General features: G+C 39.7%; 4 protein-coding genes and 1 pseudogene across 5 annotated transcripts in view; 1 reads left to right on the top strand and 4 right to left on the bottom strand.

The window, feature by feature from the left end:
- LOC149309629 (protein-glutamine gamma-glutamyltransferase 4-like) overlaps positions 1 to 3830 on the bottom strand; it is a 20127-nt gene extending 16297 nt beyond the window's left edge. The window contains exons 1-3 of the mRNA XM_089532464.1: positions 3815 to 3830; positions 1533 to 1712; positions 347 to 453 (exon numbers count right to left, since the gene is read on the bottom strand). Of these exons, the coding sequence (XP_089388590.1) occupies positions 347 to 453; positions 1533 to 1712; positions 3815 to 3830 (303 nt within the window). The remainder of the gene's footprint in view (positions 1 to 346; positions 454 to 1532; positions 1713 to 3814) is intronic.
- Positions 3831 to 10604: 6774 nt separating this feature from the next.
- On the bottom strand, positions 10605 to 30439 carry LOC149309628 (protein-glutamine gamma-glutamyltransferase 4-like). Its single transcript, XM_089532463.1, has 13 exons — positions 30184 to 30439; positions 29331 to 29437; positions 27320 to 27449; positions 26417 to 26535; positions 24395 to 24502; positions 24029 to 24203; positions 23554 to 23686; positions 21872 to 21975; positions 19639 to 19890; positions 16878 to 17171; positions 16030 to 16199; positions 13257 to 13390; positions 10605 to 10746 (listed from the first exon to the last, which is right to left on the bottom strand). Exons 1-13 carry the CDS (start codon positions 30437 to 30439, stop codon positions 10605 to 10607), a joined length of 2124 nt encoding a protein of 707 aa, XP_089388589.1.
- An 11154-nt stretch (positions 30440 to 41593) lies between these two features.
- On the bottom strand, positions 41594 to 86239 carry KIF15 (kinesin family member 15). The gene is made up of 35 exons (XM_089532762.1): positions 86132 to 86239; positions 85869 to 85902; positions 84942 to 85125; positions 81437 to 81513; positions 81076 to 81113; positions 80326 to 80423; positions 78719 to 78898; positions 77230 to 77439; positions 77003 to 77128; positions 76286 to 76408; positions 75432 to 75555; positions 73622 to 73713; positions 73126 to 73335; positions 71753 to 71930; positions 70429 to 70573; positions 69972 to 70113; positions 69122 to 69313; positions 67678 to 67785; positions 67027 to 67132; positions 63533 to 63698; positions 61942 to 62092; positions 60424 to 60509; positions 59273 to 59348; positions 58422 to 58508; positions 58193 to 58297; positions 56745 to 56867; positions 55098 to 55244; positions 52801 to 52905; positions 52245 to 52409; positions 51541 to 51650; positions 50543 to 50615; positions 48239 to 48276; positions 45357 to 45522; positions 44998 to 45129; positions 41594 to 44186 (listed from the first exon to the last, which is right to left on the bottom strand). The coding sequence occupies exons 1-35, from the start codon at positions 86151 to 86153 to the stop codon at positions 44127 to 44129; spliced, it is 4179 nt and encodes a 1392-aa protein (XP_089388888.1). The 5' UTR covers positions 86154 to 86239; the 3' UTR covers positions 41594 to 44126.
- LOC149309627 (BET1 homolog pseudogene) lies at positions 60916 to 61630 on the bottom strand (annotated as a pseudogene).
- A 55-nt stretch (positions 86240 to 86294) lies between the features above and the next one.
- Positions 86295 to 101523, top strand: KIAA1143 (KIAA1143 ortholog). 2 transcript variants are annotated; one of them, XM_089532761.1, is made up of 4 exons: positions 86295 to 86435; positions 92589 to 92742; positions 98551 to 98640; positions 101029 to 101523. In XM_089532761.1, exons 1-4 carry the CDS (start codon positions 86328 to 86330, stop codon positions 101040 to 101042), a joined length of 366 nt encoding a protein of 121 aa, XP_089388887.1. In that variant the 5' UTR covers positions 86295 to 86327; the 3' UTR covers positions 101043 to 101523. The 2 variants fall into 2 exon arrangements, with proteins under 2 accessions (XP_089388887.1, XP_089388886.1); XM_089532760.1 differs by lacking the exon at positions 101029 to 101523 and having other exon boundaries at positions 98551 to 99460.
- Positions 101524 to 144179: the final 42656 nt, after the last annotated feature.

The raw sequence follows: 144179 nt of genomic DNA, 5'->3' as shown, positions 1-144179 counted from the left end.
TTGGGGGGGAGGAGCTTGGAGGGGTGGAGAGCCATTTTCCACCTCCTCCAGGCCCATTGTAGGCCATGCCACCCATCCCCAATGAAGCAAGAAGTATCTTCTCATTTTTCAATAATTGTTTTCAGAGCTAAAGCAAGGTATACATCTATCTTACTGTGAGAAGGAATAGCATGACCTGAAGACTTCTGGATGTGGAATTCTGACTTTCAAATATATTTTTCTGCAACAAGGAAATAACTGGCCTTGGTGCTGCATGCAACCAAGGGCCTTGTGATTTCCATTTCTTTAATGAAGAGTGCCTTGCATCTCTAAACATTTCAATTTCAGCTATTCCAAATTCACATACCTCTTCCCCATTTGTTTCACAGATCTTGGCCTGCCATGGTTCATCATTCCTCACAGACCTCGTGTTCAAGTATAAGCAAACATCGTTGGATTCGTCTTCATTTTCACCTGGAAGAATTCAAATTCATAAACAGCAACATCAACTGGGGAGGAGAGAGATGCAACTCTCATTTCATTTTTCAATTACCAGCACAGAACATTATTGATAACATCTTGAAATATGAAGTAACATTAAATTAGCCACTCAAACAACAAGATACTTCATAACCTCATTCAAACTGGCATCCATACGGTGTGCGGCGTCATGGCACTCCTCTGGCACTGTGTTTACATGATGCAGTGCTAAAGGAGTACCTTGAATGTTGAATGTGTATAATTTAATGTGTTGTGAGCTGCTTTGATTGTTTCTTCACAGAAAAGCGGGTAAAAAATAAAAGTTTAATTTATATTTATTATTTATTTGAAGCCATGACACCACAGCTTTTTGTGGCTCCTTTTTGCGCTCTGGAAAGGCCAGATCGGGGCCGCGGCATGCAGTTGCTACAGCCCCTCAGCCTGATCGGTGTTTCTATGGGTGGCCATGTGGAAGGCCTATGGATTAACTATAGGAACATCATTGTTAAATTGTTGTTGTTGTTGTGTGCCTTCAAGTCATTTCTGACTTATGGTTAGGCATCATGAGGTTTTCTTGGCAAGATTTGTTCAGAAGGGGCTTGGCATGGCCTTCCTCTAAGGCTGAAAGAATGTGACATGTCCAAGGTCGTCCAATGGGTTTCCATGACTGAGCATAGATTTGAACCCTAGTCTCTAGAGTCCTAGTCCAATGCTCAAACCACTATGCCACACTAACTGTTATCACTGTAAAGTATAAGTCTACAATCACTCTAATATAAAATGCTGCATTTCCCGTTCCTTTTCCTTATTGTCCATTCCCTTTCCTTCATATTTCCTCCATTACTATTCATCTCAATCCTGTCACAATTTTCCAGGAAATCTATGTTAAATTTAAATTAATAGTTGATCAGAAAAGTCAGACAATCTTTATTAATTTTGTGAATTTGCACAATGAATCACGAAAGACAACATTCTTTTTTCTAGATTATGGAATCTCTGAAGAACAGATGATGGTATTACAAATGTAGCATTAGACATATTTTGATGGACCAAACAGTGATATCCTTCCTTACCAATCTTGAGCACCAAGGTGACTTCATCATTGTCATTCAGCTCCCTGCTAAAAGTCACCCTCAGCTTAAACTCCTGCCCCCGTCTCACAATCAGGCAACCATTCTCATACTCATTGGTGTGATGAAGACGGTTGTTCTCTTCTATGAGGAAATTAACTCCAACAGCCTGTAGAGGATTCCCTGGAAATGATAACAAACACGTAGAATCATAGAAAGATGTCAGGCTTTTGTTTGGTTTTGTTTCATTGGCTTTGCTTTTTAAAAAAATCTCTCCATAGCTGCCAAGCTGAAATCGTGAAATGGTGAAACAGTGAAATGGGAGGAAAAGAACAGAGGGAGTAATCTACTACTTAGGGGGTTTTGAGGCTCGTGTTGTTTTAACTGTTTTATCTTTTATTGTTCACCGCTGTGATCCTTGGAATAGCGGTATATAAATAAATAAATAAATAATAATTATTATTATTATTATTATTGTTATTATTATTATTATTATTATTATTATTACACTGCTTAGCAATTTCAGCTCACCTTCATAGCACTATCACTATGGAGAGCTCAAAGATAAAATAAAACAGGAAACTTGGGAGTAGGAGAAGGAGAGCATGAAGATGCCCAACTAAAAATGCAGGTTGAGTCTCCCTTATTTGAAATGCTTGGGACCAGAGTTATTTTGGATTTTAGAAAACCTGTATTTACATATAATATACCTAATGAGAAACCTTAGACATGGGACCCAGGTCTAAACACAAAATTCATTTATGTTTCAACTACACCTTATACACATAGCCTAAAGGTAAATTTATACAATATTTTAAAATCATTTTTTGCATGAAACAAAGTTTGTGCACACTGAACTATCAGAAAGCAAAGGTGTCACTATTTCAGCCACCTAGGTGGACAATTTTGGATTTTGGAATATTTTGGATTTCAGAATTCTGCATAAGTCAGACACAATCTGTACTACTAGAAACAAAAAGTACAAACATTAAATACAAGGGGGTTATATACACCCACAGCAAACATCCCAGCTCATGTCACCAGCAGACACCCCTAATGTGTGAGAATGAGCTACCTTTATGAACCTGACTATGGAGTCCTATTAGAAAGTCAGATGGAAAAAGGAGCAATGTTTGAAAGTACAGTCATCCCTCCATATTTGCAGCTTTGATATTTGCGGATTTGATTATTCACGGATTTCATTAATATGTTCTCTCTAGGACTGTCTAGGTCCTCCAGTGCAACTCTGTGGTCAACTTTAACTAAAAGTTGCACTGAAAGACCATTTGTAGCTACTCCAGTGCCATTTTATGGTCAGTGTATGTTGAACATTGACCACAGAGTTGCACTGGAGGACCTAGAGATTCCTAGAGAGGTGTCCTCTCAGGTAAAAACAGTGTTTTTGTTATTTGCGGTTTTTCCATATTCACGGGGGTCTTGTTCCCCTAACCCTAGCGAATATGGAGGGACAAGTGTATTAGGAAAAAGGAGTAGATAAGGGAAGAAGGCTTTTTTTGGTAATTTGATCAACCTATTTACTATTTGCTTCTTCCTTTTTTCTTTTTTGAAATGTGACATGGTGTTGATCTGTTCATATTTGTTTTTTCTAATTTTGGCTGTTTGTGGATTTTTTTTGACTATATAGTTGGCTTACTACAGGTGGCCTCATTATTAGTATTATAACAAACTTTGTGTATATATATATATATATATATATACACACACACACACACACACACACACACACACACAAAAACAACCCACACACAACCCTAGCCACTTAGCAGCCATGGAAATATGCAACCATCTTTCTTAGAAGACACCAGAAGTGATAACAGAACAGTTCACTCAAGCAGAGAAAAGGAGGCATAGGCTACATAACCTACATAATAGAGGACTCTGCCGATGAGGTGTGGATGGTGCCATTACCAAATTTTCAAAGCAGTTGGAGAAACAGTTATTTTGTGGAATATTGCCAAGACTAAAAAAGATGATTTAAGACAGATGGTATCCTGGAATGCACATGATGTCATGTGATAAAATAAAATCCCAACCACACATGCGAAAAAAAACCTGCTGTGAATCTAAAGTTTCATTTGAAGGGACCCAAAAAGCAATATTAAACCACAGAGAATGATGTGTCATATATCCCACAGAACGATCTAATTTACAGAGCCCTTTGGTAGTTTGCAGTTCTGGATCTTTCCACCTAAAGGAATTCAATTAGAGTAAAAAAAAAAAAAAACCAACCAACACCAATTCAAAATATGTTCTCATATACTTACCAGCTGTATTGCTCATGATGCTTCTTTGTTGTTGCTATTACAAGATTTGTGTATACAGCAGTGGCTTGTATCACTTTTCTGAATGAGCTGGAGGAACCAAGCCCATTTTATAAGTCCAAATCTAGGCTGCTGGGAGGGGGCAGAATTTAAAAAGAGGAAGCTGAAATGCATTGTAATGACTTCAGTTTTACACTAATCATAAATAAGGAAATCATAAATTTCCTTAAGGAGAATTTCTTTTGAATGAAAGATGGACCTCTCAAGCTGATGCATTGATCATCTGGGTTTTCTGGAAAGCGCTCCAGTTTTCCTGATGTGAAAAATGCTGCACAGAAAAGGATTTGATGAATATCTCTGAGGCATCCTTCCTTATACCTTGCTTTGAGGAGTCCAAAGTACCACATTCAGTCTTATCCCTTATATTTCTCTGCTTCCATTTTCACATCTAATACTGTATGTGAAATAACTTGTATCAGTAATTTACATGGATTATGTATCCATTATCAGCTTCCTGATTTTTATAATATAAAATGCATGAAATCTCATCAATCCACATTGCTCTGATAAACAGACAAAAGGTGATGAAAAATGGAAGTAAAATTTTTCACTGATGCAACTTATAAAATGACACAGAAACCAAAGCTATAATATTTGCTTCATGCAGAATATTAAAAAGGATGCAGACTACATGAGGATTTTTTTAAAAAAAATCAAACTACAATTGTATTTGTTGTTGCTAACTGCCCTTGCATCAACCTCGACTCGTGGTGGCCCTGTGGATGAGACACCTCCAAGACCCCCCTGTCCTCTACTGCTCTGTTTAGTTCCTGCAACTTCAGACCCGTGATCCCATTGATTGACTCTATCATCTGGTTTGTGGTCTTCCTCTTTCTACTACTCTCCACGTTCCCTACCATTATTGTCTTTTGTAATGAGTTATGCCTTCTCATGAAAGTACAACAGCTCCAGTTTGATCCTTTTAGCTTCCAGGGAGCTTTCTGGCTTAATCTGCTCAAGGACACATTTATTTGTCTTTTTGGCTGTCCATGGCATTCTTCGAGCTCTTCTCCAGCACATCTCAAATGAGTTTATTTTCTTTTTGTCTTCAAGGCCCAATTGTCACCACTGTACATGGTGATGGGGGATACTATGGCTAAGGATGATTCTAATTTTAGTGTTCAGTTTCATATCTTTGCTCTTTAAAATGTTATCTAGTTATTTCTTAGCTGCCCTTCCTATTCCGTCTTCTTCTTATCCTGACTACAATCTCCATTCTGATCAATGCTTGATCCAAGGTGTCAGAACTGCACTCCCATGTCTGAGATCCATCCATAATTTATTATTATTATTATTATTATTATTAACCTTTATTTATGAAGCGCTGTAAATTTACACAGCGCTGTACATGCAATCTTTTTAGTTAGACAGTTCCCTGCCCTCGGGCTTACAATCTAAAAAGACATGACACAGAAGGAGAAGGGAGTGGTGGAGGGAGAGGGTAAGAGGTCCAGCAGTTCCTCTCTACCTCCGAGGCCTGGACCAAGGCAGATGGACTGGAGGGAGGGCTTGGCTTCATAATGGAAGAGTAATTATTATCCAGGGGAACTACATACTCTCAAGTAGGGTAATGCATATACAATACATAGCAATACGGGAAATGGTTTGATAAACAGGCACCAAAAGAACATCAGATAGTAAGCGACAATTTTTCACAATCTATGCAGTCAAATGCTTTGCTATAGTCTATAAAGCAAATGCAGATTTTTTTCTGGAATCCCTTTGTTCTCTCCATTAGCCATTGTATGTTTGCAATGTGATCCCTAGTGCCTCTTCCTTTTCTGACCTCTGCTTGAACTTCTGGATTTTCTCTTTCCATGTATAGTAGGAGTCTATGTCTATCCTATACCTAATTATTATTATTTATTTTATTTATATGCCACCTTTCTCCCAAAGTGGGCCCAAGGAGGCTCATAAAAGATGTTCTAAAAATAAAATTTTAAAATACAATAAAAATATTCACATAAAAAGTTAAAATATAAAATCATGAAAAACATACTGTTAAACATATAAAACCATTAAAATATACCTAAGGAAACACACCAATAAGAATCCTACCTGAGATGCAGTTACATTTTAAAAGCTTGCTTTAAAAAGCCAAATGCAAGCTATATACCTACTGATTTCAGTAAATCAACTTAGTTTAGCCAAATTATTTCCTATTTAAGAAGTTTTAGGATTACAGGCAAAATCACTTAAACAATATGCAGCTGCTACAGAAAGAACAAAAAGAAGTACTACATGTCCTACAGTATGTACTAATATACAATTGTAACACACATATTAATATTGTGTGTGATGTAAAGATTTGAATATATTATTACAGCATAAAGTGAGGTTGGATCTTGGATCTTGTAAAGGATGACAAATCAAGCTTCATTCTTCAAATGATATTTAGGTTTGAAATTCTGGAGAGACAAACTATAGAGAAATACAGTTGGAAAATATTTTCCGAAAAGGTCATGCATTGTACTTTGTCTGCTGCTTAATGCCAATGTAGGCACAGCACTTATGGTAATCTCTGACCGGAAAAAAGACATGTATTTGGTGTCTAGAAGGCACACTTGTTAGTCACTTCTGTATTCTTTCTCTATAGAATAATGCACACACAGCCAAGAGATCTCAGATAGTATGGAGAGAGATGGGTCTGCTTTCTTGAAAGCTGGACTTCATTCAGGGGGGGGGGGGACATTCTGGTCTTTTCCAAAAGCAGTATATTATCTAGGGCAGAATACTAACTATTCTAAAACACCCCAAGGCAGAGTTTAGATGCTTAAAAGATGAGGCTGTTGTTCTTGTTGTGTGCCTTCAGGTTGTTTCCAAATTATGATGATCCTATCACAGTTCTTATTAAGCAATATTTGTTCAGAGCAGGTTTGTGTTTGTCTTCCTCTGAAATTGTAACTTGACCCTGGCAACTCAGTGGGTTTCCATGGCCAAAGGAGTATTTGAACCCTGGTCTCCAGAGTCATAGTCCAATGTGCAATAGACTACACCATGGCATCTTTAGAAATAAGAAAAAGGAAATAAAAAGAGAGAGGTAGCCTCACATAATTTGAACATTCTTCATTAGGCTTTTTCTGACATAGTTTATAATGTAATTTAAACATTATCCCAGAACAATTTTTCCTTTGAACTGACATAGTGTTTCTCAACTAAGGTGAGGGTTCAAAGGGGCCTTTCTTCAAAACAAACTCTGATTGAATTCGATTATTCCAGAACAGAAATCATTGCACAAGCAGAATAAGGATTGCTCAATTGTGCATTTCACCACTGTGGTTTTAGGCCAACTGAATTTAAATTTATAGAGAGGTTGTCATATATGCACACGGTCACATGGCTTCTCTTTGGACAATTTATTAATAGTTTAAAAATAGTTTATATTGTAACTAGATAGTAACTAAAACTACAAATTCAAAGAAAGTGTTTGCCATCAGTTCATCAAGTCTAATCCAAATCACGAAGCTGCTGCACCCACAAGGAAAAAAAAGGCTTTTAAAAACATGACTGCTTTCATGTCATTTTATATTTCTGGTGGGATATCCCTGTGTGTGTGCATATGTGCAGACTTTTAAGAAGGTATTGTATTGGTATAAATTGTACTATTTTTAATTCCTTTTTATCCTTTTTAAGTGCATGTTTAACTTTTTAATACTGTTAATAGTTCAATTTTATTTTACTGTTATCATTTTAATTATATTGTAATCATATTTGTACACTGTCTGAGTCCCAAAAGGTAGGGAATAAATAATTACTTGAACTGCCATGGATCCCATCCTATGGGATTCTGGAATTTTCAGTTTGGCAAGATTTCTCCAAGAGTGTATTGGAGGGAGGGAATGGCATTGAGACCATTCCTCCCAGTTAAGAATTCTGCACCTCAATGATATTTTCCTTCAATTCCTAAATTTCTAGCATTGCAAAGAGTGAGACCCTGAAAAGTCTTCATACTTAGAACTCTGGTATTTGCTGTGTTTGGATTCCCTTGGTAATTTTGTCTCCCTCCTTTTTCTGGATGCCTATACTGTACTGTGGGCCCTTGGTAAAGCTGGGGTTTTGCTCCAGGACCCTCCATGGATACCAAAATCCAGGGATGCTCAAGTCCCATTTTATACCGTGGCATAGCAAAATGGTGTCCCTTATATAAAATAGCAAAATCAAGGTTTGCTTTTTGCAATTTATATAACTTTTTTTTTGAATATTTTCAAGCTATGGGTGCTTGAATCTGTGAATAAAAAAAATCCATGGATACAGAAGGCTGACTGTATTTCTAAATTCTCAGCTCAAGTTTCAAGTTACTGTAGTGGTAGAAATTTGAAGACTGAAGGGAAAAAAATTCATGAGGCAGTGAGAATCTGTATTTGGGGGGAGCACTGCCATCATCCCCCTCTATAGCTATTCTCCTGGATTTCTCCACAAGAGCACTCTAAAGCACTCCCCTGAACTACAGCAAAGAATCTCTAAGGTTTAGAAATAATCCTGTTTGAAACCACTTTAACTGCCCTGGATCAATGCTAGGAAATTCTGGGAACTGTAGTTTTGGGAGACATTTAGCCTTCTCTATCAAAGGACTCTGGTGCTGCAATTCCCAGGATTCCCTGGCACTGAGTCAGTGTGATTAACCTGCTTCAGTTGCACCTTGTGTGATAAAGTCCTTGGAAACCTCTTGCCCACATAGCTTCCATCTTTCATGTTTTTAAAAAAGAAACATGCCAAAAAAGGGTTGGAGCAACATAGGCTTTTGATATCAAGTTGCAGCAGTTAGTTTACAGTAAATAATACAACAAACAAACATTTGAGTTGGTCAAGAACAGGATTCCATTTACAACAAGTAAACAGCAGCTATCTCCAGAACCTCTTACTAAGCATGTGTGAACACCAAAACAGAGCAAAGAGAAGAGCAGATAAACCTGCCTGCCACTTACTCCTAGCATGTTTCATTTTTAAAAACAGTAACACATATCTATACATTTGATCATCAAATTTTACTTATTCAACACTTATCTGGCCTAATAGTTTCATTTCGCATGTGTATTTTGTTGCTTTTGAATAAAAGGTTTGCTGAAATGTGTTGCTCTTCTTTTTTGTGGTATAGGAACCTACCCTTATTCTTTCCACTTATTTCTGCTCCTAGTATCAAACTTTCTGCTAAAGAAGTCATGCCCAAGAAGACATGACCTGTAAGAATATTCTACACAAGAGTTCTTTTAAGATAACTAATATTAGCCTCAGCAAAGCATTACCATAGGTTTGTATTTGCATTATATTGCAATGCCTGGCCCACCACCTTGAACCCTGAGAAGGAAACGGAATCAACAGAAATTCTTCAAAACAAGTGTGGTGGTGGGTCCTAATACTAACTATTTCTTTGGAAGAGAGTACTTGCCCAAAGTTGAGTTGAAAAAAGAGGGAAATGTGTTTTCTATCGTTTCCTGATGAAGCTGAGAAAGGGTTGCTTAACTTCTTTAAACTCTTTCCAGTGATAATACAGGATGACATTTAAATTGGCTAAGCAAACCACAAGGCAAATTAGTTCAGTGTTTGGAACGTGTAACTCTATTACAGAATCACAGAATAATTAAGAAACTTTTGTATATGAGCCACATAGAGAGGGAATTGCAAAAGAGAGTGGCGAATACTTCCCCTGACTCACAAATGCAAAGATGTATTTAGTATATAGTATTTAGCATAAAGAATATGTTTGGGAAAGTATATGTTTGGGAAAGTATATGTAGATCTCATCATTTGGAGGCAAGCTGAATTTTTTCTTTAATCAGTTGACTCTGTTGGTGGAATAATTTGGAAGGCTTTCTACATGAATCCCATAATGATGGAGTATCATTCAGACTGAATTTGTCCAAGAGTTTTGGGAGTGAGATTGTAATTGCTTTAACAAACATTTTTAAGTAGCCAAATATTGCTTATACTAGCCACCACCCTAGCTTTAAAAGAGATTAGCTTTGTTTCAGCTCTTGAAAGGAAATCTTTAGGGGCAGCTAGCAGGGATTTCAAGAAAGCATTCTGCGTGGTTTCTAAATAGAAAATCTTATTGTATCCCCAAAGCTCTGCACTATACTGTAATAGTGGAACAGTTTTCTTCTGGAAAAAGTCAGTTGTAGGCACAATCAAGTTCTCCCCATGGACTCTACAAAATCTCAAAAAGGAATTAATGGAATGGGAGGATTTCAATTTAGCTGCATAAAAGTGACCTTTCCAAGACAATTTTGAATTAAATCCCAAACCCACATGTAGGATTGCTGTTCTATGGGTTTGGCATTCAGTCTCCAGCTGTGATGTTTAAGATATCTATCCAGTCCTTGGGTCAGTTAATACAGTTCAGATCATATTTTTGTATAAAATGTTCTTATTGGGAACAGAAGGCAAGCTAATGGCTGTAGTTGTTGATAATAATTTTTATTGTTATATAAAAGTGTCAGGAAAAAGTTTACTATTTGATTTTATCACAACCATTCACAAAAAAATTAGTATACGAGACTAAATGGGGTAGAAACATTTGCGATTATAAAAGAAGGCAAATCTACATTTACTGTGTATACTGCCTGTTTTAAAAAATTAAGAAAATAAGATTTAATCAGTTTTCAATCCACTAGAATTAAACAGAATTATCTTTAAGCCATTCAAACCCTCAAGCATTTATGACTGCCTATCTGTGCTGTGAGCACTTTTTAAAAATGCTCATTTTGCCATATCCTGATGGCATTTGGGAATACAACTATTCAGTAATCTCAATAAATTTAACTGCAGTGATTCCTTTCACTTGAGTGGAGTTCCATTTGGCCACTATCATTTGATCTCCAATCTTCTTTGCTGCACACTCTATTTTAGACGTTGCAGTTCCGCCAGGTAGTAGAACCCTAATAAACGAATAAATAAAAACATGCAAATTATTATTATTATTAACCTTTATTTATGATGCAAATCATTATAAACACTATATATATTATATATATTATAAACACTCCTTTCTATAGAAATTCTCTGTAGACAAACTCTCCAATCAATATGCATGTGTGATTTCACAAGACGATCCTGCATGGGTCTTTCTGCTTTTACTAGTTGTATGGGGCATCTGTATTCATATGATCTTTCTCTGAATGAAAATGAAGGGACCATTGCTTGTATGGGGTCTTGTGAATTGAATGGGGTTGATGTGCCTTGTGGGGGTGCTGGTGTTGCTGGACCTAGGGGCTATGGTATTCTCAAAAGTCTGGAGCATAGTACTAGGCTTCTCTAGGTATGTTCTCATGTAATGATGTGGCAAACATGAAATGGTATGGATATCTATAGATCCCTGAGATGCAAAAATCCTGGTGCAATCATATCTATCTACCATTAACTCTCCTATTTGTCCAGACTGTGTGGATATTGATATGTGGATTTGATGAAAGAACCTATGAAACAGTTATGGGTCAGCTAGAAGGGTCTGCACACAAAGCAGAAGCAAGTCTTTGCATGACACCTGCCTGTGTATCAGCTCCTGCCTATGCCAAAAACTCACACATCTTCCTTAAAACCCATCTGCAGGCATCAATGCAGAATAATTTGTATTAGACTTATTAGTATGGCTTTGTGAAGAATGCTATATCCAGCCAATTCTTTCCCCCTGTAATAGGAGATCTGTGTTATTAAAGCTGATAACATCTGGTGCTAACAGTAACCTCATGTGTAGAATCATGCACAAACCCACAGACAGAGGGTGTATGGAGAAAGGTCATTCCAGACATTTTAGAAACCCGTCCCTTTTAGAACATTTTTATTGGACACCGGAGACTTTCCCATTTCATTTATCTTCCCCTGAATATTTTGGTGCTGGACACTTACTGTTTTATCTGATGTTCTTTTGTTTTGTTTTGTTTTAGATTTTGTATATTTACTTTTTCTATATACAGTGGTTGTTTACTTTATTGTATAGACTGTAGACTGACATGTAAAGACTTTGGCCTGATAGGCAGCTCCTGCAACATTCTTTTGTTGCTGTCTCCTTCAGCAGAGTTGGTTAGGTGATTGGAATCTATGGAGATTATTGCACATCTTAATAATGCAATTTACCTCAAATTGAAGTCTAATTCGGACAGCATCCGGGTGCTATTACATGACTTTTGTCACCAAATCCACTATCGAAGTATAGCCCAGCTGCAGCCTGGGTCCCTTAACATGCTTCAGTGTACATTTTACAAAGCCGGAAAGCTCCAAACTTTGAAAAATGCTCACCAAAGCTCATTAAGGGACTCAGGCTGCAGCCAGGCTGGATGGCGGATTTGGTGACAAAAGCCATGCAATAGGACCCGGATGTAGCCCGAATTAGACTTTAGTTTGGGAGAATAAGTCCCGTTATTAAGATGTGTGATAATCTCATAAATAATCTCACACTCAAAGTGAGAACAGTAAGAGGGGAAATGCCCCTTCTTAGGATCAAAAGTGGAGTTAATATTAGTAGGCTGAAGACAGTATTTATTTCTTTTTATTTAAAATCATGCCAGGCAAGCTGGCATCATTCAAGCTGAGCAATCTGGCCCTGAATCAAAAATGATTTACTATTTATAGCCGTTTTTGCAAAGCTACCTGGCAACAGCATACAACAACATATACCACACACACACACCATTCATTAAACCATGGTCAAGTTACTAATAAGTAATGCTGAACCATTCCCTTCCAATTATTATTATTATTAGTAGTAGTAGTAGAAACTACCAACAGTTGATGGTATGGAGTAAAAATGCCTTTTAGATATTTGGGGGGAAGTTGGGGGAGGAATAAAGAAAGGCATGCCAGGGAGGGAGGGAGAGCAAATTTAAGGGACAGGCTGGGAAGGGAGAGCAATAGTGCCAGCAGCCCTGGTCACACAAAAGTCAATCAGTGCAATGATGACTGCAATAAAAGCGGTAGGTTTTTCTTTTTTTTACCATAATTACAGAGTGAAAGGGCTGATGTGGGATAAAGACCTAGAAGTACTTGGATTCAGGCAAATACTTCTTGGGAGTAAACAATGTCTTGTAAGGAAGGCTCTTCTTAGAAACTTCAGACTGTAGATAAGCTCCTGTATGTGTCAGTCTGAGGCTTCAGGACCTGCAGCCTGTCTCTGTACCTTTATCTCCTTGTAGGACTTTCTGAAATGCTTGGATTCTTGTCATATTTTGCTTTGCAGGAGGAGGACTCTTGGCAGATCTTGGTTATGGAAGCCATGTAGTTAATTTTCCTGATTCTGGTTGGGCCTTATACCTGTTCACCTGGCTTCTGCATGCCTGAATCTCTACTCATGGTGTAAGGCTTTACTGATGCTGTTTTTGGAGCGTTTGGCCTTGTTACTAGGGCTTGCCCACCTGGATCCAGGACAAACGCCTTATAGCTTTGTTCATCTTACCCGTGGTCAAATATCTTCAGTGAAATGTCTAGGTCCTCTACAAGCAGTTTGCAGTTTTCCAAGGGAATGGGCAGTATATTCTTAAAAATCAATTCACAGGTAAATTTTTCATGTACTTTTGCCATTTTGGGCATCTGCAAAACAAAGAAGTATCACCAAACTGTTCAAAAGAATATCAAAAATGGTGCATTAATACAAATGCATTAGCTGAATATATTTAGAATCTTCATAATATGATTGCATATTTTGCAACAATTGCTGCATGCATGCAACAGCCACACTCTATGCACAAACAGAAAACCACATGAGATTCCACTGCATGAATAAAAGGACTTATCAGAATTCAATTCCCATGCCTAGCTTCTTCGTATACAGGCTAATAATGTATATGAATATATGCTGTATGTTCATATAGAAGCAGACTTTGGGGTGAGGATGCATCCGCATGTGCAAGCACATGGGATCCATCCAGTATGGGTTTTGTTGCCTGCTGAAAGTGTAATGCATTTTCTTTTTTCTTCCTATCTGGATAGTAATGTATATGCCAATGTGCTAGCTATTCATCTATTGATTACATATATTTGACCATATTCCATTTGATCTATTGCAAATTTAAAGGGGTGTTACTTGGAGCCCTGTTTAATTTGAGGCTGATGAAGTGAGCAGCCTAATCCTTGATTTTGTGCAATCCTCGAATATAGCATCTACTTTCAAGGTGGATAGAGAAGTCCATTTCCAGACCATGTTCGTTTCCCATGTCTTACATAGTGAGTACATTCTTTCCACATTGATCTGCAGTTTTCTAAAAGCAAAACTAAACAAAAATCTGTGTTAACATTTGTATTTAAATATTTGTTTTTTTAACAGAATTTCTCAAACAATATGCTTTATCTAGTTCATACTGCTTATTCTGATTAAATCTGCCCAGAGTTCCAGACAGGATTCTTTCCGAGCCCTACATGAGGTTCTAGTTATGTTTGGGCTATGAAATCCCTACTTTTCTAGCCCTACTGAGAGACTTATTGTCCAAACACTGATCAGGCCAAAATTTGCTTAGTTTCTGAAATCAGATAAGATTGGGTATGTTTGAATTAATATTACAGCATCCCTGAACTCTTTAAATCCCTCAGGCATTCCTAAACCTTTCTAATCATTAAAATAGATACTCTCTGTCATTGTTACACAGAAGTGGTCACTACCAGTATTGTGTGCTTATGTGCCTTTGAGTCACCAGTCAATTTATGACCCCATGCATTTCAAAGAGGTTTCTTAGGCAGGAATGCTCAGAGGTGGTTTTGTCAATTCATTGCTCTGAAATGTGGTTTATAGCACTTGGTATACATTGGTGATCTCCCATCAAAGTACTAACCATAGCTGACTTTGTTTAGCTTCTAAGATCTGGGGCCTTTAGGGTATAGTAAGAAAATGCTATGGAATTAGTGGGGTCCCCATAAGTCAACAGGTGACTTGAAGGCACACACACATACACACTAGATAAATGCCTGTTGCCAGGAAACCACTTCTTATCCAGTTCTCCTGCTGCACAAGAGGCTTAAAATGATTTTTGGCTTATATAGTTTTAAAGGTTAATGTAAGATCAACACTGGCCAGAAGGCAAACTTGAATAGCAAATGCCTTTTATTTCACTTTTTCTTTAAAATTAAGTTTATCACAGAAATAGGGTGAGATGTCTTACATGAAGTTGTCAGTGTTGATACAACTCACTTAGAAAGCAGAATATGTGGAGTACAAGCAGAAACACCTAAAGAGTTTTGTGTAATCCAGGAGGTAAGGTAAGGTAAGGTGTGGACAGAATGTATCAACTCATAGAAGAGACATCTATTTCATTAGGAAGAATCCCATTTTCCCCTTGTCATCTCAGCTTGTCCTAGTCAGCATAATCCTCCAACCCTCTTGATAGCATTTTCAGGACCTAAGGGGCAGCCATGGGGAAGGAAGAGTTGGAAAAATCTGCTTCTGCCTGACCAACAACATGGATACATTCATACGCTACACTTTTAGATGTGCACTTGACAATGCACCTGTACACTTAAAATACATGTTGAAAATGGCATTCGTTTCCAGGATTTTGGCTAAGTGAGAGAGAGGCAGGCGAGCTCCACCAGGCCTGCCTGGAAGAAGCAGAGCCCTCCCTCCGGTCCATCTGCCTTGGTCCAGGCCTCAGAGGGAGAGAAGAATGCTGGACCTGATCCCCTCCCCCCTCACCATTCCCTTCTCCTTTTGTGTCATGTCTTTTAGATTGTAAGCCTGCGGGCAGGGAACTGTCTGGTTAAAAATAATAATAAATGTAAGCCGCCCTGATAGCCATTAGGGCTGAAGGGCGGGATATAAATACCTAAATAAAAAATAAAAAATAAGTGTTACAGGATTAACTGTGGGCCACTTATTCTGCTTTTGGAATTCATTTAATCGTAATTTCAACATTTCTTCAAAGCTGGCCTTATTGTTAGGCACAGTGCATTTGTAGCCTGAGACAGCAGAAACTGGATGTCATAAATGGTTATTAAACCATTACTTATTTTGTGATTATTGCATTTTATTTTAGTTTTGCCAGGGATGGGGAAGATCTGCTTATTTCTCCATCATACATCAAAATAACATGGCTGGTTCTAGGCAATAAATATCCCCAGTTTGATTGGGAATGGGACATCATTTGGTTCTCTGCCTCAAGGAAGAAAATGTCTCAGGCCATCCATGATTCTTTTCTTTTAAAGTGTCACAAAAATGCCAACATCAAACTTTTATTTCTTACCACAACTTTGAGATGTGGGTATTGAAAACTCAGTGCCAGGGGCTTTATTAATTTCTCACTGGTTTCTTGAACATCAGCAAAAATGTTGACTTTGACCAGAAGTTCATCCTCTGTTAGACTCATCACCTTCATGTAAGCATCAGCAGGTATTTTCAGAGGGATGCGAATAACTGCATGAACACAAAAAAGAGAAAAGGAGAGAACCAGGGATACAATACAGCAAAAATAGGGAAACCTAGGGTATGTGGATGCTTTCTAGCATTATCCCTTCTGCTTGCAAGATGGAAACGTCAGTTGGGCCCTGACCTAAATAGTTTGTTCTAGAATGTAGACACTCAAACAAGGCATAGAGTGTGTCTTTCCAAGCTATACCCTCTTCTTTTTTCTGACATGTTCCACTTAAAGTGGAAAACATTGGCCTGTTACAGACTGCCAAAATAAAGCTGCTTCGGGTCTCTTTGGAGGTATGCTATTTAAATGATGTATGGGTCCTAAGAGTCCGGAGGTCGCGCCAAAGCCACACTCCATTCCTTAGCACTGGAGTGCAGATTTTGGTGCAGCTTCCGGATTCTTAGGATGCATGCATCATTTAAATAACATACCTCCAAAAAGACCCGAAGCAGCTTTATTTTGGCAGTCTGTAACAGGCCATTGTAAGGCCATCAGAGGAGAGAGTGGGAGAAGCTTCTGCACAAATGGGAATTAACCTGACCTACTCGGACCTGTGTTTCCAAACACTGCATTCCTAGGAATAGGAAGTCTATTTGGAAAAAGACTGAGCTGCTGTTTCTCTGCAGGGATGAACAACCTTAATCCGAATAAAAGGCTGTGGAAGTTTGTATACACACCTGTATTGCCTTCTGTCTGGACAGTCTGCTGGAGAGTTGAAAGGCCGGCCTCTACTTTCCCAATATATGACTCCAAATGGCAAGAAGCAGAAAGATTGACCATCTGTGCATCTGCTGACTTGTTCTTAACAACAATATTCAGATCAATGGGTTGTCCTGGCAGGAGTGCTTCCACTTCTTCTAGCCCAAGCTCAATGCTTGCCCTGAAGGACTTAAGGACTTGTTCTGCTGCACAAGTGGGACCCTTTACATGAGACAAAGCAGTTTCCATAGCTTTCCTTTCCTCTTCAGAGTCTGAAAACAGGAAAATAACAAAAAATATTTCAGCCCTGAACCCCTGACAAGTTAGCTGTGTGTTCAAAAATGTTTTCTTAGATATTCCAGGCATTCATGGAAGATACTGGTAATCTAAATCCATTTCAGTCTGGTTGCATGCTGGCATATGGTACCTAAACAGCTTTGGATGTCATGTCTTGAGAGACATAAGGAGTGCATTCCAGTTGTTTCTCTTAAAGCTTTGGACAGCCTTACACAGGATTGTGTAATAAGTTTTAGGAATAGCTGTCTAGAATGGGCAGAGGAGATATATTTGGCTCTTGAAGGTGCTGCTGGACACATTTGCCTCTGTTCCCTTGCAGTTATTCCACAAGTTCTTTCTTGTCAGTGCTACCATCTCCTACTATGGCACTACCTTTCTACAGTGATGGGACTGTGCACATCTGTAAGACAAGGAGTTATGGTGATGGCAGCAGTACTGCTGGTGGAGTCTTTCATATCAGACAAGCTTTGGCTGAGGAGCCAAACTAATGTGCCAAACAGCTACTGGGCAGCACCAGTAGTGGGGGATGATGACACTGGTGGAGGATCTCTCAGAAACAATGGCAGTAGTGAGATATCCAATGCTTGTTGGTACTATGCAGAAGGAGGTGATGGTAAACCATTACTTAAGCCTTTTATCTTGAAAACCCTATGATGAGACGATTCAAAATGAAACAAGAAGACCCAGGTGCGAAAACTCAATGAGCTACTGGGGAACAACAGAGGACAAAGACAAGTAGCACTATGGCTAATAGTGCAACTGGATTCAATCCGAAAAGACATCCAGCTTTTGATGTGTTCAGAGGTTAAAGGAAAGTCCAAAGCTGAAGAACAGTTATTATAGGAATATGGAATTTGATGAACATGAATCAGGGAAAACTAGACATAGTAAATTAAGAAATGGAATGTATAAACATGGCAATACCTGGGGGGAGCAAGCTAAAGTGGGCAAGAATGAGACATTCTGAGTCAGATAATTACACAGTGTTTTACTCAGGAAATAAAAATCTAACAAGAGATGGGTTGGCATTAATAGTGACAGGAGACATAGCAAAAGCAGTCAGAGCATATAATGCAAAGTCTGACTGAATAATATCAGCAAGCCTTTAACTATAATCCAAGTTTATGCTCTGACTAAAGAGGTAAAAGAGTCCAGGAGGAAATGTTCACACACCAGGATATATTGGTAATCATAGGTGACTGGAACTCAAAAGTAGGAATCAGAGCAGAATCAAACATTGTTGGAAAGTTTAGCTTAGGATCAAAAAATGAAGTAGGAGAGTGACTTATTGAATCTTGTGAATACAACAGTTCATCACAAATACAGTGTTCAGGCAACCAAAGAGATGACTGTATACATGCACCTCACCTGATGACCAATATAGAAATCAGGTAGACTACAGAGTTGGAAGCAGAAGCTGGAGAAGCTTCATTCTCTGTCCAGAAACAAGACCAGGAACAAACTGTGGCACTGATCATGAACTTCTGATTTCTATGTATGATTGTTAAGGCTGGATGGTGAAAAAAACTGATAAGAAGATACTCATCTCATTTATAATGTGATACTGGACCTTGTTTGCTTGTGCTTTTTAAATACTAATAAACAGTTGACCATCTTTTAGCATGTAGAGCTTATATCCTCTTTGTTTGCTGATAGGCTTTTTAAACACTAATAAACGGTCATCTTTTAGCATGTGGAGCTTGTCTCCTCTTTGTGTGCTGTTTGCCTTTATGCTTTCAGTTTCTTACCTACAAAGAAGCAAGGATGACCAAGCTGAGCCTGTCATACAGTGGGCCCTTGGTATCCACAAGGTTTTGGTTCTAGAACCCTCTGCAGATACCAAAAACTATGGATACTCAAGTCAGTATTTAACATCTAAAATTGCCTGAGTGACAAAGTCCACGCACTGGGAAGACATTCTTCCTGTACTGTTTTCCACCTTCCCATCACAAGACTCTGCCAGAATTTAAACCCTCTCTCTTGACTCCGTTTCTGACCTTTTTAAAAAGAAAACTTCTGCCAGATTTTAAACTCCTTTGCCACCAAACCACCTCAGGGAGGGGCAGCATAAAGAGTGGGGCAACTAGGAGAAAGAGGTTTAAATTCTATCAGAGGCTTGCTTTTGTGAAGGTGGGAAAGAGAGTGAGGCAGGAGTGTAAATTCTGGCATAGGCTTCCTAGTGTGAAAGTAGGAAATGGAGCGAGGCAGTTTAACTGGATGAGGCTTCCTTATGAGACAAGGGTTTAAATTTTGGTAGTGGCTTTGTGAGGTGAAGCATTGTTCACACCAGGCTATCAAGTGGTCTGGATTTTCCACTTGTAGGCCAGTGTGTAGAAGTTGTAAATAGTAATTGGTGACAGGGCCTTTCTGCTGTCGTATCACATCTTTATGCCTCATTGCTGTAATCTGTAAGGAAAACAAAACCCTGACTGTGTTGCTTACCTTCTGGAAATTTGTATTCATCTTTGATATCTTCATATGTGTCCTTCCCAATAGCTTTGGTGATGATTTTCTTTCCTACTTCTTTGAATTCTTCATTGTATTTGACATATGTGTTTTTTCCATTGACTTTCTCTATGACCCAGTAGACCTTGTCTGCATTTACTGCAGAAAAGAGGAACATGGTGTCGTAGTCATGGTTGACTTCGCCATATTTGATTGCTTTTACTGATGCAGGGCCACAACGAAAAATTCCTATATAGATGAATGAAGAATGTTAAGTTTCCCCCCTTCTTGCATTAACAACCCATGGGTCCACTACACAGTCTCCCTGTCTGTATCTATCCAGGAGTGAATGGCAGCTGAATTGCAGCTAAAGAAAAGTATAAGCAATTGCTAGACTGTGGTTTAAGTCCCCAAAGTTTTATGATTTCAGAAATCTATGTGAAAATCAGGCACTGAAAAATTAATTTATGCTGCATCTTAATGAGTGCCACCCAAGCTTTCCATGCTGAAATATACCCAAGCTAAGTCTAGGCAGTATGTTAGATACAATTCCTCTGGGCAAAACTTATTTCGTGATATCTGAGTATAGAGTATTGAAGAACTGTAAAGCGTGCATTTTGATACTAGTTCCATAGTTGACTAATCCATTTCTGTGTTCACCTGGTGTATATGTGAGATCAAAATCAGAACCCATTTCCACAGCTCACCTGCATGACAGCTTTCCTTCTTCAGCAGGATATGTTTTGGAACACATTTCTTTTCCACAGTCCAAAGTGATAATACTATGTGGGACTTTGCCCACCTGAAATCGTGTCTTCTTTCCCTCTACCATTTCCTCTTTTTCTTCTTCTTCTGTTGCTCTGTACAGATGGCCCTCCATATTGGCAGGGGTTCAGTTCCAGACTCCCCCAGTGGATACCAAATTACATGGGACCTCAAGTCCTGTTAGTGTCAATGCATGCCAACATGTGCGTGGCTGTGTTGGTGCTGCTGTGTGCACGCATCTCCATTGACACTGATTGTGCAGAGCCATTTAAAATGCTCCAGTCCATGGATGGCTAGCCCGCCAAAACAGGAGGCTGACTGTACTGTGTGTCAACTGCACACAAACAGTAGGTGTCTTACTTCACAAGTAGCATACACAAATCAAAGATGTTAAGAATACAGAAAGTAGCATGAACAGGCAAGATTGGGAATTCAACTGACTGTATATCCACAGAAACACTGAAACAAAACTTTTTTTCCTTTTCTTTTTCTTTTTAAAATTAAAGGTGGCTCATAAACCATTCTGTCTGTACTTTGGCAGCAATTAGTTGCTTTGAAGGGGCTACTCTTTGCTCAGATTTCATATACTTGTATGCCAGGATTTTTGACACAAATGCGGGACATCCTTCTCTGTTGTCTGGCTAGCTCAAGACTGGCAGAATGAGACAAGTCTACATAAAGCCCACCTCAGATCTTGCAAAAGGAGAGCCTATTGTGAAGGTTTCAGACTTCCTAGACATTAGAGATTGTACTAGAGACCAGAACTCTCAGAAGAAGTCATCCTCTTGTGAGACTTAAGGTGGTCCTTATACAGGCTTGACTCATGTGTTACTCTCTGAATAATCTGTGGTGCTAAGTATAGGGATAGTGAATACCATCTGTGCTCACAATAGACAAACCTCCACCTGTGACCATTTTACTGTGTAGCAAAGGCTCTGGAGTTTGTTGGGAGTGAGGCTGGTGCCTGCTTTTCCTATTCACTGTAAATCCAATTGGTAGTCCCAACTAGAATGAACCATTGAATCCACAGGGACTTGGGAAGTGAATACTTACGTACATTAAAAAGAAGGAAGGAAGGGGGAGAAAAGAAAAGAAAAAGAAATGTAGCAACACCTTTAAGACTAATTGGTTTTTATTTTCTCATAAGCTTTTATGCATATAAAACTACTTCTTTGGATGCAGTACCAAGTGATATTGAGACATCAAGCATAAAGCACATTTATATAGTTGTGGGAGTGGGGTAGAATGTAATAGTATCCTGAGAGATGCAAATCATGATCACTGCCCTAAATTTTGAAAGGGCTGCGTAAGGTGGTCCGGTTTTTCATATCTTTACTATGGTCAGTTTGTGTTGACATATGAAAGCAGTAATTCTGCTTACCAAAAGTCTGTTTTAGATGTTTAACCTTTTAATTTCATAGAATTTGTCCAAGCTTCTATGACTTTCATCGATATCAAGTCTTACCTTGACTCTTTTCCTGAGGTGTGCCATCAACTGCCTGCCAGCCATCATAGCCTTCTGGTAAGTCTGGTCTTTTCATCCAGACATCATTCCATACATGGAAGTTCCTATGGGCAGTTAGGGTTCAAAACTGAAAATAAAATAAAAACTTGCATCTTCAGGTTCATCTGCTAGGCCTGGCTAATGTGTGTGTAATTGTATTGAAATTTCTATGCACAGAACAATCCTCATGTGAATCATATGATGATGAAGAATATTAGCAGCTGCATGTGAAAAAGTTCCTTTATCAGATTGTTAGATCAACTGGCCCAGTGCTTTAAAATAACTAACCCAGTGCCAGTGGTAGCTTTCCCAGGGCTCAAGAGGTCTTTCTCAGCTTTATTATGTCTGCTGTCAAAGATTCTGGGAACTAAACTCAGAGTCTTCTGTATGCAAAGGCATGGAAGCTAAGCTTCCTCCTCATAATAGCTCTGAAAATAATAGAATTGTCATTTGGCTGCTGCAGATTGGTATAGTAACAGAAAGGAAGTGAGGGAAGCCCAAACAAATCTTTCTTTCTTTTTTCTTCTTCTTTCTTTCTTGGGTTTATCTATAATCTATTAAGGCCCCCAAGGCAGAAAAAAACATGATCCAGTAGAGATGAGAGCAGGAGAACAGCAGGACACATAAACTGACACTAGCAGACTGACAGTTGCAGGAAGAGAAAGGATGTCACAATGACCAGCAAACTAGAAATGACATGCAAACTAACAGCTAAAGAGTATATAAGGCATATAAGGTTGTTAACTCTAACTGTCCCAAGCCACTTAGGACTTTGCAAGCCAAAATCACCAACTTGAATTGAAATCAGAAGCAAACTGGAAGCCAGTGCTGTTATTTAAGGCTGGTGATGTATTGTCTCATACACACAACAGTCTCTTAATGTCATTTTGCTGTAGCTTCCCTACACTTTCCAAGGGCACCCCCATGCAAGGTACAGTACAATAATATAATGAAGCAGTACTTAACATGAAAACCAATGTGTCCAGACCTGCTCTCCTTTAAGAACGAGGCAGTCTGTTCACCTACCAGAGCTAGGCAAAGGCATTCCTGTCTATAGTAGCCACCTGACCTCCCAGGAATAATGCTGGGTCCAAAAGCACTACCAAGCTATAAACCTAATCTTCTAGAGGGAATATAACCCAATTCAGAACAAGTTGTGAACAAAAGACTGAGAATTCCACTCAAGGCTATAAATAGGGGAGCCTATAAATAGAGGAATAATGCTGCCATATACCAAGTCAAAACATTGGTCACTCTAGCACAGTAGAGTTGACACTGACTGGCAGTGTTTTAGGCTGGAATATTTCAGGCTGTACCTGAAGGTCCAAGAGTTTGAGCCTGGCACTTTTTGCATACAAAGTGACACTCTTCCACAGAACTACATTCCCACCCATTTAGGACCCAGTATTGAATGATGTTAACAGTCTAAGCTTCTCTCAGTCTGGTGCCTCCAGATGTGTTGGATAACAGATCCAGCACAGACAGTGGTCACACTAGCTAAGAAGATTGGAACTGGTGTCCAAAATATCTAGAGAACACCAAAATATCTAAAGGATGAGAGGAAATACCAGAGGATAAGAGTGGGGAAGGGAATCATTGTCTGCCATTACCTCACAAGGGAATTAACTAACAGTAATAATTACCATATGAAATCTTCACTGGGCAGTTGTTCTTTCTTTTCATTGAAGTATATATCAACATTTATATTTTTTTCTGTATCACGAGCTGAGTCAGTTGTTGTCACACTTCTCGCCGGAATCCCTAGACAGCGCATGACTAGAATACAAAGAAGCATATTCACTTGAGGTTGTTGATTTGATTAACCTCCTTTACTGATACTGACTGTTATTTTCTAAGGGATGGGAAATAGTACAAAAGGGAATGGACTCCGTTCCAAGTTGGTACATATATGTCTGGCCTGGCTGGAGACCCTAAAAGAGCATAAAGTACAGGAACAACTTTGATGGCCGTCTTGTGAAGAAAAGCCTTGAGAGATCAGATTTCCTTTACTGCAGTGTCCTCTTTTCAGCATTAGCGAGTCTATTAACAGAGATTAAAGGGAAACAGTTGTGGAAAATTCCCTGCAATGGATCTTCCAAGATATACAGTCTGCCCTACCTGTGGTGAGCACACCAGAGAAAATCCAGCACTGCCCATAAAAGACAGGTTTTTTGGTTCTATAATACTGCTGCAAAATTCGAACACTTCCTCTCCAGTCTGCAGGAGAAGTACCACCTTCATATCCCTCTGTCCATTTTCCATGGATGACTCCATCATCATCGCTCATGTTGACCTATGGAACAGATGAAGAGAACAAAACCATACTGTACAACCCATTCTCCTTTTCAGTATACACTTGTCCCTCCATATCTGCTAGGGTTAGGGGCACAAGATTAAAGCTGCTAAATCTAGGCCAGACTGGGGTTTCCTCCCCCTGAAAATAACAAATCTAATCTGTGTTGAAGCATTTATTAAAGGACATACCAATGCTGACATAGCTCTGGCAATCATAATGGGATCTCGTTGATCATTTGGCCCAAGTTTGCTCCTGTGCAAGAGATACATGCAGCAATCCAAGATGTCTTCTTCAAACTGTTTTTTGGTAGGAAGCAAAGTCTGGTCATTTTTCAATTGTCCACTGATGGAAACTACTCTCCTTTACTAAACAAAAAAGCTCTGTTAATCTGATCTTCAAGTACTATGTAAAATTTACTGAATGTATACAATGTTTGTGAAATTTATTCTGTGACTCATAGCAAACATGGAACTAGCAGAAAGCCTTGTTGCATTTTTACAGAGAACAATACAGAAGCAGGTTCAGCACCACTTCTAAGTTCAATGCTGCCACATGTTTTCCACAGAAAGCTTTGATTTTTTACAGCATTTGTTTTTTGTCTCTCATTCCATCAGGGACTCTTAGGTGATGCACAACAAATAAAAACAGATCAAACCATTCTTTAACAGCAATTCAAAACAGTATTTTAAAAAGCAGTTTTAACATATGCTCACAATTTAAAACAGTTTCAGAAGCTAACCTTGGTTTAGCATTTGCTTTGAATGTCTACTGTATATACTCATGTATAAGTCTAGAAATTTAGGTCAAAAAATTGACCCAAAAAACCTGAATCGACTTATCCACAGGTCAATGTAAGTACTGTATCTCAACTCTTATTTAAAAGTGGTGAAAGGCAAAAGTATAATCTGTCCTGAAATCACCAGTCCCCTTTACTCTCTCATCCAGCCAGCCTTAAGAGTTAGCACAAAGAGTTATGTCTGCTGGAATTTTGTAAATCCTTTGATATTGCTTTGCTTTGCTTTGCTTAATCCTTTAGATCCTTTGCTATATGCCCCTAAGTCTTACCCTCGACTTATCCACGAGCCATATCAAAATCCATAATTTTGCCCCCAAAACTTACCCTCGACTTATACATGAGGTCGTCTTATAGTCGAGTATATATGGTAATTAGAATCTCCATTGCATCATAAAAATGTCATAGTATGCATGCATGCATTCATGTATTTATTTATTTATTTCAATTGTATGCTGCCTTTCTCCCAGAAGGGACCCAAGGTGGTATTCTGGCAATATTTACTAATTCAGTCTCTAAAGCAAAAGTGGGCCACATGCTGCCCCCAGGGTTCCACACTGCAATCCTTCAAGCCCCCAGACACCTCTCCTGAATTAATAACAGCTGAAAACAGTAAAGACCAAACCTCAATGCCACATAATCATGGTAATTTGAGTTCTTTTGGCTTCTCACTGCCCATTTCTAAAATCAGTCATATTTGGGGTGAATCCAGGAACCAACAAAAAACATCACTTCCCATATCTGGGGGCAACTCTGTGGCCTGCAAGGCTGCTGCTACATTGCAGAATTAATGCACTTTGACACTGCTTTAACTATCATGGCTCCATCCAGTGGATTTTTAATTTGTTGTGGCACCAGAGCTCTCTGACACAGAAACCTAAATATCTCCAAAACTACAAATCCCAGAATTCCATAGCATTGAGCCATGACAATTAAAGCAGTGTCAAACTGCACTAATTCAGTGTAGATTCAGCCCAGAGGAAAGGTGTGTGATAATGGTACCCTTCACAAGATGTTCTCTCTCCCCTTGGCAATTGCCCACCCTTTCTCTAAGGCCTTGATATGTTCATAGATACAGTGGCTGATATTCCACTGAATGGTGCCACAGCATAAAGCTTATTCTGATTGTCTGGAGGGGGGCAAGAGCATGAGAGACTGATGCCCACATTTCTTGGCACGAGTAGAATCTGAACCCAAGGCTTAGCTCAACTGGCTACTTCTCTCGATCACATTGCTCTCAATTTTGCTGAAGGGCTGCTTTCTATTTTATTAGCCAATATTCATACAGTCAAATGTATCACTGCATCATTTTTGCTTCCCCCATGTTTTGTTAGTTCACATTTGAGTAAGTGAAATGGTGGTGCATGCTTACATCCAAAGGACAAAGAGAATGAAAAGAATGTGTGAGTCTTTTTACCTGCCCGTAATGCCAGGATTTTGAAAGCACATATTCTGTTGGTCCACAATACTGATATCCAGTAGTATTGAGCACATACTCAGCTTTTTGAGCATCATCAGGCATGAAAACAGAATCCGCTAAAGCAAATGCACAAATATATTATTTAATCTCCACCATTGGGCTAGAGCAACACACTTTCAGAATGGCGCAGACAACATATCTGTGGCTGTCAGAAACTGAAAGATGGTGATGGACAGACAATAAAGATAACTTGAGTCCTCTCCTGTAAACTAGGAGTGGATGTTCCAGCTTCAGGGAAAGTCTATCATTACAGACCAGCATGCCTAGGCTGTCTCAAAGCATCTTGCTGCCTGAGGCAGAGCAGGAACCACTCCAGCCAAATGAAGGCCATATTACCCAAAACCAACTATTTTGTTTTGGTAAATGAAAACCCCAAATCCAGAATCAATCATTCACATCCAAAAATAACAATGTTCGTAGCCATTCTCCCAATAGTGCTGCCTTGAACAGCCACCATATTCTATCTATTGCTAATACTCTATGGTTATATTCCGTGGTACATTATAAGTGCTCCCTATAAAATATCTTCTTATTTTACTCTACAATGACATATAGCTTCACTTCAGCACTTCCCAGTGGAAAGCATGTTGCTAAAGATCTCAGATTCTCTGGCGGAGAGATATTTAAGCCATGACATTGTTTTTGCATAATCTATTGAATGATGTCCCTTAAACTGTCATTGTGACTAGACTGAAGAGGCACAGCTCAAAAATCTATTAACATTCTTATGGACAATTACTGGATAATCCAGTCTTGCTGGCTGTAGGCAAAAGAAACTAAAGAACATATCTCTTACACATCAGTGGTAGAAACTAAGCACATTTAGATTGTATTGATTACCTTCACACCAAGGATTGAACAATACATAGAGATCATTCTTTCCAGAGTGATAAATGTTAGACTCTGTTATCACATCCAGAACATATTTCCCAACAATTGCATCTGCTGGACTGGTCACAGCAATGAGGCACTATGAAAAACACAAGACCATCAAAATGCTGTAGCAGGATAGTATACAACATAATTAAGTATTAAATGTAGACACATGGTAGTCCAGTGAATGCATCAGATGTTTTGTTCCTTAATTACTAACAATATACTTTTAAAATAATTAAATAAGTACAAATTAGCAATTTTCGCATTGAAGACATTTGACTGCTTCAAGGGGAGTAAACAAACACACTTTCCTGGGTTTTTCAGGAGATGAACCTTGGAAAATGATTGCATTCACTATGCGCCAAATGCACCATTGACACCTGCTCTGCCTTCTTCCCATTTTTCTCGACTAGTCTTCTAGACAGTAACAGGAAGCTTGTCTTTCACATTTTACACAACATGCTTTGTTATGGAGTACTGTGAGAAATCAAAATGGCAGCCTCCATCTGCCACTTCTAGTACATCTTGTAGTATGCACCAAAAATAAGTGGACCCAGGAAATGGCTATCTGAAGCCAGTCCTGACATTTGAAGTTGGGAGACTTTATCACATGTTGGCTTTAAGTAGGGTTACATCAAGAGAACATGCAATAAGGAGGAGATTTCTCTGTTTTGCTGCTCCAATTCTACTACATTCCTATGGGAAAAGGCTGTTCAACAGAGGAAACAACCTCTTTATTTGGGATGCTATACAGCGATTGATAATACAAGTTACTTGGAGCAATCAGGGGTTCTATATTAAGATACAGCTGATTTCTCTGTTAAAGGATTGCATGTTGCATAGGCTTACCAAATTCAAACAGAAGCACACTACATTTTTGTACTACAACTCCCTGAATCCTCCATCCTGTATGGCCTGATGATGGGAGATTCGGGGAATTTTAGTTCAAAAGTAACTTTTTGAAGCTCTGAGCTGGTCTTCAAATTCCTTAGTTCATTGTTATTATAATTTCTGTAGCAAATATACTGTGAGCACAGCTTTCCAGTTCTAATATGTCTGTTCATATGTGTAATTTATGTACTTTGGATGAACCATTTAAATTCAATGTTAGAAGGAGAGCAGATCCACTGAAATGAATGGAACTTTTAGTCACCACTTATTGGATGTTGCATGATTTCAGTGAGACTGACACAAACTTGAAGGTGAACAGACACACAGAAGTTTATCACACAGGCAAAATGCAAACTCTCCCAGGCAGAAACGGGATTTAAAAACACCCCCCCCCCCAAAAAAAAAAACAACCGGGTAGTTTTTCACACATGATGGAGTTACTGTGACATTAACCCAAACAAAAAGTAGACAAAACGTGCCCCTTTTTACTTTCGGGATTTTCCAAAAGTAAAAAGGAGCGGGTTTTGTCTAGTTTCCATTCGGGTTAATTCTCATTAACGCTAATGTTGTCTGAAAAACAACCTGCTTTTGCGGGTTTTTTCTACTTTCTATTCGGGTTAACCCTGAACGTCGTCTGAAAAACTATGCGCTTCTGCTGAGTTTTCCCCCCCACTTTAAATCCAGTTTCTTCACGGGATCCATTTTGTGTGATAAACTCCACACTCTAGTTGAAACTACCAAAGTTATTTGACCTTCAAAGAAATCTTTCTCTTCCCTTATTTTATAACCTGGGCTCACCTGTAAAAAATTTGGCCAAGAATGAGAAACTGGCAGTAGTGCCACTTGCAAAATCTCCAGCCTTATATCATCCATTCAGATTTCTAGATCACTTGGGCATTAACTGCTTTCTGTGGACAATTATTCTTTTGGTGCACATTTTTTAAACACACATAGACCAACACATACTGAAAGATTCACCATGATGGATACTTGTTGTATTTAGCAATTAAAAAAACCTGCTGTGTGACAATCAGCCACTGCTCTAAGTGGTTATTTCAGTGTAGGATACTCCAAACATATGTACCTCCTTCCCTCTTGTTTGACAGATCTTGCCATGCCATCCTTGATCATTCTGCCCTGATCTTGTGTTCAAGTGTAATAATGTCCCATTGGATTTAACTGGTTTTTCACCTGTAATTAATTCAGAAAGAATAATGTTAATAGAGAATAAAAATAACAGGCCTTGTTTTCAGCCCTTACCTTTATCCTCTAGTCTATTTGTAGCAGTGGGGATAAGTAGTAGTTAAGTAGTAGTTATTCATTTATATCCCTCCTTTGCCCCCAAACTGGAAATCAAGGGAGATTACAAAAATTAAAACGATTACCAAAAACCCCACACATACATTCAAGTATGTAAATGCAAGAAATTATTGTTAAAATGCGATTAAACTATTTATAGACTTAAAACAATTTAAAACAAATGAGGTAAAAAGCACAAGATAAAAATTAATAGCCCAAAATACTCTGCATCAGAGAGTAGCATTTGCAGTTTTGTGACATATTTAACTTCATCTGTCAGTGAGCTCTGGTGCCACAGCATACTACAAATCCCAGGATTCCATAGAATGGAGCCATGACAGTTTATGCAGTGTCAAACTACATTAATTCTACAGTGTGGCAGCAGCAGCAGCAGCCTTAGTCAAGACAACTTTTAAATTGAAGAATATGTCTCTTTCTCCCTGAAATTTAAAATTAAAACCATTCAGAAAATAAAATTAGTCTCTATGGATTTTCTTGAACTTGTACAATGCATTCTTAATGAAACACTTTGTTTCTGTTTCCACATTATAGAAACTCTGATTGATAGATGCTAGTACTGTATTACCATATGCACTCCTTGAACTATTTCATGGACAAAATATGTTTTACTTGCTTACCAGTGCTGAATTGTAGGAAGATTTTGTCACTGTCTTTCACATCCCTGGTAAATGACACTTTCAACTGAAACTCTTGCCCACGTCGCACAATGAGGCTGTCATTCTTATACTTATTGGTATGATGGAGAAAAGTATTCTCCTTTCTGAGGAAATCAACTCTAATGGCCTTCAGAGAATACCCTGGAAATGATAACAAAGAAATAGTTTCCTCTTTCTTTGCTGGATTGGGATGGAAAGCATTGGAGGCAGGTTGCATGATAGAAACAAAAATACAGTAGTAGCTTCTTCTCCAGACTGAAGGTTATTGGGCAGTTGGAGTTGCCTGTTTTCAACAAATTTACTAGTCCTTATCCACTACATGATAAACTGGGAGTGAGTGGCTGGTGGGTGGGATAATCCCATTAGGGAGACACAGGGAAGATAATCTGGAGAGCTCTTTGTCCCAGGTTCCATCAAACTTGGACCCAGCCCTGTAAAGTGGACAATTTGTTTGCTAATAGTAGACTTCTTTCACAGTTGAGTCCCAAAAGGTTGGGAAAGATGGCTTCCATTTTGAGAACCTTTGATTTAACTTTGGTAGCATGCAGTTCCAGGCTGTCCCACCTAGATCTAGATGTCAATTAAAAGCAGAAAGGAAAAAAGCAAGTAAGAGAGAATAAAGATTTCCTCACGTATTTACCAATTGTCTTGCTCATGTTGTTTCCTGGACTTTGCTCCAGCAAGATTTGCAAAGGCAACTATTCTGTGGACTACGCTTTTATAGATGTAGTGCAGGAACTTTCCATCTTTTATGACATTCTTTTGAGATTAAAAAAAAGTACACTGGGTTTTTCCTGGTTAGAAGGGGGAAGCTGAAACATAATAAAATGACGTAAACTTTACAGAGAATACAATCTGCAAGGAATAAAAAAATGTATTCATGTTAGAAATGCATCTTACACTAAGTCATATAAGAACCAATATTGTTCTGACAGGTGACACATCTAAAATCAAAAGGAAGCTGCAAATGTATTATTTTTGTTTTCATTAAAGGGGGAAAATAGTATACAAATGAGGAGTGAAGTGGAATTGGAAGGACTTTAATCCTTTAGGAAGAGGTAAGCAATAAAGATAGGGGCCAGTTTCCTCGTTGTTTAAGGGCCACAACTGTAATGATATTTGTCCAAATAATGAAATCCGTTCTAACATGAATTAATTCTAGAACAAATTCAATTAATTATGTTGAAGTGGACTGGAGTTCATAAAAGCCTATGCTAGAATTTTGTTTAACTCTTATTACACTACACTGTTATGGTGCTATATTCTACTTTAACCGCCATGGCAACATCCTGTGGCATTCTGGGGTTTGTAAGTTAGGGAGGACCAAGAGCTTTCAGGCTGAGAATTCTGCATGCAAACTCTACACTTTTAAATCTGTAAGCTGCTTTGTGTTCCAGTTTTGTGGGCAGAAGTGGGATAGAAGAAGAAGAAGATAAAAACTGCAAATCCCAGGATTCCATAGGATGTTTGCCATGGCAGTTAAAGTGGAATATACGGGTTAACTCCCCCTCCCATTGTAAAAACACCAAAATGTTTTTGACCTCAATGCTTTTCCATCACATTTAGTGCTCTTCCCACTCAGTTTAAGGTCAGGATGTGTCTTTCTTGAAACACAAAACACGACGAAAATGCTCCCCTTCCCCTTAAAGAAATCAGTTTCTCCAAAAAAGAAAGAAAGAGAAAGAAAGAAAGAAACAAACAAACAAACAAAGAAGAAAAGCACGGGTTTAGTCCAATGTTTGATGTCACAAAAATGAACTTCAGTGCCTGTGGGATTGGGACCCATTCACACTGCATAGTCATAGGATGCTGCCATGCGTCAGAATGAATGCAGTTTGACACGGCTTTGTTTGTCATGGTTCTATCCCGTGGAATCCTGGGATTTGAAGTTTGTTGTGGCACCAGGGCTCTCTGACAGAGAAGGCTAAATATCTTACAAAACTATAAATCCCAGAATTCCATATCATGGAACCATGACAGTTAAAGCAATGTTAAGTTGCATTAATTCTTTAGTGTATATGAAGCCAATAACTAATTATTCCACTAACTGCCGTGATACCAACTTTGGGCTTTGTAGTCTGTTGAGCTACTAGAGCTCTCTGACTGAGAATTCTAAAAGTCCCTCACTAAACTTCAAATCCCAGGATTCCACAGGACAGCAACATGAGGTTAAAGTGGAATAATAGCAATAAAGTGTGACTGGGCCTCCTCCCTTCTCATCCATGGCCAATGGAAACTAGAAACAGAGGAAATTTCCATGGGATCATTATTGATTTAAGGATGGCAGATGTTTATACAGAGTATCCCTCCCTGCTTCTGGTGCAGTTATGCAATCCCAACTCTGGCCTTGAAGTTAGTAGGAAAGGCTTAACATGCTATTTTATTTAATATTTATTTCTTGCCTTTAACCTTACAGCAGGTTAATCTAGAAACCTGACAATCAAAATGCTAAAACAGAATTAAACAAATCATAATTCTAAAACACCATTTAATTTGGAAAGGCATATAACTATTTAAAAACATAATAAGGTTACCAAAAAAGCCCTTTAAAAAACTCATTGAAAGGCTCCCTGCAAACAATCAATTATTAAATCCTGGTTTGAATGAAAAGATCTTTGCCTGTCAGTGAATGGAAAGCGGAGAGGAAGCCAGCCTAGAAAATTCCACAGCCTGAGAAGAGTTAACACTAAATTAAATGTTAATATACCAAAAAGTCTAATGTTAATATGTTGGAAGGGGGATGTTTTAAAGAATTCAGTTGATTAATTTTAAATATGTGATATAATTATGTCACATTACTGCACTAAAGGCCTTACCACAGGTCTTTACCCCAGGGTAAAAAATTCTTTCCATGACTTCAGGAAGCTTTTGAAGTCTGAGATAGTTATCTTTCAATGGGAATGTGAGGGAGGTAGACTTTTTTCTTCCTGAAGAAATGTTTTGTTCTACTAGTTGGGAGAAGTTAGAAGAGAATCTGTTACTCTGATGGCTAGACTCAAAACACCCTTAAGCCAATCCAATTCCCAGGCAAACTACTCTTTAGAAAACCTAGAATAATTGCCCAAAACAAGAAGCAGTTGTGCTAAAATTCAACAAAATTAGGCTTTAGTTTAAGAAGCAACTGAGCAATGTTGACTCATCTAATATCTTAATCACCTAATTCTGGAGAAATGTTGAAATTCCAAGTGAAGTCAACCACTTCTATCAGAATTGTAGCAGTGTAAGCCAAGGCACAGCTGAAAATGCTTAAAAACCAACTTGTAAAACTACAAACCTATCCAGAGGTAGCCGTGTAGAAAAATGCAGTAACATCCAAAGCCCACAAAACAGTGAGACCTTTATTGGGCCAACCAAAATGCATAAAATATATATTACAAGCATTGAATGCTCCACGCTTGTGACATATATATTTATGCATTTTGGTTGGCCCAATAAAGGTAGCACTGTTTTGTGGGCTTTGGATGTTACTGTACTTTGGAAACAACAAACTACATTGGAAACTACAAAGTCAGCTTTCTAAAAAATGCTGTACTATCAGACAACCTAAACTTACCTTTCTATTATTCTATCTCTCAGTCATGATAAGATGACAGTCTTTACACACAAACACCTGGATAACATCATTGGTACCTGCTGAGAGGCACACTCCGTTCTTGATTGGTTTTTCCTTTCAGAATATGCTAGAATGGCCTTGTATAATGGAGAAATCCTTTAACCATCACTCTCTATAAAAACGTCTTACCTGTAAGATGTGTCCAGGCAGATCCTGGCTGGCAGGTTTGACCAACATGGAGCTGCCTTTCCAGTTGGATTAACCCCCTCCTGTCCAAAGCCCGAGTCTCAAAAAATGGAGCTGCTAATCTCAAAACTACTCCAGGCTGCAAGCACAGAATGCAGTTTATGACTCTTCCCCTAAACACACATTTGTAATATTTAATATTTAATAACTCCGTTCAAAATAAATAATCTAACACATAGAAGAGGTCTTGAACTGACATTTCTCTCTCTCTCTCTCTCTCTCTCTATATATATATATATATATATATATACACACAGTATTTTATTTTTATAAAAACAAATTTTCCAAAATAACAATAAATTTATAAATAAATCTATACAGCATAAACAACCACCATACTGACAAACGGACATTTCATAGATGTGCTGGTTTTCTACTTGTGATATATATATATATATATATATATATATATAGTCAGCTCTCCATACCCACTGATTTTTTTTTATCCAAGGACTCAAGCATCCATAGCTTGAAAATTAAATTCCAAAAAGCAAACCTTAATTTTGCCATTTTATATAAGGGACACCATTTTACTATGCCATTGTATTTAATGGGACTTGAACATCTACGGATTTTGATATCCACAGGAGGTCCTGAAATCAAATAGCAGCAAATACCAAGGGCCCGCTGTATATTTTTAATATAGGAGAATATTTAAAAATCTACACATAACATAAAACACGACTGATGGATCAGATCAATGGTGTATCTAACTATAGCATTCCATTTCCCAGCAGGACCAGCGAAATGCTACTAGCAAGCCCACGGACAAAAGATAAGGGCAGCAGCCTGCTGTTCTTTTCCAATGACTGGTATTCAGAACAAAGATAGACCAAATACATCATGGAAGCTTTGGATATCTTTCTGGGAACAGGGATATTTAGCAACTTTGTGTAACATAAAAATTCAACAATTTTCTGGGTAGTGTAAAATACTAAGAATCCTTGGAGAGCCAAGTGTCTATTTCCAACCTAGAAAATTAAATTTTGCCCCAAGAACTGATGACTGCATCTCCTCATTGTTGCTGTGTTACAACTGCTGTCCTTCCCTCATCAAGTCTAATTTGCCATGTTTTTGCGCTTCTTCTGTGTTTGCAAATGTACAAGTTAATTCCCCTCCAGTCAGAAATGACATTTCAGTCCCCCAGACTCTCATTTGGTTTCAGAATTCACATAGAAATAAACATACAAGCTGGGCCTTTTACAATGTCTCCTGAAGATCTGTAAACAATGGTTGAAATCCTGCACTAGTAACATGTGCACAAGTAAACGTGAGCTGTGCGCCTGACGTTATTTTCTTTTTCTTTTGACGGAACAGAAGATGCTACCCTGCATTGCTTTATGCAATGTTAAAAATCTTTCTAGTAGGGGTGTCTGCTGCTTGTCAGTGGGGAGGGGAAACACCAAGGAGTCAATTCAGCTGAAGTTGCTCTGAAAGGGATAGAAGGGTGCATACTTCTGTGAATACACACCCATTTTCTTTCCCTACCAGAGATGGTTCATCATTATCTGCACTGCCTTCTCAGTCTCTTCCCTCCAATAGTTTTCACTCAGTTTACTCAGAAGGGAGGAGAGGAGGAGGTGGAATCTTGGCCTTCCCAGGAGGCTCAGGGAAAAACAAACTGCTGCTGCCTCTCTTTGCCTTATTAATAACTTATACCTTCTTGACCTCATTCTGATGTTGCTTGGCCACACATGTTCCAATTTTCATCTGCCAGTGTTGGAAGATATGGGAGTGCCTTTTGGTCCCTTACCAGTCTGGCTAAATCCTCAGACCCTGATGCTCCCCTGTCTAATAACCTCATGAGTCCAGGGGAATTTTAGACTCTTCTTCTTTAGTCTCAAAGCACCACACAGCAGTTGTTGTTACCCCATAGAAGCACACCACTAGGGCTACATCATAGGGGAGAATGAGTTATGTTCCCTGCTCCAAACAAGACTGGGAAGCTCTGCTAAGTATGTATGTGGGAGACTCTGAGGATTCAATGCTGCCATTACTGTTTCTGTAAATCTGCCAAAACATGGAGGCCATGAAGAATGGGAAAGATAAGAGTGTCCAATTTGCAGCTATGTGACAGTAAAGCAGGGTGTTACAACATGGTACCTTTATTAGATCACATGCACTAGGCCACCATGACCTCTCAGAATGATTTATTTAAAGCAATATATTATATGCCAGTGAGAGTTGAGAGTGTTTGCAGGGTGGAATCCTTCTTTCAGGAAGCTTCCAAGGCCAGAAAAATTCTATTTGGAAGCCATGAGAAAGCATGATGCTTGCACCCTGAAATTTAATCAGGCTACACAATAGTGTGGATGGCTGGGCTATTTTTAAAAAGCAACATCATTGGGAGTATGAAGTTGGGCTGGAGAAGCACACATTTTCCATGTCAGGTTGCAACAGCAAGTCTGCAGTAAGCAGTACAATAAAGCTTGATATGGGAAAGAATAGGATTCTGCTCTAGCTGATCCCACTGTGTATGTATGTGTCGGCCTACAGCATGCAAGGTAAACAGGAGCTGCCACCAGAAACCTTGCTAATTATGGTGAACAGCAAAACAGTGAGAAAAGGGGAAAAGCAGATTAAACTGCCTCAGCAGTCCTCCTTCACATTTTATTAAAAGCATAAATCTATAAATCTGACCACCAGAATGAAAATCATAAAGAAAGAAAAATCATTCCTGGATGCATTTTGGAAGAAGCTTTCAAATGGTCTCGAAAAGGTTCAAAGGATTTTTGGTTTACTCATGCAAGGCTTACACTGACTTGTTTCATTTCACATGTGCATATTATTAGATTTGAATAAAAAGTCTTCTGAAAAATGTTGAACAGCTCCTCTTTTTTTCTTCTTTTTGATGCTGTAGAAATCTATCCACATTATTTCGATGTTATTTGTGGCTCTGGTACCATTTTTCTGTTAAAAAAAGCCCACACCTCTTCTTTGTTCAGTGACGTATTCCTGTATACCAGTGGCATCACTACTGGGGTGCGAGGGATGCGGAGTGCACCAGGTGACACCCTAAGGGATATGTTACACTACTGCTCCTCAAACACATACCTTTTGGCAGAAATGGGTTGTGACATTCAGCTCCTTCCCTTTAAAATGTTTTAAGAGATAGTGGGAGTGGGGCTAAGCCCAGTGAGTGGAGAAGGAAGATGCCCCTGATTTTTTTTAAATAAAATTTCAATGTTTAAAATTTTTTAAATGTTTTAATTTTTTAAATTTTGAATGTTTAAAATTCTTTTTTCAATTTTTTAAAAATCACCTTTTAACCAGATCTTCACTATGTGTATGTAAATATATTTAGCTTGCACATATGATATTGTAATTTGAAGGTGTAATTTTAATTTTGCTCCTCTATGCAGTTTGTTATTAGCATGACAGTCAGTGGTATATGGGAATTACAATTTATGAGTAACATTAGTGCAAAAAAAGCATTCTTAAGGATTCTGTACGATATGAAATGGGAAGAGGAGGTCAAAGGAGGAGTGACATCTTGAGTTACCACACCAGGTGACACCAACCCTAGGGATGCTACTGCTGTATACACTTTTAAATAAATCATTCAGAGAAATCATATTGACCCTGTGGATGTGCTCTGCTAAAGACACCTTGTTGCAACTCCCTTTTTTACTGGACAAACTTAACACTGTTGTCCTTTTTTCCTCTTCCTCCTCTGCAAGTTCTGTCAGGTTTAGAAAAAACATCAATAAGACAGTAGTTTGAACCTGCAAAGCTACACTTTGTAAAGCATCCTCTTTCTTTGCTGTGCAAACAGAGGATTACCATCAGACCAAGCATTGACTAGACAGGGAACCCCCTCCCTGTACCATCACTACTTTCAGACCTCATTTCAATACCTAGGCAGATTTCTTCATAGACTTTGCAGCAAACCTTACAAAAAGAGCTTGCAACCATTACAGTGCATGATCGGGAGAAGGGGCAGAGCTCATATACCCTTTCCACCTGGTGATGGTGGGGTGCTCCTACCTTCCCATGTACTCATTTGGTAACAGCAGTGTGTGTGGCATGTGTGCTCCATAAATATTCCAAATCTACTCCCATTCAGTGGCATCACTAGGGTAGTGCAAGAGGTGCGGACCGCAGTGAGTGGCACCCCAGACGGGGGTGTCAACTAGTGAGGCAGTACATCTGGAGGGACTGGCACAGCTACTGGGCTGAATGATAAAGGTTGTTTTTCCACATACCTAGGGTTGCCATATCCCGCCCCCCGGCGGGACAATCCCGGTTTGGGCGGTGCCATCCCGGTCCCGGTCCGGTTTGGCGCCCAAACCGGGACGGCCCCGCCCACCGCGGCCACCTCCGCCGCCGCCGCGGCTCCAAGGCCTTTCTGAGGCCTGGGAGTCGGACGGAAAAGGAGGGCAGCGAGGCCTGAGGCGGAGGAGGCTGCAGGGAGGCGGCGCCTCTTGGGCGCAGCCGCGCCAACCTCCCCGCCTCCCTGCAGCCTCCTCCCTCCTTCCTGGCCTCCGCGGGGGCCAAGAAGGAGGCGAGGATCGGGGCGATCGCCGCCGGCCTCCTCGCCTCCTTCCTGGCCTCCGCGGGGGCCAAGAAGGAGGCGAGGATCGGGGCGATCGCCGCCGGCCTCCTCGCCTCCTTCCTGGCCTCCGCGGGGGCCAAGAAGGAGGCGAGGATCGGGGCGATCGCCGCCGGCCTCCTCGCCTCCTTCCTGGCCTCCGCGGGGGCCAAGAAGGAGGCGAGGATCGGGGCGATCGCCGCCGGCCTCCTCGCCTCCTTCCTGGTCCCTGCGGGGGCCAAGAAGGAGGCGAGGCCGGGGCGATCGCCGCCGGCCTCCTCGCCTCCTTCCTAGTCCCTGCGGGGGCCAAGAAGAAGGCGAGGATCGGGGCGATCGCCGCCGGCCTCCTCGCCTCCTTCCTGGCCTCCGCGGGGGCCAAGAAGGAGGCGAGGATCGGGGCGATCGCCGCCGGCCTCCTCGCCTCCTTCCTGGTCCCTGCGGGGGCCAAGAAGGAGGCGAGGATCGGGGCGATCGCCGCCGGCCTCCTCGCCTCCTTCCTGGTCCCTGCGGGGGCCAAGAAGGAGGCGAGGATCGGGGCGATCGCCGCCGGCCTCCTCGCCTCCTTCCTGGTCCCTGAGGGTCCCAGGAACGAGGCGAGGCCCCGATCCTGGCCTCCGATCGTGGCGGGGCCCAGGCGGGGAGGGAAAGCCTCCTTAAGTGGAGGCTTTCCCTTGCCGCTTGGCCTCCGCTGCGATCGCAGTAAAATGTAGGACAGAATTTTCAAATGTAGGACACACTTTTTGTGTGTCCTACATTTGAAAATTTTGTCCTACATTTTTCCCGGTTTCGAGGTCCGGCACTATGGCAACCCTACACATACCCAGCATCTGCACAGGACCTTAAATGGGCCCTAAGTAGTGGCAGCTGCTGAGGAGCTAAAACACACTGCAGAAGTAATCCAGTTTGAGAGCACTTTAACTGCCCTGGCTCAGTGCGAGGGAATCCTTGGAACTGTAGTTTATTGTGGCACCAGAACTCTCACAAAACTAGTTCCCAGGATTCCCTAGCACTGCGCCAGGGCAGTTAAAGCGACCTCAAACTGGATTATTTCTGCAGTTTGTTTTGGACCTAAGTCACTAATGGTATCAATAAAAAAGGCAGTCAGTTTGTTCCCTACTTGCTAAAGGCCTTGGCTGAGCAGTGGCCATCATACTGACATTAAGGAAAACATCAATTCAATAAAAGGTAGTAATCCTCTTTCCCATATATTAAAAGTGTGGAAGAGAAAACCCAATGAACAACAAACCTATTAGTGTGCAAGAATGCTATGGTAGACATCTTCTGGTAAAACAGAAGTCGGAGTGATATGGGAGTTTATTGCACAGGCCCCTGGAACAAAAAGGTCCGGGATGGGGCCGGAACGAGTGGGGGATGCATTAAATGCACACAAAAGTCCCCATTCTGTCCCGTTCCCTTCCGTCCCCCATCCATCCCACAGGAGGCGATTTTTGAGAATGGCTCAGCAATCATTCTCAAAAATTGCCTCCTGTGGGACAGATGGGGAACGGAACAGAAAGGGAACTTTTGTGTGCGGTAAAATGCATCCCCCACTCGTTCCTGGCCCTTCATTCTGTCCCCAATCCATCCTGGTGCGATAAATTTCATGGTGCTTGCTAGCTGGCTGGCTTTCACACTGCTAGGTCTAGATTTGACTGCTGCTGTCTTTTCTACCATTCAAACAGTCTATTTTGCCTTATGTGATCCTAGATCTGCATTTAATTCTCAATTAAGCAAGTGTTTTTGACAAACAAAAACAAACACAGGGAATTGCAACCAATTAATGTTTCTTGAACTGTATTCAGGGTCATATTTACTTCTCATGAAAATCAGTGTTAGCATTCAAGGTGGAATTTCCGATTACACCAAAATAGCAAGGGGCACATACCAAGGATACATTCTGGCACTGCTGCTTTTCAACCTGCACATAATGTAGTTTTTCTCTGAATCTGTTTCCCACCCAAAACTGCCCCCCCCTCAAATTAACGTATCAATAACATAATACATATCAATGTCAGTTTGGTTTAGTGGCTTAATCCAGCCGACATTGTTTAGGACCCATCCTTTTACCTTTTAATAATGATTCTGTGTAACTCCAGTTATAAAACTCTGCACTATGATAAAACTAATTTTAATTGATATTATTATCGTTGAGATAATGTACTGTATTGGATATTATTGTATTTTGTATGCTTTTATAGGGCTGTAACCCCGCCTCGATTAGTGTTAGATTCTCTGCTCAGCCATGAAACCAAGTGGGTAAGTGACATGCTCTCAGTGTCAGGAGAGGGCAACGGCAAACCTCCTTTGAACAAATCTTGCCAAGAAAACCCCATGACAAGTTTGCCTTACGGTTGCCGTAAGTCAGAAATGACTTGAAGGCACACAACTCTAGTTTGATAAACTGTCCCTATTTTCATGGGGTAGAGCTCTCCTGTTAAAACTCTATGAACCGGTAGCATCATTTTACAGGATTCCATCTCTCCCTAGTCTTTAAAGATCAATTTTCTGTGAGTAATGCAGCTGTCTCTTTAGTTTCATCATCATATCATTATACTAGAGTCTTTGCTTCACTATAAATTTATTTACTGCTTATCTATGCTTGTAAATAAAGCCTATCTCCCACCTGTGTCTTTTTAAATTGTGACTACAGTTAATAACTTCATCCCATTACCAGTTTTTCTATTCTCTTTACATTTCACAACCCTTCCCACTTAATGCATCTCATGAAATGGACTTGAATCCACAAGTTTATGCTAAATATATGTATCTCAAAGGTGCTGCAAGATCCCCCCAACCTTTCTTTTATAATAATCTTATTTTTAAAATATTTTTATTTTTATTCTCTTTCTCTCCTGGCTTTTCCTCAGCATGGGAACCAAGGCACTTACAACAAGGCTAAAACAGAAGAGAAATAAAAGAAACCTGATAAGACTGCCACATTGCGTTGTTATTGTGAAGGTGACACAATTAACCAAGGTATGATATTAAAACTTCATTCATTTTAAAAAGTATGAATTCATTTATTTATAAAAGCATGAAGACATCACATAACGTACAGCCTGCTGTTTTAGACACAGCAATGGTCGATAGTTGTTCCACAGCTGTTTTCAAACAGATATTTATATATATATAAAAAAACAAGTGCACAAATGAAGGACTGATTATTGCAGGATAAACTAACCCACCATAGCTGAAGAGTCTTCAAATAGTGTATAAATGGAGAGGGCAGTGGGAGGATATACACATTAAAAAACAACAACAAAAAACACAGCCTCTTAGCTTTGTAGCACTGAATGTATTTTAAAACTGTGAAAGGATATTGACTTGAACAACTCAAAACTTATAGTGGATAGCTAATTGTTCTTCTGCTATACAGTATATTAAAATATTTATTAGAAAACCAATAGGGAATGGGAAGGGGGAAAGGAATCCCTAATACAGGCATTTATTGCCTATTTACTGCAACTAACGACAACATGTATTTACCAAGAGAAGGAGATTTTATCTGAATCTGTGGACATCGGAGATGTCGTCTTTCTCTCCCTACACATATTCAATAAACAGAGGAAAGAAAATCGGGCTTTTATGAATATTACATAGAGCGCAGAAAGCTATATGATAGACACGAGCAATTAAAGATATTTAGACATCAATTTTATAAGCTAGCACTATTTTGAAAGAAATAAAACTACTCATTTAGGTACAAAATCCTTTTATATGTTGTCCTTGAAAAAATAATGCCTAATATGTGTAACTCCCCACTCCCCTGAGTTTTGAAAGTTGTTATAGCTGCCATAAAGTTACACTTCTGTCAAGTGTATCATGGACAAGGAGACGAGTTCACAACAAATGAACATTCAAAGCAGTAACAATACTTAGATCAGAAAGGTAGTTTGTCCAAGTTCCTAAAATACTTACTTTGGTGAAAGGGCACTCCTGAAAAAGTAACACTAAATATGAGAAATAGACCAATAGGACAAAGCAGTCCTTGGTTTCAGCAGGCACCCATTTGCCCTCCATTGCATCTACAGCATGGAGCAGCAGTATGCACTGTATAATCTCACAGGTTGCTAACATACAGCCTAGAGTCCACAAACTGAGTATCCTTTGCAGCTTCACCTAAGTACCAAAGACATTACATGCCTGTGCCATTTTTCATGCCAGAAAGTAGGATGCCAGTTCCCGCTTCTGTGTATTTTGCCAAGAAAGACAGTTATCTACCATTCTTACCTGCCACAGAAGAAATCTATTTTGTACATCTGTGTCCCTGCTTAATATGTAAAATGAAAACACAGTCTAGTTTTAACCTGGTTACTAAATATGGAGAATATGTGATTAGTAACTTGCCAATTCCCTCTACATTTTTTTCTCTCTCTAATAAGAATGATGGCTACGTTAGAGAAACTACGGCTTCATTTCACATTCAAACCATGTTATCCTCTAGTAAGAGTGATGGCTACTACGTTAGAGCAATTATGATATTTCATATTTTTTTCAGATTAGCACAATTCTGTTGCCTAATTCATATGACATGTTTAGAGTAAGCTGGAAACAAAACAGGCACAAAAGAGTGGAGGAGGGAGCAATTGAACCTGCAGCACTTTCACAGTTTGAGACATCTGACAATCTAGCACCCTACAATCTGTTGAAACAGAAACACCAGAACTAATTACAGACAACAAGCTACAGACCACCCTGCACTGAAAGTGTGGTCTTAACCCATAATTTTAATCAATCTTTTATTTTTATTTTTAAAGTACTATTTACAATTGAATTCACCTCAGAGAGATAATGTAATTATTTCATAAAATATGTCTCCCTCGTGTGTTTTGTTTTTTGGAGTGCTAACAGTTCAGTTATTTACAATAGATGACCACACTTTTTTTAGTGTGAAAAAGAAAACCTTGTGATCCTGTAAAATTAACAGGTTACAATATACAAATAAGACTCCAGGCTGGATGACAGAGCTGACCTCAATGCTTGACAGCGTTAGGCTAAACAAGAGGAGTACTTCCAAATATAACAACTAGTTAAAATGAAAGAAGACTAAGATATCAAATTCACATTGTCTATACTAACAGGTAGAAGACTGACTTGACATTTAATTGATAGCTATATACAAACAAACAAACAAACAAATCCAAAATGTACTTGTAGTAAATATTTGAGTAATAAAAAGGTGAATTAATTCATATTCCAAAGGCTGAATATAGTCTCAAAACTGAACATTCAAAATATATACATTGTAGAAAACACATCAGAGGTACTTCTAAGTCTAAAATTAGTCCAATTTGTGAGATCCACTGGCCTTCTTTGAAAGTCAGGAAGCCTGGAAGTTTAAGTATTATGGAGACAGAGGTGCTTTCAAGTGTTAATTCCTGGCACATAACATATGTGATTGGGACTGATTTGTCAGCTTAGCTCAGTAATACAGAAGATCCATCCGAGCAAAACCCATCCAGCTAATCAGTACTTGATGAAGAAGATATTTAGACTCATGGGAATAAGGTTAAGTGCTACTTTTTTTGCTTTGTAGATATTATTAATGTAGCACTTATTTCTTGATGCAGTAAATTATGATTCTTGACATCTTTCTTTCAAACAGGCATTTTCAACACGAAGTACTTCTACTTCCTGCAAAGATAAAATGGAAATTTTGTGTTTATTAGAAAAGCTATTTTCTGTCTCATCCCATTAGACAGTCCCTACCAGCCAGGAAGGCAAGGAATTACAAGACCATCTCTGATCCCATAGTGGTGATCCTTGATTCCATTATTATTATTATTATTATTATAATATTTATTTATATCCTGCCCTTCTCCCAAGACTGGGATTCAGGGCGACTTACAACGTTAAAAAACACCATACAGTTAAAACATACAAAAACAATACGTTAAAATGGGATTAAATTACTACAATAATTAAAATAATTTCAATGCTAAAATATCAATTACTTTAAAAAGGCAAAAAAGCTTAAAATACATTAAAACAATATAGTACCCCAGGCCATTCTTTAAAAGCATTCTGTTTTGAATGCCTGTCTGAAGAGGAAGTTTTCACCTGTCGGTGGAAGGCCATCAAAGAAGGGGCCATTCTGGTCTCCCTGGGCAGGGAGTTCCAGAGTCTAGGGGCAGCCACGGAAAGGCCCTCTCTTGTGTCAACACCAGCTGTACTTGTGATGGTGGTGGGATGGAGAGAAGGGCCTCTTTTGTGGATCTCAGAGCCCAGTTCCCTCTGTATCTAAAGCAGGGTTGGTGGGAGCATAGAGGAAAAACCCTCAAGGAGTCCAAGAAAGGATAAGGAAAGAACATGCAGTTTAGAAAAGAGTAGTGACAGAACCTCACCACAAATAGAGATTGCAAGCACACTGGACCTACTGTGTGAGGGCCTGGTATCCTGCTGTTCTAAAACCCCCAGGTCTAATTTGATTCCTGTTTAATGTTACCTCTATCAATTTAGCATGTTCCTTCTTCAGTTTGACAAGATACTGGATCTTCTGATTTACATTTTGGTGACCAACCAGTTTTCCATTCTCCTCAGCAAGAACCTCAATCTGTTTCCTTAGAAGGAACATCTCCTGCATTTCAAGGAGGAATCAGAACAATACTTGAAGGCTTGTACATGAAGGCATTAAAGCATATCTCAACTAGACCTTTTTAAAAAAAGAATTTGAATTAAAGTCTAATTAAAGTTCTATCAGATGTAGTACATAACTAATATTTTGTTCACTGGGTTTAGTCCACTCACTGTCACAGACTAATGGATCCAAAGCACAGTGAGTATTAATAAACCATGTTTACCCACCTTTTCAATTTTTATTCTTTCTTCACATGTTTCCTCCAGTTTTGATCTTATTTGCTGTTTCTCCTCAAATGCCTTTGATTCCAAAGCTTTTAATCGTTCCATCTCTTGACTCATTTCTTGAAAGGCAGTCTCTTTACTTCTAAGGTTACTTCTGGTTCTTTCTAACCTGCAGAAAAAAAGTTTATAACTAGGGGAATTAATTGTTACTTTGGATTACAAATTTAAGTTGTATCATTGTTTCACTAATCCTCCAAACACAACAGGGTACTGTTTTTTAAGAGCAGGTAGCACAAGGCAGCAGGTGAAGTCCCCTTCTTAATAATAATAAATAATAAAAAATGTATTTATATACCGCCCTTCTATAACCAGGGCGGTGTACAGCATTATAAAATACATGAATTACAAGTACATTAAAAACAATACAGTAAAAACATTCTGGCCAGCTTGGAGGGCATGTCCTGTAAAAGGAGGACACCTAGTCCCCTGATCTAAGAGCTGGGAGTATAATGGTGGGGAATTCATATTCCAAATCCCCTCCCTAAAAAATAACCTAATAATAATAATAATAATAAACATAGAGGATGGTGGGGAATTCATATTCTAACTCCCCCCCTACAAAAATAATTTAATAATAATAATAATTTAATAATCTCTGGAGGAGAAACCAACTCTCCCATTACCCTCCCTCCTCTCCCAAACTGTCTCTTGATATTTGCTTAGGACCTACATCTTATTGACAGAGCTATAAATGAATTTCTATGAATGAACTCTAATTTAACAGTGTTTAAATATAAGGTATCAAGTCAACAGCCTGATGATCTGTGGAAGCAGATGATTTGTACCTCTTCATGACTTTCATTAACTACTAAGTGGAATAAGCAGCTAAAGACAAATTAAAATCAAGTTTGTCCAGTGTTACAAATAAGATGTCCTTTCATCAATACAACACAGCAGGAAGATATAGGACCATGATGTAAAATCAGAGCTTGCCACTTCGGACATCTAAGATTCCACTGACAAAAAACTGTGCAGCTGCACTGATAACTGTACATCACTCTGTTTATCCATTTTACACTGTTTCTGTATTAAATTCCATACTTTTTTTATTTCAGCTTAACAATATTGCATTTATTATACTACTTGTCCTTCCATCTCACAAAGTAATGCCAAGAACACCTTTTTGAGTATACCTCAAAGTCGCATCTGGGGTAGAGGATAATTGTATATTCATGTATGAATGTACAATTTCAAATTAACCTTTACTAGATTTATGCTAGTAAGAGCCATTTTAAAACTAGAAAGCAATCTTGCACAAATATTAGTTTGTTCCTGCCACCTACTGGCTGAAAACAAGAACTCCGACATTTCAGAGCAAAGCCATTCTGCTTCAAAGGCAGGCATACCTCCAACAAAAGCCAATAACAAAGAAGCTTCACTAAAGTTTTTTATACCTACCCAGGCCTTATTTAATATCTTGGTCCTCTACCCAGCTGGAAGTTGTTTTTTTAACAGTATGAGCGCATTGGGAGGATGGTGAAGGCAATGCCTCAAGGCGCCCTTTTTATCTCAGAGATATGCGAAGACTCCTTGGGGCTGTACAAACCACCCCTAAGAGTCAGTCTGCAGCCATCCCTTTTAGTGCCAGATCGGGGTTGCGGCAACCACATGCTGTGGCCCTGATCTCATCTTTCTGCAGTGCAAAAAGGAGCTGCAAAAAGCCACGGCTTTTTGGCCCTCCTTTGGCGCTGCATCATCTAGACGCAGCACCAGAGGAGTGCCATGATGCCGCCCAATGTGTGGTGCTGTGCACAGCGTTATGCCGGCCTGGGGGCAGTCGGGGTGTGCATCATGTGGATGCCATGCCCCAATTCTGCTTCCAGGCCGACCTTAATGGCCGATCTGTACAGCCTATTTGTGAATGACACTTGCCCAACACCCACCCTTAATACATCTTCCCTAAATGTATAAGGGTTTGGGTCCCCAGTATCTTCCTCTTATAAGTTTTTAATCTATGGTATTCTATTTCCTGTGCATTTAGGGTTATGAATTCACTCAGGCAGAAGCCTTTCTTGTAATAAACAGGGGGGGGGGGAACCCCCACAGGCTACCCAAACAAAAAAAATAAGAGAAGTGGGAAATAGTGAAAGAAAAACTAATCCCTGGATACATTTTGGAGGAAGTCTTCAATATTTTTTAAGAATTGTTTACTTATGCAAGGCTTGCTTGACATGGTTGTTTATTTTACAGTGATCCCCCCACATTCCCAGGGGTTAGGGGGTGAAGACCCCAATGAATGTGGGGGGAAAAGCAAATAAGAAAACACTATTCTTCTTACCTGAAGGAGCACCTCTCTAGGAATTTCTAGGTCCTTCAGCACAACTGGAGGACCAGCACACAGAATCATGCTGGAGGATTGACAAATGCTTTGACAAGTATTTTCTATAGAAACGTTTAGGTTCTCCAGCACAACTCTATGGTCAACTTCTGGTAGTGTTGCACTGGAGGACCTAGAGAGTCCTAAAGAGAACAAATTAATCAAAACTGCAAATAATCACATCCGCAAAAGTGGAGGACCTATTGTATATGCGCATATTGTTAGTTTTGAACAAAACATTTGCTGAAACATGTTGAAATGCCCTTCTTTTTTGGGATGCAGGAACCTACCCCTACTTTTTCAATGTTATTTCTGCCCCAAGCACCAATTTTTTTGTTAAAGTAATGCCTGGGAACACATCTACTTCATTAATTGAGGTATACCTAAACTTGTCTTCTTGATCTCCAAGTGTCCAGTTTTGTGTAGGCTCAGTGTTGCTGCAAGTGAACTGTTAAGACTTAAAATACTTATTTTGATGTATTCATTATAAGTTAATTATTAGACTTACTCTGATTTAACCTTCAGCATTTCTTCTATTACTTTATTCTGGAAAAGAAAACAGAAATGTTACAGAACTTCAGTATTCTGGAGTTATACCAGAAGTGATCAGTTGATCAGTGGCAGCCAGGTTATTCACTTAACCTGGAGGATGAGAGAAAAGGGGGCCTCACGGGGGCAGTGAGGAAAAAGACATTAGCTGGAGTTAGCATGGCGGCAAGAAGGAACTTTCTCACTTGGATCCTGCTTAAGCTTTGCCAGAACTTGGTTGGCAGGTTGGAGCTGCACTACTGTAAATTTACAGCGCTATATAAATAAAGGTTAATAATAATAATAATACTGCTTTTGCTTTCTTTTGAGACAGGCTGACAGAAAAAGTAGCTGAAGAAACAATGTTTAGGTGGGGAGTGACCTGAAGCTATGTGGGGAAGAGCATCCAGGGTTGATTCTTCAAAGGAATCCTTTGCCTCTCTCAGACTGAGAGTCCTTCCTCACTGGGGAGAAAAGTGGGAAAGCTGGCTGCTTCTAAACCCGGCAAAGAAGGATTGAGTGTCCTTCTTTGCTGGGGAGAAGCTTCTTCCTTTGTACCTAGTCACCTTGGGAGCAGCTGCAAGGTCAGCAGAGGCGAGAGGCCTCTCGGTCGATGTTTGAACAGCTGCTTGGTTGCTGCTCCCAAGGTGACCAGGTGCATAGGGAGCAGCAAAAGGTATGCTGGCTGGCCATCTGCTTGGTTGCTGCTCCCAGAGTTACCAGGTGCAAAAAGGAGCAGCAACCAAGCATGCTGGCCTTTGCTGCAAGAAGCGTCTTGGTCACTGCTCAGCCAGTTACTCAGTTGCTGCTTCCAAGGTGATTAGGTGCAAAGGGAACAGCAATTGAGAAGCTTCTTGCCTGTGCCAACCTTGCAGCAAAGACCAGCATGGGCAAGAGGCTTCTCAGCTGCTGCTCATTTGGTTGCTTGGTTGTTACTCCCTTTGCACTTGGTCATTCAGTAGCAAGCAAGTAATCTGGTCTTTCTTTTGATGTAAGGCCAGTGTGGCACAAGGAGGAGCAGGCTTGGGCTACTACCGTTGCTGAACTTGCACATGAAAAGCTGAGGAGGCAGTGGTGGTGAGCTGGGCATAGCTGATTGGGACGCCATTGCCCAGTTCGCGGCAGTACAAACTGTATCTAGTATCAAGAAATAGGCATGGGGAGGGCCCCTACAGTTGTCACTCAAGAAGAATGTGAATGATAGCCCCCAAAAGCTTGGGAACTAGTGGTCTAGATCAATATGCAAAGGGATATTGTAACACCTCTAAGACTAATTGGGAGAAACAAAGAAGTTGGTAGCACAAGCTTTTGTAGACTAAAGTCTACTTCCTCAGATGCATCTGAAGTAGATTGAAAGCTTTGCTACCAACTTCTTTTTTTCTCTCAGTCTCAAAGATGCCATATCTTTGCATGTTAACATACTTGCTATTGCTGGAAAGTTCATAGTAATGAGTAACACATTCTGAGAAGCTGCCATAGCAACATCTCTTTCCTCCTAAGAGAAAACAGTGATGTAACAGTAAATTACTGGTTAGACAATTATATACATACACGCATTCCTTGCCACTCTCAAGATTTTTATGATCATCTTGGGGAGTAATGGGGGAAAGAGAACTGCCATGCTAAAAAGGACAGAAATCTGACTGAAGATGCAGGAGAGGACAGCCCCTGCCCACTGATCATCAGAAGTGCTTCAATCTGAGCAAGAAGGTGTTCAAAATCTTGTATTCTTCACTTTTTTAGCATAAAAATCTAACACTACTAAAACAGCAGTTGAAAATAGTTAAAGTTATACCTATTGTTCAAGTTAAGCCTTGAAGAACAAACATATACAAAACATGGAATAATTTTAACTACTGTGTATACTAATGTGTAAGTCTAGAATTTTTTCTCCAAAACATTGAGCCAAGCAAACTGAGTTGACTTATCCACAGGTCAATGTATGTACTGTACTTTAACTCCTATTAAAAAAGTAATCACCCCCTGGTGAAAGGGAAGAGTATAATTTGTCCTGGAAGCACTTACCCCCCTCCTTTACTCTTTCATCCATCCAGCCTTTGGTGTGAGCACAAACAGTTATATCTGCCAGAATGTTTCAATTTTTTTGGCATTGTTTTCTTTTGCTTAGTCCTATACATCCTTTGTTATATGGCCCTAAGTTTTACTCTCGACTTTTCCAATGGTCAGATCGAAATCGTTAATTTTGGCTCTAAAACCTGCTGTTGACTTATACATGAGGTTGATTTATAGTTGCGTATACATGGTAATACAAAAGATGCAATACCTTTGCCAGTTTCTCTTCAGCTAGTTCTTTTTCTTTCTCTCTTAGATCTTGAATACCTGGATTTTGTGTACCACTGTAAGAAACCCAATAATTTATTTTATTATTTAATTTATATCCTGCTTTTTCCCCAAATGGGACTCAAAGTAGCTTATAATATAAATTAAAACAGAACACATAAAACATCATGGAGTACAAAGTTTAAAAAGTATTCAATCGTACATCCAATCAAAATACTAATTTTAAGATATTAACATTAAAACAATAAAAAAACTTAAAGTGTTTATTATATACTAAAAAACCCCCAGCATGCCTAATTGTGTTTCACTCTAGCCTGGTGAGCTAAGGCTGGAGGAAGGAAGGTCTTTCCCTGCCAGTGAAATGACAGCAGAGAAGGAGCAGTTACAAAGCTTAGGAGCAGCCACTCTTGTGTCCTTACCAGCCATGACTGGGAGGGTAGGGGAATGGAGAGAAAGCCCTCCTGCAAAGATCATAAGACTGACAGGCTCACATGTGGAGATATGAACATTCAGATAGAAGGAAACCCACTGCAGTGACATTGACTCTCTCAGCCTCAGAGGAAGGGATCTTGCCAAGAAAACCCCATGATAGGTCGCCATAGGTTGGAAACAACCTGAAGGCACACAACAACAAATTTTGTGAACTAAGTTTTGGGAGGAGTGGAGGGAATGCAAGGCCTACAGGGGAATCTCCCTGGGCTGTATGCAGCCTATGTAGTTCCTACCCCTGAATTATACTAATGCTAAGGATCTTAGTTCCCACCACTATCTTGTGCTTTGGAGAAGACAAAAGGAAAAGGTGCCTTTTCCCTTGCCATTTTTCCAGATTTCATCTTTTCAACCTCGCACTCAGCAAACAGAAATGTAATTGTACAGCTTCTTGGGGGCTTGCCACGTCCACCCTTCTCATTCATTTCAAACTATTTGCTCTAATGTTGCAGGAAAAAAAAAGACATTACTAAACATGAAAGTGATTTGTACCTGATACGCATTCCTCTTCTGGCTTCTTCAAGTTGGCTCTGCAGATTTCTGTTATTTTCCATTAATACCTGAATTTCCAGACGAGTATTTTCCAATTCACATAATTGAGTCTAAACCAAAGAGGACAACATGATTTAGTTGATTAAAACAAGCTCTTCACTTCAGTACTTTTGAGTTCAAACTTGCATGTTTATGTATTAAATATATATATTTAAGACATTTCTTTAGTATTGGAGGAGCTACTTGTGAAAGCAATGTCACTGGCCAAGACCTGCTGTACTTTTAGTGTAACCTAAGTATATGCCAGCTGTATTACACTGGATTCCACAGCTCTGCAAAAAGCACCACAGCTTTCATATTAATTTTTACACAATGATCAATTAGTTTCTTACCAACTAAATCAAAAGTTAGAAAGCGAGCTCTGCGTAGAATCACTGTTTGCGCTAAGGAATAGACTTACACAATCTCTGAAAAAGCACAACCACTTTCACAATGATTTTCATTCTACCACTGTGCTCCAAGAGGATTATGGCCTTAGTTGTCTGCTCAACAGACTGTGGTTCTTCCTATCATTTTTACAATGAGTTCTCACAAGATGACTGAGACTGAATTTTCAAAATGACAACACAAAACACTTAATATGGACACTACAGTAGTCCAAAAATCATCAAATTAGAACTATACAATCTAAATAAAAAACTCACCTTCAGTCTTAGAATTTCATTATTTTTAGCATCTCTTTCTTCATTTAACTCAGCAACAAGATGTTCCAGGTTAATTGCAGATGCTCTCTGGTCTGCTATCTCCTGCTCGTGTGTTTCTAATAGCTTTGCAAGATTTGTGTCAAAGCAGGGTGGAGTTTTGGGAGTCTATAAAGCAAACACAAAAACATTTGAACTGTTGAACAGAACACCACTTTTACATATACCACAAGTATTTGTAAAGTCTTGATGTAAGTTGTGTTTGTGGGTGCTTTGTTTTGCAATAATATACTAACAATTTGGAATATAATTTGAATTGATTAACAATGACAAAGTCTAGTCCCATGTGGGGAAAGGTATACAGTAATATAATGGTACAATGAACAACACAGGTTGCAATTGTAATTCAGTGACTGCTATTGCAAGAAAAATAGAAATTTTGTACTACTAAAATACAAATGCTTCTGATAGCATTCTTTACCTTGTTACACATCAGTATCTTTCAATAATAAAGATATTCTATATATATCTCATCAAAGCAGAATATTCTCAGTTATACCTGTGGAAGTGCAACAGCAGCAGATTCCATAACACAGTCTAGCTGGTGCATTTTAGATTCATATTCAGCCCTCCTGTTTTCCAGTTCTTTTGTCTTTTTGTCCAGCTATATAAAATGCAAACAGATTAAAAAGGTAATACATTTTGGTAAAGGTCTATGCAAGAGCACTGCTTAGGTTAGACTGTTACACAGATGCAATGTGCAGACATCTTGTTACAGGCCAGGCAAATTTTAGTTCTCAACTCCTCAGCCTGTATATATACCATTTAAATGTTTTTGTAGCATTAAATAAGGACAGATAACCTGGTAGAAACCTATAGATAGTAGAATATAGAGCCTAAGATTGATGATAATGTCTGCCCATTTTCTGTCTTAGAAAAAAAAGGAAGGGAGAAAAAATGTTCAGGTTTTCAAGTCTTGGAAGAATGTCATTATGTTTCTTTAACGAAAATAAACAAACCCCACAAAGAGTGACCTCAGATCACTCTGCAAATTAGTACATTAGAGACATCTAACAACAAGTAGCAGGGAGCATGCTAAAAGTGGGGTGTGTATTAGACTCGAGTGTACAGAACAAAAAGGTAGGATGTAAACCTCTGATTGTATAAAGTATTAAGAAGGGAATAAGAGCTAAATTTAGGCTGCAATTCAGCATGCCTCCACTGCAGGAAGACAAAGACTACATGTGGCCTACCTAGAAAAAGTTTCTGATAAGCCCTGACATGCCACCCTAAAAGGCTGATTCTGGTATGGCTAGGAGATATATGCTTGCTTGTGATTAATGCAGTTAAGTCCCCTATGACTATCCTGAGGAATATGGTGACTTAAAATAAACTATGTGACTTAAAATAAGAGGCCTTATATGTAATATAATGGAATAATAATGCCTTACATACAATGGCAATGAAGTTGAAGTACCCAGGCATTGCTATGTCTGTGATTCTCCCTGAAGGGAATGTACGTGTATGTATATATCCATGAATACTTATAATAGCCCAAAATAGTTTCAAGACTGAGTCTGTTTTTCCCCATATAAATATCTTGGACCTCCCAAGACCTGTTATTTAAGTGGATATTTGATGTTAGTCTGACCTGTTTGGTATAAGCACTATCATAAGTTGGGAACTCTGGTGACCAGAAATTGCTAAAGGTGATCTCAAACAGAGTCCAGAACTAGCAGACAAGTGGTAAGGACCTTTGTGATAAATGACAGAGGTATTGTTAAATGACAGAGGTACTGTTACATTTTAATGAAGAGATATCGCAGAAGTGATGAGATAACAACTGTCAAATGAGATGGGAAGTTGGGGAGACGTGCAAAACTTCAAGATGGTTCTGAGGACAGGTTTTTTTAAAAGTCTGAAAGCACCATGAGGTTTTTGTCTGCTTTTGTTTCTCTTTCTCATTAAGCAGACCATGAGGACCTGAAGCTGCACCAAAGCTGAGGCATTTGCAAAGAACTGGGACAAGGTGAGGATAGAATAGGCAATGCAAATAGAGCAGTGGTGGCCCAGATTGGGACTGAACACATGCAGCTGCTGTGGTCCTGGCACAAATGGTGCCAGCATGGTCTCCTGCCACTATCTGGCCGGTCTGTTTTGGGCCTATGTGCTCAAGTCTTAGGCTCTTTCTCCACCATAATTTTAATTTAATTTGTTTTATTTATATACCGCTATTCCAAAGATCATAGCGGTGAACAGCAAGTAAGCTAATTAGCAAGTAAGCTAATTTGCCCCCAACAGTCTGGGTCCTCATTTTAGCTCCCTCCTCGGAAGGATGCAAGCCTGAGTCGAGCTTGGGCCCTTTTGCTGGTCTTGAACTCGCAACCTTGTGGTTTTGAGTGAATGGCTGCAGTACAGGCATTTAACCACTGCGCCACCAGGGCTCCTATGACCAGCAGAAGGAGATTAGAAGCTTTTGCTTTGACTTTCAATTAACTGCATTTTATGGCTAGGCCTAAACTTTAACTGTGGTTTATTGAAAGCAAGTTAACTGTGTAAACCACAATCTAAAGCTGGCTTTTTCCAGCTTCAGTTAAGATTAACTACAATCTGTTCAGATGCAGGAATAACCCTAGAGTAACAACCAAAGTGCAAACCTTTGATGAGTGCCAGTTGCACTGGAGAAGAGAAGCTGATGAGGTCAGGACTCGTTCCCATTATGCTATCTGAACACATTAATTCTTGCAACACACACACACACACACACACACACACACACACACACACCAGAGCCGATCATAACGTTTGTTTCCTTTCTCTCCCAACACTTTTAATGGTAAGAATGGTCATAATTACCTGCTCCTGAAGTTCTTGGATTAATGTTTCTTTCCTAATTATGTCTTCTTGTGCAGACTGAAGAAGTGCTGCATGATTTTTAGAAGCTTCAGTTAACCTGCTTAGCTGCTCAGAGGTATGATGCAATTCTTCACAAAGTATCTCCTTCTATGTAAATAAAGAACAGTATCAATATTAGCACAAGTGATAACACTCGACACATAGTCTTCACTTTCCTTTTCCTCAGCACCTTTTAAAATAAATGCAATCATTTCCCAGTATTTAAAATGCATGCACTGAATTTCTACCCAAAATGATCTTAGTTTAAAGTCGATTATTTATTTATGTAGGTTATTTATGCAGCACCTTCACTATTTCTGCCTCATACACTGTTTTAACCACATAACACAAATATAGCTTAGATCAAGGTGGAAGGTACAAAGGAATTGCATTTTGACAGTAAAATTAAGATGTAAATCAAAACTACAGGTTTCTGTTATGTCTAGACATTAATGAATTTCCTTGTGGTAGTGCAAGCCTTCAAGAAACAAACTGTTCTCTCTCACCCCCACCCCACAAAATACTTGTCTAAAATACTATCTGCATCACTTGTATATAAGGCCTTACTTCCCTGATGCAGGAATGTAGCTGTAATTCTAGCTCCCACGTTGCATTTCATCCATGCACTGAGCACTTTCATATATATATATATATATATATATATATATATGAAACACAGAACAGAAGAAACTAACCATTTGTTGCAACTCCATGCAATCTAGATATCTGCTAGCAAATACAGTACATGCCAAATCAGAGGCCCTACACACGTAGCAGCTTGGACACATTGGTCCCTATGCAACAAAAAATGCTTCAGATACAATGCTGAATTAGATAGTGAGACTGAAAATGAAGTCTCCACTTCTGCTCAGTAAGGTAAGGCCTTCCCTGTGGATAAGTTAATAGAGATAAAATATATTCACATTGGAAGCCTGTCTTCCATAGTGTATACAACCTATCTGCAGTAGAAGCTGTTCTGCTAGATTTTTAAAACGTTGAAGCTACTTGCTACTAGCAAGAGAAAACAAAACACAATGCTGGAACACTCTGCAAAAGGAAATAAGATATTCCTCAACTGGGAAAATTCTCCAATCAGAAATAAGAGATATTTCTCCTGCTGAAGAGGACCAAGCAGGATATGATTTGCAAAGCCCTGCTTCTGGAGGCAACAAATGGAATAATTCACTCTCAGATAGCTTCTAATAATAAAAGAGAAAGAAATGGAAAATGTGCAACATGTATATATAAAAATATATAATAATTATTCTGCCCATGAATAAGGCTAAAGACACATATTCTTTGGAGTGCCTGTTAAGATGAAATAATGCCTACTGAACTCAGTGGTGCTTTCTCCAGAGTGTAATTAAAGTATTGCCGCCTAACTCTTGTATTCCTTTTAGTGGTTTCAAATCACTGACTAAAACATTCAAGACAAAACTACCAGAAATTTGTTAAGAGATCAAAACTGCTGTCCAGTACATGGCTAAGGGAAGGTTTTCCTTTTCCTGTTTTAACTAAATGAGATACTTTTATATGAACTTTTTCGTATAGCAATCCGACATTAAAAAAGAATGTATGAAATATCAAAGACACCATAAAAAGTTTTACCTCAATTTTGTCAGCTGCTTGTATTCTCTCCAAGGTCTCTTTCAGCCCTTCAATTTGCCTTTCTTGGTCTTCTACAATTGTTTTGCTGTCTTCTTTTGCAACCAAAGCAGAATTATACTTACACTGAAAAAGCAAGAATATCTATGATTATGGTAAAAACACTCATGTATTAGAGCTGCATGATTAGTTGAAGAAATCCATTCTGATACATATTATTAAAACTACATTCAATACTTCAATTCGAAAACTCAAATATATAGTGACATGAAAAATGTCACAAAACAAGCCTCCTAGCAAAATATGATTGCTGCCTAACAATATTACAATGTATGGTTCGCATGCAGTTACTGGATGCCTCTTCAAATTCTTTTTGTAGACTTTTAAGGAAACATTTTAAGCATCCAGGTTTCTAGCCTAGTATATACGTTTCAAAATCAATATGTCATTCTTCCAGGGGGAAATGAGTCCCTGCTATGTCCAATTGGAATTAACACAGTAGGGATCACCCTGTGCTTTCAAGTGAGTTCCCTGCTGTTATTACCAACTGAAGGTAACAGGGACTTTTTGTCCTATTGCCTGCCATTGCTTACAGAAACAATCCAAATAGTTTCTGTAAGCAATGGTAGGCAATAGGAACTATGCAAACAGTTCCTGAGTGTTTCCTCATGCAGGGAAAGAGGGAAGAACAATCTTGTTGCCTCTCAGCTGGCATACTTAGGAAGCTCTTAGGAGTGCTACCTGACAGTGAATGATTTCTCTATCCTTCTTCTGGATGGCAAGTAACTCTGGGGGAGTCAAAAACACTTTTTTCACTTGCCACTTTCAATACATTTAGAAAGGGTTAGCTGAGAGCCCTTCACTCTAGCAGCCCTGTCTGGAGAGGAGAATGGGTGAGCAAAGGTTAGCTCCCAGCTAAGTGCCCAGTGAAAATGTTCCAGGGACCCGAGGATATCATGGATATGGCTGTACCTCTTGGCATGATCTGAACTGTGGAGGGCCTGGGGTTAGAAAATCTAACCCCACTATTTTATTTTACTTCACTAGTCCTATATTAGAAGAGCTATAAAGTTTTCAGCCCAGCACAAGCATCAGAAGCATTCAATACAAACTGCCTTGGGTCCCACTCCAGGAGAAAGGCGGCATATAAAATAATAATAAAAAGAAGGTGTTGAAAGTACAGTGCACCCTTGCTTTATGCGGGGGATCTGTTCCTGACTCCCCTGCGTAAAGCAAATTACACATATGCTCGAGCCCCATTTAAATGAATGGGGCTCATGCATGTGGCGGTGCGCATGTGCCCCATTAGTCCCTATGGGACGTGCCGCCCCTATGTCCCCGCATGGCTTTCAGCATATGCTGAAAGGCGCGTATAACACGCGTATTCAAGCTTCTGTTATTCTACTTTGACACACCATTCCTGGAATTATCTGGGCAAGAACAGAACATACTTTTAAGTCCTCCAGCTCACATGTGAGTCCTTCTATGCACTCCGTCTTCTGACAGATAGATGTTCTCATCTCCATAATTTGGCTCATCAGATCTGATACAACTTCCTAAAAGAGCAAGGCAACGTTAATTCTGATTTTGCCAAGTCATAGAATTCTGTATTACAAAAATGCAGTCACTTGATTTTTTCCCCTTTATTATATTTGTACCCAGTCTAAGTTGGACACATACCTTTTCAGCAGTATTTGTCTTCTGCAGTGAAGCAATAACTACTTCAGCAGCAGTTAAGCTTTGTTCCAGTTTCAGCACCTTGGCTTCCTAGAAAATTGGGTTCAAAGTATGTATATGAGACAGAAAATATGATAGTAAAGAATCAAAATGCTTTAGTTTTGCACAGCTAGGATTAAATCTTCAGTCATATTCCACTGACACGTCATCTAGTAAACGAACTGTCTTACCCATCAAAACTAAGGACTTCCGCTTTGCTCCCATTCCCCAAACCTGTGGCAATGCCTTAAAACAGGGGTAGGCAACCTGCGGCCCACGGGCCGGATGCGGCCCAGCGAGGCCTTGGGACCGGCCCCAGCCTGGTCCTGCCACTGATTGCCGCCGGGGCCTTTGGCCTCTCGCGCGCAGGGGCAAGGAGGGCAATTGTCTATAGATGCCTCAGAAACATGCATTTATATTAACATTTTTTAAAAAATCAGCAAATTTTTTTGTGTGTCCTCCACTTTTTTTTTAAAAAGTGTCCACTATTTGAAAATGTTGTCCTACATTTGTCCCGGTTTGTTTATTTATTTAAATTTTTAAAAAATTATTTAATTATTTATTTTTTGGCTTCGGCCCCCCAGTTGTCTGAGGGACAGCAACCCGGCCCCCGGCTCAAAACGGTTGCCTACCCCTGCCTTAAAAGAAAGCTCAGGAGAGTTTCACAGCCCTCCAGAATTGCTTTTTGGGGGGAGACATGGGGTAGGGATCTGTCTCTTCTTTATTCTGCTGTTCTGTTCAGTTGGCAGAGATTCACTGTTGATCATGCCCAGTAAGCACATACTTAAATTCAGAATATTTGAATTGTAATGTACCTGTTGCTCATATCTTGACACCATTTCAGAGGACTGTTTCTCTAGCTCCATAATTTGAAGATCTTTCAAGTGCTCCCTAGAAGACAAAAGATCAATCTTTTTCAGATTATTCATTTAGCACAAATAATCTAAGCTACTAAAAAGAGAATAAACATTGCTTTTTTGTTTCTTGCAATCAAGAAACCAGAAGATGATTAGCACTTGAAGGGCAGCTATGAAGGAACTAGACAAGATCCTAAAATACCAAGATATATCACTGAATACTAAAGTTACATTGCCCATGCCATTTCTATGTATGGTTGTGTAAGCTGGACAGTGAAAAAAAGGGACGGGAAGAAAATCAACTAATCTGAAATGTGGTGCTGGAGAATAGTTCTACAGATACCATGGACTGATGCCAAGATGACTAAAGTAAAACGGTTATACTTTGGTTATATCATAAGACAGATCACGAGAAAAAACAATAATGCTTGGCAAAGTGGAAGGCGGTAAGCAAAGAAAAAGACTGCACTGCAGCTGAAATAGACTCAATCAAGAAAGCCACAGCTCTGAGTCTGCAAGACCTGAAAGGTGCTGATGATGACAGGTTTGCTTGGAGGACTCTCATCCATAGGGTTGCCATGGATGTAAGTCAACTTGGCAGCAGTTAACAACAACAATAGTATATTGTCCAAATCTAATATATATTGCAATGATTTTGCCCACAAAAGTGACCTCACAAAAATACAAATCAACTTTATTAAGTGATGCAACTTCCAAATACAAAATATTATTCAATGGCGCGTTACAGAGTGCCCAAGAAGGGCGCTCTGCCGCTGCCGGTTGCTGCATCCAGGAACCGCAGTGCCCAAACCGCGCGGTTCCTGGACGCAGCCGAAAAGAAGTGCCCTGGAGGTGGCGCCATGAGGCACTAGTTGCGCACTCACGGCATCACGTCTGCTGTGCGACATCTGGACGCTATGCGTCCGCGACATCAAAATGGTGGCCCTCGTGTGGACGGGCGCCACCATTTTGTACGGACTCAGTCCGTACTAGGGTTGAGGGGCATCAGGAAGTGACGCCCCTTCTCAACCCTACTACGCCCCTTCCTAATCCTAGTACGGACTTTAGGCATGTCTGTAACGCGCCAATGTTTCATATAAGCAACTCACCTGGAATTATGCTCTTTATCTTCCTGCAACTGCATAGTAAGTTTCTGATTATGTTCTTTTTCACTTTCTAATAGGGCCAACAAACTCTAAAATGTAATAGATGTTAAAGTATTTAGCACAAGGCCACAAGGATTTCCATTTTCTGAGTCGCACAAATATTTACATGAACAGATACTGTATTCTATGATTAGGCACATACTTAATTACAAAGTAGACATGCTGCTTTTGAATAGGAAAAAGCTTTTCTTTATAGTATTAACAATGTACTTCATCAACAACTAATTTTTGTTTCCATAAAGTTCTTGCATTTGAACCAATTCCAGTTGAAGGAGCCCTAAGAAATAAGGGTTTTGAAATAGAAATATTTCTGGTCTGATAAATAGTACGTAATGCACAAAACAGAGCCAGATGCATTAATCTTTAATGTAGTTTCTCATAAAGACTTTCAAAGAGTACAGAATGGCACTGATAATCTCACAGGAAGTGTCTGAATCACCTCAATTTAATAATCTAGCAAATTTCAAAAAGGACAAACAGGGAGAACAGCATCATGTAGCGTAGTTTTGTCTGGCTTCCACTGGAGAGGGTTTTCACTTTTCCCACATTGCACCAAGAAATCCAGATGTTGAATCAAAGTCATTGTCCATGTCAGCCAGTAATTTATTTTGTTGTTTCACTTCTGCTCCAATTTTCAGCAGTGATTTTTGAATGCAATTTTTTGTTAACTTTTCATTTTCTTCCTCATAAACACTTTATCCACTATTGGCATAACCATAATTGCCAACAGCAGCTCCTTACCCAGCCTGGTCATCGTCATCTTTGCCGGTAGCCCTCGTCAGCCACAAACCAGCTCTTCTGGTCACCAGACAAATGCTACATATTTATTAACAGGAACTGGCATACCATTGCTATTTTTATGCAAAATTATGCAGGTTGAACTTCAGTTTGATACAAAAATTAACTGCCTGTGTTAACAATAACTTCTAATATCAACCAAGGAGTTCCTTAGTACATAAGACAGGTGAATGCCTGCAAAGGATGCTTCCCTTTCTTTCATGTTACTAAGGCCCAAAATAAATGGGCCAAATAAAGTGGCTCCCAGCTGCTTCGGGAGGGTGACATTTATATGCAGCCGGAAGCCGCATAGAGACTGTGGCAAGAGCCATCCAAAAAGAAGCTGATTAAATCTGTTCTTGCCGGCCGGCATGTTTGGGAGTGGCGGCTTGCTTTGGGAGTGGGACATATGGTTGCTGCAGGGCTGGCTCGATCAATGCTGGAGTGACCAGAGGCCACTCCTTCCAGGTCATCTGCTTCGGTCCTACCATCACCTACAATGTACTTGATAAATCATGGAGCTACACGTTTACATGTGCATTCATGCAACACATTGTTAAGTGTTGTTAAGTGAGATATCCATGTATATTTTCTTTACCACTACTGCAAGTTATTTTGCATCCTACTTATAACTTTATATTATATAATTCTGAATAATTAAGTGATAAATGTGCATAGACTCACCTGAAGCTCAGTTTTTAGTGTTTCATTTTCCTGCTTGCTGTCAAGAATCTGCTGTGTCAGTTGGTCTGTCTCAAATTTCAATATTTCTTGGAGATTGTCATAGTTATCTTGCAGACTTGTTTTTTCTTCAAGGAGTTTTTCATACTTTAGTCTTCAATGAAATAATTTCACATTATCATGAGCATGTATTTTGGTTAGCACCTCTGAAGCTTTAAAATAAAATGTGTATGCATCGCCTCAAGGATTAGTGGTATTCCAAAGTGGATGTTTCCAAATTTGAATTCACCTGAAGCTTTCTTAGCAATTTTTATTTGAAAAGACACAAATACAGTGTCTCCAAAACTGATAAGGTTTCTTCAGGCACTCCATATAAGAAAACACCAGGGTGGAGTTACTAATGAGGAAATATTGCTTATTAGACACTATTATGAATAAATCAAAGCATTATGAATACATTAATATTTTAACAAATATTTGAACCAGCATTTAACCAAACACTGAAATTCATTGTGTTCCAGCATTCCATCTACTAAAATAGGAATAAGCTTTTTCTTATACTTTCAGAAACTAATGTTGCAGGCAAAAAACAAACAAACCATTGCTTTTAGTAGAACTGAATGAATATTATATAAATGTTAATTACCTCAGTAGACTGAAGTATTTCTTGGGCAAAGCACATGAAATCCCAACTAAGGGCTGGAACAGACTGGCAGAGAGGAGCTGCTTGAAACTGCCCCCACTGAAGACATCTTAGGACTGTGGGCCTAAATAGGAGCAGAAAAGATTTGCTCCTATTTGGGCCAGCTTTGGGCTGCCTTAGGCAGCCTCGCCAGAACCTCCAGATGCTGTTGGCAAGCGATGTCAAAACAGCACACCTCTGGAGCATCTTGAAGCTGCCCCCGTGTGGTAGGTTGGGCGGCTTCAGAGCATCCTGGGGGTGTGCGGCATCAAAATGCCATGACCCCAAGCCACCCAGAAGCCTGCTTCTGTGGCTGGTTTGTTCTAGCCCTTAGTAAGACTAACACAGTTGTAACCATCAGAATATAGCTACTAAGCATTCTATTTTGACACCTATGTAAAAAGTGCTGAGTTTATGTTTTTAAAAAGAAATTAATTTCATGTATTAGTCTGTGACAAATTGGAGTTAAGTATGCAAAGGGGTCTTGTTGCACTTTTAAGACTGTGTAAATGAAGTTGTAGCATAAGCTTTCATAGACTTGGACTACTACCTCATATGCATGGAAGTAGTGTGAAGGTATTCCTTCATGCATCTGAGGAAGTAAGCCAGGTTTATGAAAGCTTATGCTACAACGTCTTTTGCACAGTTAGTCTCAAAGGAGCTACAAAATTCCTTTGCATACTGATATTCCATAATAACACAGAATAATATGTTTCTAACTGGAGTTAAAATTCACATGAAGTTGGCATAAGAGAAACTTAAAAATATTCCATATACCCAAGATGATGGTTTAAGAACCATGCCCACCCACTACTTTTAAAGGAAAATGTGAAAAACATACTGATCTAAAGTTTCCCTAAGTATATTCCTACATGGAAAGTTAATAAACTTTATTTGATTATAAGGACACACCTGACATTGTCTAGTTGCAGTTGCACATTAATATGTCTAACAGAAAGTTCACTTATTTCTTTCTCTTGATTTCCTCTGAAGGTGTCATGCTCCATTTTTACAGCAGATAATTCTTTATCTGCAGACTGCAGGACAATTCGCAAGTCATGAACTTCACTCTTTAATACTGTGAGGAAACAACAAAAGAAGAACAAAACCCTTAGAAATCACTTACAGAAGTTTTTGTTTGTATTTGTTAAATGGCCAACATGTTTTCTGTATTGTGAGATACCACATTGTAGCTGCAACAGGGTAACCATGAAGAGTAAGTAGCCTGTGGACTAGGACTTCAAACAAGGTAAAACAATTTTTTTCTTTCTTAAATTTCCCATTGAATTTGCATGTTTTACCTCTCCATCACCAAAAAGTTCCTGATGAAAAAACATGAAGACTTCTGGAGGAATGTATTGTTCTCCACCTACAAAGAGGCCTGTGACCTCACTGGTTTTGCAAACATTTGATTGCAAAAAAGCGGTCCTTGTTGAGATGCAAATAGACATTAAATTTCCTGGAGTTAGAAAATCTCCATATTGCCGCATGGCCAGAAGGAGGAGAGGAGCCTGCCTGCAAAATATATCCTTCCCATCATAACATCCTTACTAAGGACTGAAACAATGTGCAGGCATCTGAATAACATCCCCAATTGTTTTTTTCCCCTCCTGTTTGGTTTGTAACATCTTGCCTGAGGAAGAAGCCCATGGAGCTTTGAAAGCTTCCAACAAGTATAGTGTGCATTTTGGTTGGCCAATAAAGGTATCACTGATGCCCTGTGGTTAAATGCCTGTATTGCAGCCACTCACTCAAAACCATAAGGTTGCAACTTCAATACCAGCAAAAGGACTCAAGCTCGACTCAGGCTTGCATCTTTCCGAGGTCGCTAAAATTGAGTACCCAGATTGTTGGGGGTAATTAGCTTACAGTTGTAAACCGCTTAGACACTGCTAGTTCGGTATGAAGCGGTATCAAAATGAAGCTCTTTGTTTGTTTGATGGATTTTTGTTTGTATTTGTTAAATTGCTAACACAGCTACCCCTGAATGTTTACAGAAGTTTTGTTAATAAGCATTAACGTAATTCTATTCCTAAATGCTAAAGGAACTATGCAAGTTCCAAGCACAGTTACTGTCTCCCACGTTATGAATAAAAGTATACAGAAACAAATTAAGTAATTTCATATTATAAACGTGTAGAATTGGACAGCAAATTCATTTAGTGATTCCACGTTTACTTCCTGGGCTATTTTTATTTACTTTAATGGGACAAAGTAGTATCAAGTGACTTTGATTTGCATCATTAGAATAATAATAATAGCATATACCTCAGGAAGCATTTGTTGTCATAAAAATTTGGATTAACATACTTACCTCATTTTCCAAAATTGTGACCTCTTCCATATAAACAAGGAAGAATACACATGTTCACTTCTTCCATTGAAAAAAACCCAAACAAACAAACAAAATTCCTCAAAAACCACCCTTTAAAACTGTTGGGGGAAATTGAATGAAGCTTGCAGGCAACACAGTCCATTCTGAGGGGCTAAGCTGTGCTAAATTTCAGACACTTATGTGCAGCAGATCTTGTGGTCCTGGGTATCTTCAAAGCTGGAGGCGAGGTTCAAAGTTACCTTACGTCCTAAGTTTAGTTTGGCACCTGGAAAACTTTGTCTATACAAATCTAAACCTGAAACCCTTTTCTTGCTTTTTCTGCTCTGGAACAGAAAAATCAGTTGAGGGAAGGCATAGCAAATACTACTTGAAGCTTCTCTAAGCTGCGTCTTTAAGCTGTAGGATCCAACTTTACACTTTTCCTTCCAACTCTCTCTTCTGGCCCTTGGGGGAAGGCACTGAAGGGCCTCCAAGCAATAGCATCCAGCCTAACACTCTCCTGACTAGTTCATCTTTCAGGAAAGATTACTGGGGCTTCTATGCATGTGTGATCATTATCATTTTAAGGTATACAAGGAAACCTTATACAGAAGCAACCAATTGCATAATCTTCCCACATTTGCTTCTGGAGGAAAAAGCTGTGATGGGATAGAGGATGGTACCCAATGTAGAGGAATACCAGGAACTACAATTTCTGACTTGCAAAAACTGTAAACATCTCCTTAGGAAACTATGAAAAACAAAACAACTACTCAGAGGCTTCCGGAGTTATTTTGTCTCCCCCCCCGCTTGTCAGTTTCACTTAAGTGCATAATGTGCAACATCGATAAGAACAGAGGCCAGTGTCAGCATGAATGGTCACAATCAGCACTATAACTGGAAGTTGGAGAGCCTTGTTCAAATTTCTTCTTACTATGGAAACTAGTGATGTCCAGTCCCAAGCCTATACCTCTGGCTCCCTTGTACTGTTTTTTTTTTAGCACTTTCCATTTGTGTAGAGCTGGCAGAAGGTTAAAAAAAGATATCATACTAATAGCTACCCCCTGTTACAAGCTCACCCAAGACTTCAAACCAGTTACAAGCCCACTATGCCTCAGACTTTGAGGTGTTCTGCAAACCTCAGAGGCAACATTCCTTGCCTTGGACTCATGCTATGTCCAAAAGCATACAGCCGCAGTGTGTGAGGAGGTGGACAAACTCCCCCAACCCTGGCATTTCCTCCTATGCATGAGTGCATTTATTGGCCTGTTACAGACTGCCAAAATAAAGCTACTTCGGGTCTCTTTGGAGGTATGCTATTTAAATGATGCATGGGTCCTAAGAGTCTGGAGGTTGTGCCAAAGCCACACTCCATTCCTAAGCACTGGAGTGCAGCTTTGGTGCAGCTTCCCGATTCTTAGGATGCATGCATCATTTAAACAGCTTACCTTCAAAGAGACCCAAAGCAGCTTTTTTTGGGCAGTCTGTAACAGGCCATAGTATTCTAAAATGCTTTGAAGGAATTAGAACTATTTCTCACTTTCAGATTTTCTTAGATAATGGACATGTTACAATTTAGGTCTGTAGCTCATGCACAAGTAATTTTGGTATCTTGTGAGTGAGAAGGAAGCTCAACTATTTTCGTTCACTAAATTTCTATCTTACCTTCTAAATCAGAAAGCCTCAAGAAGTGGTATTTCTGCTTCTTTAAAATATCTTACCAGTCTACTTAACTTCATCCCCACAAACTCAGTTCTCATTAACTTACTGTATGTAGCTAGACCTACTAACTTTAAATCTTATACTTTCCTGATAAATGGGTACCCATTGCCTATCAACATTTTACTCCCTTACCTCTTTCTGGAACTTTCCACACTCTTCCACCCCCACCAGTGTCCAAAACTGAAGTTGTAAAATGAAGAAAGTCAGTCTACTTTGTTTAATCAAAAAGCCAGTTTCAGACACCTGAAATAGGTTTTAGCCATACAAAGGTAATCAAATCAGTGCAGCAACTGAGCCTCTTTTGTGCTGTGCTAAAATCAATGTACCTGTCATACAACTCAGACAAGCATCTATTGGTACACAAACTTACTGTCCGCCTGGTTCTGAGTATCCTGGTATTTCTTTTCAAGACAGTCAATCTTTTCAAGAAGCCCTTGTTTTTCAGACTGCCACTCACTTCTTTCAGAGGCAAAAAGCTTCAACAGAGAGGGGAAAATATATTAATTATATATGTGAAGATACAAAATAACCACAAGATGCACAGGTGACAAAGGTAGACTCCCTGGATCAGTTCCAACTGGGTTCAGAGTATGCAAACAAACAAACAAACAAAGAACTTTGGCAAATATACACTTTGCCTGAAACTTAAGTCAACAAGTGCTTTATGTCGAATAGTGACAGTAATTAAACCTAGGTCCAAATCAGACAGGTGTAAAAAGCCGGCTTCCATGTGGCTTGGGGCATGGTGTTTAGATGATGCAAGCCCCCAACACCATGTGGAAGCTGCGCTGGAGTTGCTTCCTGGCCACCTAAGGTGGTGCAAAACCAGCCCCAAATGGAGCGGATGTTTTCCACTCCTTCCTGTGGTCCATTTGGGACCACAGCAGGGGCTATCAGCAGTCCTGTGGTGCTCCAGGCAGGAGCGGCCTCTGGCCGCTCCTTTCTGACCATCTGTTCTGTCCCCTAGTGACAATAATTAAACACTTCCTTCATCATCAAGTCTATTGAATAGTTCTCTCACCTCCTGCATTTGTGAAGAATGGTGCTCCAGCTTATTAATGTGTTGCTGAAGCTTTACAGCTTTAGTTTCTTCTGCATCTAGCTTGATCTGAAGAGTGCTTAACTCTTTCTGCAAAGGTCAAGGAGGAAAAATTAAGTAACTTCTTAATTTACAGTCATATTAGTAACTAATTTGCCACTAAGAAACATTATTTTTTTGTCACTTACATAATCTAGTACAAGATTTTAAAGTCTGATGTCTGATTTATACAGCAAAACTGAACTCTCATTGAAAGCTAACCATTTATGTACCATTACATGTTCTAGAAGTAATTTTACTGTTCTACTTCAAATGAGAAGCTAAAGCAACCTTGATCAGCATAGTCTCTGTGTCCAAATGCCTATGCATGTATTACAAATTATATCTGTTGTTTAGAAAGGGAAGACAGGAAGTTTCTACTAAGCTGGTGCATTCTAGATAATGTAGACCAGTGCTATTATCCATCAAAAACTGGTCCCTGGACAGTTTCCTGGAAAGAAACAATTGTAGCCAATGGGTACAAACATACTACGAGTCTCTAACAACCTGAAAAAAGTAACTGCCAGTCCTACACATCAGGTAGCTTAAGAAGCCCAAGGATTCCATTGCTTTTGCCTACTTCGTCATTTGGTAGAGATAAAAGCTCATCTGGTAATGATATTTAAAGTTCTAAGCAGCTTAGGACCTTGATATTTGAAAGAGTACTGGGAGAAACAGACTGCCCCCAAGCTGTCGTCACGCTGCCCACCTATCCACAAGGCGGGCAGCTTTGCGGCACTCTAGTAGCACAGTGTTTATACACCGCAAGCCACAGGAGAACCGCAAAGCCACAGCAAAAAAGCCAGCTTTTTGCTGGTTCAAAAAGGAGTGGCATTTTGAGCCGGCAAAAATGAGCCCCTTCCAGCCCTGTGATTTATAGAATTCTGGCACCATGTTGAAACATGGATTTTCTAGAACTTTGTGGACCAGTTGATTTAATTTAAATCTATTTATCTTCATGGTTTAAAATCGTCTTTAATTGTTTTGCTTTAACTTGTTAGATTGTTTATTACATTTTAGTCTATCTACATTACTCCTATTATTTTTAATTGTTTTACACTTTTGAAATTCATTTGCCAACTTTCTTTCATCTAGTACCCTCCAAATGTTTTTATTAAAATATTTATCCCACTCTATATCCAAAGATCTCAAGGCAATAATAAAATCAATCATTTAAATCTCTATAGTAAACAACAATACTAATTGGTCTTCAACTGAAACTTTTTGCAAGCATTTGCAGAATAGCAGTCCAGAAAAGTCTCCTTCAAATTGATGTACTCCTTCCACGCACAGTTCTCAGTCCTGGCACCCAACTGAAATGATGATTTTTCAGCATTCCCATATTATTTTTAGAAATGTGCATTTAATCTGCATTATGAAACTTCACCTGCACCACTTCCAACTCTTCTGCAATAGCTTCATATGCTTGTTCATTCATCTCAGGAGGCATAGGCTCATTAAAAATATCGTCCACCATCTCTCCTGAACTTAGAGGGGATTCCTGACTTAACATTTCAGGGGTTAGTCGTGGCACCAGTCTAGACCTGAGCTGATAAGCCTTTGTTGGAGTGGTTATGTTCTGCAAAAAGACAAAAGAAGTTTGACATAAAAGACTTAAGAAGTTTAATAGCCGCAGAAACGAGTAACCCAAGTTCAGAGATTTAGGTGCTATACATTAAGGATCTTAAAAGAGAAGGAAAAATCACCTCCCTCGCCCCTCCACAGTCACTCGTATCTGAAAACAGTGTCTCTGGAAGGTTGGGGAAGGGGTTAGTGAACAGTGTAGGATGAGGTATTGAGGGATGGTGAGGTAGAGGACAATAGCCAAGAATTTTATACCAACAAAACTGTTTTCACTACTTTTGGTTCTCATTCTGTCTTCAGCTGTTTTAGTTTTCTGATATTTGGATTACAGCTGCACGCTTCTGGAGAAGTCTTGCCATGAACTTCTGTACTCAAATTAACTTTATAACCCAAGTAATATATAAGAACTCACACAAGTAAGAACTTTGCTAATAGCAGTTATCAACTCGGAAAAACACAACATAGCAATATTATAAATTATGAATTGAGGTATCTACAATAAGAATATGAGATAAGAATAAGGAATTCATATAAAAATTTTAAACACATATTTGGCAATGTAACTTATTCTATTTCTCTGATTTTTACACTGTGTTTTAGCATGCCTTATATTTGCAGCATTCAGATTAATTTTCAGTATTGTAGTTGCTTACCTTTAAAGTTTCTCTGTGCATTTTATTAAGGTAAGAAACTTCCTGGCGTTTACAGGCCTTAGTTGCTTCCAAAATTTTTTCAAGATGTTGGTTTGCCTTCTGTACAGACTGAAGTTCTGATTTTAGTTCCATTTGTTTTTTCCTGTTTAGAGAAACAAATGTATCAAAAAAGTTCAACTGAATGAGACAACAAACTAAAACAAAAAGAGTTTAAGAAAAATTGCATCCAACATTAAAAGTTATGACAGACAGCAAATCATCCTCAAAAATTCTATTAATTACAACTAAAGGAGAAATAGTCAGTACTGAAAATATGCTAAAAGCTAGGCTATCTCTATCACTGACAACAGCCACTTTAACTCTCAAGAATTGTTCAAGCCAAACTAGCTTCAAATAATATCCTTCAGAAACAAGAAATTTGGATCGAATAATAATAAGAGACAATGATATATCTTACTTTGTCAGCTCTTTGAATTCTTCATGTTCTTGTTTGCAACTTGCCAGTTCACTCTGTGTATGCATCAGACGTTCTTTCAGTCTTTCAATAGATGCTGCACTATTGCTCTCTGTTGATACAGTCACAGAACATGCCTGCTGCCCTGCTTGAAATATAAAAGAAAAGTCATAGCATTCTTAGAGATGTCAACAATACATTAGCATGCTCTTGTGGTATAGCATGTGTTTTTAATTTTATTTTAAAAAAAACTTCACTGTATTTGTAGTACTCCACAGAATATATTATGTTTTGATCACACAGAAATATTCAGTTTTTTCCTTAAAATGTATAAGATTTTTTTCTTAGTAGATTGGAAAACATATCTGACTAATAAAAATCATATGTATGTGTGTCTTCACTTTCAGGAGACCATCTTATAAGATGTGGTAAAGCTATGTCAGGGTGATACTACTTGGGACTGTGGGTGAGCATTCATTCTGCCCAACACACACAAACTGTTCACACAAAGACTATCTTTACACTGAGTTTTCATCTTGTATAGTACTGGATTTTAATGCTATTACTACACTTTTTTTGACAGGTGCTTTGTGAATATCTTTGAAATCAAGAAGAGAAGATCTGTTTTAAATTATTTTTATTGTGTTTTCAATGAATTTGTTTTGTCCCTGCCAAGCGGTTATAATGGAATTCCACCTTCAAAGGAAATACTACCATGGTGGAAGAAGGAAATCAAGTGCCAAGCTTATATGCACATATGCATTTAGGCTATAATGTAGCAATAGCAACAGCAAGTACATTTCTATACCACTTATCAGTGCACTTAAGGATTCCCTAAGTGGTTTACAATGTTTAAGCTAATTGCCCCCAAAAGCTGGGTACTTATTTTAGTGACCTCAGAAGAATGAAAGCCTGAGTCGAGCTTGAACCCTTGGTTGGTACTGAACTCGCAACCTTGCAGTTTGTGAGTGGCTGCAGTACAGGCATTTAACCACTGTGCTACCATGCATAGTAATTGAGATACCATGCAACTATCCAAATGTCCATCGATGCATAAACACTCTTCTGCCAGCAATTATATTCTATGTGTTCCTCAAACATTTTTGTGAGCAATCAGTGACATCTCATATCATGACAGACTATGGCAGTCTCTCATGAAAAGGGATACCACCATGTTTACTAATAATGGGAATTGTTAGTAAATAGCCGACAGTTATCAGGAATTGGTTCATGTTTAAACTAAATTAAATACTTAAAGGAACAGTCGTAAACACTAGCAAAGCTGAAAACATGAGTTGTGTATGAAGATGATATGTATTTTCCTTACCTCTGTTATTACACTCTCTACCTGAAGCTTCAAAAAACACTTTCTCCAGTTCTGCCATGGTTTGAGCTTCCATTTCCTGTGCTCTTTTCACAGACTGTAAGGAGCGAAGTTGTTTATTTTCTTCTCGGAGAATATGATTCTCCATGGCATATTTTGCAACTCGTGGATGCTGTTCTACCTGTAGATAATTTTCTTTTAATATCAGATATAAACAACTATCCAGTAGTAAACAAAATTGAAAATTTGCTTCCATACCCATAAAATAATTACTGTATATACTCATATATAAGTCTAGAAATTTTTGTCAAAAAATTGATCCCCAAAAGTTGGGTCAACTTATTCACGGGTAAATGTAGGTAGTGTATTTTAACTCTTCTGCTTCTCTGAGTAGAGTGGCAAAGGTATGAGCGTATTTCATCTTAGGAGCACCCAAAAGAAGCACCAACTCCCTAAACTCTTAAATATGTAAAATAAGTTTGTAAAATACTAAATACTCCTCCATTTCAGAAGAACTGCTAGCCTTCAATTACTATGCTCTAAAATATTTTTTAAAGGCGACACACACCAAACTGTCAGACTAGTCTGGCCCTCCAATTAGCTCAACCACCCCGATCCTGACATGCGTAAAAAAATCTGTTTTGCCTAAAACTATGAATAAAAATTAAGTTTTTAAAATTCATATTAATGCCTAAAAGAAGCACATTCACATTCACAAGCACATTCCAGGCTTTACAGTACAGAGCTCCGCTCAGCTACCTTCCTGGCCCAATTCAAACGGGACTTGAAGACCTACCTGTTTCAAATAGCATTCCCCGATTAAGTCCCTATAGGCCCTCCCGCCGCACAGGCAATGGATTGGCTAACCCGGGGGCTTTTGCTTTTGCTTTGTTTTTGTTATGATTTCGTTCATTGTATGATGTATGTAATTTTTGGTATGGTTTTAATTGAATGTTGTGTATTTTAACTGCTGTAAACCGCCCTGATCTTATGGAAGGGCGGTATACAAATAAAATGTTTATTATTATTTATTATTATTTTATTATTATTAGAACTGGAAGCAGAGTACAATCCCCCTCTCCCAGCTCCGGTGTCGACAACCCCCATGAAACAGATATTATGATTTAAAACTTTGGTTGGTTTCTGAACAGACTGGATTTTAATAAAGTTTCATTTGGTCACTTTGTTTAGAAACTGAGCAGGTAACTTGTTACACATTCAATATCAATCCTAGTTTAACAAAGAATGAAAAATGCATTTCTTCTCTGTTTAGAAATATACACCAGCACATGGATGCCACAGATGGGTTTAAATGCTGAAGCAGATAGACTATGGGTCTCATCCAGCAACAAATGTGTTAAAGAAGATATAGATACCTGGTCCCTGAGGGTCTCCAACTCCTCTTTCAACTCTCTGAACAACTCTTCTTGTTCCATGGGCAAAAAGTTACCATAAGCTTCTTTATGCAGTTTTTCCAGGCGAGCTATATGATCTTCTCTGAATTTAATTATCATCTTATTGGACTGAATGAATTTCTCTTTTTTGACACATAGGTCTTCTAGTTGGGAAGCTTTTTCTAACAATATCTTGAAATAAAAACACCAGACTGAGTAAGAAATAACAATTAATTGTACATTTGACAGTTCTCCCCACCTAACCCTGTTATGGATAAAATTAACAGAAGTTATCATTAAAGTGAGGCAAGAATATATCTGAAAATCCTCCAAATTTCTGCTTATACTATTTAAGAACAAGTATGCATGTTCAAGCTTTATTTTTGCTTCAAGATGGCCAAAATTACTGCATCAGGACACAATATTTTGAAGTGTCTGAACCTTTCCAGACATTGTCCTGTATCATTCCCATTCTTACCTTTCTTTCACTTTCAGACTTTTCTAAGAACAGCATGGCTTCAAGGAAATGGTTCTTATAATCTTTATTTCCCACATCATGTGTGATGGCACCTTAAACAGATTGTTAAATGATTGAAATATTAATAGTTTCCTCAACTTAATGATGCTATGAAATAACTTTTAAAAGTACTCTATCATTAAATTATTCCTGACAGAATTTGTTTAAAAACTGATCAATTCAAGCTATGTGATACTTCCATGAATGTGCATACTAGGAAATTGCTGAGGCGAAACCACAGAATATTAAGTGATTCCCATGCCCTGTCTTCAGTTTATTTAAAAAATAATAATAGAAAAAAACCATAAGAAGCAGTTCCAACCTGAGAGATCAACTTGTTCTCTGCGTAGTCCCATACTGGTCATTCATGCCAAGCATTCAACCATTCCATTCTCTGGGCAATGGAGAGGAGGAACAAACACAATATGGGATATAGCTAAACTCGGACAAACCTTGAATCTGGAAGACGTAGGAGTTCCCCCTTTCATCTGAGCTTTCAAACAATTTCTTCTTGCACTTCAGTTGGAATTCTCTCTAGTTTCATCCACACTGCATGAACAATCCAGTTGGACATCACTTTAACTGCTATGGCTCAATGCTATAGAATTCTGGGAACTATAGTTTGTTGTAGTACCAAAGCTTTCTGACAGAGAAGGCTAAATGGTCTAATAGAATTTCATAGTTCTGAGCCATTGTAGTTAAAATGGTGTCAAACTGGATTATTTCTGCAGTGTGGATGCAGCCCTGGTGGTTCTGCTATAGTTGAAGAATTGTACTAAACTAAGTCTGAATAACCATCAATAGCCATATCCTCTCCTTTTACTTTATGGGCAAGGAATTCCTTTCAAGGCAAGACAGGAGAAGAAACTGGAGGTGGTATATAGCCTCTTCAAAAAACACATCATTGGAGTGTGTGGCGTGTAAACGCTGTGCTCCCTAGACACCTGAAGGCATCTTTAACAGGCCGTCTGTTCCAGTCCAGTTAGCCTTGAAATGAAATGTATAGCAATGGATACAAGGAGTTTTTTTCCAGCTGTATGAGTTATGAGAGCTTTACTTATAATTCAACCATTTTTTGTACTTCTTTGTGAATATTTTCTTTGCATAAAATATTCTTATGCAATAGACTGTATGTTGTGCAAAATACAGTTTTTAGAAATGGCAGCTAGCATTTTTATTTTGTACAGGTGTCTTAACACACACACACTCGTACCCAAAGTGTGTATCAGTAGCCACAGTGAAAATAAAATATTTTTACAAAAGAAATATGGAAAACTTGCAATAAAATTTTATAGGATGGAGTGCTCATCTCCCTCATACCCTCATTTTTTCCCATCTCCCCTATCCCATCAATCAGCATTTGATACATTCTCAGTCCTCAATAAGCTGTTTGAAACTGTGTAAATTTACAGCGCTATATAAACAAAGCTTAACAACAACAACAATAATAACAACTGTCCCATCTCTTAGCGCCCCCCTCCCCCCAAAAAGACTGTTAAATTCCAGCATCTCTCTGAGTTCTTCTAAAACTACTGATAAGTGCCTCTGGTGCATGAGCGGCATTGTTATAAATACATAAGGACTGGCACTCAGAATGAATAGTTATTATAGTTTTTATTCCTCCAACTAAAGGGGGCTTACAAATTAAGTTTATTTCTTGACAAAAATAAAACTGCAAAATATTTTTACTTTAACAACAGAGTGTTAAAAAAAGATAATCCTAAAACAAAACAAGGTGCCAGAAACAGATACACATGCACAGAGGTTTTACCTGCAGGATGAGAAGCATCGTGCACAGACTGCCCTGCAGTAAGCAGAGCAAGTTGCTCTTTCAGTTTCTTCACTTCAGATTGTAATTGTCTTACATTTCCTTGCGTGTCTTCATTTATCACAGCCTTGAATAGAAATTAAATACTAAAATATATATTGATCTACCAGTACATATGCACACTGATTAAACATCTCAAATAGACAGACCAGAATGACTGTAACTTTGAAAAGACAAAACATAAAAAGAGAATAATTAAAAAGAAGGCCTACTAATAATGTACTGTAGTATGCAACTCTTCCATATACAAAACCTTGTACATAATTTAAAGCTTCCCTACTTTTCTGACTTCTAGTAGCTCTCAATACCTTAAAGTGTTTTATGTAAATAGAAAATCCAAATAATTATTTTAGTCAAAGCAACAAAATTGCATTGACTGAGATTACACACAAATGAATATCACAAGTTGTTCTCAGTTTTTCATATACACCTACACTTCAGTTAAAAAAGGAGATATATTTCAAAGCTTCGCTTCTTTTACAGAAACTTTGATATATAACATAGAATTAGGGATGGGTTCCTACACCACAAAAAAGAACGGTTCAGGAAGTTTCAGCAGTTTATCCAAAACTAGCAATATGCACTTATGAAATGAAACAATTGTATCAAGTAAGCCTTGCAAAGGTGATCGAAAACATTTTCAACCTGTTAAGAGGCAATTTAATGTTTCTTCCAAAATGCATCCAAGCACTTTATTTTTTCTTCCATCATCCCCCATCTTTCTTATGATATTTGTATGTGAGAGAAAAAGTGGTTAGGTGATCAAAATGCTGTTTTGTTCCAATTACTGTACGTACCTTGTTTTTAATCAGTTTTGCCCTCTGAGCAAAGTTAAGAGTGGACAAGGTTTCACCAAAACATCTGGATCCTGGATGAACATTTGCTATGATGCATGTTTTAGCATTACCTCCAAGTGAATCCTGTTTAAAAGACATGGCAATTGAGATCTTTTTGTTAAAGCTCTGTATAACAACATTTTTCTATTCTATAAGCTTTGCCATTTTTTATGTTGGCACTCTGATGGGCACATTGAATGGAATATAGCATCTTAAATGAACATGTTCAAAAGCAAGGTAGTGGAAATTTCCAGTACCTTCACAAAACTGGGGTCAACTCCTTACTAACCATTAAAAACATCAAAGATTAAACAATAATGTAATGCATTTAAACTTCTGAAATACAAAGATCTTAAGATACCCAAAATTAATTGAAATATCATTGATTTTCAATGGATCTTCAGACTAACCCTGGCATAAAATGTGTGCATTTTAAGTAAACCACACATAAACTTCTGGTGAGCTGGATCTCTGCTGTTCCTTGATTAAATTTCAGTTAATTTGCCTGTCCTCATACAGTTCATAACAATGACAGGCACTGGCTTAGAACTGAAGTACCTTCCTTGGGTTGAGGTGGAATAGAGTAAAGAGGATTGGATGACATCATGTATGACATGTGAGTGTCAAAACAGCCTTTCTATTAAGACTATTAGCAGAAAAGTTAATTAGTCCCATTACCCTAAGCAGGAAAGTAAGTCTGGAATCCCTGTAGCAGATGTGTCTCTGTTTTCCATTGCCCACATCAACAAGTGCAGTGATTACTTGGCCCAGGCAACTTAATGATCGGTTGATGTTCCCTGCCTCCTGTAAAGTGCAAGAAAATAGAAATAAATTATTGTGTTTTAAAGTAAAATTGCAAGGATTTGTCACGTAGAGACACTGCTATCACTTAAGAAGTTGCTGACCTTTAACCTAACTCCTTCAGCATGAGTATCTTTTTGTCTCTCAGATCCAGCCAAATCCACCAAATTGAGCTGAGAGGATCGAATATTCATAACTTCATTCTTCTTCTCTATTGATTCTATTGTGATAGTGAAGACAGCATGTGACCTTGAGGACTCTCTATTCATTGAGGTAGACGCTACACGACGATTTCTCCATCCCGTGGTTAATACCTAGTCAGGAAGAAGACACTGGCATTCAACCACCAACATCTCTGTAATTCAGAACTTCAACTACAGTGTTAATCTTCAATGTGCTAATTTATTATAATCATGAAATTTAAGAGGAAATACTAATGTAAAGAAAGTTGGTTCTTACTATGATACATTAGTGTCCAGCAGATAAGTAAGGAACATCCTATAGTTTGGATTATGCTTCTCCTGCATGCTGCGGCCCCGGTCTGGTCTTTCCACAGCGCAAAAGAGCTGCAAAAATTGGCTTTTTGCACCCTGGAAAGGGTACTGTGGCTGTCGTGCCGCAGCTTTATGGGACTCCTTTGGCGCTGTGTCATATGGATGCAGCACCAGAGGAGTGCCGTAACACTGTGCGGTGCGGCGCCACACCACTATGGGGCAGAGTCAGGACATGCGTCTTGTGGACGCCATGTCCCGACCCCACCCCCAGGCCAGCCTTAATGGCCAGTCTGCACAGCCTATCACTCTCCCCCCTAGACGGCAACTCTCCTTTGAGACATGTGTGAGATAATTTCGAAAGGATAAGGCAGTGGTTTGGCAAATCTTGTATCATTATTTGCAACGTACAGTAGTGGATGAGCTATAAAGCCCTATATGGCTGGAGTCCAGGCTATTTGAAGGACCGTATCCTCCTGTACGAGCCCACTTCTTTCTGCCCTACTAACCTTTCAGGAGCATTTGGTGGGAACAAGAGAGAGGGCCTTCTCAGTGGCTGTTTCCAAGCTCTGGAACTCCCTCCCTAGAGGCCAGGATGGCTGCATCTTTGCTTTCTTTTAGATGGCAGATAAAAACATTTTTATGCTGACAGGCCTTGGCATATTGATATGGGTGCTGTTTTGTTTTTGTTTTAAGGAGTTTTACATTCTTAAATTTTAATAATGTAATGTTTTTAATTGTTTTAATTGTATTATTGTTTTTTAAACTTTGTATTTTTAATGTTTTATACTGTTTTAACTTAGACTGTTTTAAATTTGTTAGCTGCGTTGAGTCCCTGAACTGGGAGGAAGGCGAGATATAAACAAAGAATTATTATTACTATTATGAAACCTATGGGTTTTGAGGAAATGGGTGCTTGTGTCAGAATAAAATACAATCCAGGGAGAAATACAGGTGAAAATGAAATAAAGTCCCTAACCATAAAGCAACAAAGTTCCTTCTTGTGGTCAAACTCTTCAAATCATAATATTCCTGTATTAGTAAGCAATGACAATGGTAACACATAGTTACATCTGCCTTGACCTATCAAAACAGAGCATACTTGATAAGCTTCAGCAGCTGAGGTCAGCACTTGCTCCACTGCACCAACAACGAATACTCCTTTTGTGATGTGCTCTCTGAGGAAAAGTCCTGCTGTAGCAGAATCCAGCAAGTCAAATATCTGTTCATTGTAGATTTCAATAAATGAGCACTTACAGAGAAAACTCTTCCCAGTACCAGCCTAGAAAAAACATTAACATTTTTCATTACAGCAAAAAATGTTCTAAAATGAGGCATCAGACTTTACAATATTACAGCTCATATGACAATGCCAGTTTATTGTTATTTTAGGATTTATAAAACAAGTATTTCTACCCAGTTGTCTCATTCTTTCACTGTTTGAAAACAGTGTCTTTCTTACCCACTTACTTCTATAATGTTCATTCCTAAGAAGATAGCCACTACACCATAGCTATCTAACCAAGAGAAACCTGATCTAGCCATTTAAACCTAGGACTCACAAGTCAAGCATCTGCTGAAAACACAGTACAGCGCTGCACTGTACAAGTCTACAGTCCTTCTGCCTTTTAAAAGATTACCAGGGCTGAATCAGCGAGATTGATACATGCAATTTAATGGTCTTGTGTTATGGAAGTCTTACAGTTGGTAACCTGGGCTGGATACTTGTTTTTTGTTTGTCTTTTAAACCTCATTTTGTCTTATGTTTAATGGGTAGTTTGTGACTAGTCACACCCAGCCACTGTGTGATGGTGCACACAGCACTTTCTTGATATTCCAAATGTAACCAACAGCCCCCAAAAGTTTGGGATTCCTGTTGAAATTGAACGCGGCCAACATAGCACAGTATTTGACTAGAAACAGAAGCAAGGAAATTTATGCTATAGATTCTGGTTTTAAATAGGACAGGGTGGCAACAGAAGGATGTATAAGGAAGTTGGGATATTGATCAATTTTAACATTTCCAGAGGAATCAAATGTTAATGGTAACAGGCAATTGGTAAATTGTTTTCATAAAATAACAGATTTCCAAATATATAATAATGTATATATTCATGTGTAAGTCTAGAAACTTAGAGTTAAAAATTGACCCAAAAATTGAGTTGACTTATCCATGGGTCAATGTAAGTACCGTATTTTAAATCTATATATCTATATCTTACTTACATTGACCCATGGATAAGTTGACTCAGGTTTTTTATACACACACACACACACACACACACACACCATCCCCTGGTGAATGGCAAGAATTTAATCTTTCCTGGAAACACTGACCCCTTTCTATGCTCTCATCCATCCAGCCTTTAGTATGAGCGCAAATAGTTATGCCTCTAGAATTCTGTAAGTTGTTCAGCATTGTTTACCTTTGCTTTGTCCTTTATATCCTTCATTACACCCCCCTGGGTTACATTACATGCCCCTAGGTTTTACCCTCAATTTATCCATGGGTCATAGCAAAATCCATAATTTTGGTCCCAAAACCTGCCCTCGACTTATACATGAGGTCAACTTTGTCGAGTATATACGGTAATCACAAATCTCAAATAAAGGGCATCTAAAAGTAGCATCCCATTTTTAATAAACTGAACTACCCTAAATAATTAATCAATACTTTCTTCTGCGATTTTCATTATAAAAATGCTTTACCTTTTCTTTTTCACGTTCTATTAAAAAAAACAAATATTCAAAGCTTCGTGGTATCACACCTCTCAGGTTATGTGTAAAGTTATCAGAGTCAGGAGGTCCTAAAAAAAGAATTTTCAGGATAAAAATCTGAGGCAGGGAAGCTCTTTAAAAAACATAAGCAAATTGGTTTGCTTTATTAGTAGCATGCAGTGTTTTTGACAAATGCCCTCCTAAATAAAGACTACTGTTAAAAGAGATTTAAGATCCCTAGAACAAAGAAACAACTTGTTGCCCAGATGCTTCATGATCACCAGTCCCAGCCATCATAGCCAACGGCAAGAGATTATGGGAACTCCAGTCCAACAACTGGAGAACGTTGAATTGCAAGTCTCCCATCCTATATGATTTTGATATTTGCTTTTTTTAAGGTCCTCTCTCGTCAATGATCACAGTGGTAGCCTTATATTCCCTAGTCCTTTTACTTTTCCCTTAGTAAAGGAGATGGTACATGGTAATAAACAGCTGCTTCTAGAAGAAAAGGTGAGCATTAGGAATAATGCAGCTCATTAATCCAAGTGGCAAGAATATATATTATGTACAAGATCAAACAGTTCTTTTCTAAAAATAGGCCCCCAAACTAGGGGAATCAGAGAAGTTACCAGATATCATACAGTGCAAGAGTGGGCGAAAGGGGGGTGTTTCATACAACTATGTAAACTAAGATAAAGAGATATACAATAGATAAGCTCAATTCAATATATGTATACTTACCCATCATAGTAAATGTTTTCCCCGAACCAGTCTGACCACTAAAACAAACAAACACACACACACACACACAGAAAATTATCCTTCAGTTATATACATATGTGTATATGGATGGACAGAGAGGATAAAAAGTACAATTAAGACACTTGAGGGCAGAGGACATGATTTCCATGCAGAAGCCTCAAGTTCAGCCCATGAAATCTACACTCAAAAGTGATCAGTTAACTATCAATATGGAAGAACATGCTTGTGATCATAGAGTCTGACCTTACAAAAGCAATCTTCCTGTGAAGTACTTTTTAAAAATAATAATTCAAATCAAATATTTTAAATTTACTCATAATGTAAAAGGTTAAAAGCTTACTATGCAAAAATGGTTCCATTGTAGCCATTCATGCACGACTCCACTATATTTTTTGCCACACTTGAAAACACCGATTCCTGAGCAGAAAACATAAAAACTAGTTGATAATAGTTTTGTACTGATGAAATAGCAGGACTTCATAAAATTCAAAAACACACTATTTCGCAATGAGTTCTGTTCATTAAAAATATACATTTCATAGCAGAAGGAATGATTTTCACTAAACGTGGACAATTCCATTGACATTAACTATTATTATGCACAAAATAATGAAATCAATGAGACTTGCTTCCAAGTGGCAGTTTGCAAGTAATAGGATGGAGCCATTATGAAAATAAGCCTAATGAATATAGCTATTACTAGAACAGAAGTTGATAATGTGTCATAAATCTTAATACAGACTTCAGACAGCCAAATGAACATGCTAACCAACCTTCAGGAGACATTTTACTTCCTTCCCTTAAGCTCTTTCCTTCCAACCCTACTCCTTTTTTTTAGTGTACAGTACAAACTCTAGGAATAAGATTATATCCTAGGCCTATGTCATACCTACCCGTTGTAAGCACTTAAAAGATCTTAGTTATGTAACTGAACTATATTGTTGTATTGTAATGGCAACATTGTAATATAGGTTTTACAATTTCTGTTTATCAGCATAACACTGCACACTTTCTAGGTAAAGAAGAGCAGTGCCTTAAGGGCATGACATTTGTAATGCTTCATTCCATGAGAAGAGGTATCTGTACTGAAGCATACTACTCTACAGAAGGAAATGCACAAGTACTCATGTTGAAAATAAAACAAAATCCAAAGTACACATTGTAGTGATACCTTTATTAGACCAGCTACTAAATACCCAAAACATATCAGATCCTGTCTGATCTTGGAACCTAAATGGTGTCAGCCCTGTTTAGTACTTGGATGGGAGACCGCAAACAAATACCAGGTGCTGTAGGCTACATTTCAGAAGGAACTGGCAAAACTACCTATGAACTACCTGAGTATTCCTTGCCTAAGAAAAAACCCTATGAAATTCATAATACAGTTGGCCCTTGGAATTTGTGGGGGATGTATTCCAGGCACCCCCCGCGAGTTCAAAATATCTCATGTATTCAAGCCCCATAGGCTTGAATGGGGTGTGTGCATGTGAAGTGTGCGCCCCATTGCTGTTAATGGTGGTCACCCCTCCGCGGATTTCCAAGTCCGCACATCTCAAGTCCACAAACTTGGAGGGGCGACTGTAAGGGGCGATTATTATTATTTCTTATCTGCCTCTCACCATGGATCGAGATGGGGAACACAACAATTAACAGGCACCCCACATCAGTTAAAACATATCAATTCAAAAGAACATGCATATAATTTAAAAGGACAAGATATACATATATTAAAACAATCCACATTTAAAATACACGGTGTAATTCATGGGGTGGCAATAAGTCAACAGGCAACTTGAAGGCATGTATATACACATACACACACACTAAGGTGCAAAATTCATCATGCTAGTTTTTGAAGTACACTTGCTTCTTCATCAGGCCAAGAATGGTATAAAAGAATGCAGGGGTGAAAACTGATGTTAAGTCACAGGTCTGATGCTTGTTTGCTTGGGATGTTGTAGAATGGGTCTCTGCAGCATGAAAGCTGAGGCCACATAAAATGGCTGGATGGCCATCTGTCGGGGATACTTTGATTGGGAGTTCCTGCATGGCAGGGGGTTGGACTGGATGGCCCTTGTGGTCTCTTCCAGCTCTATGATTTTATGACTGGAAACAAAAGCAGTAGGAAACATTCCCATCCTCCATTTGCAGCCAATCTAATTTGGCTTCTGTTGACAAGCTCTGAATGTTCCATCGCCTACATTTACCTTCAGGCCTTCTTCAGAGGATCACTGCTGTTTACCAACATAGGACCCAGAGATCCCACCCAGGATAAAGACAGATCCAGATCTCAAAGGCGAGCATTTTATGGCTACAAAAGGAAGCTTTTTAAAAAACAGCATTTGTTCCTATCAACCTCATGGGTATTGGGTGTGGGGAAGGATTTGAACTTTGTGCTAGCTTTGTGCCAGCGTGTAGTGGTTTGAGTGTTGGACTATGACTCTGTAGATCAGGGTTTGATCCATCTTTCAGCCTCAGAGGATGGCAAGGGCAAACTCCCTCTGAAGAAACTTGCCAAGAAAACTCTATGATATAGCCACCATAAATAGAAAACGAGTTGGAGGCACACAGCAACAAAGACTGTCCCCCTATAATCAAAATCCAATAGAGCACATACTACTCCAGTGCTCATAGTATAGGGACAAGCCGCCACAGCCTTATTTCCTTGTACAGTGCGCCCGTGTTATACGTGGGCGCACTATATGTGGCTTTGAGCTTATGTGCTCAAGTCACGCAGGAGCGTGGGGTGTCCCATTCAGATTAATGGGGCGTGTCATGCCTCCAGAGCATCTCTGATGCTCTTGAGACATATATTTAGTTGATATTATATTAGACTTTCTGTGTATCAGTTTAGGAGGGAAAATAGAGATCTACAGCTTTAAGAAAGGCAAGAATTGTGAGAAATCCCAGGGTCTTATACTGTCTCCCTCTAGCTAGTTTCAGTTGTGTAGTAAGATTTCAGCCAAGTCAGACCTGGAGAGAGTAAAGAGAAGTCCACAGAAGAAGAAAGATAGAATCCACCAAGAAGAGAGAGCAAGGTATTTAGGAAGGACTATTGAGAAAAAGGAGATCAGTTTCATGTTTTGTGTTTATAATCAGTAAAACCTTTAAAACTTAAGAAATTTATGGACAAGTCTTTTGTTCAGGCTGCGTTCCTAGGAGCCAGAGGCCTTACTACACCCAAAGTCCATAGCATCTCTCTTGGGACAAAACAGGGCGTGTGCCGATTATGCACGCGCATGAGCCCTATTCAAGTGAATGGGGCTCAAGCATAGGCAGAATTTGCCTTATGCGGGGGGGGGGGGGGGGGGGGGGAGGGGTCCGGAACGGATCCCCTGCATAAGGTGAGGGTCCACTGTATAGGCTGTTTTTAATCTTTTTTTTAACCTTGTTTTTGCCTTCTTTTATTCTGTATTCCTCTTTTACCTGTGCTGGCCTATGACCATAATAAAGATGAACTGAACAGGTAACTCCTAGTTGGAAAAGGACCCTATTGGGTCTAAAAGGACACTGGGAAATATGCCAGAATTGCCTCTCACAATCCTAGAGGGTATAACTGAAGCATTTTGGCTATTCTATGGGAAGGGGCTCATTATCCCCACCTAAAAGGTAGGTTGAGGTCAGTGTTATAATGCAGTGTGCCAGTCCCTGAAAAGAAATATGCCTCTATAATTTCAGCCAAAGAATTCCAAACAATCATATAGTAAATAATTTCCTAATGAGAAGCATGGGGTGAAAAATGAAATTGTTTTCCCCCATATTCCTAGAACTACTTCCTATTTTAGTAGCAATTATTTAAGAGCTAAAACCAAATAATATTCATATTGTGAGGTCCCAAAAATTACCTGCGTTGTATCTACGTCTGCCACATGATCAAAGGTGAAGATCTTAGGTTCAGGTTTTGAATGCAGACGGATGGTGTTTGTCGACAGAACAGATAAACACAAACCATGGGCCCCATCAACTTGGCTAGTTTCTTCTGAAAGAGGACGCACTCTGATGTAAACCTTGATAGCATCACCTTCAGCACTGGATAAAATCAACATCTGCAGATTAGTAAAACAGCTACAGCACTTGTAGTTTTATTTATTTTTTGTCTAGTTACTAAAACTGAGCATCCAACGACATCTCATAAATATATGTCTCTTTCAGAAACTGTGCAGGTATTTTTTAAAGGAAAATAAGTTACTATTGGGTTATTGTATACCCCCAAACGATATGGTGATTGCTATCCAATCTTAGGAAACTTAAGAGGAAACTAAGAATAACTTTTCAAGCCAGACAAAACCATTTGACTCTGATGTGGGTTGATTGGCAGTTTTCCACACCGTCCGTTTGCATGCTTTTGAATAACTAGTTCGAAGTTAGCTATAGAATCATAGAGGTGGAAGAGACCCCAAGGAGGGCCATCCAGTCCAACCCCATCCTGCCATGCAGGAAATCTCAATCAAAGCATCCTGACAGATGGCCATCCAGCCTCTGTTTGAAGACCTCTAAGGAAGGAGACTCCACTGCGCTCCAAGGAAGGAGTGTGTGCCACTCTCAAACAGCCCTTACTGTCAGGAAGTTCATCCTAATGTTGAGCTGGAATCTCTTTCCCTGTGACTTGCATCCATTGCTCCATTGGGTCCTATTCTCTGTAGCAGCAGAAAACAAGCTTGCTCCCTCCTCAATATGACACCCCTTCAAATATTTAAACAGGGCTATCATGCCACCTCTTAACCTTCTCTTCGGTCTAATGTTTATGTATACAAGAAGTAACAGATTCTTACCTTGATGAAGCTGAAACCATGTCTCCTGGCTCTCCTGGAAAAACAATAGCAAGAAACTGAATTTATATAATCATATAAATAATATGGAAAGGCTGTACAAAGGCTATGGAAACGCCAACTCCCAGAATTCCATAGCAAAGAGCCAGACAAAGAGTTAAAGCGCTTCCAAACCGGGTTATTTCCCCAGTATGGATGCAGCCTCAGGGAAACAAGCGACAAACCCCTCCTTGCCCACATTGTCGGTCTCTCCCTGCTCCTCTTACCCTTCGTCCCCAAAGGAGCCATTCCTTTCCCTCCTTTCTCTGTTAAGGTCTTAAACCCCGGCCACAAAATGGCGCCCTCTTTGAATTTGGCGCTCGACGTCGCCGTGCTGAAGCCGACCTGGGGGCGGCCATTAAGGGCACAGGAAGGAGCGCAGGAAGCGGCCCTGTCACGTGACTCGCCTGTGTTTACGGCGCCATGAGCAAAAGGAACCAGGTTTCGTACGTGAAGCCCGCCGAGCCGGCTTTCCTGAGCCGCTTCAAGCAGCGAGTCGGGTACAGGGAGGGACCGACGGTGGAAACCAAGGTGACGCTGACGCTGCCCGACTTCCGCCCTTTCCTTTGGCCCCGCCCCCAAAGCCCCTTCTAAGGCCCCTCCTCCTGTCCTGAGGGAGCTATGACTGTTTAGCAGCGGTCCCCAAACTGTCCCCTTTAAGAGAATTCTGGACTTCAGCTCCCAGAAGCCTCAGCCATGTTAGCCGATAGTCTGGGCTTCTGGGAGATGAAGTCCAAGGGGCAGTTTGGGGTTCGCTGCTTTAAGAGGCCTTTGGACTTCATCTCCCAGAACTCCAAGGTTCAGCTGTGACTGTACACTCTCATCCCTCCATATTTGCGGCTTTGATTTTTGCAGATTTGATTATTCACGGATTTAATGAATACGTCCTCTCTAGGAATCTCTAGGTCCTCCAGTGCAACTCTATGGTCAACTTTAACTAAAGGTTGCACTGAAAGACCTAGAGATTCCTAGAGAGGACACTCCACTAGGCATTTGTAGCTCCTCTGGCGCAACTCTATGGTCAATGTCTGTCAGACTTTGACCACAGAGTTGCACTGGAGGACCTAGAGATTCCTAGAGAGGCATCCTCCCAGGCTCTCATTCATGGGGTCTTGTGCCCCTAACCCTAGCGAATATGGAGGGATGAGTGTACTGTACTTTGCCCATGCTCATGCGTAGCAGTTTTCTCTTTTGACTTTTAATACAGTACTCAGTGTGGGTAAATGGATGCTTTTATTGCCCTTCCTTAGAAGCACCTACTTTTTTATGTTGACTTCTTTTATTATGATTTCCTGGAAATGTATCCAAACCAAAATATCAGTTGCCTCTCCTGGTGGTTTGAGCTTTAGGGTTAAATGAAATAAGTGAAAAATAACACACAGGTGTATATAATGCCTCTGGTTTTTTCTGGGCTTATCTGAGGTCCTAAACACACTGCGGAAATAATCCAGTTTGAGACCACTTTAACAGCCCTGGCTCAGTGTGAGGGAGCCCTGGGAACTGTAGTTTATTGTGACACCAGAGCTCTCTCTGACAGAGAAGGCTGAAAGTCTCACAAAACTACAGTTCCCAGAATTCCCTCACACTGAACCAGGGCAGTTAAAGTGGTCTCAAACTGGATTGTTTCTGCAGTGTGTTTTGGGCCCGAGTTAAGTGTTTTGGTTTACAATCGGCCATCCACATTTGCTGCGGTTAGGGGTGCAGGATCCCATGAAAGTGGAAAAACCATTATTAGTAATAATGATGATAATAATAATAATAATAATAATAATAATATTTATTTCCCAGTCTTTGAGCACAAGCGGCAGCTAGTGAGGTTTTCTGCTGCCTCCGCTGCTGCCCTGTGTCATTTTTAACAGGGATCTACAAGCCTCCTTCACAGTCTCTCAGACTCATGGCGCTTGCAGTCCCTGTTAAAAGGGACAGCAGTGGAGGCAGCAGCCAAAAAGCTGGGAATAATAGTCACATTCGCAAAAGTGAGGGCAGGGAACCGTCCAATTAAAAAGATTGTATGTACAGCGCTGTGTAAATTTACAGCGCTTTATAAATAAAGGTTAATAATAATAATAATAATAATAATAATAAAAGTGAAACCCATAAACGTGAGGATCGACTGTATTTGTTAAACATACCTATATCATGCCTTTCCTACAGTGAACTCAAGATGGCACACACGGCTTTGCTTATCCACACTTTATTCTCACAGCAGCTTTGTGGAGTAGGCCAAGCAGAGACAGAGACTGGTTCAAGTGAGTTTCAAAGCTCTGTGTAGACACTAAGCAGACAGGCCAGGATAGCATAGGATCAACTTGCGCTATTCTGGCACAGGTCTTCACCCAGGTTGATCTCTGGGTAGGCACATGGACAAGAGGGTGCTTACACACCTATCCCCATACCACCCCAAGATCTGTCACTGGCACATGTTCCTTAACCTTGCCACGCCGTTGCTTCTACCTAGAAGCCCCCTATCGCCATGTCTGATGCGGAAACATGGGGTCAGGCTGCACCCACGTGACTAGACACCCTATTTCTGTGTCACTTGTAACAACCGGGGGGACATCTCAGTAGGAGTGACAGTGTGGCAAGATAAGGAGTGCAAGGTGCTGTTTAAACAGCCAGGGTTTGCTACAGTGTTTCCAGGAAGCTGTACAGTAAAGCAAGAGTGAAATTGACCGGGGGGTAAAGGCTGTTTATCCTGGGATCAGGCCTTATTGGCCCCAGGGTTTTGGCCTGCATCATCTAAACAGGATGATGCTAGGCCAGGGGGAGCAAGGGCCTTTTGGTCTTTGCGGACAACCTTTTGATGCAGACCTGTCAAGTCCCAGTCCGCCACTCTTAATGCCTGCACCATACTGGATCTCCATACTGTTCACCACACTGGTTTAGAAACAATTCATTTGACTGGCAAAAATTACACACATAATTTATGAACCAGAGGGAACTGTTTGCAGAACAAGCCGCTTGAAAGCTATGCAAAAGAGTTGCTGGTGGGATTCTTAAAGAGCAGGAAATCCAAGAGAAAGCAAAGGCAAAATTAACACAGCTATTTCTGAAAAGATGAACAGGGAAATAGGTTGTGTGTTAAGAAGCAAAGGAGGAAGGAGGGAAGCAGCAGCAGAAGTCAGTAAGCAGGTAAAAAAGAATGAAAGGGACATCAGATTCTTGGAAAGGAACAACTTAGTAATCAGTGTGCTACTACTTTTTAAAGAAACAAACAGCAGAGGGAGTGCATGCTGACCAAGCTAATGTTATTTCTAATCTACCACTTTGCAGGAAGAACAGCTGCTTTGAACACTGATACCAAATTAGTCAGCGTGGTAGAAGGAATGCCACTGCCAGCTTTTATAGTAGCCTCAGACCCAGAATTCTTATCCATCTGTGTTTCACTTGGTACTGGAACAATTAGGTGGGAAGCTTTCCTTAACATTTAACACAAATTCCTACAATTTAAATGCTTTGTTCTGCCTCCAGAGAAGTGCATCTGCCACATACGCCTGCTTCACTGAATACTTTGGTTCTGTTTGAACATCAGCCCTTCTTACTGCCCAATAAGCTGTTTGAGTTCACTGAATGCTAGCATGTATTTATAAAGTGGAGGAACAATAAAGCTGGATAGGGTCAGAGCTTCCATGCACTGTACATAAAAAGTACCCCATGTATTTAATAGTCTGTGTCTATTGACAAAGGTGGTGGAATCTCATTTAAGGCTGTCAAACAGAAAATTCTGCAAGCACCTATTGCTTTGAATGTAGGGTAAGGAAGGGTTGGAGTGCTTCTGCAGTCACCTGTGCCCTCTGCATGACTGAATAGGTTGGCTGGATAAAAACTATCCCAGCACATCTCAGGCAATTAAAAATGTTATTTCAGTCACCCCATCCCAAAACAGTAAAAGATATAACCCAAAATGACCCCAAAAGATAACCAAAAATGACACAATGTAAGTTTGTTGAACAAAATGATGGCCATGTGTGCTATGAACCTTTGGAATGACTGAACATCAGGGGATGGTATTATCCAGGCTATGCCCATATGTGGTTTAGACAAATAGGGGATTAATTTCAATTTGCCAAAAGAGAAAATACAACAAGGAATTAGAAGCAGCAGGATGAAGACTCCTTTTTTTGCCCTTATTATCAACACTTCTCCAACAGTTTTTATAGTGGGATGGAAACAATTTGTAGTTCTGTATTTGATGTGATGGTGGTTTGATTGTTTTCCTAGTTTCTTTGCACGGATGAATGTTCTAGGAATGCAGAAATGAGAAACAGTACAAACCTTCAAGCTGGGTTGCTCTCTACAGATAAAAAGCTGTCAGTTCTGTATTTTTGATAGAAGCTGACTGGCTAGCAGTTGCACTTCACAGAACTCTGAAATTGTTTGAGCTGTTTTAAATGTAACTGTCTTTCAATGTAACAGATTCCCAAATATAGGATGAATTCCAGAATGATTAAACCCAGCTGGTAACTAGACCTATGTTACGTATAAGATGCTTGAACCATGACAACTATAAACATATTTCAAAAGATTATATGCTTTGACATTAATAATGCAGTCCGGAGCATTCTTATTTGGAAAGAAATGTCATTGATGCCAACAAGATATTCTAGTGAAGATGATTCAGGCTCAGCTATGTGCTATATTAATGTTTAAAAGTGCTATAGACTGTATTGCCATACCCATTTATTTAAAGGCAAGTCCCACTGAACTCAGTGGGACTTCTCATAGGTATATACCAATTTCACTATTACTGTAAGTGTCTGACATGAGCAAAACCAGTAAGGTACATTGTTTTCTGCCACATTATAGCTGACAAATGAAGCAAGACTAAGATATCTTGAAAGACCACAGTGGTTGCTGTTGAATATTAAACCAGCATCACTGAAAATACTGGTTTTCTGGTAGCAAGCATTGTACTGATATACACTGACTGATCACTCCTACTTAGCTCCTCCTGTCAGCAGGAACTGCAAAAGTAATCAGGAATCAGAGCAGAAAAGCCTAGCACTTTGTCTAAACCTGGACTCCTGGCTTCTCTAATAATAAACCAGACTTTGAAGCCAACCTTACAGATCTAGTCAGGCAGCTTATTAGAGTGTTATTTAAAAGACTGATGGGTTCCTGTTATTCCTTATAGTGCTTTAAAAGTAATTTGTTATTTACTGTTATGTGAAAAAAGTAACTTGTGTTACTTGTTTTAGTCACTTGTTACACCAGTAAAGTTGTTGACCCAACTTGTTACATCACTTTTGATATATAGTTTTGTTATTCTTTCATTAACAAAAATGTACAGGACTAACTCAGGTCAGGTAACTAATGGGCTGTACAGACCGCTGTGAAGGGGCGGCATGCAGGCGCCCCTTCTTCAGCTGGATCAGGGCGGCGGCAACTTCATGCCATGTCCCCGAACCAGCCTCTGGAAGACGCAAAAAGGAGCCGCAAAATGTAGCTCCTTTTTGCGCCCTCCAAAGGGCGCCATACCAGTGGCGGCGTGGCTGTATGGCACCTCTTCAGGGCTGCATCATTTGGACGCAGCACCAGAGGTGTGTCATGATGCCATGCATCATCAGCGCACCCTGGGGACAGAGTCAGGCATGCGTCATCAAGACACTGTACCCTGACTTTGCCCCCAGGCCGGCCGGTACAAAGTGCTGGTCTGTACAGGACCTTACTACGGATCCAGACGTCTTGTATAAGAGAAATGACAAACCAAGTTTCAGACCAGGATACAAAGCTAAGATCTTCCAGCCTGGTTACTGTATATACTCAACTATAAATCATGTATAAGTCGAGGGCAGGTTTGGAGGCCAAAATCATGAATTTTGATATGACCCGAGGATAAATCAAGGGCAAAACTTAGGGGAATGTAACAAAGGCTCTAAACGATGAAGCAATGGAAAACAATGCCAAAGAATTTGCAAATTTCCAGCAGGCCTATCTGTTTGTGCTCATACTAAAGGCTGGATGAATGAGAGAATAGACGGGAGTCAGTGCTTCCATGACAGATTATAGTCTTGTCTTTCATGGGGGATGATGGTTCCTTTTTTAAATAAGAATTAAAATACAGTACTTATATTGATCCATGGATAAGTCGACCCAAGTTTTTGGAGTCAATTTTTATACTAAAATTTCTAGACATATACATGAGTATATAGAGTAATTCATGACTGGTTTAATAACTCCTTCCAGAAGAAGCCAGGCAGCAATGCTCTGGCATAAAGAATGTAATAAGTTGTATGGCAGAGGTGGGACTTGCATGTAGCTTCAGATGCAACTAACACTAGAAAGCATTTACTGCTACTGTATTTTCTTTGTCATAGCAAGGTGTTAATTCCTTACTGAGCATAATGCATGATAAAAGGCATGTTTCACCTCAGATGAGCATTTCTCTGAGTGAAGCTAAATTATGTGGGGAGTCAGTTCATGCAGTTGTTACAGAAGAACATTTTGCAATCTCTGTTCATGCCACAAAAGAACAGCATGATGGGGAGAAGTATTGCAGCTCAGCATTCTTCCTGATAGTCTATCATTTTATGCTCTGTTGGTCTTGATGAGGAGAGTCTCTTCCTCTCCTAAAAGAACTTGTTAGAGGCCAGTATACTATTATTCATCATCTTAGGCTTCTCTAAAGATTACTTCTGGGATGACTATCTCGGTAGTTTAGCTTTTCATGTTTTTTCCCTGTAGAGAGAGCAGCTCCCTGTTGATGATGATGATAATGATGATGGAAGTGACAAGGAAGATGAGCAGCCACAGGTGATTGTACTGAAAAAAGGGGATCTGACTGCAGAAGAAGTAATGAAGATCAAAAAAGAAATGAAAGAGGATTCCAATGTTACAGGTACATTGTGGGACATCCAGGATGACTAGAAAACAGAAAATGATGGGATGAATGCAGTCACATTCTTATTTGGAACAGCTGATGTTCCTTACTAAGCAGGATGGCTGTGTATGCAGCCTCTTCTGATATGTCAGTAACACTGAATATAACAATTCTCAATCCCCTGCTCTGCTTCTCTGGTGTCCTTATCCTCTCTCTCCCTACTAGTTATTTCAGTCATATTGCCACCACTTCCCAACTATTTGGTCATCATTGCACTGACTGCCTTTCTCATATCTGTGTTGCTGTTGCACTGTTGCAACAGTACAGAGATTATTTTCCATGTGCTTTCTCTTTCTCCTCTCCCTGGACCCTACTTTTAATGCACAGGGATAGGCAAAGCTTGGAGGAGAGGAGAATTAACTTTTTCAACTAGAACTCCCAGGATCCTGTTGCAAGCAAGGGTAGGTGGATGTTGACAGCAGTAATGGAAAAGGTGGCAGCATTTTAAATAAGGGGACCAACTACAAAATTTAAAAATGGTCTGATTCAAAATAAGAAAACTTTTTATACTGCTGTATCTAATAATGTAATATGGCATTCAAAAACTGAAAACATTAACATCAGGTTTATTTATTTATTTTTAAATTTTATATCATGCCTTTCTCCTGACATGATACCTAAGGCAGTTTGCAGCAAGACTAAAACAAAATTATTAAGAGGTTAAAACAATTAAACAAGCTATCATATTAAAAAATTATTCAGCCACGGTCTATCTCTCGGAAAGCTATTTCCCCTTAACATTAATTTACTGGTGTAAGCTAAAGTAGTATCTGAAAATAAAAAAGCTTTAACATGTTTACACACATAGCCCTCAATCCAACATCCCCTTAAGTGTAGTATAAATACTCGTGTGTGGACATAAATCATGCAAAATAGTAACATTGTGTGACACGTATCAGTAACTGGGTGCCATTGCACAACGCACAATATACAATGCACTACCACAATGGAAAGTATAGGTTACACAACTGTAAGACACAGATGAAAATGCAATGTGTCCAGCTCCTCTTCTGTTGCTCTCAGCAGAATGTGTCCATTGCACTAATTGTGAATTTTTAGCCCAACATGTATAGTGTGATTTATGCATGTGCACGTCCCTAAGTAAATTGTAAGTAAACCGGCCTGGGCTCTGAAGAGGTCCTTCTCTCCGTCCCACCACCATCACAAGCACAGTTGGTGTAGACATGAGAGAAGGCCTTCTCGGTGGCTCTGGAACTCCCTGCCTAGGGAGATCAGAATGGCTTGATCCTTGTTGGCCTTCCACTGGCAGGTTAAAACTTTCTTATGCAGGCAGGTTGTTGTATCATTTAAAGTATCATAATATTTTATCTTTTTAACTGTATTTTTATTCTTTTAATAAGTAATCTATTTTAGTGTTCTTACAATTTAATTCTGTTTTTATGTATCACTTTTCTATGTTTTTAATTCTATTATTTTTAAATGTTGTGAAGCTGCTCTGAGTCCCAGTTCTGGGAAAAGAACAAGATAATAATAATAATAATAATAATAATAATAATAATAATAATAATCTGGTCCATATATTTTCATACACACATGTATGTGTGTAAAATTTCCACTTGAATCTTAGAGAATTACTGTCCTACCAAAGGTATTTTTTTTTAATTTTAGGAAACAGAAAATAGTAATTTGTATAATGCCTTTTTCATGTGTTCATTCTAATCTCTAGAATTGATTTTTCCCCCCTACTACTTTTCTAGTACATCTGGCCTTTCAGACATTATAACATTTGCTCAAGTCCAAAATCTTGGCAGTAAGGGCTCTTATTCAGTCAAACTCTAATGTTTTTGTTGCTTCTTCAGTTTGTTTGCTTTCTTTTCTCCCTTATTTGTTTGGTTGTTAGGGTTTTTTTTTTTTAAACACTAACAAAAACCATGGGCCACATATCTCCTAGGGCATCAAAATACACTGCCTGTATCCTAAAGGGCTGCTTTATGTTGACATTGAGCAGATGGGTAGCCTTGGTAAGTTGCTCTGATGTCTTTAACCTTGGAGTCTAGGTTGACTTTCAGTGTTGGGGAAAATAGATTAATTATCAGTACTCTTTAATTCAAGATTCTTTTGTGAGGGGGAAATAAACAGTGTTTATTTGATGGGGGGGTGGCAGAGCGAGAATTGTGAGTTACCTTATTTTTGTAAACAGACCACCTCAATAAGTCCATAGGTTCACTGTGGGTATAGAGCTGCATGGAGTTTTCTTCCTTCAAGAGGTACTGCTAGGTTGGAAGGCAAAAAGAGCCCAACCTGTACCTTTGTTTAGTATGGGACTCCAGTATGGAAAATAAAAGAGACTATGACAGAGTTTCTGCTCAGTCGCTGATGTTCTGTGGAATCTAAGCATTGGATAGGTTTATCTCTAATCTCACAGTTTCCTTCTTACACTACCCAAAGAACATAATGTATTTGTACAGTAGATAGATAAGCATGTGCTCCAGAGATTCAAGATTGGCTTTCATTCCCTGTCCAATGTATATAGAGTGGAAAGTATGGTTTACTGACATATGATAATACTATTGAGTACTTCACAGTTATGTTCAGCCCTGGGATACCCTTGCTGAGTGTCTAGAAGCATCATTTGCTGAAACAAGCAGCAGCTCTGCTGCGAACCTGTATATGATACCATGATCACATAATTCCAATTTTGCAATGCCTATACTGTTTACCATTTGTTTTCAAGACTCAATTTCAGGTGTTAATTTTAACTTTTAAAGCTCCAAATGGCTTAAGGCCTAGCCCTCTGAATGACCACCTGTTTCAGTATGAACCTGTTTAATTATTAGATCAGTAGGAAAAGCACTTTTGAAGACACCTCTCTGCATTCAGCAAGTGGATCTTGTGTGGAAAATGTTTTTTGCCAGCATCACTCCAAGGCCTCATTGAGGAAGGGGTTCAGGACACATCTTTTAAACTTTATCTTAATTTATTGTTACTGATTTTTAATGTTGTTTTGTTGTATACATATTTTTTCTGTGACCATTTAATTTTTAGGAATCATTTGCTGTCATGAGCCAGGTTTTTCAGCTCACTTCCTATAGCTAATTTCCCCTCAAAATCCTAGCCTAGGCTTTTGTCAAGTATCTTACACAGCATTTGTTTCTTTTATGGCTCCTGAAGCCCCTCCCAAGTCCCCCAACCCCCCATATTTAAAATACAGCATATTAATAAAAGATATAATAAAACATTTCCCACCTAATATATTCAGAAAGTTCCCCCAAATATGTGAAAACATACAGATAACCCCATCCCCGCAAGCTACCCAAAACACCATATTACCCCCAAATACCTCCATTCCCCTGCAGTCTCTCTCTCAAAATGGTGACAGGAAATGATGCCATGTCACTTTCTATCAGCATTTTAAGAGAGACTACAGGGGGAAATTTGGAGTTGCTGTTAGGATGTGCGGACTGCATGGGAGGGGGGTTTCTGGGGGACATTGGCCTCTGCCTCCCATGAACTTGCCCACCCTTGCTTTATGATTTCACTTAAGCATTGGTACCTGACACTGGATATTTCACTTGACATTTTTATGGACCTTATTGACTTATCCCTCTTGCTTCGATATTATGAGTAGGAAAATTAATACTGGTTTAATACATAAACAAATTGCAGTGAAACTGGGATGAAAAATGCATTCATTGCAAAACAATGTACAGTTCTCCCACTCAGTGACATTAAGTTGCTGTGTTTCTTCCTGGACGAAAAGCTTTCTTGCTCTTGAATCATCTTTGTCTGCCTCACTTGTTTTTTCTGCCAGCCCTTGCTGTGATGTACCACTATCGACAAGACAAAACTGCATAGGAAGGCCAAAAAGGAAGGGGGGGGGGGGAGATAATGTCTGTCCAGGTCACTTTGGCCTCTTATTCTATTGAGGAAAGCCTAGAGTACTAATGTGAAACTTACAGTTGGCTGTGAGATCTATATTGTAAACTCCCTAAATACAAAATGGGTAGGCTTGGGTCCTTGAACTGATATGAAATGGTGTAATTATTGGCCTGTTACAGACAGGCCAAAATAAAGCTGCTTCGAGTCACTTTGGAGGTAAGGTATTTCAATGATGCATGCGTCCTAAGATTCCAAAAGCCGCACCAAAGGCACACTCCAGTCCTAAGGACTGCAGTGCAGCTTTGGTGCGGTTTTTGGACTCTTAGGACGCATGCATCATTGAAATACCATACCTCCAAAGTGACTCGAAGCAGCTTTTTTATGGCCTGTCTGTAACAGGCCATTGTGATTGGAATACATACCACATATTCCATGAAGTTCATATTTAATCTAGTATAGCATTGTTTTCTCGACCACCTTGATAGACAGGTACCATGTTTCATCACAGCAGCAGTTTATTATAAATCTTAAGATAATGGTAGTGTAAGGGCATATAATAAGTTATTAAATAAGGATCAATCAGCCACCATGGTTTTGGCAAGTTTCTATTGTAAAACCGATTTTTAAAACATTCTGTTACTTATTTAAGAAACAAATGTGTTGCCCAGCAGAAGCTTAGCTTCTTTAATAACCTGTCATCTGTAAATCATTTAAATTGCAAGCCATTTCAGCAGGAGGCTTTCCTTGTGATTCATGACAGTAGCTTTTCATAACTAACAAAACAATTTTGAATTGCTTGCATCATCCAGCCAGTCTTCTTGACCAATACTGCAAGCTTCAAAAGTTTGTCTAAATAAAATTCCCCCAGGCAAATCGGTAGCACATATTAGCACTGTGATGACCTTATATTTATTACAGTCACCCACTATTAATTACTGTACATTGTGCAGCCATCATTTATTTCATTGTAGTCCTTTAAATGAGAAGCAGCTGTGTAACAATATTTAGTGGAACATGCTCACTGATGTTATATCATAGCCTTATTCAGATGTTCGACCCAAAGAGTAGTGAATATACTTAGAGAGAGAGCATAAGCATCATTCTGAAGTCCATTCATTGCAGTTTGGGTGGGATAGCATGTTCTTCCTGGTTATAGTATGTATCAGTTATTTGGGGCAGTACCCAAATTGGGCAAAGTAAAGTTGTTGCAAAGCAAAAGTCAAAACCACACACACACACACACACACACACACACACACACACACATTAATTATTAGTTGGAGGTGATTTTATATATATATATATATATATATATATATATAATTTAAGGTCTGGTTAAAAATCTTTTTTCTCTGCTGCAAACATTTTGAGATAATGTAACACAGTTTATGGACTATGAGATGCTTCTTAATTTTCTTAGAATGTTTATATCAGACATTTTTCCATATTTGCTTATTTTGAAATATAGTGACCAAGACTTGTCTTTGAGAAAGTTCTTGAATTAAATATTATATTGGAAACAAGACATAGAGAGTATGTGGTGTGCATTTGGTGGCCTTCCACCAAATGTAGTGTAGCTCTCCAATGATTGCTTTACAGTAAAACAGAACAAGGGGGATGGAGTATTTGGATGAATCCATATTTTGTATTCAGGAGTTCTCATCATACTTAGTAGGATGCTTATGCCAAGTCAGTATTATCTAGCTCAATACACTGGCTTACTGTGGCTCTCTAGAATTTCAGATGTGTGTTTTCCCCCCAAATACATGAACATCTTCCTTATGCAGTGCATATCTTCTGTTACTATGCTATAATCCTTCTCTGGAATACTTAAGATACCCTGCAATATTACTGTAGTTTGGGAAGCACAATAGGCAAAAAGAGTACAGAGGATAAGAGTGTTTTTTCTTGTTTTTGTGTGCCTAGATCCTGAACCAGGGGATGGGAAGATTGTATTCAGGAAACCTACCAAGCGTTTGTCAGAAGAGAAGTATTCTGGTTTGACAGCCACATCAAGTAAGAAGAAAAAAGAGACAAAGAGAATTTCTCCAGCCTCCCAAAATACAAGCAAGCAAATAAAAAATAGTAGCTTGCTTTCCTTTGATGAAGAAGAGAGTGACGATTAGTGGCAGGAAGTTAAGCTAAGGGCATTGTGGAAACAAACCCAGAGCCTGAGACTTTTAAAAAATATTTTAAAATATTGGCCAGTCTTATAGCTGTAGAAGGGTGTGTGTGTCAAAAATAAAATTCTTACAAGTAATAATTTTAATTTACCATGCACATTGCATGAGATCTTTGAATGTGCATATACATTTTCAAACAAATGTCTCTGCCGTCCATTCACACTTTTTTGTTTCTGCAGCAATTGCATTGTCAAAAGTTGGCACCTATGTGTATGTTTTTGCCCAGTTACACCTACTAGGAGAGGAAGATCTGTTTATTGTGGACTAAAAATGTGAAACATTGCCTTGGCAAAGTTTTCTGTGGTATCTCAAAAGATTGAAAGAACTGTTGGGATTCTGACCACACTGAGTAGATTGATTTCAAAAGAGACACCCTGCCACAGAGTCCTTTGGTGGAAAAATGTTTGGAAGTTCACTGTGTTCTGTAACCAAGAATGGATTTTGTGTTGCTATGAAACAAGTAGCAGGATTAACAATGTAAAGCTTCATCAAGGAGCAGATCTGAAGTTGCTGTGTGCAACAGCTGTTTTTCATATAGCTGATATTTTAATGCCAAGATTAGATGCTTGTAAAATTATTTTCTGTTTAATTCAGTTTTCATCTGCTGTTCATTGGGAAATAAAATGAAGCTCTCAGTCTGTTTCTTAAGCTTACTTATTAGTATTTTCCTCCATATTATAAATTATTATCCTTTAATCTAGAACATAACAGAAGCCCCAAACATATGGAAATCCAAAGGACCCCAATGAGTGGATTATCCAGTCTAACTCCAGGCCTTAAGAAAGGATATCCTATTTCTAAAGCATTCAGGACAGATGCTTATCTGCTCAGCTATCCTCTCCCCCCCCCCTCTTTTTTTTGTGGGTTGAGAGAGGTCTGCCTGTCTCACTTCTTTCTGCAGTCTCATGTCATCTCTGATTTGTTTGTGTGTGTGAGTGTGTGTGTATTGTGCTTAACATTTAACTCTATCTGACTTCCATCTTACATCCTGAGCCAGCTATCCGAAGTTAAGTACTATAGTGCATCTTTTCTCTTGGAAGGGATCAGGAACTACTCTGCATGGGAAAGATGAAAGAGATACTGCATACAAAGAAGAAATATAGGGCCCTCTTCAATTTATTTCACTGTTGCAAAATGGCATGGGATTAACCATCACCCCATTACAGATTTATAGAAACTCAGCAACAGATGTATCCTGAAGAGAATTTCAGTTTGATGATCTAACATGAGGCTCAGTCCCACTGCTGGATGAATGAATGGTATTTGTGGTTTTTGGATCTCAAGAGTGCATATTTACATGTATGCATTATTTCATGCCACAGAAATTTCTTAGATTCACAAGAGTACCCCTGCAGAATCATCATCAATCGTGCTTCATTAACCGCAACCACTTTTGTAAATGTTGAATTGCTGAAAGCAACTGCCTCTACAGCCCGTCTTAGCAGAACATCAAAACAGCATCATCATGAGCAAATCTTCCACCTGCCACTGTGGCTCATCCTCTGATAGTAGATTCCTCAAAGGAATAAGGCCCAGAGAGTATGTTAGCATTAGTAGTCAAAAGACTTGTAAACCGGTTAGAAACTGATCAAGACAGATGCTTTGATAATTTATGAACTAAGAAGTATTTTTATCTTTCAGCAGACTAGTTTATGCTACTTTGTTTTCAAGATTTAAGCCCCACCTTTTAATCAAATATTCACAAAACAATTATAGGCAATAACTAATGCAGAAGATCCTAAACTTATGCATTGTATAGACACATAATGCAATATCTGTTAGTTGTCTGGATGATGTGTGGAGCCACAAGATGCTTTCCTTTGGTTCTCTAGTCTGAGAAAGTCAGAAAGTGTGTTCCTTCTACCTGAAACTTGTCCTCTGGTTTTATGAGGGACAGGAGGTGCAACCCTTGGTCTCATACTTGCTTACAGATGTCAAAGTCTGCTTTCTTCCCTCCCGAGATAGAATGATTAGAATGGGATAAGCTTCCTACAGTCTTCCTTTTGTGGCCAGTGGTTGAGTTGTGTTTTGTCTTTTGTCATGATGTTCTTGATAGGGGTACATAGGATTCAACCAAAAATATAGCTTCTCCAAGCCACCATCATAAAGTAAGGAAAGAAATGTTACTTGATTGTGTGAACTTCTCTTGGGTTTGCCTGAAGCAGAACTTGTAAATTACATACAGCTCTTGAAATATCTCTGTTGCAATTCTCTTTTACAGGCTGGAGTGAGTGAGTTGCAAGTGTAGCAGCTGTTTTGCCCAAGAAGGAGATTTGAGCAGCATCTTATGGTGAGAAACCAAGGCCTTGGTTTTGGGAGGCAGTGTGAGAAGAAATTCTGGGGATGAAAGAAAGAATGATGGTGGCCTTTATTTGAAAGGGAGGGATAGCTGAAGATGGAAGAGTTCTGTCAAACAGGCAAATGTTAAGAATCCACCTGGAGCACAGATGTAAGCAGGGGTTCCAGAGAAAGGGCTTGGGAAGTAGAAAGCCTGGTGTTCAGCTTCTGTGAGTATGGCTGCTTGGAACTAAATGTACAGATGCAATGGTGTTTGTATGACATATGTGTCTGCACTCGCATGCAGGTATGTGTGCACATGCTAGAGGCATCTTAAAAGAAGACAAATAGGCCCTTACAATACAATGAGAAATGTGTATTTCTAAAATGTGAATATAACAAATGCTGTTTATGCTGATCAACCTGAGTTGCATAGCTAGATGCATCCTTAAGAAATGAATAAATGCATTCTTTCTAAAGAACTGGGAATGTGCCAAAAATTTTCTGGACTCTTGTTTTCAACACAGAGAAAAATGCTCTGTGTGCATTTTTTCCCACACAGTTGGCAAAAGAGTTCACATTAACTGAAAGGTAATTCTGGCACCATGTTCATCAAGGTGGCGAATGATGCCCAAAAGATCAAAGGGAATGAAATTGACCTTGAAAGCAGAAAAGGGGGTGGCAAAAGGAAAGAAAAAATCCAGTCAGAAGCAGTTGTTAGGAGCATAGTAAGCAATTGTAACCATGCTCCTTTTGAGAGTGCCGCATCAATGGTCTGAGAACAGGTCATGCATCCCAGTTGATGGGAGCTTTCTCAGTTCTTGAATCCTGCATTTTCCTTTTTTTCTTTTAGTGGCATTGTAGTAATGTTCTGGCTTTTTCTCAGTCTCATAGCAATAAATAATCATAGAATTGGAAGAGACCGCAAGGAATAAGCACCAAAGTATATGAAGTGGAGGGGGCTAACCTCCAGACCACCTCAGGAACCTAACCCATCATCCTTAACCACACATTTCATTCTAACCTGCCTCGAACCCTAAGAATAAATTGGGCTGGACATACAAATAAATATTATGGTTACCAACCATGAAGCAAAGGACCCTATAAGCAGAAGAAACCACTTTTATTTGAAGAATGGTGAAAGACATGGAAGAGAAAAATCTTATCTTGGGGACTTCAGAAGAGACTTTTTGGTCAAACCTTATTCAGAAATCAAATGTCAGTACTGTACACCTATTCAAAGACTAGAAACAAAGGATCTGCTTCTTTCAGGAGCTGCTTGTCATTTCCCATTTGGAGTCCCTGAGAGATAGCTGCTACACATTCTCTGACTCATTATGGATTATGCTGAGAATCCCATCATTTGCTTTGCCTCTGCCTGGACTCAGGTTATTACCTTGGCCCTTAAACTTTGCAATAGATTGGACAGATTACATTGCTATAGACTGGACAGATTACACAGAGCCCAAACAGACAGGCCAAAATAAATCTGCTTTGGGTCACTTTGGAAGTATGCTGTTTAAATGATACACAAATCTTAAGAGGCCAGAAGCTGTGCCAAAGCTGCGCTCCAGTCCTTAGGACCAGAAGCAGCTTTATTTTGGCCTGTCTGTTTGGGCCCACAGTTACTGATGGAAGTAATTGAATCGTTCTTGGAGGTCTGGTTGCCATGAAGTGTGGGGGAGTATTTCCCTCCCCCCCCCCCCCCCCCCAGTATTATGCCCATTTCAACTACTCTAGTGTATCTACTTTTTAAAAAGAAGGGAAGCAATTAATATTTTGACATCCAACCCTAAGCCTTTTGCTGATAGCCAATTCATCAGGGCTGAACATACCATTAGTTAAGTCGAAATGTTAGAGAACAGAGCTGTCTATATAGTACAAGGCCCAGTCTGTGTCAGTTGACCTTGATTTCCAGCCAGTCCAGAAACAAGGTATCCTGCCGTAAGCAAGTGAATGATCCCTCTAGCCAGGTCCTCTACATAGAACAGGAGGGATTGTTTCACCTTAGGCCAGCTCTTGTTCACTGCATGTCCTTGCCTTTTGGAGGTATGGAAGGGGTGACAGATGTTTAGCCTAAAACAACACACTCAATGTGTACCGATAGTTCCTTGAACACAAAAAACACCGGGACTGAGCTGTGATTTCAGTCCTTAAACAGAATGTTTAATGAAAAACATGCTTTACCGACAGGGTCTCTTTTAATGGATAATCCTGTTATGATTTGCTGTGAACCAGCGTTGGCAGTTGTTTCGGTTGATTATTTCTCTTGTGTCACAGTGTATTAACAAAGTAATGCTTCAGTCAGCTACGTGGGGACAATTTCATTCTCAAGGACACTAGGCATGCCTTTGGCACAGCACAAGAGAGATGATAATGCAGTCTCACTGAGTATTTTGAAATGGAGCCAGTTAATAACTTCAGTACTGATCATGTTACCTGTTCCCTCTGCCTTCGGTTTCTCTGTTAGAAAAGTGTAGGCTTCATTGATAGTAGACAAATGCACACAGAGAAACATACACCTAGATTCCCAGACGCACATACAGTGACAAGTGATTCACACCATTATGACTGCAGCACAGTGATTAATTAATTTATTAAATAATTAATGCATTACCTTTCCCATGGAACTGGGACTCAAGGTGCCTTACAAGGTTAAAACAGATATAGATAAAAGCAAGAACAGATTAAAAACATTCAAAAGATTATCAACGTTAAAACAAAGTTAAATTAATTATAATATTACAACCTTTGTGAATTAGGGACACTTGAAAACAAATAAAAGATCAAATAAACTCCCTAATCTAGCTCTTAAAAACATGGGAAAGAGCCCATACACAAGTCAACATCTATGGGGCCCAGCAGTAGTCTCTTAGCACCACCATCTGGAAATGTTAAACAAAATATGACCAGAACCACAGCAAAACCACTATTTTTTCAAAGCAGAGCTTCTGCAAGGCTGCTGACAAGATGAAATGATAACACTGGAAAATAACAATAAACATTCCCTAAAATAAAGAACATAAGCTACTCATTCTAAAAGGAATCTTTAAACAACTACATAAGAAGTCATATGTATGCTGAATCAAATTTCACTTATCCATATGGCTATATTCCTAGCAACACTAAAATATTTTAACTGGCCCTATCATATAATGCCATTTTTAATGATATCACTGATGCTATTCCATTCCTACTTTTGATATTCAACCATGTATGTAAGTGAGCATTCAGAGAATAGGAACAACTCTTTACGGACTGTCAGAGTCAAATAGTATACACTATTACTGCGAAGAGTCACTAACTCTAAGCCAAAGGTAATATGGATGGATGTACTATTAAAATATAGTCTGCCCTCTGTATCCATGGATTTTTTTTAATCCACGGATTCAACCATCCACGGCTTGAAAATATTCAAAGATAATATAAATTCCAAATGTTTTTGCCATTTTATATAAGAGAAACCCCTTCACTATGCCATTGTATTTAATGGGACTTGACTATCCACAAATTTTGGTATTCACGAAGGGTCGTGAAACCAAAACCTAGGGATTCAGTTGGCACATAAGCCAGTGTGCACTTTTATCTTCAGATTTGAAGTTCCTTTTCCAAATCCACATGTTTTGTTATTTAATCAAAAGAGAAAAATTGGAAATGTGCGTATGACAATGTCATAAGCTATACAATACAGTTTACTTTGTATATTAGAAACTCTATTGTCTTATGTGACCGGTATTGGTCATGTAATATTTAGCTATAATGAATTAAATTTATACACAGTTTCCCACCACAAAAACTTTAACAAACTGAGTTACAACAAAGAATTTTTTTTTAAAACCTGTAATTAATGTAACAAAGACAAAGTTGCCAGAAACCATAGTCAATGCAAGATATGGATAAGCACACCTTAAAACAATTTAAAGCATGGTGTAATGGTTTGAGTGTTGGATTTGGACTCTATGAGACCAGGGGTTTGGCCATCCACTCAGCCACAGAAACCTACTGGGTGATCTTGGGGAAGTCAGGCTCTCTCAGCTTCTGAGGAAACAATGGCAAACCCACTCTGAAAAAACAAGAAAACAGTGTGATACTTAGGTTGTCACAAGCTGGAAATGACTTGAAGGTGCACAACACCCCACTTTGATATCACTTTAATTGTCATAACTGTATCTTGGTATTTGTAGTTTGATGAAGTACTAGAAACCCCAAGAGTCCTAAGCATGGAGCCATGGCAGCTCAAGTGGCATCAAACTGCTATAATTGCATAGTGTGGAAGACATAGGGCTCTACATGTGCAGTCAGGTGAAATGGGAAGGTGATGATATACTGGATAGATCACCAAGGTCTATCCATTCTTGTACAAAGAATGCTGCTTTTGAAAGCTCCCCTATCTAATCCCACCTTGTGAACAGGAGAACATCACACCAAAGAGAAAAAGTTTTAACCTACCCATTTGTCTCCATTGCTGGACTTCTACCCAAAGACAGTTTGACTGCAAAGCTGTATTCATAATGTTTTATATGTGGAAGATGGGAGAGCTGTGTGGGGACTTTCCCCCTAAGCTAATTTGTTTCATTTTCATAAAGTTGGCACAAACAAAATGAAGGTGAATTGCACAACACTGCATTAAATGAAAGTAAATTTAATTCTGGCAAGTAAAACTAATCTAAATTGGATATACAGCTCTCAGGAGATGGCATTGGGGGTTAGGCTATACAGCACATGAAAGGCTAAGATGCACACTAGAAAGCCTGTAGGCAGAGTGGGCTTACTCTAGGTAGCTGCCACCCCATTATGAAAATATCTGATTCCCACCCAGGAAATCACAACTGACTCAGGCACAATTTCCTGGATGATTATAATACATCATTAAATCATAACAAGCTCTAAAGTAGAAAAGCCACGGGAAAGCCTTCATGGTTTTTCAGCCAGCTCTGTGATTATTTACTGAGAGCTCGTCTGAGCTCCTGCCACACGTCCTAATTTGCAGCCAAACACTCTAATAGGTAGTGCCAGTGATGCCACCGAGATGCCATTGGGCCCACTGTTCATTAGACAGCCGTCACGTGGCACTGCTCCGAGCAAGACTCTTCCCTTCCCCCAAGGGGAGCAGGCAATGATATTCAGATATGTATCTGTGAAATTAGAAAACACAGTCGTATGAATGATGTGTTTTAATGAGTAGCATACTAGTATATCATTCTGACAACTCCATAGAGATGAAAGGTTCTGCGCCTAATTTCAGTCTGAAGCCTTTTCTTGGCACCACACTAGCAAGGATTTCTTCAGGGTGCAACTGAGTCAAAATGAACTCAGCAACACTGGCTAGAAAACTATGATTAATAGAAAGCTGGGGAGAAATGTAATGCACTGATTAAAAACATAGCTCTTGACTGATGGTTATTTAAGAATATTACAGGGGAGAGACAGGTAGTCCATCACCATCCTAGGTAAGAATAATACAAAAGAAGCAGGTATGTTTTAAACTTGGGGTGGTAAAGATGCAGATGTTGAGATGTTATTGGATCGCAAGTTTGACCCCTACCCCAGACACCATTACTAGTGGTCAGGAAAATTGAGTCCATGAACTGTTGGAGGGCTGTATAATTCCCAGTGGTGTTTTACAGGGACACCTGAAGAAATGTCAGGGAAAATGCACATCTGTGTGTGGAAACATGATGACTGCTTTGCTTTTTTAGTATCTCATCTCATTGGCAGGGCTAGCACTGCCATTAGGTAGAGTGAGGCAGTCACCTCAAGACTGGGAGGTGGCAGCCAGGTATTCACATGGCCTGGCTTACATTCCCTACACAGGGAATGTAAATCAGGTATAGTGAAGACTTGCTATCACTGAAGAAAGACCCAACTGCCAATCTAATTAGCTGCTATCCACAGAATGGGAAAGGTGCACTCTTTTTCTTCTTGGACTGGCATGGTCATTGGACAGTTACTGAACCTCAGCATCTGCATAGTGCCCCTGAACAAGAATGGAAGATTGTGAATTTGTAGAGAATTTGTAGAATTTGTAGCCACCTGAGCCTACCGAAGCAGAATAGTACTGGCACTAAGAAAGCAATTTGGTGTCTCCTGCTTTTTCCCCAAATGCAGGGTGAAAAAAGTACTGAGGTGGGAGAAATTCATCTCATAGCTGCCTCCACTTTGAGAATCCCTGGACTATTCATTTCTACAGATTTAAGTAACTCTCTGGGTGTGAACTCAGAAGTATGTTCCTTTTTCATACACTGGTCAGATGACAGGACAATGAAGATGTGGATTCTCACATGAGTGTGTTTGGCATTGTTGTGGTTCTTAGTGAAAAACCTCTATGAACATAATGTCTTGTGAATGCTGTTCATTGTTGGAAACCTGGAAAGCTCTGAATCTACATTTTTGGCAATGAGACAAATGCTGTAGGCCACAAGGGAAATATCCTTAAAAATGGTTATGTGGCTTCTATACTACTTTACACAGTACTCACACACACACAAGGCCAGTCTAATAGTGTGATAGGCTGAAAGCTCAACCTTGGTAGCATCATCCTTAGCCAATATAGCCAATGATGAAGGGTGCTGAGAGTTGAAGTTTAACAACATATGCAGGACCAAACAATTCCATCCCTATTTTAGAGCAATCTCAACTTTTGCTGCTTCACAAGCCTGCCATATTGCACCTGCTTTAGAAATCCTATATGCCAGCCTCTCCCAAACTGGCAACTTCCAGATGTGTGGTATATTATATCATCCCTAGAAATAACCTCTGGTTAGTGAATGGTGGCAATTATAATCTAACACACCTAGGGAGTGCCAAATTGAAGAAGGTAGCTATGAACAGTGTGCATTTAGCTATAATCTTGGAAGACCATCAGTTATGTCAGCACTGGTGATGGAGTAATTTATCCCTTTTCCCTTAGATGAGAGTGTCCTGGGAGATACATGATGCTTTAGTCTATCCCACTGGGTTTAGTAGGACGATGATGGCATGAAAGGTGACCAAGGGACTTTTCATTTCCTGGGATATATTGATGTCTGGAAATTTTCCCAAAGAATGGAATCCTGCAAATGACAGTCACTTTGAAAAACATGGACAAAATATATGGCCTATGGACCCCTGCCCTATCCTCTGAAGGCTCTGAAAAAGTTATGTTTGGGCTGTAAAATGCAATCAAATAATTTTGTAAACCCTCTACGGAAATGAAAAAATGCCATGTCAGAGGGTTCCCTATTTCAAAACAGCTGCCATCAGCTCAGAAGTGCTTGAAAGTGATGGTCCTCCATTGCTGGTCATCCAAAATGGCAGCAACACAATGGTGCCCTGCACTGCACTGTGGTATACGGTGGGGAAGTGTATGCTGTGTCACTCCTCTTCTGGGGTGTCACCCGGTGTGATCCGCATTCTCCATATCCCCTCAGTGACGCTACTGCTTGGCACTCCCTAGATGTCTTTAAGCAGACGCTGGATGGCCATCTGTTAGGTATGTTTTGATTGAGAGTTCCTGCATGGCAGGGGGTTGGTCTGGATGGCCCTTGCGGTCTCTTCCAACTCTATGATTCTATGTGTTAGATTATAATAGACTGAGGTGCTGATGGGCTCCAGAGGAGACAAAATGGAGCAGTGCTTCTGAAATGAATGGTTATCGATCCAGTCCCAGTAAGTGAGGTAGCCCAACAGTATACTAGCAACACCTTTGTTAGTAACACCATTAGAAAAAAAGGATGAACACATGTGGAACAAGATTTGATCTATCCTTTAAAACAGATGCTTTTTGTGTGAGGTTTCCTGTTAGAGTGTTGAAAATAACACATTTTACTTTATGATATTGCAAGCTGAACATCGCAAAACAAGTAGCTTCTTAGGTTCCTTTTACACCAGCTCTTCCAGTAAACACTGGCCAGTACATCTCTGTAAATGTAAATAAATAAATAAAAAATTGTTCTAGTTATGCGATCCGATGAAACCAAAAGAAAGATCTGCTCAACAGCCAGCTATCTCATTATGTCTTCCCTGACATGCCAACTGTCTAAAACAAAAAACTGAAATATAATCATAATAACTTCAATTTTGTATTGTGAGTCTTCCATTAAATTTATAGAGTCATATGAAAAACATAAATCACTTCTACAGTTTTCATAAATAACTGAGAGCAGATGATCTGTGGGTGGCAAGCTAGTATACTTAAATTGTTTATCCAGCAACCATTCCAACAATCATTTCAGAAATTCAAACCTAAAGTTCAACCAGAGTTAGAGTATCAGCCTCATCAGGGTGTATTTGCCATGACAAAGTACATTAATTTTATTCCATTGATGCTATGTGGTAGTACTTTTGCTCAGTATGAAAGGTGCTTCACTGCATGTTCATGCTTGGCTAAGGAGCCAGTGGAGTTAAGCTACCATATGTGGGATCAAGAGTCCCTAAACAATAACAATAAGGAATCATAGGTCTATTTAGACCAAAGTGGGCAACTGCCAGGAGCTGGGTGAACTCTGTTTTCATGCCCCATACCTCCTGCCCTGCCAACCTCTGAAATTAAAAACAAAAACAAAACTCTTCTTTATTGAAATAAAAATATTGCTGCGAGCCTTCAAATAATTTCTTATTTATGGTGACCCTATCTATCATGGGGTTTTCTTGGAAAGAGCTGTTCAGAGGGGGTTTGCAATCACCTTATTCTAAGGTTGACAGTGTTCAGGCCCATGGCCTCCCTGTGGTCTTCCTCTCTTTCTACTGCCTTCAGCTTTCCTACCATCATTGCATTTTCCAATGAGTTATGCCTTCTCGTGATGTGGCTAAAGTACAGCAATCTCAATTTAGTCATCCTGGCTACCAGGGACAATTCAGGCTTGATCTGTTCTAGGACCCATTTGTTTGTCTTTTTGGCTATCCATGGTATCCCCAGCACCACATCTCAAGTGAGTTGATTTTCTTTCTATCAACTTTCTTCACTGTCCAGCTCTCACATCCGTGCATTTCAGGATCTTCTTAGGTACCCTTCCCATTCCTAGTCTTCTTGCTTCTTGACTGCAGTCTCCATTCTGATCAATGTTTGATCCAAAGAATGCATACTTTTTGACTATTTCAAGTTTCTCACAATCTAGGACACACAATGCCATTTCCTCAACACATAGCAGGGGAGGACGAAGAGGACCCTCCTCAGCCTCTAGTTGTTTCTCTGGAGGCAGCTGGAGGCTGGGGACGGTGCGGGGGTAGTTTAATGATAGGTTAGTATTTCATTTCAGTTCTCAGGTAATAAGAACTTACCAAAATGTATTGTTTCCTGCATTCTTGGAAAGAAAATAATTTGAGATGGTATGTGAGAAAGCTACAAACAAATGGAAACATCTACAAGAAGCAGGATACAAATTCTTTTTCCCCAGAGTGTCCTTTGTTTTTATGCCTTCCAATTCTGACTGGTGATGTTGGTGATATCATAGGATTGTGTTGGCAAGATTTTTGCAGGTGAGATTTACCATTGCCTTCCTCTTAGGCTGAGAGTGTGTGACTTCTCCAGTATGACCCTGTGAGTTTCTATGGCTGAGTGGGGATTCAAACCCTGGTCTCATCCAGCATTCAAACCACTAGACTGTCTTAAGAAGTACCAAACTGCACTGTCAGAGCTAATGGTGAAACATGGAGAATGTGGCTCTTATTTTTCCTTCCCAATTGCTAACATCTCTGAAGGAGGCTGAACATGGAGCAAGGCCTTAGGTGCCCAGGAAAGCACAACATATTCTCAAATATTTCACAGATGTAAGTTGGGACATGTTTGATCAAGCAACATCTGAGTGTGATCAAGATGACAACATTTATTAATAAGGAAGAACACACAAGCTAGAGACTGCAGCAGTTTGCTTTTGCCTGAGTCTACTGGAAGGCATAAGATTCTGCCCTATACTTTCCTCCCCCTTCACTGAGTTAATTAAGTGCAAACTATGTTTTGCACATAGTCAGTTGGCACCAAATGAAATAAACTGAGGCTAAAGGAGGAAAGTGGGAGGAGAAAAGAGAAAAAGGGACATTTTTAAAGCACTGGAAAAGTCACATTGCACAGGATTCATTGGGAACTGCCCTTGCCAAATCAGGATGGCTGGAGAGCATGAGAACTGTAGAAGGTGCACAAGGCAGGAGGCCATCTTTCTGATAACCTGCTCCCAAGATGTATTGAATTCAGGACTCCCTAAGATGCAAGAAAGGAGGGTACTCAGTATAGAAAGCACTGGAATAAAAGTGTTCAATTTAATTGACTAATTAAGAAATATTCTTTAACAGATATAATAATATTGAACAGGAAGTATGTACAGATCTATCTTATGTCCTTTACTGTTTTTTGAACTTTTTACTCTTACTTTGCAAACCGTTGTCTCCAAAAGTAGCTCACATAAATAAAGAGAGAGAGGCCACACAATCAAATTCACAAACTAAAATAGAGAAGCCACCCATGGGACAAGGAGTATAGGGAAAAGATATAGGAGGAAGATCAATTCCTCAAGGCTAGAACACAGTTGTGAGCTATAAATGGGCAGTTATATTTTATTTTAGGCCAGGCTGATCTTGATGTTCTTGCCTGAATAGCAATTAGTAGCTCTTGTTCTTTTGGCTGATGGATGGACCCAGAATAGAGATGGCTGAGCAATTTCATTTTTATACCAGTTGTCCAAACTTTTGCTATTCTGCCCTCCATAAATTCAGTGGAAGAACTTAATTTAAAAACAAACAAACAAATAATGTGGAAGAAAGTGAAACTGAGACATCCAGGGAGAGCTCTTCAAAGTTTGGCTTTGGATCCTTGTGCATTCAGCTGTGTTTACATTACCTGAAACTGGAGCTTGTCCAGAAGAGAGTGACCAAAATGGTGAAAGCTCTGGAAGCCATGCCATATGAGGAGTAACTTAAGGAACTGGTTATGTTTATCCCAGAGAAGAGAAGGTTAAGAGGTGATATGATACTCCTGTTTCGATGTTTGAAGGCATGTTATACTGAAGATGAAGCACGTTTGCTTTTTGCAGCTCCAGAGAATAGGACCTGGAGCAATGGATTCAAACTACAGGAAAAGAGATTCCACTTCAACATTAGGAGGAGAAAGGCAAGCCAGCTCCATCAGGCCTTGCCTGAATGAAGAAGGCCCTTCCTCCATCCACCATCCAGACGGGGAGTAGGGCAGGCCAGCTCCATCGGGGCTAATGAATAATAATAATATAATAAATAGTTTATTTATATTTTGTTTAAAAAATTAACAAACAGAAAACAAAATGTGCCTGCCACTAAAGCTATTGATATTTATCAGTGGGACACTATAATTATGCATAAATCAAAATTTCTTTCATTAGGCGACACTGAAATTCTCACTAGTCAGTGACAATTGGCCATTAGTCAGAAAATAGCTCACAATTTAAGAGAAACATACATTTGTTTGATCCTAACCCTAACCCTAACTTTAACCCTACCTCACGACACATTAATATTGGGATCAGAAAATTCCATACAATCCTTATGGTGCAAGTTTTTTTTTTTTTTAAAATATGATTATTCTGTTGCAGGAGAGTTAAAACAACAGCATAATAGATTATAATTAATTGTTATTAAAATAAAATCAATAATAATAATAATAAGGGAGAGAGTTGAAGAATGGGGGCAAAGACTGTGAATGTTCCAAAGACTTTTTAAATGAAGGGCCACTGTTTAAAAATGAAGAAATATGAAAAGAGATATGGTTTTGAAGGGAGGGTGGGAGGAAAATACTCCAGCAAAGTCCCAATCACCTGCTGGCTTCAGGCGCGACAGTGAGATTCCCAAATAGCAGGTGGTGTCTGAGTGTGTCTATACCATCAAGTCAAGATTCCAGGAAGAGACCTTGAACACAGGCAGTCTTGTTCTGCAGGTCCTAAATATCCAGCAGTGATCTTTGACGACATATAACCCCTTGCTCTAAGTGAAAACTACATAAGGACCACTGGGTGTGGGATGAAACATGATCAGATTTGCCCAAACCAAGGAGCAATATTGTGGCTGCATTCTGAATAAGCTTCAAGCAACAGAGAAGCACTGCGGGAAGCCTGCTTAAAAGGATTTTTTTAAAAAAATCTTCCAGTCACCAGGACAAGATCACACATTGTGGGCTTGTGGAGTTGGAAAAGCAGAAGAAGCAGGGGGGGGGGGACCACCAGATTACTGCAAACCACAGATTTGGCAAACAATAATACGGGATTGTGTATATGTGGAAACAAATGAAGGACACCTATTAAAGTCACACTAATCGTGCACCAAGGCAGTGTAAATTAGATGGGGGGGGGGGCAGTGAAAGAGACTAACTTAAATGTAGAGGGCACAGAAGGAGAGTGTATCAAGCAAAGCAATGGTAATTTTTTTAATAAAACCAGCAAGAACACCTATTCTTTCACTTTCTGATTTGCCACTGGTAGGTTATTCACACTATGAAAATAATCCAGGATGTATCCAGGTTTGATCTCCATTGTTCAGACACATCCTGAATGCACCCAATTAAATTTTAATCCGGGATAATCAATATCGTAGTTTCCTCCCAGGTTTTTTTTTTTTTTAGCAACATCCATATCATCATTACTGTGAATAACCAATGTGAATAGACCCAAATAGAGCCGGGATAAAATGCTGCATACCCGCAAAAGTAGGGTTGCCATAGCGCCGGACCTCCAAACCGGGAAAAATGTAGGACAAAATTTTCAAATGTAGGACACACAAAAATGTGTCCTACATTTGAAAATTTTGTCCTACATTTTACCTCGCGATCGCGGCAGGGAGCGGAGGACAAGCGGCGAGGGAAAGCCTCCACTTAAGGAGGCTTTCCCTCCCCGCCTGGGCCCCACCGCGATCGGAGGCCAGGAAGGAGGCGAGGAGCCCCCCGGCGAGCGTCGCGGCCTCACCTCGTTCCAGGCCTCCGCGGAGGCCGGGAAGGGGGCGAGGAGCCCCCCGGCGAGCGCCGCGGCCTCGCCTCGTTCCTGGCCTCCGCGGAGGCCGGGAAGGAGGCGAGGAGCCCCCCGGCGAGTGCCGCGGCCTCGCCTCGTTCCTGGCCTCCGCAGAGGCCGGGAAGGAGGCGAGGAGCCCCCCGGTGAGCGCCGCGGCCTCGCCTCGTTCCTGGCCTCCGCGGAGGCCTGGAAGGAGGGGAGGAGCCCCCCGGCGAGCGCCGCGGCCTCGCCTCGTTCTTGGCCTCCGCGGAGGCCAGAAGGAGGGAGGAGGCTGCAGGGAGGCGGGGAGGTTGGCGCGGCTGCGCCCAAGAGGCACCGCCTCCCTGCAGCCTCCTCCGCCTCAGGCCTTGCTGCCCTCCTTTTCCTCCGCACGACCATGCGCGGGGGAGGAGGAGGAGGGCAGCGAGGCCCCGAGGGTTGCCCAGCAAGCTCGCTGCAACCAGGCTTTTCCCGGGTTTTGGCTGCACCCGTGCCGTGACCGGGCAGGTGCAGCCAAAACCAGGAAAAACCCGGTTGCAACCGGGTTATGGCAACCCTACGCAAAAGGGGCTCCGAATGCATTTGTGTTGTCGACATCATCTTTATTTGGAAGCTTGCATGTGTGAGCAACTGAACTCACAGAGATGTGCATCAATGCAGTTCAATAGTGTGAATAACAAACCAGGCATGCGGAAGTGAAATGATTGTCATTGTCGTGCTACAAAACCGACGTCTGAATGACCCCTAGGATTTCACTTGGGACATCTGACCCAGAGATCTCATGGATAATTCTGTTCCTTTTGAACAAGACTCAGGTTTGCCTGGAATCATGTCTATGTATTGTTATTATTTACTTATATCCTGCTTTCTCCCCAGTATAGGGATCCAAGTTAAGTTGGAACAAAATTTGGCACAACTTTCATTTCAGCCTACCACCTCTTTGGTTCAAACAAAATTTATGTGGCAACAGGCACATGCACACACACACATGAACACACACGTAAACCAAGCTAGCAATATAGACTGTTTCATATTTGGGTGTCTACATTTATCACTCTATAGTTTTCTGGAGAAGCACAACATTAATTCTGAATAGCTAACAAAAACCTTGGGAAAACATGGTTCCACATCTATGTTTGTAGCTTGAAAAGAGGATTTGTCAACTGTATAACCGATCAGAATACTGCATGCTTGTTTTCATGCATGTGATAATGTATAAAGGCACAGCTCATCATGCGATTATTGTCTGTCTGCAAATAACTCGTTGCACCTGCTAGAGTAGTGGCTGCTTGCATTTTTTCAGAAAAAAAAATGCACATGTCCAAAATGAAAGACAAAAGAAGGTATTGGTTTGCATAGTGTTCATATGCTAATTTAAATACTTCTAAATGCATATTTAGAACTAGTTGTGATAATTTAAATAGAAACCTAACTTATACTCTTTAAGACAGCAATGTTGGGTTCATTCTGGTGCCAAGTAAAAATCATAGTGTTTTAACTAAAACCGTTGGGGCCCAATTGATTTCATCAAAAACTGCACATGTGTGTGAGTTGAAATTATCTTAAAACCGCTTTAACTGGTTTTAAATTGTCTTATCTTGCCAAATTGTTTAATAGTCTTTTTGTCTGCTTAAATTACTTTTAAATTATTTATTGCAAATTGATTTTAATGATGCGCTTCCCTGGGATACCATGACACAAAGTGGATTATAAATATTTAAGTAAGCAAATAATAATAGCCAGCGTGATGTAGTGGTTTAAGTATTGGACTATAACTCTGGAGAACAGGGTTTGAATCTCTATTCAGCTATGGAAACCCACTGGGTGACCTTGGGAAAATCACACTCTCTTGGCCTCAGAGGAAGGTAAAGGAAAGCCCATCCCATGAACAAATCTTGCCAAGAAAACTCTACAATTGGTTCACTGTAGGTTCCCCATAGATCGGAAAGCCTTGAAGACACACACCAAAAACAACAAACTACACATACATTGTGAAAGACAGTTGGAAGTGCAGCAGTGCTCAACACATAAAGAGTTAAAGGTATGTTAGAGACAGCAGCAGTGACAGGGCTCAGTAGTTTTTCATTAGCCCCAAATCTTATCTCTTACTCACCTGTCCCAACCTCTTTGAGATATAAACTGATACTTTTTGGGATCTTTCCACCTCTTCCCTTCCTGCTTCCTTATTCTTTCAGTTCTACTAAAATTATCCCAATTCACTTTTAGCACCCTTGCAAAGTGTTCCTTCCTGTCTTTAATGGAGTTATTTCAATAGTCTTTGGTTTGTTTCTTTAGCCAATAGTGTCTTTATATCTGGATCAGAATTGATAGGCACGGCATGTACACATTCTCCATCAAAGACTGTGATGCTGCCATCCCACTCCAAATGTTTATTGTGGATGGACAATTTCAAGGACTCTTCAGATTTGGTAAGGGGTAGCCCTTCAAACGGAGGATTGTTGTATCTAAAATAGGGCACATGGCTACTCAACCTGCAAGTAAGTATGGAGACAAGCCTGCATGTTTACCCAACCACAGATGCACTCTAATCACCTTCAACATTATTGGGCATCAGCAAAGGGATCTGGAGGGAGGCTCCATTGATTATTATGAAAATGTATGCAGCTGGGATGAAGCATTTAGCATCATGCAATTGGCATTGCTGGGCATTTGCCAGGGCCCCCTGCAGATGCAATTGCACAAAGTGCTTTAACAACTCTCTTGCAATGTAAGGAAAGGATTCTTCCCATTGTGTCTCCTGGGATTTCCTCCGTAACCTGCTGAGATGCTTAGGCTAGATGTTGGATTTCTTGTTTGCCTTCATGAAGAAGATCTTAGCAGATGCCATTAACTGAAAAGAAAATGGTGCATGTGTGATTCCGCCCCTCCTCTCCACATCATGCATGAATCATGAAGGTCATTCTGCAAAATGCATTTGTATATTTTGTTTACTCTGTAGAGGATCAGATTCTTTCGTATGATTAAAAATATATATCGATATTTGATTTGTGTTCCATCTAGGCTTGGATTTAGGTGTATCCACCACATTGCAGACCCACTCGGCACCCCAGCATGTGGTGTGATTGATTTGTAAAGACAGAATTACATTTTGATCCCACTTTCCCTGCTATCCAAATTGCCCAGCAACACTGTTTTTCAATTCCGTACAGCCAGTTAATTTCAATATGGCACTGTGTGAATGCTTTTTGCTGTCGATTAACTCTACCATCTTATAGAGATTTGTACTTATTCCTTGGAGCTAGGAATATTAAGAGCAACAAGAGCCATAAGTGGATAAGAAACAGCACTCCCCAAAAGGGAGGCTGCTACATAGAAAAGATTAATGTGACAAGAGTATGACTTTATATTGGAAAGACATGGGGGGGGGGGTTATGTTATTTTATTCATTTCTGATCATTTTAATGCTTTTAAAAAGATGGCAGTTTCTCAAGCAAATTAAGTGAGATAGTAGAGCATCTAGATGTTAAATGAGTCCGTTTCCCAATCACAGTTATAGGAATTTGATTTCATTTTAACTGGCATGGATACCTCCTATGGAATCATAGTATATGTAGTCTGGTGAAGGCAGGGAAAGGAGTTCACAGGTTTTAAACAAAAATTTAAAAATTACTTTTTAAACATATGTTTTTAATCTTTTAAAATTTTCTTCAAAAACATCTTACCAAATTTTCCCTTTAACCACATGAAACTATGTACATGGAAATACATTCACACTGGGCATATGATACTGTAATTTAAAGAATTAATTTTGATTTTGCTAGTTGCTTCTGTCAAAACTATTGCCATTGCATTCAGTGATTTATGGGGATTACGATTTATGGGTAACATTAGTACAAAAAACATTAGTAAGGAATCTGTATGGTGTGTTATAGGAGGAGGTCAATGGGGTGTGTGTGACTCCATGAGTTACCACACTAGTGACACCATTTTCCCTCTCTAAATTTCAGATCTCAGAAACCGAAACTGAATTATGCAGCATGTTTGACTGCAATCTCAACAATATTGTGGCAGGCTTTATCTCCTTCTTGTCTTGTCTTGTACTTTGACATTGCACCAAACGGTTGTGATGGTTTCACAATGGAACCTTCTGGTCCGTAGGAAATATTCAGATCTAATAGCCAGCACCAACCCATTTTCTGAGAAAGCGGGAGCAGTTCCACCGAAAATGGTGGTCTAAAGAGCATACAACACCACTGAGACCATGAATGTGCTACTACCAAAGGGACATGAAATGCAAGTGGCTACAATTTTGTTTTAAGGCTGAGATGGATGGATTCAGAGCAAGGGAAATTCCATCAATAAGTACCCCCAACGTAAATTCTTTAGAGACCACAACTTTGAGCTGTTCACAGCTTTAGCTCCAGCTGCCATCCCGACAATTGTTTTTCTTTTCTTCTCTTCCTTCTTGCTGTGAAACTGAGAAACTGCAGGGGGCAGTAAGACGTCATCGGAGCATATGGCCCTCATGTTTCTCCACCGCCACCCCACCCTTTCCCATTTCCAATCAAAAAGAATCCTCTATTGCAAAGCTTCCAAAACTTCTCCTCTGCAGCTAGGAAAATCTATCTGGGCTCTATTTGTTTTTAAATGGATTATATCTGGGTTTCTTTTATGAAAGCGTCTAACATCTGGCATTCAAAGAATATAATCACTCCGGACTATCAGTGCCGGTATTGGCTTGTATTAAATTTGCGTTTGTCTTCCCAGTCAAATACCTTTTTTTCTCCCTCGCTTTCTTTTCCTGACCTTTCATCTTAGCAGGGGGTCGGACAAGAAAGAGGCTTCTGGAAACGCAGTGTGTTTTTCATTTGGTTTTTCAGCCTAAGAGTGGTGCATGGTACATAATTTCCCCCCCTCCCTGCACACATATCTATTGTAGCACCTGCTGGTTAGGTTTTTTATTTATTATTATTATTAAATTTGAGAGGCATAAGGAATAAAGTACTGAGAGTGGCAAGATAAAAATGTCAGCTTTATGGGGAGAGGTTTTTTTTTAAAAAAAAAAGAGAAGAAAAAATAGTGTTATTATTATTTTTCTCTTCCGACTTGACAAAATGGAATTCCTTGTACCACCGAGAATGCCCGCTGCGTTCTTTTCCTGTCAGATTGTTCTTAAACACCAACATATGTTACAGCAAGTTGCAGGCCATATGGGGGGTAAGGGTACCTCTTCTTTTTTCTGTAAAGAGAGACAGAGAAGAAGGAACTCAAGTTGGCTGTGCTTTGTCATTTCCCAACAATAGGGTAGCTTCCACAAAACCCCAGACAATACAGCTTTCCTGCAGCTCAACCACTGCCCTTGTGGTATTGAGCGGGCACAATGCAATATCAGAACTGCTTAATTGATTCTCAACCTGAGCCAGACAGCTTGATGCCTCTGAGTTAATTGAGGGCCTGTGGTAGATTAAACATGAACAGGATGGAAAGAAAAGGTTTGAAAAAAGAAAAAAGAAGAAGAAGAACCATTCACCAAGACAAAACTAGAGATACTGTTAAAGAATATTGGAACATCAAAAGATGCCTTATGCCATGTCAGGCTATTGGTCCCTCTCAGAGCTTGAGGAAATGTTATTTTATTTTTTGTGTACACTGATGTGCCTGGTGAAAGGGAACATCCCAAACTCTAGTCCTCCTAAGCCGGTGCAATGGTGTCTGCTGGTTTCCATTTTGGCAGAGTGGCAAATCCAATCCAAGATGTAGTCCAAGCTTAAAAGAAGTTGACATACTGAACCTAGTTTTTTTTTGCAGGGGGTGGTGGTTTTTGCAGGTAGGGATGGGATTCAGCACTTTGGATGGCTTTGCTAAATCATAGAATCATAGAATCATAGAATCGTAGAGTTGGAAGAGACCACTAGGGCCATCCAGTCCAACCCCCTGCCATGCAGGAAATCCCAAATCAAAGCATCCCTGACAGATGGCCATCCAGCCTCTGTTTAAAGACCTCCAAGGAAGGAGACTCTATCACCTTCCGAGGAAGTGCATTCCACTGCCGAACAGCCCTTACTGTCAGGAAGTTCCTCCTAATGTTCAGGTGGAATCTCTTTTCCTGTAGCTTGCATCCATTGTTCCGGGTCCTGTTCTCTGGAGCAGCAGAAAACAAGCTTGCTCCCTCCTCAATATGACATCCTTTCAAATATTTAAACAGGGCTATCATATCACCTCTTAACCTTCTTTTCTCCAGGCTAAACATCCCCAGCTCCCAGATTAAATAAAGTCCAGATTAAAATGAAGAATGAATTCCCCTACTGAAATTAAAGCCACCAGCTACCTCTGGCCCACAGCTCTCTGAAATCTAGGGTAGTAGCAGCATCACAGGGGAGAGAATAGAGGGGGCTGGTGCTTCTTTGAGGTTCTTCCCAGATAGACTAGGCTCTTACTTTTTTCCACTCTACTCAGAGAGGGAGATGGTTCCTATTTTGAGTTAAGGTACAGTACTTGCATTGACCCATGGATAGGTTGACCCAGGTTTTAGGGGTCGATTTTTTGACTCAAATTTCTAGACTTATACATGAGTATGTACAGTATGTTTAGTTTTATGGTGGCAGGGGCAAAGGGAGGAAGATTTTTACCTGTTCTGTTCTTTAAAAATTGTGCAGATCTTGAGATTTCTCTAGGGATATTGATGCTTCCTTCTTGTTTCTTTGTGGCCTTGCTTTGGCTTCACTGTCACAATCAACCAGATTACTTGTTTAGAGAGGGACAGGTCCAAGGGATCCTAGTGTTTATTTAGAAGGTTCTCATATAAGTCTTAAGAAGAATGAATAGTCAGTCAAACCTCTTGGATGGGTTATATTTCTGAGATGGCATCACACCTAATTCCCATGATGGAACATCGTTTATGATGGCGTAGGCAAAATGCCACCAGTGGGACACAAGCAGGTGCAAAGGCTGTTTCTGAGGTTTCCATGGGACCCCCTCATTGATTCAATTCTGATTGAGTTTCTGGCTTAAAAATGACATCTTATAGGCCTAAAATAGCTTGGGGGGGGGGGGGCAGAAAATGGCAATTTCCCCCAATGTTCCCTAGTGGAATTCAATGGAATGGTGTGGAGGTTGCAGCTAGGAAAACAGCCCTCCAATGTTTTCAGCCAGCATGGGCCCTTATATACGACATAGTCATAGTAATATGATTCCACTTTAACTGCTGCTGCAAAATACCATAGAATCCTAGTTTGGAGTTATAATAGAGCTACCTGGCAGAGAAACCTAAATACTCCTCCCTGAACTGCAAATTCCAGGATTCCATAAGGTGCAGACATGGCAATTCAAGGAGAATCATCACACTATAACTATATAGTGTGGAAGTAACTCTGGCATTTGCTCACCTCTACTTCAAGAGCCCACCACACCAACATTAAGCAACAGCAAGAGTTAAATATTTAAAGCACTGGCAGGAGGGCTTTTACTAATGCAAAAGGCAAAGGCCTACTGAAATGTGAAGTACAGTATATATCAAAAAGAGCAGTGAAGTTCAGATCAATTAATCAATATTCGTAAAATTACAAAGTTAAATTGCTAACCGCCAGGCATTTCATGAAAGGATATTTGACTATCACACTTCCACGTGCTTACAGAAAAGCCAACTGGACAGCATGCATTAGAATTGCAAGATTTTTGTCATCCTGAGTTGATGGTGATACATACAGACAACCTATTTCTTGGCTCCCTTTTTGTACTTTAAAAATAGAATGGATAACTTAGTGTGAGTTACAGATGGAAAGACTGGGTGTACTCACAGAATGGCTGGAATTGTATAGCAATAAACAAAGGAGTGAGTTCTTCCCCTGTTACTGGCTAGAAAGGATATGTTTCTCAAGATTTAACTCTCTATAAAAGGAGTTATATATAAAAAGCTGCAGGCAAAGATCCACTGAGAAATAAAGAAGCCTAGAATAGGGCCCTTCAGAGATATGAATCATGCTTTTGGACTGCAACTCCTATCATCCCTCACCATTGAATATGCTGGATAATACTGATGCAGGGCCTAATATTGCTCACCTCTGCTAAAAGAGGCTAATCCTGTCCTACAGGATGTGGGTAGCTGAGCTTTTCTGATGTCACACAATTGAAGTCACAACTTCAGTGTCAAAGTCTTGAGACAGTCTTACAACAAGCAGATTATTGCAAATGAATGTGTGAAGATGTTTGCTAAACTCTTTGGCTTAATATTGATCATAGGCTTGCAAACCACATGTTGAAGTTACATTTTGATTGAGCTTTTGTTTTGTTTTGGCCTTTTAATAAAAACAGATTAAGTTTTCTTGTTTATGGTTGAGATTGTACCTACTGGAGAAAGCAAAAGAGTCAAACTAGATGATATACAGTAAGCTAAGGTGCTTTCTCAGGAAGTGAAAGATATCTATCATAATACAGTCAGCCCTCGGTATCAGCAGGGGATCCGTTCTGGTCCCCCCTTCCCATGGATACCAAAATCTGTGGATGCTCAATCCTGCATTGTCCCCAATGGCAGTATGTACATGTGGTCATGCCCATAAGCTTCCCATTATCCTGTGGCGGCGCGCGCATGCATGCAGCCACACTGCCATTGGGGACGAACTAACTTAATTGCAGTACGGCTGCATTCATGCACTGCCATTGGGGACATCATGGGCTTGCCATCTGCAGATGCAAGCCCGTGGATACCAAGGGTTGACTGTGCAGGATTGTCTTCCACTGGGTATCTTGCATTTAGCATACTTTGTTTTGTTTGGGCATTTGAAGGTAAGCATGTTTCATTTGTAAGTCTGATTGCTGAGTCATGTATTTCTGAAGAAATCCCATTGCAGAAAGGAAAACAAGTCAAATCAGACGAAGAACATATTGCCCTTAACAGTTAATCTTGTTAGGAAATGACATGTATATGACCACAAGATAGAGCTGTAGCGGAACCTATTACAGTTCCAGTGGCAGTTGACAGTTGACACTTGCATTATGGAATGTTGATGCTGTCAGTCCTTCTGAGAGAGAGTTATGACAGTTGGTGTTAGAGTAACTGCCTCTCTATTTTTGTTGTTATGGTTGTTTGGTTGGCAAAGTAACTTATTTATTAAAGCCCTCGTGTAGAGTGAAGGTTTGAAGTGCTCTTGTCGTTATTTCTCAAGCCAGGAGCTTAAGGCTGTTTGCAGTGGTGAAGGAATATTTTTTTCTTCTTGGCCTGAATACCTTTGCAGACATCTCTTCAGATTCCTTCTCCCTGGTGTCCTGTCAACGTGGTTCAACTCTGTAGGTGGTCGTGGTGGACACAGCACGTCTTTCCATGCCCTAACAAATCTGACTTAATATAGGGAAGTCAGCAGTAGCTTCATTCCATGGTTTGTATTGCTTTTAATTACTGCAGTGCATCTACACTGTAGAAATAACGCAGTTTGATAGCACTAAGTGCTGCAGCACCATCCAATGGGATTCTGGGAATTGTAGTTTTACATGGTCTTTCGCCCTTTCTACCAAAGCATGCTGGTAACTCATAAAACTACAAATCCCAGGATTCTGTAGGATGGAGCCATGACAGTTAAAATGGTGTCAAACTGCAAACTCCCCAAGTTCAACTGGTAGAAGAGAGTTTTTTGGGAGTACAGTGGGTCCTTTCCTTATGCGAGGGATCTGTTCTGGACCTAAGGGGAATTCCACATATGCTCGAGCCCCATTAAAAATAATGGGGCTCATGCCTGTGGCATGGCTTCTTCCGGCGCAGCTTTCAGGGTATGCTGAAAGCTGCATATATTGCGCCCACATATGACGTGGGCATATTGTATAGGATGTATGCTTTCACAAGAGGAAACCTGAATCCTGTACAGCCAGTGCATCTTTGATTTAGGATAACGTTGCCTTTCTATATCACTTATGCACTATTCATCAATTATACCTTGTTTACCACTTGCAAGAGTTTGCATGAATTATCTGCAAATGGGATGCAAAAGGAAAAAAAAATGAAAATGGAGTACAAATTTTAGTCCCTTCATTTCAGAAATATCAGGCAAGCTGGATAAACAACTGCTGATTACATGCAGCCTAAATAATTGTTTCATGAAGAATGTGCCTCTGAGAAGTATATTTATGGAAAGCCTTAGTTCTTTGCTTAGGCTATTTCTCACCAAACTCCATATTCTGAAAAATGTACTGAAGAAAGTCCTAAGTGAGTATGGCCCAGAGCCAAAATAACAGCAGTTTCCCATGCAGAACTATTTGTCACAATCTAATTATTCAAAGCAAAGGTTTTGCTTGGTACCTTATTCCTTTCTCTGCAGTCACTACTCCACCCACACTTGGCTTCTCAAGACAGTATTGTCTTCTACTGTGGAATAAATTGTTCCATGTAAGCCAAGTAAACAGAACCATTTAGCTTTAATTAATTTAGGGATCTGTTCTGTTGCTGATTCACTTGCAAAACTTCGATTAACATTAATAGGGACTATGCATGCATGTCAAGAGCAAAGCAACCCCTTTAATAATGTTTCATGGAATGTTATTATATTACTGCTGTAATTATGTCCTGCATGCATATCACTTTTACTTTATTTCACAACATGTTGTTCAACTCCAGTTGGTAACCTTTTTAAAAATATTAACCATCCCAACACTGAGATTGCAATAAAAATACCCAGTTATTTCTCCTGTCTTTTGGCCTAGCCCAATGAGGAGCTACAGAATATGATACAGCAGTTTACAATTTTCAAAAACTGGATATTTCCTATTTATCACATCTGACTCTTCTCTTTTTAAAAATTATTTTTATTTGAAATTATACGACACACTAAGATTAAGAATTACACACATTATAAGAATAATAAAAGTAATAGAAGCAAGTAAAAGGAAAAAAGGAAAAAGAAAAGGGGGGAAAAGGTGACATAAATCTTCCTTACAGAGGTTATATATACATATAGTTATTCATGCCTCACTCTCTAATAATACAATAAATTCCTTTTTTCCTCAATAACCTATTCCTTCTAATCACCAAAACTCAAAGTAGACAAATCATTTTCTTTTTTTCCACAACAGTCCATAAGGGGTTTCCAGTCATTGTAATCAGACAACTTATCCATTTCTACTAAAACTGTTAACTTCAACAACCACTCTTCCATAGCAGGTAATATTGAAGTTTTGTATCTTTGAGCATACAACAATCTTGCTGTGGTAATAGGGGTTGTTTGCACTTGCAAAAAAAGTAGTTTCACCCCATTTCAAGCCTCAGGTGTTTATACGACACACAAGGCTGAAATGGGGGTGAAACCGGGACAAAGCTGTGCTCTAGGATGAAAAACTAGAGGGGGGAAATGCCTTTTAGTCTCCTATAAGACAGAACATGTGCATTATTGCACCAGCTTATAAACACCATGATGCAAGTGTGAGAATGTGGGGAGTCCCAGGTGGTTTACGGAAGAGGTCTGGAACATGTGCCCCAGGCCTGGTGAGACATAGCCACCAACATCATTACTCGCCATATAGTGTTTTTCTTTTGTCCGGCATAAAGGTGCACCATTGACCCATTGTACCATTAACTTGTCACACACTCCATCAAGCGACAAAATGGCAGATTGGCAATAATGCAATGGATGTAATAAAAACATAAACCCACTAGACAGTCATAAACCCACTAGACAGTCCAACGGGAGGCATGGGGTGAAGAGGGGCATTAACTATCTTTCCCTGTTGTTTCTCTTCTGTAAAAATATTATCTGATGAGACCCATAAAGGCATTTTTGGACATAACCTGGATTTATATCAACAAGTCATAGCTCAGAAAATGATTTTTAAAATCTACATTAACCTTAATTTTATCGTACCATAAGTATCATGCCATCCAAATCTCAGGTCATGCCCTTACAACTCTAATAATCTTTTATTTCTCTGCGTCACCCATTCCTTCATCCAAACTAGACAGCAACAGCAAAGTACAATTTCAAGTCAAAAAACCCCAAATCTCCTCTCTCTTGCATCATGCAGTATTTTATACCTAACTCGTGTTTTTTTCCCTTGCCATGCAAACTTAGTTATGTCTTTTTGCCAATGCTTGAATGGCACATCATTTGTCAAAACCAGTATTGTCTGAAAAAGAACCATCATTCTAGGTAAAACATTCATTATTATCACAGACATCGCCTCCAACAATGACAGATTTAGGGGCTGTGCAAGTTGCTGCTTTTAGAGCCAGATTAGGGACATGACAACCACATGCCACAACCCCAATCTTGCCTTTCTGTGGCACAAAAAGAAGCCACAAAAAGTGGCTTCGTTTTGCACCCTGCAAAAGGGTGCTGTAGCTGCCGTGGTGTAGCTTTACAGTGCTCCTTTGGCGCTGTGTCATCTAAATGCAGCACACAGCATGTAGTGCAGCACGCAGCATCATGCCGCCATAGGGGCGGAGTCTGGGCATGTGTCGTGGGGACGCCATGCCCTGACTCCACTCCCTGGCCAGTCTTAATGGCCGGTCTGCACAGGCTCTTCATTTCTCCCATTGTAACATGTTCAATTTAATTTAATCCCATGTTTTAACATAATTATTTTGAAGCAACATGCAATCCATATCCATCATAGTAATATCTAAGTATCTAACTTGAAACCAGTTTTTTTCCATCAGTTGTGCTTGATCTTCTATATTCATATTTTTCACCATCTTTGTCTTTGGATTATTAATCTTAAAGCCTGTCAACATACCAAAATCATTTTGTTTTCCCATTAGCAACTCCATACTCTCCAAAGCATTTATAAAATTATCACTAAATCTAAATCATCAGCAAATGTTCTTAACTTATAAGTTTCTTTTAAAAAAATCTTTGTATCTGTGATGCTCTCATCTTATCTTATGTCTATTCAATACTTGAAGAACCGAAATAAACAGAAGTGGAGACAGCAAACAGCTTTGCCTTGCTCCTTTTTGAATCTCACAGGCTTTTGTTAATTTCCCATTAATAATTATTTTTGCTTTTTGTGAGGTATAAGTCAATTTAACCCATTTAATAAAATTATCTTCAAAATTCATATCTTCCAAACAGGAAACTCTAGTGCAAATTGTCAAAAGCCTTTCCCGCACCTAAGAAGATCAATGCAACTTGCTTCTCATTGTGCTGTTCCAAAATAGCCAACACTTTTCTAATGCTAATTGTTTTTAGGCAAAAACCCAATGAATAAAATTGTATAAAATTGTCTTCAGTCTTTCAGCTAAAATTATTGTAAACAACTCACAGTCATTTTTCAGCACTTATATTGGTGCACAATTCTTTGCTAATGTCAAACCTTGATCTTCTTTAGGTATTAATGCAATATTAGCCTCTTTCCATCTATCAGGACTGATATAAGGGATGTAGTTTTGGGTGATGGGTTCTCACCCCTGAAAATATCACAAGAAGGAGATCTTTGTAACTGTGAACAGAGTGGCCATTTTGGTTGAGTACTACACATGAAATCCATAAAGCTATCCATGCTGTCTTTGATATATTATTAGAACATTTTTTAAAAAGAAGCTGTGCCTCTTTTTTCAGCTTAATCTTTTACCTTATCTGCACCATTATTCTGAAGATATATCATCCCAGAATCATAATGGCACACTCTCAGACTGTTTAATAGGTGTGCCAGCTGAGCATTTTGACATCTGTCTGAGAGCCAACTAGGCAGACCTGTATGCCAGGTGTTTATAATATATAAACACCTGGGAGCCATGGAATCTGTACTGTTAAGTCCTTTTTTTCACTGCAATACTTCCATTGAAATAAAAAAAAAGTAAATCTTGAATAAGAAACAAAAGAGTCAGGCTTCAAAACAACCACTCCCACTCTGAATATATATTATCCACGTAACCCACTAAAATCCGGGAATTATACATTAACTCAAATAAGATAATGTTTCAGTGTTTCCAGAAAATCCTCAGAGTTGGATCAGTCTCCAAAGAAAGAAAGGTCAATAATGTGTGGAGTATCAAAACAGAATTCTCAACACAACTATCCTAATTGAACATCAAGAGCCTGCTCTTGGCCACTGTTAATGACTGAAATAGGACATATAGGTTTTGCATCATGCAAAAAGAAAAGCCACCTAGTCTTAAAGATGCTACCACATTTTCCCCTTCCCTCTCCTTCCTCCTCTTTATGGGACATTTTAAAAGGATTGGCCAAATTGGGACAGTCGGAAGGTACGAGGCAGTTACACCATACAAAACCAATAGCCTTCCCTCACAGAAATATATAATGCACAATGTTAGATATGCATTGCAGATTTTCTCTTCTTTTCCCTACATAGAATCATAGAGTTGGAAGAGCCATCCAGTCCAACCCGCTGCCATGCAGGAAATCTATATCAAAGCATCCTAGACAGATGGCCATCCAGCCTCTGTTTAAAGACCTCTAAGGAAGGAGACTCCACTACACTCCGAGGGAGTGTGTTCCACTGTCAAACAGCCTTTATTGTCAGGAAGTTCCTCTTAATGTTGAGGTGGAATCTCTTTTCCTGTAGCTTGCATCCATTGCTCCGGGTTGTAGTCTCTGGAGCAGCAAAAACAAGTTAGCTCCCTCCTCAATATGACAACCCTTCAAGTATTTAAACAGGGCTATCATATCACCTCTTAACCTTCTCTTCTCCAGGCTAAACATACCCAGCTCCCTAAGTTGTTCCTCATAGGATATGGTTTCCAGACCCTTCACCGTTTTAGTCATCCTCCTTTGGACACATTCCAGTTTCTCAACATCCTTTTTGAGTTGTGGTGCCCAGAACTGGACACAGTATTCCAGGTGGGGCCTGACCAATGCAGAATAGAGTGGCACTATTACTTCCCTTGATCGAGACACTATACTTCTATTGATGCAGCCTAAAATCGCATTGGCACATACTTCTATTAGATGGTATGCCCCACATTCAAAGCTTGCTATAGTCTCCCCCTTCATTTCTATGTCTATGCTTTCCCTATATATTAAACAGAGTTCCTTCTAAATCACATTTGATTCTGAAGTTTCACTTTGGCATACCATCAACAGACAACAGCAGGGGGAAAGTGACGGCTACACCGTTAAGTTGATATCTTAAATGCACATAAATCCCACATGCTGTGGTGACAACAAAATGAATAACAAATATACTGCATGAAAATCCTCTTTAGGTTGCTTTTTTTATTCTCATTTTGAGCCTTAACGTACAACAGGGAAACGAGTTAAAAAATAATCCCCTAATATTCCTGGAATTCACAATGTCTGTACAAGGCATACAGTGATTTTCTTATGTGCCTTGCCTATATCTTCATACAATCACAGCTGCTGCTATTAAATTAAATACTGGAGTGAGGGTGCAGGAAAGAAAAGGAAAGAAACTGCAGAGCATGTCGGTTTAATAATAAATAATTTGTTTTATTTATATACCGCTATTCCAAAGATCATAGCGGTGAACAGCAAGTAAGCTAATTAGCAAGTTTAGTGTTTGTTTTACCATAAGAATAAAAATTTAATTGGCTGTAATTGAAGTTTTCTGCTGTTCAATGACTCACAACCATATAGAGTAGAAAATATTTGTGATGATGCAGTTTCAGTGCCCTGAAGGGGACTGTGACATGCCTTTGAATAGTCTGCATTTGGCAGGGACAGCCCCTATAATCCTCTGTCATCCCACTTTTTCAGTTGCATTTAAAACATTATCCCCTGTTACTTTCCTCCTTCATGCTCAGCTTACTTCCAATGCTATAACTTCCACGCAGCATGCAAAATAGCTTAAAGCTAAAGGTAGTCCCTTGACATGAATGTCTAGTTGTAACCAACTGTAGGGGTGGTGCTCATCTTTATTACTAAGCCAAAGAGCCAGCGTTGTCCCTGCATTGCTCTGGTGGTCATGTTGCCAGCATTACTGCACCAAACACTATTACCTTCCTACTGAAATGGTACCTATTTATCTACTTGCATTCGCATGCTTTTGAACTGCTGGGTTGACAGAAGCTGGAGATTATTATACGGAGATGGGACAGGGTCAGGATTGCTCTCACTGCTCCATAGATATGGAACTCACTAGTTGCCATTGCTTTGGGGCAGAGCCTTATGGGACTTCAGAGGAGAATATGCCCCTTTTCAGGGTCCCCCCCCCCCAAGATTTGCATTGTCAGCCATGTGAATAACTGATATGAATTATTGTATACACTCATGTATAAGTCTAGAAATTTTAGTCAAAAAATTGACCTCCAAAACAGGGGTCGACCTATCCACGGATCAATGTTAGTACTGTACTTTAACCCTTATTTTAAAAAAGGAACCATGCACTGGTGAAAGCCAAAGTATAATCTGTCCTGGAAGCACTGACCCTCCTCTGTTCTCTCATCCATCCAGCTTTTAGGATGAATACAAGCAGTTATGTCTTCTGGAATTTTGTAAGTTCTTTGGCATTGTTTTCTTTTGCTTCATCCTTTACATCCTTTGTTACGTGGCCTTAGGTTTTACCCTCAACTTATCCATGGGGCATATCAAAATTTTGGCCCCAAAACTTGCCCTCGACTTATACATGAGGTCGACTTATAGTTGAGTACATACAGTAGACCCGGGGGGAAATATAGTGTGAACAACAAAACTGGAATGTGTGAAAGAGATTATTCAGATCGTCACACTAAAAAAACAAACATCTGAATAACCCCCTCAGACTAACCAACTTTGCAAGGGGATTGTCAAAATAATATGGCAGGGATCCTTGTATACCAGCCTCAATTCCTTTGAGGAAATTCACCATCACCCTCTTATGATGTACCTTATGTATTACTGAATAAAGAAAGCTCTATACCCACGAATTCCCTCTTTAAAAGCAAACCTCTCTGCTTAGCTCAACATGTCAATTTTTGTTCATGAAATTATTCCTGCAAAATATATGAGATTCCAAGTATCCTCTGGGTCAGATGAGAGGATGCTAGGCCCCCTTCACATTCCCAGCATAATCTGTGGTTTGCAAATAGATATGGGTATATATAAATGTTGAAGTCAGTTTTGCTATTAAATGATTTCTCTCAGGAATACAAAGTTTTTAACATGATGACCCATCTTACCAGTTCCCAGAAAGCTTGGGTGCAAATGAAATTGGATGGATAAAGATCAGTATGATATCTTTAACCAAACACCTTGGCTTTCTCCTTGTTTTAGCAGAGAATTTTCATCACTTCTCATAAGACCCTCAAGAAAATGGTACTCATTAGAGGCACAATGCACAACCTATCTACGTTAATGTCAAAACTCCCATTGATTTTAATGGAATGGGACTACAATTCACATTGTGCACTGCTGAAATCAAACCAGACCCATTATTGCACTTTAGTAACTAAACTCTTTACACTCAGTTGGAAGCAATTTAATGTGTCTCTGGCACTGTGAGATCCCCCGGTTTCTTTTCCCATATGTTCTTTTGTTAAGTATGTAGCATCAGGAAGTAGTGTGTCATTGTTGTGGCTAGGCACACACAGTCATTGCTTTGTTGGCCTCTAAAGTGGCTGGGGTAGTGGGAGAAAAGTACAAAATTGGCAAGATGAAACCTTTTATGGAATCCATTTCTTTAGGTGCAGGAGTTTTTGAGTTGTTCTCCGTTGGTACAATAGGAGAAAAGCTGAAACTGAACCTAATCCACCTGGTAGCCAAGGTTATATCAGTTGCTTGTACAAATGCATTTTCTGCAAAGAACTGGAATTCATAAGCACATTTTATAGCATTTCCCAGAATGTTAACATGGATTATAAACAGATTGGCATAAATAGCAAGAATTCCCCCCATTGGTTAAGCACTGCATTCAAGTTTAGAGTTTTAATTAACACTTGTGTTTAATGCTCCAGTTCTGTATTGCAATTGTATTGCAGTAATCAAAACATTGCTTTCTATTCCAGTTATTTTTTTTTTAATTCCAACCTTATTAACATGATTTATGTTTTTCAGTGTGCAAGAAAATACACTTGCCTCCTTAATTCACATGCTTGCCTCCTTAATTCACACCATGGACTCAAAGAAGCATTTGAAAAACAAGGAAAGGATATATCAAATAAAGAGATTTGATATGATCCACACATGCCTTTGCTGCATTCATGCTTCCCACATGCTGATTCCTCACTACAGCAACCAGAAATAACCAAATTCTGGCAAACCCAATATAGACCTAGGAGTTGTAATACTGCAAGGCCTAAGAGAGAAGTACCAACTAGGGAGGAACTCTTTCTAAATTCTGGCAGGGAAGAATGGATAATTTTGTCATTTTTTTTCTTAGCCGAAAGAAAGCCACTGAAAAGAACTGTGGCAATTCAAAACTTATTTTGCACAATCTCCCTCACATTTTCTTCACAGAAAACAAAACTTCTGCATAGAAAACAAGTTACCTTGTTGTTGTTGTTATTATTATTACCTGTGGGGAAAACATTTTCTGTGCAGAAAATAACACATGCAATTTTCATGCAGAAAAAGTCTTGAACTGCCTAAGATTCTCCCCATCTGCATTTCTTGACACCCAAGAAACCCATTTCCAAATATGTTGGATATATGGACTATTCTTTCCACTCTACATTATGTGCTGCAGATACATAGTGGTCAGAGAACAATAATGGAAGGAATGGCCATTCTGAGTATACATAATCTGTTATATGGAGTACAACTATGCTGTAAAAATAATGCAGTTTGACACTACTTTAACTGTCATTTAACACATTCCTTCCAAACTCTGGTGGCCAATATAATCTAGAAATGTCCATTTATTTTCAGATTGTCACAGCATTTTCTTTCTCACCACATCTTCTCAGAGTTAGGGGTAGACTGGTTTTTGCTTCAGTTTGTATTTTTAAAATATAAATTTACAAGACTCTTCAGCTTTTTTTTCATATTTAGGATGGAAACCACTTGAAATTATTTTTTTAATGAACACGGGGAAAACTGCACCTGATAAGAATAATCTCTCCAGTTGGACTGCCACGTGTTCCATCATATCAACACTGAATTAAGGCTCTGTGTGTGTGTGTTTCCATGACTTCATGTCATTTTTCGACTTACAATAACCCCATGAATTTTTTAGGATTTCCTTAGGCAGGGAATACTTAGCCTGCATCTACACTGAAGAATTAATGCAGTTTGACTGCTTTTAATGGGACAACCAAACAATGATACCTTTATTGGCCCACTGAAATGCACAATATACTTGTTGCAAGCTTTCAAAGCTCCACTGGCTTCTTCATCAGGCAAGATGTTACATACCAATAGGAGAAACATTAGAGATGTTAGTAAGATGCCTGCATTTTGTTGTTTCTGTCCTTAGGGAAGATGGTATGGGGACGGTATCTTTGGCAGGCTGGCCCTCCCTTATCTGGACATGGGGCATTGGGCAAAGTCAAGGAAATTCAAAATCCATTTGCATATCAACAAGGACTCCTCTTTTGCAATCCAATATAACTCCATTCCTGTGAGGCCACATGCCTCTTTGTAGGCAGAGGACAATGGATTCCTCAAGAAGGTTCCATGTTTTTGCATCAGGGATATTTTGGTAGGTATCACTGTTTGGTGTTTTTTTGTTTGAATTTACTAAATGGCCAGCACAGCTAACGCTGTATGTTTTCTGGACTGTGCGAAACCACATTATAGCTGCAACAGTGGAACCCTCAGCCAGAGGACTGAGAACTTCAACCAAGGTAAAACAATTTTTCTTTTTCTCAAATTTGGACTGGATTAGCATGCTTTATTTCAACACCTACCAAAATGTTCCTGATGCAAACACATGGGGACTTGAGAAATCCTTTGTCCTCTGCCTACAAATAGGCGCCATATCTGCATCAAAAGGGTGCCATAGCCATGGTGGCGCTGCATTATGGTGTGACTCCAGCACTGCATCCAGATGATGCAGTGTTGAAGGAGCACCATATAAATGCATCACCATGTCTATGGTGCCCTTTCAATGCAGATATGGCGCCTATTTGTAGGCAGAGGACAAAGGATTCCTCAAGTCTCCAGATTATGCAGTGCATGGATCACCGTGTCTGTGGTGCCCTTTTGAGGGCGCAAAAAGGAGCCACTTTTTGCAGCTCTTTTTTGTGCCCTCAAAAGGCCAGATCAGGGCCGTAGTGTGAGGTTGCTGTGGTGCCAATCTGGCTAGGAAAGGGGTGGCTGGAGGGTGGAGGCCACCCCTTTGGGGCCATCTGTCAAGCCCCTATATTGTGCATTTTGGTTGGCCAATAAAAGTATCACTGTTTGGTAGTTTTTTGTTTGAATTTACTAAATGACCTTTAATAGGATTGTTGTAAGTCAAAATATGACATGAAGGTTGAAAGATGCTATAGATCAATGCTATGGCATTCTGGAATTTGCAGTTTTGTGAGATATTTAGCCTTCTCTGTCAGATAGCTCTGGTGCCACAACAAACTACAAATCCCAGGATTCCATAGGATGGAGTCATGATAGTTAAAGCAGTGTCAAACTGCATTCATTCTACAGTGTGGTCGCAGCCTCAGAGATGGTTTTGGCAGTTCCTCCCTCTGAATTATAGCGTACAGCACAGGCCTGAACCTGCAGGACCTAAGCAGAGCAGCGGAGGACAGAGTGTCTTGGAGAGGTCTCATCCACAGCATCATCATGAGTTGAGCTTGAATCAAGGGCAGTTAATAACAACAACAAACCTGGTATTCATTGGTGGTCTCCCATCCAAATACTAACCAGGAGTGACCTAGCTTAGCTTCCAAGGTCAGATGGGATTGGTCCCTTAAGGATATTTAGGCATGTATTAAGGTGACCTGCTCTTTATTTTCTAAAGACTCCTGAATTTAACAATTACATGGCAAGTAAGCACAGCATTGTCCTCTTCATGCTGGGAATGGCTGTGTTTATTAAATCTGACCAATGCTAATAGGGAAAAAACATCATTTGAATTTGTTCCTTAATCGTTTATCAAAATTTGCAAATGTCTGCATACTGAGCATACAAAATAGTAATCCACGTAACAAGTTGGGGAAAGAAAAGAAACTTCAGATCAAAAGTATGTTCAATGTGTTTCACCTCTAAACTGATGTGACAAATCAAGCCACGAGTGGTCAATGAATCACATCATCAGCTTCTTGCAATGAGTTTTCCTTCTCTCTGGTGTCTCATCATAGAACTTGAACAATGAACTATTAAAACGTGCCGCTTGCAGATTTTGGAGTTATGAGTTTCACCTCTCTCTTGTGTCTTGTTGTGGAACTGGACAATGAACTGTTAAAAGTTAAAAGTTGCCATTTGCAGACAGATGCCTTTGGGGTTACATCAGTCCTGTCGGGTTATGCCAGCAGCATCTGCTATAACATAAGTGGCCTGTCTGAATGAAACGCAAGCTTGAGATTTTACAGGGTGTTCTTGAGTCCACGATAAAATGGCACAGTTGACATTTCCTTTCAACACAAACTGCAGCAGAGGGTGACTAAAGTGCAGCCAATGGGCCACATGTAGCTCTTCAGTGATACTGATACACTCTGACATAGATCTCTGTCAAATCTATCACATGTGCAGCCCAGCCAGACCAAAGGATGGCCGCCAAATGTGCCGTCACCTGCTTCCTGTTGCCATAACTTTTAACAGGCTGGGGAAAGCAACACAAAATGGAGCATTTATTTACAGCATGAGGAAAGAGCAGTGAAGCAACAGCAAACTGAAATGCCAACAGGTCGAAGGTAATGGCACAGCAGGGCTGGACATGGAATATGTCTCTTGAAGCACATGAATCCAAAATTAGTAAGTTCCACCTGTTGTATGATTTTTCTCTTACTGAAATATAATTTCTTTATTCCCTTCTCAAAACAGAGCATGGATTTTCATCTCATCCCCTTCCCAAGACATGATGTAAATGATTCCTGTTCCATTGTTCAGAAGGAGGCAAGAAGAATAGATTGCTTAACCTACCAGTTGAAGGCTGCTCCTCATATTCAGAAAGGCAAGCTGGGTTAAAGTGGATGAGGCACTTCCATAAACAATTCCTCTCCTTTGTTCAAGAGGAGAGAGCTGTTTGCTACCTTCATATGGTTTTGATGGAGACATTCTGCTGGACATTTCTGGCAACAGAATGCTGGACTACATGCTCACAGAGATCAATATTCTTGGCCTTGTATTGCCACTGATATAGCTTTTTTATCTCTATCCTTTATAGCAATAGCAAGTACACTTCTAGTTCATTAGTGAATAGCACTCCCTAAGCCGTTTACAATGTGTAAGTCAATTGCCCCCAACAAGCTGGGGACTCATTTTACTGACCTACAAAAGATGGAAGGCTGGGCGGACCTTGGAGCCCTGCGTGGAATTGAACTCACAATCTTGTGGCCACAGTACTGGCATTTAACCACTTTGCCACCATTAGCAACCCTCCAAGAGGTAGGAGGTCTAGGTGGGACTATTGGATGGCCTGCTCTGTTCAGGTCAGATGGACATCAATCATGGGGACAGAGGGGTATGTTAAAGCACCTTAAAAAGTCTGGCACTCCACCCTTTACTCACCTACCAGTCTGGTCAAATCACTGGTCCCTAACATGGTTCATCGCCACAGAGGCACACAATGAGGGGAAGGAGAAGGGGAGGAGAGAAGAGAAGAGAAGAGAAGAGAAGAGAAGAGAAGAGAAGAGAAGAGAAGAAGACATCCTTTGGGCACTCTTTCAGAGACCTATATCTCCAGACCCCCTAAAATCTGGGCCTTGAGCAACTGCACCAAATGTACAATTAATAATCTGTGTTTGACATGTCTAGCCCTGCATACTTTCTCCTGAACTGGACTGCGTAGGTATGTGCCTTCAAGTTGAAATTCACAGGGGTTTTTTAGGCAAGAAATATTCAGATGTGATTTGGCCAGTTCCTTCCTCTGAAATATAGCCTACAGCACTTGGTATTTGTTGGAAGTCTCCCATTCAAGTACTAACCAGGACTGATCCTGCTTAGCTTGAAAGATCAGATAGGTACTGGCGCCCTTATGGTATTTAGACTATTTCTGACTAAAGGTGGAGAAGTTACAGGAACACTGTCATTTAAATCTTCAGACACATGGAAAGTTAGAATGTTGGAGAAATAGGCTAAAAAACTTTTTCTCTGACAGACTCACTTATTATGTTTATCTTTCTGTATATTTTGTGAAGGGACTATTTTGCTGCTGCTTGGAGGTACTGAAAATGATGGAAGGAAAAGAAAAAAGTAAGCATCCAAAAACTACTTGGGCCACCAATGGATTTATCTCAGGCTAGTTCTACTGCTTGGAATAAAGAGAGATTAGTCTATAACCAACACCTAAAAATATGCTACAGTACTTCATATATTGTTTTCGTTGGCACTAACAACTCTTTCAGTCTCTTGTCATCTCTTTCTCAAACTGCCCATGGATTTAAATCCAATATTTGTGACAATAAAAGTCATCTGAAACATCTGGCTTTTAACAAATGGAGTTTTACTGGAGGCAGAATGACTTGCTGCTGCTGCTGCTTCTTTATCTGTAGTCCTTGCTACAAGAGATAGAAACTAACATATGATGCCGAAATGAAATGAGCAGGCTGTGATAAAGCACTGTAGAAGAATTCCTCATTTGAATAGCAACAGTATAGTGGTTTGAACAGTGGATTATGGGTTCAAATCCTGCCTCAGTCATGGAAACCCATGGGGTGAACTTGGCAAATTATACTCTGGCTGCATCTACACTGTAGGAATAATACAGTTTGACACCACTTTACCAGTAGCTCCGTCCTATGGAATCATGAGATTGACGGGTGCTAGACGTTTGTCACTTCAAAATGGTGGCGTCCGTCTGTACAAGGTGCCGCCATTTTGACGTACAGAAGACGTGCTAGGGTTGCGGGGCATCTGTAAGAGATGCCCCGAGGCAACCCTAGCATGTCTTCATGACGTGCTATGGCGCCGACCTGTACCAGGCCTTAGATATATGATTAGAATTGCTAGTGCATGACTTCCATAACTATTCCTATTTCATAAATTTAAGCAGACTGTTATATCACTTCTGTATTAAGACTCCATACAGGGACCACAGACTGATTGGGTTCTTGGTCCAAGAGTCAACTTTGGTGAGTTGTTCCAATAATGGAAGGGAATTCCATCAGACTTCAGGGCTTGTGAGCTGAGGATGTGGGAACCATCCAGGAACACATCAGTGATGCACAATAGCTTACCCAGACTTGCCTTTCTCTCCTCTCCTGTCCATATAGTGATCAGTGAGAACAGTGGACTTTCCCTGTGTACCATGTACCTTCCTATCTAGTACACCAGCACTGTGGGAGGCAATTTTCTTTCATGGTAAGTCTCCAGGGATGGTGAAGTGCTTGCTGATGGACTTCCTGAACGTTATGCAGGCCAAAGAAAGCCTGAGAATCATAGGTTCTCCTCTTCTGGGCTGTAACATTGCCTCTTACAGGCATGCCAAACATGTGCCATAAGCTTTAAATTACTTGGAAGCATCATGGTGTGGTTGAAAAACACCCAAAGAATGAGTCCTGAGAAGCAACTTGGGATTGATGGAGTGGATGTCCCTATTTCAATGGAATGAGTGGTCTATTCTGTATTTCATATTGGGGGGCGGGGGCGAATACAATAAGCCAATGGGAACTCCTCTTTAAAAAAGATCTTTTAAAATTATTTAAAATTACTTAAAATAAGCAAAAACAAAAACAGAAGGTTCTATTGATTCTATTCCTTCCTGTTGTTTGGGAACAGACAACTACATATTGAATGCATGGGGCAAAATGGACTGACAGCTGGCCATCTCTATCCCTATTACTGTTTAACTCATCTCCTGTTGTTCAACAGATGCTCTTTGATTTGGAGTTCACTCATGCTTTGCAATCAGGCCATTTTGGTTATTTCTTAATGAAATAGTCCTCTACAGTTAAATGAATCCATCTAAACACACTGGCTCCCCAATCAATGGGGAGCCTAAATATTATTTTAATAATGAGGTGCATATTATTGAGTTTTAGTAGGCTTCCTTGATTTTTAAAAAATGTATGCTAGACAGAAATACTAAAGGTATTTATTTAGACTCATCAATGGCACTAACTGTCCACAGTGGTGGGATTGCATGCTGTTGTGAGGCAAGGGGCTATGCTGATGGCACCAGTGCTGCTGGTGGGTTTTCTCATGTCAGACAGGCTTTTGCTGAGGAGCCAGACTAAATGTGCCAAAAAACAACTAGGCAACAGAAGTAGGGGAGGGTAACGCTGGTGGAGGTCCTATTAGAGACAACGGCAATGGCACCATAGCTAACACTTGTCAGTACTGCCAGAATATGAAAATCTCCCAGGTCAGATGGCACTGAATGAGCTACTGGGGTACAACAGAAGACAAATATAAGTAGTAGTGTGTATTCAACTGGACACAAGCCAAGAGAACATTCAGCTTTTGATATGCTCAGAGGTGAAAGCAAAGTCCAAAGCTGCACAGTGCATATTATAGGAGCATGGAATGTGAAAGGCATGAATCAGGACAAGTTAGACACAGGCCTGAAATAGATGGGCAGGAAGGAGTGCTTCTGGCTGCTTTGGGGCTGGGGTATGCAGATGATGCATGCCCCAGGATAGGCCGGCAGCTGCTCTGCAGCTGCCTAAGGTGGCCAAAAGCCAGCCAAAGAAGGAGCGCTGAAAAAATACTCCTTGCTGGCAGCCCATTCAGTGCCATGGCAATGGCCAGCTTTGAAACTACAGCCTCTGCTTGCCAGTCTCAGGATGATCAGGGCCTGATCAAGGCTGGAGCAGCCAGAGGCAGATCTAAGCTGCCAGTCTGCTTTGCCCAATAGTAAAACAAGAAATGGAATGTATAAATATTGCAATACTTGTTGCGAGTGTGCTAAAATAGACAGAAATGGGACATTTTGAGTCAAATAATTACCCAGTGCTTTACTCAGGAATGAAAATCTAAGATGAAATGCAGTGACATTAATAATGAGAAGAGATGTAGCAAAAGCAATCAAAGGATATAATGCAAAGTCTGACCAAAAATACTCAGCCCTCCACATTCTCAGGGGTTAGGGGTGCAAGACCTCTGCAAATGTGGAAAAACCACGAATAACTCCCCCCCCCCTGAAGCCAGTTAAAGGGATGGGTGGGCAGGGAAGAGGCACAGTCATGCGTGCTCCTCTTTCCCCCCTGCCCTCCCATCCCTTTAACTGGCTGCCCTCCAAGGCTCTTTCCCAGGTGGATGGGTGCCTGCCATGCCCAGGAAAGAGCCTTGGAGGGGATGGATCCATCCCCTCCCCATTCCCAGGTGAATCAGTGCTTGTCTTGCTCAGGTAACCAGCCACCTGGGAAAGGGGCAGAGTTGGCACACACATGCTTCCCCTTAGGCGAAAAGCCTAGGAGGGAGGAGGAGGAGGAGGAGTGTGCACACACCCAGCCTTGACCTCACAAATAATCAAAACTGCAAGTGTCAAGGCCACAAATGTGAAGGGCCGAGTGTAATATCAATAAGACTTTGGTGAAACCCCATAGATATAACCATAATGCAGGTTTATGATCCAGTTACAGAGGCAGAAGAAGAAACTGAAAGATTCTATGCTGGAGTCCAGAAAAAAAATCATCATATACCAAAACAGTACTTGCAAAAGTAGGAAATAGAGCAGAATCAAAGATCGGAGAATTTGGCCTAGGATCAAGAAATGAAGCAGGAGAGTGACTGAGTGAATTTTGGAAGTGACTGAATTTTGGGAGGCCAGTTTTGAACGTCACAAATACATTCTTCAAGCAGCCAAAGAAATGACTATATACATGGACACTGGAAGATGGCCAAAATAGAAATACAAGGTGTTTTTATAATTTATATGTGAGCTTTGGGATACTTCACGTACTTGTAAACAGTGTACTCTACTGGGCAAGCAGAAGGTATTGAAGAGAAATAGATAAGACAGACTAAGCACAGCTGATTTTGAAATGTTGCAACAAACCATTTCCTTGTATCTGAAATGAGGATCCATGATTTTGCTAACTTTGGCCACCAGATCCAGGTTGGAAATTAGGGTAAGTCCAGCATATGCCATGATCACTGGGGAGGAACAATCTCAGAGACCTTGATAATTGGCAGATCTCATCATGGTGGTCAAAGGAATTCTTTTTCAAAGAATTGCCTGCAGGGGAGAAAAGGGGGAGGTGGTGGTGAAGAGACCCTAGAGGCAGGGAATAAGCCTGAGTCCTGATGAGCTGGCAGATGCTGTTAGATCAACGGTTGTATCATGGCAAAGAAACCAGCAACAGCACTCCTCTTGCAATCTGCTGGTGTTTGCTAGAGCAGTATCACTAACCCCTTATTGGAAACAACCAAGTGGGGTGAATGGGTCTTAATTAGAAGGACATCTAATTAATTAATCAATTATATCCAAACTTTCTGCCCCCAGCATGGCACTCCAGGCAGGTAACAGTGATAAAATCAAAATTTAAAAACCCAACAATATAGTGAAAACATTAAGCAGATGATAAATGAAACAGTGAAAAAGGGATGGCAAGCATCTTTTAAATATGGTATAAAATTTGATAGCTTTCTGTATGTAAATTCACTCTAGAGTACCGAATGATAAATGATTGTTTTACTGTGATTGCTTTATAAAAGTACTTGCTACTTAATCTGTAGCAAAAAATATTTTATGAACTTCTGTATGACTTTTGCAGAACAATTTGCTATAAACAAGCAAAACAAGCACTAAAAAGATAATTGCTTTCTATTCTAATGGTACCTTTCCAGTTGTCCATATGACATCTTTCTGGTAATACAAAGATACACAAAAAACAACCAAACAAAAAAACAGTCAGAGTATTGGGCAGGGGTTAACTGTGCTTTAGCTGGAATAAGGAAGAGAAGGAAGGTGGTGGTGGTGGTGGGGAATCAATATTTCCACTGCAGAAGTCTGTCATGGGCTTCAAAATAGGTTGTTTTGATTTAAACTAATATGTCACTCACACATGTAACACTGAGACAGTTTCAAAATGTAATAAAACCCCATCAACTTTTGCTTTAAAATATCTGATGGAGTGTGTTTAAAGGCTCAAATGTACATTTAAAATGCTGGTATAGCAAAGTAACTATAGCTATTTGGCACCAGGACTGCAATCTCATGATTTCCCAGTTTGGATGCTGAGTTCCACTGAACACAGTGAGACTTTCTTCTGAGTAAATATGCGTAAACCTGGACTACATGGCTGTTTGGGTCATTTCTGTATATCTAAGATAATCTCTTCTAAGATCAACCTGTCTGTACAGCTAGCAAAGGTAAGATATAGCTACTCTTACCCAGGTACCAAGATGCTATGAATCAGTTAAGGTCTGTTTCCTCCCCAATTTTTTATGCTTGATGTGAAGAGACACTATGGCCTGCCTTACTAATTAACACAAACCCTGTGCAGCATCTATTTTTCCTAATCATTTCCAACAGGATCTACTTAAAGAGAAAGAAGATGGAAGAAAGATTTTCTGAAAACCAAGTTAAGACTCTTTCTCTAACTGGATAGAGTAAGAAGCCACCTTTTTGCGTGGATAATCTAAATCAGAATGGGGGAAGTTCTTTTTTAGACTTCATCTCATCTCATCTATGTGAGCTGCAGGTTTCTTGGATTTGTAGTCCAAAAGGTAACTTTTCAAAGTTCTGATCTAAATGCAACAGCCCTTGCTGATGCATCAGCTAGGAAGGTAGGTGCTCTACTCTTTTGCTATTAGACAAGATCACAGATAAACAGGAGATTTTTACTTTCAAAGCTGAGGATGGAGGGCACCTGGACTCTTTCCTACTTGAGCGCTGATACTCCAGAAGACCCCTACTCTCAAAAGAGATCTGTTTTTAGGTGGTTATGGATGCTCCTTCTTCAGCCTAAAACAGAAAAATGAATGTCAGGGAAACAGAAAGGTCTCGATGTTTTGATGTTGTTGTATTTTTAAAAAGTGTTGTCTTGATATTGATCAGAGACATCTGCAAAGTGGTTTTTAAAGCTTCCAGCATGATGGCAAGGTTCCAGTTTTAAAAGCAAGGTGCAGTTTGGAGCCTGTTGTGACTGAAACAAGGGCCATCAATTATAATCTATGAAGCTGTCATCTTGCAGGGATTTCATACAGGAAGGCATCTGGCAGTCTGAGTTCTCAACACAACAAAACTGCAGTGGTGGTGATGGAGTGGTGGGAAGAATGAAGGAGATTGGCAGCAATTCACCAAGTCAATCTCATTTAATGACATAGACTGTTCTATCAAGATCCAACACAGTAAATTGGGAACCTAGCATGCTATCATGCATGTATATAACAAATGCACCTAAGTGACTGATCAATTGTTTCATCTCCAGATCACCTATGTATCTCTAGTTCAGGGATATAGTATTATAGAGAGCACATAACTCCCTTACTGAAACAGCTTCCCTGGCTACTGGTTTGTTTCTAGGCATAATTCAAGATGCTGATTATGACCTATAAAGCTGGATTAGGACCAGGCTAGTTGGAGAGCCAGCATGGTGTAGTGGTTTGAACATTGGACTGCAACTCTAGAGACCAGGGTCTGAATTCCTCTCAGCCATGGAAACCCACTGGGTGAACTTGGACAAGTCACACTCTCTTAGCCTCAGAGGAAGACAAAGGCAAACCCACGCTGGACAAATCTTGCCAAGAAAATCCCGTGATAGGTTAGCCATTGGGTTGGCATAAGTCAAAAATGACTTGAAGGCACACAACATGCACACATACTAGGCTATCTGAAAGACCATAGCTCCCTATACAGGCCTGCCCATCCCCAGAGAAAGACATTTTTATTCATCTAGGCATTTGCTGAGTCTGCAGAAGGCTTTCTCTAACAATGTTTCTAAGTGCTGCATTTTTGTTGTTGTTCTCTGCTTACAAGTCGTTTCCAATTTATGATGACCCTAATAATTTCCTACTGTTTAAAATGACAGATGTTTTAGCACGATAGATAATTTAATTCTTATTTAAACACAAGTTTTAGTTGCATTTTGTTTTACCTTGTTGCAAGCTGCCTTGGGCCCCATACTGGGAGAAAGTCAGGGTATAAATAAAAGAAGATAAATAATAGAAAAAGCTCATAGGATGTTCATAAAATAGAATTTAAAGCCAAGGGCATAGCTCCCATTAGATTGGGAAGGCACTGTCTCCAGCCTCCAGCCAGTGGGGAACTCCTGCTGTCATCTGCCCCATTCCCAGTTCATTTGCTCACAGACAAGATGGTGCCAGTGGTGGTATTTAAGTGCCATATTTGTACTACTTGC

The sequence above is a fragment of the Sceloporus occidentalis genome, unplaced genomic scaffold, assembly GCF_023333645.1.
Source record: "Sceloporus occidentalis isolate IW3139 unplaced genomic scaffold, rSceOcc1.0.p SCAF_7, whole genome shotgun sequence".
In the NCBI taxonomy this organism is placed as follows: Eukaryota; Metazoa; Chordata; class Lepidosauria; order Squamata; family Phrynosomatidae; genus Sceloporus; species Sceloporus occidentalis.
Note: the sequence above shows the minus strand (reverse complement) of the source record. Positions and strands in the feature narration are given on the sequence as shown.

Excerpts from the sequence above, each read along its gene's own strand:
- KIF15 (XM_089532762.1), bottom strand. The coding sequence starts at position 86,153 with ATGGCTCCTTTGGGGACGAAGG. Across the intron at positions 78,899-80,325 it reads TAGAACGTGAAAAAGAAAAG|GCTGGTACTGGGAAGAGTTT; the intron begins GTAAAGCATTTT and ends TGTTTTTTCTAG. Across the intron at positions 55,245-56,744 it reads AAGCAGCTGACAAAATTGAG|AAGGAGATACTTTGTGAAGA; the intron begins GTAAAACTTTTT and ends TTATTTACATAG.
- KIAA1143 (XM_089532760.1), top strand. The coding sequence starts at position 86,328 with ATGAGCAAAAGGAACCAGGTTTCGTACGTGAAGCCCGCCGAGCCGGCT. Across the intron at positions 86,436-92,588 it reads GACCGACGGTGGAAACCAAG|AGAGAGCAGCTCCCTGTTGA; the intron begins GTGACGCTGACG and ends TTTTCCCTGTAG. Across the intron at positions 92,743-98,550 it reads AGAGGATTCCAATGTTACAG|ATCCTGAACCAGGGGATGGG; the intron begins GTACATTGTGGG and ends TTGTGTGCCTAG.
- LOC149309628 (XM_089532463.1), bottom strand. The coding sequence starts at position 30,439 with ATGCAACCTGCCTCCAATGCTTTCCATCCCAATCCAGCAAAGAAAGAG. Across the intron at positions 17,172-19,638 it reads TGAATACAAATTTCCAGAAG|ACTCTGAAGAGGAAAGGAAA; the intron begins GTAAGCAACACA and ends TCCTGTTTTCAG. Across the intron at positions 13,391-16,029 it reads ACCCACATCTCAAAGTTGTG|ATGCCCAAAATGGCAAAAGT; the intron begins GTAAGAAATAAA and ends TTTGTTTTGCAG.